A 144,179-nucleotide genomic window follows, 5' to 3' on the forward strand; every position below is an offset into this window, starting at 1 on the left:
TAAGAATAAGTTTATTCTAGAATAAGCTTCCTTATTCTGATATAATAATTAAACAACATCTTACTTTATTTTAGTATAGTAATTTATCATTTTTTCTCATCTTATTTCATATAATTTTTAAAAATAATATAATAATAATTCATAATTATTATTTTGCCCCTAGATTAGATAATAATTAATTACAAAACACCTCAGCTATAGTTCAAGCTTATGATTATTTTATATATACTGCAAGCTTATAATCCCGCATTACCTCATAGTTCCTCTGTATATCCTCTAATGCATTGTTATTTTAGTGCGGGCTTATAACCCCACAATGCCTCTTTATTTAATACATGATTATTTTATACAAAGAGTGTAAAGTTATTTCTACAGTACGGACTTATAACCCTACATTATCCCATAGTGCATACTTATTTATTCACAGTGCAACATAGAGTACGTTCATAATTTTAATAAAAAATAATATTATTTCAAAAAAATACTATTTAGTACTATTTTAACATATAGTCAAGGATATTTTCATCATTGGGTTTAAAACATCATCAATTTCTAATACAATTATCTTATTTCAATACTAACTTTATATCATATCAAATATAATTATTACACATTATACTAGTATTGAATTAAACATTATAATAGCTTATACTAGTATTAGTCATCTTATTCTGGTATTAAAAATTATAATATTTATGCTTATTCCATCCTAATTTTACAGGTGAAACGGGGATTACAAATACTCTTATTTTCGGAAGAATTGGGGATTAACCTAATTAATAGCATTAAGAAAATAAATTAAAGCTTAATAATATATATATATATATATATTAAAAATAAAAAATAAAAAACAAAGTTGCAGCAAACGCTTAAAAGACGAGGGACCAATTTTAGCTTTGGTCGGATAAAAGCAACAACTCCATTTAGACCCCAAAAAAATCTTCGGCCAAAATGCAAATCATATAAGCATGTTAATCTCCCACTGAAAGATATTTGTTACATACATTCCTTTCATATTAACCACCAAGTTAGAGATATTAAAGAATCTCATAATATAGACAGGAACATAAAGTTTCCTCCAATGATCAAGCATCTACGGTGGTTTGAAATCGAATTATGCAGTGAATAATATCTTTAAGGAAGCAATAATCAAGGAAAATGTGTTGACATGATTCTATATTAGCATAGTAAACAGTAACTCGTTAGTTCTTTGGAGAGGAGAGAATCTCTTGTGTTTGTTCAATTTATTACATGTTCGAACTAGATCTCGACCAATAATCTAGACGTAAAAAATTTATAAAATTTTTTGTTGTAGTAGCCTCACGAGTTAGAGATCTAATGGCTTTGGTTTTACTTAAATTTAAATCGAAGTGAAAAATTAAAAATAAAAGAGCGAAGGAAAGTCAGAATGGAGCAAATCAGTAAATATTAGATGTTGCGACTATCGTCAAAGGATGGTAGACCAAGAGTGGTGGTGGATGGCCGTATATTAGGATGGCTCATGATGGAGAATAGTGGCTAGAGTTTGAAAGCTTAGAAAGAATCTATAATTACGATCTATTCTTATGAATATAAAGACAATCTAACGACTACGTTAAAAGATAAAAGACAACAATAATAAGTTGCTAAACTCAAGATTCATTCAACAATAACAAGTAACTCAAGACCACTCTTATTTATAGGAGTAAAATCTTAGCGGATCCAAGTATGAACAATCCACTTTATTTAGATTTAAAAATAATAAATAAATCTAACTAACTTCTCGACTTGACTCTATTAACTTAACTCACGTTATCAAATTATAACAATACAAGTAGCTATCATAAGAAACTACACATTATAAAGGGATAAATAAAGAAAGTAACTAATGTATGACACAATCGCTACTTACATTAGTCTTCGTGTATATATATATATATAGTAGAATCAATGTTTACAATGTCATTTCGCAAAGCATTTCAACCCAAATTCTCTGGTATCAGCACAAAAATATCTTAAAATAGTTTAAGATGGTAATAATGTACAATAATATCTTAAAATAATTTAGCATGATTATATGCCTTATTACCTATATCTGTTCTAAAGAACCATGGAGTGAGCTAGATCATCTCATAGTATATGGAAAAGTTATTTTCAATCGTTGAAAGTGTCTTCAATAATATTATTCAAATTTGCTTCTTTAGTTCTTTCTCTGTAAAATTTGTATTATCTACCTTTGAAAATTTCACATAAAAATTTATAAATAAAATCAAAAGAATAACAATAAACACCACATTGTAGATGAATGGAGATAATTAACACAATTTTACATTGCTATTAAGTACAGTAATGCATCACCTTTCTCACTACGTAAGAATTTTGGCTCGTTCTTTTCATCCACAAACATTATATTGAGTTATTATTAGAGGAAAAAATAAGTCGCACTTTTCAATGATTTTTAAAAAAATATAACTTTTGAACTAATTATATTACGAATCAGATCTGAACTGATCTAGACGTAAGAAAATTGTAAAAATTTATATAGAGTTAGCATCCAAAGTTAGAGTTCTTATGGATCTAGTTTCATGAGAATCCGACATCTAGATGAAAAGATATTAATTAAATAGTGGAGTAAAGTCAAATAGGGTAGAACAGTAATTAATTGAAGTTGCGACAGTCGTTGGAGGGTGGCGGACGGCCAAGGGTGGTGGTCGACGGCCGTAAGGTAAAATGGTTGCTAGTGGAGGAAGATGGCTAGGATTTGAAAGATCGGAATACTTCAACGACTTTGATCTACTCCTAGAAAGATAAATGCGATCTAACGACTATGATAAAAGATAAAGATGAAAATATTAACTTGGCTAAACTCATATTCATTCCATGATAATTATCAACACATTTCCACTCCTATTTATAAGAGTAAAAATCTCTATCAGATCGGATCCATATGCGGATTATCCAATTTATTTAAAATTTAAAACAATAAGATAAAGCTAATTAACTAACTTAACTCGACTCGACTTAACCCATATGGTCGGATCGTAACAATCCACCACGCTTTCGACACCTTATCCACAAAATGACTAGTACGTGAGCTAGATCTTCTAATTTACATCGTGCTCATAAGCCAATGAGTATGCATGCAGATACGACTCAGTCCGATAGCGCGGGCCTATCGGTTTGTTCCACTAGTTGTCCTCAAGCTCCAAGTCATGCTCATGGCCTCCCAATTGGTTCGTACAAGTTGATCAAATCGGATCACAAAATTTAGCACACCTCGAGATATGTGCACTTCATCTCTTCCACTCAATACATAAAAACCTAACCCTAAGGCTGAAATTAGATTTTGGCTTGGGGGCGCTACTATGGGCTGCATGGGCACCAGCAGAGGCTGGCAAGGTTGTGGGCTACTAGTAATCGACCTCCAAGTGGTCCTTGCGGTGGCAAACCACTGTGGAAGCCAAATATCGAGCTCAGGCTCGAGTGGCTGCAACGGCAGCTATAGTGCCTCTCCTATGGGTCCCCCAGCCCTCGGCGGCTACGATTGGTGGTAGTAGTCCCACTACCGTAGAGCCCCGACAGTGGTGAGGCCTATAGAAGTGTGGCTTTGCTAACGTAATATCGCCACGAGTGTGGTCGTCGGGTTTGGCCATGCAATGGTTGCCGACGGCTGAATTGGCAACCACAATTTTGTAGTCGGCCAGTGGGAGTTGATCATGGCCGCTGGTGGTCGTTGGAACGCCGAACCTATAGCTACCTATCACAATTTTGCTCTAGCGAGTAGGATCATCGACGGAGCTCTTTCGGCCTTCTATTGCAGTTGCCGTCGGCTTGGCTTAGGTGCAGGGGTCCCGTGGAAGGTATCGGACATGGCAGAGGGGGCCGAGAGCGGCTAGATTGCCGTCGGTGGGAATCTAGGGTTTTCGGCCTAGCTCCCACCGTAGTTGGGAAAGACGACTCGAGGGGCCATCTCTATCGATTGCTTTGGCGTCGTTGTCGCGGCGGGCTTGGCCTGCAAGGACGGAAGGCACTCCTCCTCAACTAGATGATGGGTTTTAGCTGACGGTTGGGTTTCCTCTCCATCTCCCTTATAGTTTGAAGTTGATGGTAGTGATTGGGCTATTTCCACGATGGTCGGCGGTGCTGGTGATGCCAGCGACGCTGGGCAATGGAGGGCGACTAATAGGGCCTCTATCAAGGCCCGAATCGAGTCCTTGATGGCGGTTTGGATCTCCTTCGAATTCTTCTTCGACTCGGGTAAAAATTCTTTAAAAAATGCTTTTGCCCATATTGGCAACTCATCATCGATAGTTGCTGGTGGTGGAGGGGGCGCCGGAGAAACTCTCATAGGAACGGAGATGAGTTTTTGGTCTTCCATGGTCTCTCCTTTCTCCTTCATCTTAGATCATGTGATAACTATTATTCAAGGAACGTCGACTCTGATACCAATGTTACAAACCAGATCTGGAATAAGAAAATTGTGAAACTTTATATAGAGGTAGCCTTGGAAATTAGAATTCTAATGGATCTAGTTTCATGAGAATCCAATGTCTAGATAAAAAAATATTAATTAAATAGTGGAGCAAGGTCAAATAGGGAGAACAGTAATTAACCGACGTTGCGGCAATCGTCGAAGGGTGGCGAATGGCCAAGGGTTGTGGATGGTCATAAGGTCAAATTCGGGTCGGGTCAGATTTGGGTCGGGTCAACTTTATCCTAACACGAACATGACTTGATTATTAAATGGGTAACACGACATGACCCATCTAACCCGTTTAATAAACGGGTCGTGTTAACATGATCGGATAACACAACCTATCTAACCCGATTACCCTATATAAAAATTAAAATTTATTTTTAAACGAACAAATTAGCCGATTTTCATCATAAAACTCATTCAAACATAAAAATTAAAATTCTATTAATTTTAGCTAGATTCGCACAAAGAAGAGCCACCGCTGCTTCGGGAGGAGCGTCGATGACAGCCATTGGGAGGAGTTACTAGATCTAAAGTCGACATGGAGAAGTAAACAGAGCTGAAGTTTTTGAGAGTCTTTTCACAACTATGTATTCTCCCTCCTTAGTCGACCTGTAATCACAAGCACACAACTATTTACAATTTGTCTTATACAAATATGAATCTTTATGATGCTAAACAAAGGAAATAATGACCTTGTAAGCTCGGCCAAATCCACCATCTCCAAGCTTGTTGTATACCGAGAAGTTGTTGGTGGCGGCTTCTATAATGAGGCAGAGGCAACAGATGGGGGCGGAGGCGGTAGACAAAGGCAGAGGCGGCAGATAGCGACGGAGGAGGGCGAATTTTTTCCCCCCTCTCGTTGAGGCAGCCGGAGAGGAGTGGAGAATGGAGAGGTGGCGTGTTAGGGTAGATGTATTTAGATTTAGGGTTTTAGTTTTATATATATATATATATATATATATACCCGAACATGACTCGATTATTAAATGGGTTAGACGGGTTGACCCGTTTACGACCCAAACCCGATTAGACTAAACCAAACCCGATTAAGAGTCGGGTTGGGTCAAATTTTGCCACCCCTATTTACCACACATAAAATGTCACAAAAATTTAATTTTGTTGTAGTGATCTCACTTCGGTATAATGATTTGTGTGTAATATTTTTTCCTTCAATAGTTTTTTTCCTTTCACTTGACTTATCGACTAAGTTCACTATATTAGCTAACCAAACTGTTTGTCGTACTTCTTGTATCTTACCGCAACTTTCATTTATAAAGAAACATGTGTTAGAATACCAAAATGTATATAAAATGTGTCTTATAAAGTAGACAGACATGCTCAATGCATATTTATATGCAGATAATATATAGACTGGAGGGGCTATAAACTATATTTATCTCAAAAGAAGATCAAGTAAATATGGGTAGACCACATACTATATTCACTACATCTAATATCTCAAAAAATTCTAAATTTTGTGTTGGGGCCAAGAGACTAATATATACAAAAAAAAATGTACCTACTAAGAAAGCCTATAGATTATAAACACCACTAATTTTGAGTGAGATTAAGAGATAAACCTTATAAAATATCTAGTTTGGACTATCTTCTAATGCCTCGCTTTCAGTGTCTTCTTAATTTCCAATGCATGAGTTCATCCTCGACATCCGTCATACTTGAGAGAGGAATTGTGTTGCATAGTATTTTGCAAACGAGATGGCTAGAGAAAAGAGGAAGGAGGGGGATTGTATTATGTTGTTCATTATTCTAACTGATATAATAATCTTACAATAGGTTATGGAGTGCGACGCACTTCAATCAATACTACCTAAGGGTATAGATGTAATTTTAATTTATCATCTACTCATTCTAGAAGCTTAATATTTTTCCTCCAACTATAAAATGATAAGGTGGTAATTTTACAGTATAACGGTGTCTACGGGGTTATAGGTTTTTAAATGTCTAGGAGGAAATATATGCTTGATACTCAGCCAAAGTACCGGAGAGCAAAGTGTGATTAATATAAATTTTTTTTATTTGTATATGATACTTCCTGTAACTTTTTGGTCTTATTAATTTGATTCAACCATTTATGATATTTATGAAAATAATAAACTCCTCCCATCTTTTCTTGAAAGAAAATTCAAACCTTAAACACGTGCATGTAGGGGTGTAAACAAGCCGAGCCTGAGCAAGCCGGCTGCTGCTCAGGCTCGGCTCGAAATTAATTTCGAGCCTCTTTATTGGGCTCAGGCTCGGCTCGCCTCAGCTCGAGCCGAGCTTGAACTGGGCCTGATCAAGCTAGATCTTAGCCCGAGCCTGAAATGAGCCTATTATCAAGCCAAGCTGGCTTGAGCTGGACTGAGCCAATTCGAGTTCAAGTCGAGCCACAACCTATTTAAAGTGAGAACAATCTGAATAACAAATTTAATCTGTAAATAAAATAAAAAACCAACCAAATTAACTATAAATTTTAAAGTTAATCAGTGATTAATAATCATACCGATTTCAAAATTTTTATAAGTAAATATAACAAAAGCCAACCAAATGAACTTACCTTAAATTATACAAAACTTTACTAAAGCCAACCAAATTACCACACCAATTGCAAAATGTTAACATAGTACCATTCATCATAATTTGGCTCAAAGCAAATCTAAATTTTGACATCCAAATCATAAGTCTATCACTTGCTAAATATTAGCATATAAAGTACTTAACTTATATCTTGCCAAATATTACAATAAAATCCAATAACATGCCAACTATTACAACTAAATTTATTTGAAACTCTTAAGTCTCAACACCAAAAAGAAGTTTGGTCCTATAACTGAAAAAAAAAAAATGGAAACAAGTTAATTGTAGCTTAAACATCATTGCAACCAGTATAAACAAGCAATGATGGGAAAATTCAAAAAATTCAGCTGTTAATTAACTTAAACATCATTGCTCTCAATTCAAAATATTTTCAATATTTTCCTTGCCTCTTCTATCATCTATGCAACTAAAAATACTATACAAATGAAAAAGACATACAACGTATGGTACCTAAATATCAAACTACATTTGGAATCTTCACAAACACATTTTCCATCGTCGATACCTAAAGAAAATAAGATTATAAAAAAGAAGTTAGTAATAGTTTATAAAAGCATAAAATAGGAAAAAATTATTATAATAAGTATAATATACATACCTTAGAGGAGCTGATTTATTTTTTTTGATGATTCTCTAATCTAATTCCCTCCACATATCAAAGCCTCCACTGTCTCTCAAGATAAAGAACTTCGAAAATTATTTAGAACCCTAATGCCGACGCTAAAAGCTGATTCAGATGCAACGGTGGTAACAGAAACCAAAAGGATATTTCGAGCCTTCTTGGAAAGAATATGAAATTTCAACATGTTTAGTCTCCACTATTTTAGAGCATCAAACTTGTCAATCAAACTTGTAGTCAGTTCCTCTAAGTATATTTTTAATTCAAATTTTAGAGGTTCAACTGCATTTGTTCATTCCATTATTTTCACCTGATGCATTTTCAAGTTCATATGATTTAAATATAGTATACAACACTCTGTGGACTCTTGCATGTTTATTTGGGCTTATGCAAAGTAATATATTTTTGGAAAACAAAGGTTAATAAGCTTCATTTTGTATCGAGGATATAATACTGTCGTCACTTCCAATAATATATCACATTCCCCCCAATACTTATCAAATTTCTTTCTCATTTCTATAGCCATATCCTTCAAAAAATAGAATTCACTTTCAGATCCTTTATTTAAAGCTTCTTTCACTTTTCATAAATCAATCAAAAATAGATTTGCAGTAAGATATGAACTTCATGATATAATTTAAGTAACATCATAAAATTTCTTAAAAAATGCACAAACTTTTGCAACTTTAAACCAATCATTTTCTGAAGGTAGCCATTTGTAGTTCGCATCTCTCGTTGCATACTTGTTCAAAAACTTTTTTTGTACACAAAAGCATGCTCTAACATAACATATATAGAATTTTAACGAGTTGCAACATCTAAAGCTAAACCCTTAGAAGTAGGAACAGAGAGTTTTGCAATTTCACTAAACTTATACATACGCAAAGGACTCTTATTTAAGTAGGTAACACTGCATCTGACACTTTTAATAACATCTTAAACAACTAGATTTAAAATGTGAGCATAACATTAACATAAAAAATAAGCTCTTTGAAGCACAATTTATCTCTAACTTGAAAGTTATTCATAATAGTATTACCAGCAACATCATTGGCGGAGGCACTGTCTAAGGTAATAATTGATACTTTATCCTCTATCTCCCAAGTAATTAAACAATCAATAATAGCATCTGAAATAACAACTCCAATGTATAGAGGTTCCAATTAACAAAAGTTGATAATACGTTTTTGTAAAGTCCAATCAGAATCAACAAAGTGAGCAGTCAAAGACATGTACCCAATATTTTGATTATGATGTCCACAAATTTGAAGTCAAACTAATTCTATTAGTTCCTTTCAAAAGCAATGCCACTTCTTCTTTTGCAGATTTATATACTTTCATGACATCACTCCTTATTGTATTTCTAGATATCCGTTCATAATGTGGATTAAAAACCGTTAGAAGAATATTGAACCATATATGTTCAACCATATTAAAAGGATACTCATGTACCATCATCATTTTTGTCATTATTTCTTTCACCACATTTTGGTTATATCCTGATAAAATAGTTTTGAGATAATTTTCTTTCATAGTTGAAGCCCCAGTAACACCAGATGCAGAAGCCAAAGGAATTTTTATTGTCTTTTGCCTAGCAAACCAATGCAAAATTTCACATGTCTTTTTATGTGTGAAGTGGTGTCTTGCTTAGGAATATTAAATAATGACGAGCAAGTATTACACCGATACTTTTCTACCTCTTCTCCGTTTTCTTTCACTTTAACCCGCTTGCCATACAACTATACATCAGGAGTTCTTCTCCTTCCTTTCTTTTGACTATTGCTTTCTTCTTCCTTGTTAGTTTTCATTATCCTCTTCACCAATATTAATTTTAATAAGTTCATTTTCACTAATAGCATCAGATGATTGAGAAAGATTCTTAGTTACTGACTCTGACATCTACATAAAAGAACAAAAAGCAAAAACAGAAGTACTACTTAAATTCTTATAATATTTAATTAGTACAAAGCAAAAATAGATCATAGAAACAACAATGGGCAGTTAATAGAATAAAAAAATTACTACCTTGATGTGCATTAAAGAAAAGATGTAGGCATTGGCGATAAAAAAAATTACCACCTTTAGGAAAGAAAATAAATTACTTTTCTAAAGGACATAACACATTTCCAACTACAAAGCATCGGTTGTAGGCTTATAAGTGAGCTATTATTTTTCCTATGCTTCAAAAACAATATTAAGTGAAGATCCTATGCAGTATAATTATGAAATTGAAAACAGTAGAAACCTTTGTCTTATATAAACCAATTGGATCGTCCAATTTATTTTTGGATACCCATGGTAACATTCCTTACACTAGCAAAGATATTCCTTAAATTTCATGCTTTCTCCATGGACCCCGATGGCCGAGACAATATTAAATGAAGATCCTATGCAGTATATTAAGTGAAGCTATCATTTTTCCTATGCTTCAAAAACAATAGAGGATACCTCTTGTTAGCCGATGGAGGAGGATGACACAGCGACTGCTTAGAGAAGAAGGGCAAGGCGGAGCTTAGAGGACGAGTGTTGACTGCCGAAGGAGTAGGAGGCAGCACCGACAGCTCGAGGAGGTGAGTATAGGTATCGAAGTTTTGAACTGTCGACTGTCGAAGGAGGAGGTGGCAGCAACTTAAGAGACGAGCACGAGTGCCAACTGCCAAAAGAGTAGGAGGCGATGGCAGCTCGAGGAGACGACGGCTTGGCTTCTTCACAAAGGAGGAGGAGGTGGAGGAGGAGGAAGAGGCAAAGGAGGAGGCGATGGCGGCTTGGCTTCTTTGCGAAGGAGGAGAAGGAGGAGGTGGCGGCGGCAGCTTGAGGAGACGAGCACGGGTGCCGACTGCCGAAAGAGCAGGAGGCGACGGCAGCTCGAGGAGACGGGCAAGGGTGTCGACTGCCGAAGGAATAGAAGGCAGGGATGGATGTGGGGTGGGAACGTGGGATTGGGAATTTGGGATATTAGATTTGGGGATTAGGGTTTATAACTTATGGATTTATACTGAGCCTATCGAGCTAAGCCTGAGCGAGCCGGCTTTAGCTCAGGCTCAGCTCGATATTAATATTAAGCCCTTTTCAGTAGCTTGGGCTCAGCTTAGCTCTGATCAAGCCGAGCCAGACTCGAGCTTTAGCCGAGCCGAGCCCGAGTCGCTTGTTAAGCTTGACACCCCTACATGCATGGCACGAGTCCACACGGCAAATGCAAGGCACTTGGCTACTTAGTTGGTTGCCGACAATCAAATAAATATGTATTAACACCATAATTTTATCCACAATATCTAAATTAAGAATAACTTATGTCTGACTATCAACAACATATAGATAACCCTAATAAGGCCCCATATAGGTCACAACATATCATCAAGAGCATCTCACTATTACATATATACAACAATGATATATATATAATACAACAAGTACAAAGTCACTTGCTAATAGAAAAGACAAAGATAAAGACACTCTAAAATGCTAATTAATACATCATATAATATAAGGCATCTAGCGTATAACACTAACCACACTCTACTATTCAATTGCTGATAAGACCTCTAAGGGAGTATCCTACTCCACTTGTTCATCTAGATTTTTGAAAAGGAGAAACAAAGAGAGTCATGAGCTAAAGACTCAGTGAATAGACCTTAATCCGAATCAGTAATGCCAAATAGAGAGTAAATCATGTATTGGATAATATGAATCAAAAAGAAGTATTGTGCTATGAATGAACATATAAGCATATCCTCGATAATCTCAGATATACAGTAGATATCATGTTATAACTAATCAAGAATACAATTCTCGACAATATATAAATAAACCTCCATATCATACTATCATTGTATCACTCTCAAATATAACATATATGATGCATGCCGACTATGATCATACTACGATGTCAAATACAATCGTATTTGAAGCATGATAACTACTCGATAATCATATATGTATATAAAATGATAATAGAATCATATGTAATTCTCAGTATCATAATTATCATCAATATCTCGGTATAACATCATCATGCTAGACCACTGTGCACAATCAACATCTAGTCCCCGGTCTCAAAATCTAGCTTGAAGGCTCAGAGCAAATCTTACAAACTATTAATGGCATCTCAATCATATAATCATATCCTGCCAACCGTTAATGGTATCATCATCATCCAGACCTAGGTACCCAACTAGCTAATAGAAACTACATGAGGATAACTCAGTGCATATGCTTTAACGAATAGCATGTGTCCGAATGTTTACTGTGCACACAGACTATTGACCTCAGACGTGAGGCCACAGGATAGTGACTATGTCGAGCGATCAATCAACTCTAGGAACTCTTGTACACTTGAGTATCCTCATGCTCTCTACCAATTATCTTATTCATAAAAATTCATGCATTTCTTTTTAAATGACAGATCATATACATTTTTATCTAGTACTAAAATAAATCATGCATATTAGGAATTTAGATGGTAGAGGAGTCAAGAAAAAATTATGCAATGCAGTCTCCAATCACGTATTCAACACATGCATACCTATACTAGTTTGTTACATGTATACTCATGTTAGAGATCATTTCGACATAAAATCATAATAGTTCATCTCTAATTATCTCTATATATTACTAGTATACTCATATTTCAGATCAGTCTAATCAAATACATGATAAAATATGCTCAACTGAAATCATCTCTAGATAAGATCATATAATCATGTTAGAGGTCAACACATGCATATATATAATTATATAATAAATCCTAATTTAAGAAAGGTGTCTAGGGAATAAGACTACTCACCATAACTGCAATTACTAAACAACCACTCTTTCACGATTGCTACAACAATGATCAATCATCAATAAAAAGATCAACAGGGTCTTGAATTGGGGAGTTGGAATCTAAAATTATTTATAACATATAATATCAGTCTTTCCACTAATGAAAATTAACCCGACTAAAAGATAATTTCCCATTGCAATCATATACTATTCATTCCTATTTGTTTGGTTATTTATTAACCATAATTACATTATATAAAAATTTACTTAAAGCATAATCATCTACCTATTCTCTTTGATAATTAATAAAAATAAATTAATGCAAGTACTTACATATAAATATATGTACATTGCTCTAATAATTATTATACTTAGCTAGGATTAATATAGTAATTATATTGCATGTATTTCGCTCATCATGGTATAATTAGATTTAATTCATAGAAATTAATATTTAAATTAACTACAATAATTAATAACTAATAGCATAATTTAAATAATTCTAAAAAAAATAACTAAAACTTGTTTTTACACAGTGCTAGGCCGAGCCCAGCACCCGAGCGCACTGACGTGCTGTGCTGCATAGTGCTGGGCCGAGCCTAGCACCGCTACAACCAAGGGGTGCCTGAGAGAGAAGAGAAGGAGGAGAAGAAGGAGAAGAAGAAGAGGAAGGAAGAAGAAGAAAGTGGGGATAGGGGGTGCCTCTAGCCGGTGACCTTGAGAAGGAAAAAATGAGAGAGGAAGAGCTAGAGAGATAAGGAATAAGAGAGAGAGAGAGCGAGAGAGCGAGAGAGAGAGAGGCTCATCGGTGAGTAGAAGGGTCGACAGCATCTCTTCCCGACGGTCGGAGGTCGTTGTGGGACTAGAGGGAGAGATAGAGAAAGAGCTAGAGACTGAGGTCGAGAGAATGAGAGGAGGAAAAAGAGAAAATTAGAGATAGAGAGAGAGGCCGAGGTTGTTGCATGGCGACGATGGAGTTGCTGGGGTGGTTGCGTGGTGATGGCGGAGTGGCTGGGGTGGTTGCGTGGCGACGGCGGAGTGGCCGGTGGGCTCAATCTCACCTCCACGCGTCACCATGACACTAAGAAAGGAGAACTCGATGGAGGTGCATGGCACCTCCACTGTTGCCACAGCATGCAAGGCATGTTGGGCATGAGGCCGACCACAGCGTGGCTGGTGGCATCATGCCCAACTAATAATATTTTTTTTAACTCGGGGTTATTACAATATTGGCTTAAATTATTTACATTAAAGAAACATAGATGGCGTCTAATATTTTTTCCAATATGTCACGTACACAACCAATAAATAGTATTTGGCAGTATAACTTTTATAATTTTTTACATTACTCTATCACCATCTATAATTATGGATCTAGTAATCTTTTGACACATTGCTATCTAAAATATAGACTGTAGCTATTTATATGGCTTATAAAAAAATTATAAGACATTTTACATCTAAGAAAATTTGTATATAAGACCCTGTCTTTAAAGAAAATTATAATTACACTCTATATTTTTCTATTTACAAATTATTATATAATTTAATAAATATGTGCAGAAAATATCCTACTATTAAATCTGTTAGTTAAACTTAACCGGACCTCTAGGTTATATTAATTATATTAAAAAAATTACAAAAATATCATCAACTAAGTTTTACTAAGTGTATTTTGGTTATTTTAGAAATAAGGGCTTCCTAGTTATTTTAGTAATAAAATATTTCTACTTAATGAAATATTTTAGTAAATTTTAGTTCAAATCTAAGGCAAGATATTTTCTGCACATATTTATTAAATTATAAGACTCGATTTATAAATAGTAAAATATAGAATATAAATTATAATTTCGTTAAAAAGTAGGGTGCTATATACAAATTTCTCTTATATATATTTAAACTATCTTTTGGCAACCACATCAAAATAAATTAGTTAAATAGCTTTCTTCATAGACTTTGATATTGGAAAAAGAAATAAACATTCTTTTTTGTCTCTTTCACATAAGTTGTAGCATTGTATCTACGTCAATGACTTGGACTTCTTATTTTTAGAAAAAAAATAAAAAATTAAATTTATTTTATCTCCCTATATTTAAACCTAAAATAATTTTACCTCATATAATTTTTTATACCAACCAATCTCTCGGCTTAAAGTAAGAACGTTTTAACGAAACATTACCTAAATTACCAAAATACTCTTATTATATTTGTTAGACAAATTTATTGAGAAGAAAAGTAAATTGGGTTTTCTAGTAATTTGTTATATTTATTATATTTGGTATAAAGGGGATATTTTAATAATAGGGTGTGCTGTGGTAATTATGTGATGGAACTTTAACAGTTTCAACTCAATTATAACTATAAAGACTGATTTAATATAATTATTTGAGGTAAAATAACATTAAACATAAATATAAAAGGATAAATTATATTTTACCTAAAATTATATATTAACACGAACCAAATATTTTTAAAACGTTTACAATATGGTGCTCGTTAAAATCTGCTACTTTTAACGAAATAATATCAAATTTTATAACATCATTAATATGAAGATGAGACCATAAAAAGAGGAACTTATCTGACCCAATTCATCGATAAAACTTTGTACAAACAGTTTCCCGGTTCCAAAGATGCTCTTCTTTCCTTCTTTCTTTTTTAAAGATCTTTTGTTCTTCCCCAGTGAAAAGATGCATTTTCCATTGATGCTGATACTAAAGCCATATACCACCGTTGATCTATATTCTTCAGCTATTTATTTAAGCGAATGCAAGAAATTTACCTGTATTTCATTTAAAGAGGTAAATAGAAAACAATTGCCCATAACTTGCACACATAGTAGATAAACAAACTCGTATTATCATGGAGAAGGGGCTCTCCAAAGTAGAATCAACTGCTGCTTCTAGCTGGTACACAGATTTGAACTTTTGATCTGAAGCTGTACCAAAGAGAGAATAAAAGCTCCAAATATAGTCTAAATTGGGTATTAGTATAACAATGCTACCCAGCTGTTAGAGCAATCCAGATGACTACACGCATCAATATCCCCCGGTCCACTTACAAAGGCGTGTTAATAGTTTAATAATTGCAATGAAACTATGTCAAAACTTAACCATCAGTTGGGCAGTAAAATCATGACATGATAAATTTTTAAGATCATATGGCCAGAGAAAACTGGACTACGTTCTTAGTGGACAAGTGAAGTAGGCTGATCTGAGAATGAAATATAATTCTAACAAAAGCACATTGGAACACACACTGCTCCAGAAGTGAAATGACATCAAAATACTTGCCAGAATGCTAAAATAAGTTATAACATGAGTTACACTACAAGTGCTCTGCAGTCCAGCCCCGATATCTTATACGTAACTGTCAATAAGAGACTTTCTCATCTCGTCGACAATTGAGGTTGGTTGTGCTTCTCTCAGTTTGAAAACGCTCTCAATGACGGAGAGCTCAGTCGCCGTGGTGTCTGAGCCACAGAATGCTGTCCAGTCATTGACAGTCATACCAGCAGCGAGAACATCACTACCTCTGTTGACTGTTCCAGCTACAAGAGGGACTTGGAGGAGTGTGGAGAGCTCATCAAGATCCTCAATGGATGTATGCGGATGAACCTGTTCCATTAGGAAGCCCGGATATAAGTTATTACATCTGACCTAAATAGTAACAGTATAATAGATCATCTTTAATAACTTACCAAGCCCCCTCTATTCGAAAACACACAATAGCTTCCAACTAGAATGTTCCCAGCTATTGTCTGTCGAAATACTTCCACTCCAAGTACATCTGCAATGAGCTCTTCGGTTTCCTGTGAGGTGGAAAAGGAAGAAAAAAACCAATGAGCTGTGCAGTTATGCAAAATCAGCAATAAATCTAGGAAAAGCCAACACAAGTAAAATTCGAGATCCATATGACCCAGAGGGGTTTGAATTATGCAACAAAAACTGACGGATTAACTTTTTTGTTGCAACACGGATATAAAAGGCTAGTTCCTTATGGAATTAGAAGATCTTTTCCTACACTCCATCACAGTCTGAAGCTTCAGTTTGACATAAACGAACAACATACAGTACCACTAGGAAACCAACATTTTAATAATTCCCCTTCAATCCTAATTACATGAAAAAAGAACAACTTACTCTGTCCAGATCAGGATGTGTAAGAGCAACATGGTCGTTGCAAGATATGCAATTCCCCAGAGCAGATAGTCTTTCATCAATTCGTTGAACAACAACTTGATCAGGCAGACAATTTCTCAGATGTTGAAGCTCTACAGAATGAAACAACAAAAAGAAGCAGACAATGTTAGAATTTGTATCATTATACTGAGGTGATATGCATTATTGCATTCGCACACTAATAGATGACTGCAACTTGTTCACACCAAGTCATATTGGGTCCTTTACCCCAAAATAAGTGCCAACATGACATAATAGGCATATGAGTACACTAATACAGCAGTCAAGCCATACAATAGGACGATAGTCAATACAGAATCAGATCAAGTAATTAGGATTGACATCGCTTTCTTGGAATTTACATCCAATCATGTTTAGAAACTGAGAGGACAAGTTTCTGACATGACTAAATGGAAACCGAGTCTTTCAAAAATTTGAACATCGTTTTAATCAATATTATTTAAGTAAGGCCTAAGACATCTATTATCTCGTCATTTCCAGATCCCAGAAGTACATCAGATGAAATAACCTTGGCGAGATCCATTTATGTCGTCAATATAAGTCAGAAGGAATAATTTCTTGACATAAAATACACCAAGGGCAATTTATATAGTACCTCCTAAGAAGCAATTGCTTCTTGTATAGATTGTCTACTAACCTTCTATAACCATAGGCTACCTTATCCTCACAAGTTACTTGTATTACCCTAAGTGACCCCCCAACAAATTTCCCCCTTTTCCATTCATGATGTTATATTAATATCATCAGGGTTATGATTCACCAACCTGCTAGTTCTTTTTATGAAGCACAAGCAAGGGAATTTATCCTGGAAGCGGAAGAATTACTGAAACTTCACAAAACCCTCACAAAGGTTTATTCTTTCTCCCGAATCTAAGGCCAAAGCAAAAGCATACAGTCTCCCGCATAAAAGTCAACAGTGCCCTTTCTTTTCCACCAAACTCAACATAAGAAAGATGGAAGAACTGGAGCCGAGTATCTCAATGATGGGAAAACTTCATAAGAAGAATAGTTGTATGAAAATAAGACATTGTTCATCGGTTCTAAAACACTAAAACACTGAACAGAAGGAAAGAGAAATAAGATTAAAAAGATCAGTATTCATTCTATTCCGGTTGACAAGTCCTTATTTAAAATGTCAATGATGAGTCCATACCATTCAGTAATTTATGAAGAACTGAACTCAAAAGTGAAGCCTAATTGTAGTATCTCTTGCTTACAAAATCCTACTAGGAGTCATTTTAGTAATTACAGGGGGTAATTTTCCACATGTCTCATCAAGCTTCATTCAATTATAAAGTTACAAGTGAGATCTAGATAAATCCTCAAAGCAGAAGACTTCACATACTTCATACACCTTCAGCACTTCCAACCATCAGATTTTTACATACTTAAAATCCCTTAGATTAACTGCTCAAATCTTACATCTTGCTTTCACAATAGGTTAGCAACACCTAAAATCCAAAATAGTAAGATTTGACATATCTCAGCTTTATTAAGCTTTCAGTAAATCCCTTGATGCAAAGTACCTCAAGAAACAACTACTCCGATAGAAACATAATAGGAACAAAACTAACATATTGTTAGAAGTTAGAAGTGCCTCAGTTAAGGTAATAGATCAAGCAAAGAGGATAGAAAAACAATTACTAACATAAGCAAAAGAGCTTCAAGAACCAATCATTAATCGTTATGCAATAGTACTTACATACAAGGTTAGCTTGTTAAAAAAATCCTCCTGAAATCAAATGTAAGCACAAAAGAAAAGAATACCTTAATCTACCTTAAAGTAGCATCACATAGAAATTCCATTAACAACTTACCAATATCTATGTCTTGAGTTAAGGACCTCAACGTAATCATCCATTAAACATAAGTCTAAGAAGTTCAACTTAACATAACAAATCAATTTCCATTTTATCAATAATTGTAAAAAATTTCAACAAATGCATACCTTGATCGGTGGTAGTGTGTGGAAGGAGCAGCCCATTCTTGTTTCCTAAGTCAACACAAAAGGCAATAACAGTTACATATGAACAGAATACTTCTTGTGAACATTCCATCAGAATACTAACCAGCACAAAGTCGCCCAATTATCCGAGTCCCACCTATAGAAGTTTTGACCACCGGAATAACATCAGCAAGCTCAGCTTCAAAGGCACTGCAAATTGTTCACGTAAACCAGTAAGCAACTAAAAGTTTCATCAGATATCAAAGAAATCACTCGCAACAATCAAACCTGTAGAAATTCTCCGATCCACCAATTGCAACCAAACAGTACGCATTGGTCAACTTCGAGAAGACCCCAATTTCACAAGAATTCTCAAACTGAAGCCCTGTAAAGGCCCAGAAACAAACTAAATAGATTGTTCATGGAACAAATAAAAATAGGCACGATCTTTGCAAGCAGATGGCGATATAAATGATCAACACCAAATGAGTATAACTAATTCATGTCTACGCGATTCAAACATACGAGTAGCCATTGGCGAACTTCCCGCAAAAGACTCTTGAACACCTGCTTTAGAAAAGAAATAAAAAAAACTCAACAAAATGCTTATTTTCACTCGCTTATAAACACTCAAAAGGGGGCAGAAAGAAGTAATCAAAGAAATAAAAGTGAAAAGTTCGGAGCTTTAGGTGTTCCACCTCAGAATCCGGAGCGGCGAAGGGGTTCGGAGAGACGAAGCGATGGAAAGAAGCGGGAGCAAGGGGTGGAGAAGACGCGATGATACGATGGATGACTACTCTACTCGCTGGATTAGGGTTTCGAGCAAGTTCAATTTATAGGATTTGGGTTTTTGGGGGAAAGGGTGTATAGGAATTTCTTCCGACGCGTGTGATGCCAAAAGGGGAACCGTGGAGAGAAAGAAAGCTAGAGTGCTTTCCAGGTTAACCCGCTTAAAGGACGGATCGGGTCGGGCAAAGATAAGTTTATCTTGCTACTAACGGGCTCACCCGACCCGTTAGGCTATATATATATATATATATATATATCATATATGTACACCCTTTTAAATTTTGTATTGACAAGCATACCCTTCAAACAAATTGTTTCGTATGCAAGCGAAAAGTTTACTTTCAACTGATGGCTGTACGTTATATTGTAAATCATCATGAGGGCATTTTGGGGATAGGAATATTTTATTTATATTCCTGTGTATAGAGGGTGGGTTTATTGCTTTCCCAAATCCAAATCCAAATCCTATTTGGGCTAGCAGATGGATTTATGGTATCAAAGCAAGTGCTCAACTCATGTGGAGTGAACAATCTCTACTATAGGGTTTCATCCTTTTCCCATTAAACGTGTATTATTAGAGATAGTGATGCTCTACTATATGACGTAGGAAAAGGAAAGAAAATATGGTTTTTTAAAATCTTCTCCATTAAATTAAGATAAGTAACTTTTAAGTTATTTATTTATTGGTTGTGTGATTTTTTTTTATTTCTATATTAAAAACTTCGGTTCAGTAATTTATGCCACAATGTCATCTACAAATAATATGTTTATATAATAGCTATCTAAATATTGCATATAGTGTTAGTGGAAGAGAATGGTGGGGTTATCTCGATGAATTCATTGAATGCCCCACAATTAATTATCTATTATTTATTAAAAATGTGATGGATTAGTGTAGCAATAATTAATATGTAGTGGTATTATTATTGAATGCCATTGAGCAAGCATTTGGCAGCCCTTATGTTCAAGTCTACTGCTAAGGAGATTTGGGATCATTAAGTGAGAGGTCAGCAACGATCTCTAAAAATACCCCTCTATTTAATGAATCAAATAAATCTTCCCCAATATCTAATATTTTGGTCTCTCATATATCATATACTTAGACAATTATTTTAGAGAGATGAAAATTATTATGAACAAAAACTAAATCTTCTACATACTGTGAAGTGATTATATTGTCTTTTTAGTAAGTGAATGAAATCATATGTACTCTAACCTCTCAAAACATGATGATGAACACATTTGTTTGAGTAACTTAAGTACTAATGTTAAATTAATTTATATTATTTTTAATAATTGAGCCACACATGTAAATAACTAAAATGTGTACACTATAATTTAAATAAGCTTAAAATTTAGTGATCTAACTAATTATTAACTAATTCACATAAATGTATAATAGTTTTTATGAAATTTATGAGTAGATACAATTATGTAATTTTTTTCTGAGGGGTAAAATTAGAAAAAAAAATATATATAACCGCCAAAAAGTTATTTTCACTTTAAAAGTTAATGGTCCTCATTTTTGGCTTAGTTATATTATTTTTTAAGATAATTTTATATATTCACTAAGAACATATTTGAAAGACAATTACAAGAATTAGCTCCTTTTTTAATTTTATCCACTAATGGACTCAAGTATGCTTCTGCAAATTTAATCTCCTTCTACTCATTGTTTTAATATAGATTTAAAACGTATAAAATTAAGGACTAGACTAGAACTATTTTAGGATCTATTGATCAATCTCTAACGAGTGGTTTTAGAGCCTAATCCATACTTAATTCCTTTAGTCTTTTTTATTACATTGAAGATTAATTATGAAGAAATTTTAGGGTTCATAAATTTGGGGTTTTGATCATTTGATGATTATTTTGTGGATTAAAAGTGAGGATTAATACTTAATTTGGATTTATCCTATTATGTGCTCATGTTCACATTTTATTTTTTGGATTTTAACATAATATATTCAAAAGGCATTTGTCATCTCAATCTTGAACTTAGTGCTGCAATATTGCTTGTGTAGCGTTGCGTCACTAAGGACTATTAAGAAAAAAAAAGATTGCCGAATCATAAGCCCCCTTCTATAACTTGTATTATAACAATTTATATATTTTATAGTAATCATAGTTGCTACTAAAAAAATATATTTTTTGTTGCTAAAATATTTAGGGCAGTGGGTACATACACAAACCTTATTTTCTGTTTGCTTTTGTGCCTATATAAATTTGCTTTTACTTTTTCCATCATTGTATCTCATATCTCGTAAGTGAAGGCATGGTTTGTGAATGTGTCAACGATCTTCAATATCTCGTAAATAGGCTTAGTGAATGAAAATATATAATCAATTTTGTCCCGCTATATATCATCAAAGGTTTTCTTCTTCACAAATTGAACTTTTTCTATGTCATCTTTTCTACACGAATTGTACTTGTTACTAATAATAATGAATTGGAGTCCATATTTGATGGATTTGAATCTTCTAAGCATCACAATGGCCGACGCAAATCATGTTTTTAAAGTAGCATGTATCTTCAAATTTACAAATTCATTAATAATAGGAAGTAATATATAGTGTTGCACGATGAAGATCTTTAAATACATAATCTCTTGCCACAATTGATATTCAATTGTTTTCATAAAAAACTACATTATTTGTATCAAAGTTCTTTGCAGCACATATATTTTTTAGATCCAAATTGAGAGTATGAACAATACATAATGTCAAAAAAATAAGATTATATTTATTCTCAATAATGATCCTTGTAAACTTACAAACAAGGGTATTATTACTAATAACTTGCATAATATATTGCATCCCAATCTCTTTAATTATCTTGATGATCAAATCCCATATAAAAAATATATCATTATATTTTCCTTCACATCAAAAATATACGACCATTTTTTGTGACAAATAAAAAATTTAATAAGTGACAACTATCACATACAATGATGGTAATACATTTTTTTTCATCCAAGTTTTCTTGATAAGGTTTAATAATCTTTTAGAGTTTGCCCTCTTTTGTTAGAAAAATATGGTTCTCAATAAATTATATTTGATTATTGATATGATCTTATATTAATATGAATTTCTAGCAAGATAAAAAGTTAATCTGATTGAATAAATTATTCTAGAAATTTTGCAATGTAATTTATTGCGAGTGGCTAATTTGAAAGATTTCTCCAAAGATGTGTCTCTAGTAGTCATCCTCTTTGTAGTTTCAAAACTCTCTTTAAAGACGTAGAAGAGGATATGATTAGTTGAGCTGATATTGGTAAGGATAACAATTTAGCCATAGAGCTTTTTATTCTCATTTTCCATAATTCATTTCATCTCATTAAGATGTTAACTATTCATGTAACACCTAGAAAAAAGAATTTACAGGGCACGTGGCCAGCACATACCCCATCATCCTCCTCATCCCCTTGTCCGAACTTGGCTTGACAAAGGGGTGCTCTATCAGGCCAAGGCGTGGGGAGGACAGGCTAGCTCTCCCTCTCCCCTCCTTGCACATACCACCGTTGGCGTGTGCAGAGAGGGGGCGGCCTCGGGCAGAGGGCTGCTGTCTCTCTCTCTCTCTCCTCCCTATTTATTCCCCTCTTAGAGCTCGGGCATCCATTACTCCTCTTCCACCCTTTTCCCTCCCACTCCGTCCGTCACCGTAATCATTACTAACGTGGTCGGGCCGACGTAGTCCTTGTCTTCGTTGGTGAGTCCCTCGTTATTTTCTTTTCCAATGCAGTGACAATGCGGTGCTTCGTGCTACGCGTCGTCATCGCCCCTCCTTCCCGGTATGGTAGCAATGGGTGGCCGTTGGTTCGGTCCCTTGGTGGGGCAATGGCATGGAGGAGGGAGGGGAGGTGGTACTTCCTCTCTCGGCTCGAGCCCGAGTGCTGTAGGCACACCCAAGACATGCCCGCCTCAGGATGGGCTTGGCCAGCCCGAGCGTGGCAAGCGCGCTCAAGTGCGCCCACCTCGAGCTGGGATCGACTAGCCTGGGTGCGCTTGGCTCAGGCTGGGATCGGCCAGCCCGAGTGCGTTGCGCTCGCCTTGGCTGGGCTCGGCCAACCCGATCGTGACTGGTGCATTCAAGTGCACCCATCTCTAGCTGGGATCGACTAGCTCGGGTGCACTTGCCTCGGGCTGGGATCGGCTAGCCCGAGCACAGCTGGCGCGCTAGGGTGCGCCCGCCTCGGGCTGGGATCGGCAAGCCTAAGCGCGTCGCGCCCACCTCGAACTAGACTCAGCTAGCTCGAGCGTGTCGCGCCCGCCTCGGGCTGGGCTCGGTAGCCTGGGTGCGCTTGAGCACTAGGTCAGGCCTAGCCTGGCCAGCCTAAGTTTGACCCTTGGCTACAGGCCAAGTTTGGCCCAGCCCGACATGCTTCCTTTAGCTTTTTCTTTCTTGTTCTTCGCCTTACATTTTGGGGCAGGGTAGGGATCAAACTGGGTTTTCTTTCCGTTTTATCTTAACCCGCAATATTTAATACTTTTTATTTTTATTTTTCTATCCCCCTGTAAACCTCTTTTTAAGATTTTGGTGCTGACTTAGTGATCCTCTTGGATAGCACCCTATGACCAGTGCTCAGCCCGAGGTTGGCCGTGATTAGGTGGAAACTACTCTTTGCTAGGGACGTTTTAGCGAATCTATGCAAGTGATCTATTTATTCTTAATTTCTTATTTGATGTGATAGCATGAGCATATTGACTTGCTAATCTTGGTATTTTAGCAAAACTTGTCTAATTAGTATTTGCTTGAGATAATTTGTTATTAAATTAATATGATATGTTGCATGCTTAGATAATCTTGTTTACTATCCTGTTATGCTAAATTTAATTACCATGTCATGACACCTACACATGTGCACGACTCGAAAGGGGATGATTCTACCTCTCGATAGTATTCGACACCACCCAGCCAGGGTTAGAGTATACATATAGTAGGGCCTATGCCTAAGGTCTCAATCTATAGATCCTAGACAATCAGGCAGCCGTTTTGTCAGGCGATGTGCGATTTACTATCGATCGATGAGAATCAATTCCCTTTTGAAGGTGTTTAAACTAGAAATTAAGGTAAGAATGATGTAGACCTAGTGATACCCGATGACACATGGTAAAGGTGTCTATGAGTGATGGCTTATGAGATTTCCGCACTATGATACGATGATGTGGAGCCGCAAGCTCAGAGGGTCATATCGATGTGCGCTACCGACCTCAGTGTGGGCTTACAATTGGGGTCTTTAGTCTGTTGGGGCGGACAACCGATCATGTTGTTCGCTGGGTTATGGGCTAGCAATTTTATCGCTAGGGTCTACCCTCCATTGAGGGCTTAGGTTAGGAGTCATACCCTATATACCTATTGGACCATGCTTGCTAGTTATTGACATGTGCACTTCATGTTACGATGCATATTGCTAGCGCACTTTCCTATATTTTGTGTTAAGTCGGGTGTGATATTATTGCTGATATTAATTAGGGATAGTACCACTTGTTGAGCGTTAGGCTCATTTCGTGTTGACATTGGATGCAGATTGACTTATACATTGGTGGGAGGTTTGACAGTAGTTAGCTAGTTGGGCGATAGGCCTTTTAAATTTCATGTTTTATTCTGTATTCATATTCAGGGATCTGTGTTCCCATTTTGTAGCTACTTTGATTGTGTACTATTTTGTCGGGATGCTTACCCCTTTTATATTGTAGTATGAATGGATTTGCTGTGGTGTAGGCCCTTCTCTATTTCCGTTTATTTTATTTGGACTCCTTGTTTTGATAGCGTGTTGTCGGGCTTCTAATTCCCCATGTGACCCTCACATGAGGGATAAGCTCGTGAGAGCCATGTGGCGGTATTTGGGGTGTTAGAATTCACCTTAGGGCAAAATTTGATTCCACATCCTAATATTCTTAGCAAATTTGCATTTAGGTATAACTAGAATCATTGTATATTTGTATACAATTATTATATTGAAATCTAGTGTTCCCTCTTTTTCTTTCCATCTTCTTTGACTTGGTTACATACGTCCGAAGAGGATTATATTATCTATAATGTTATAGGTGAAAGTCATACTTTCAACACAAACACTAGCACTAGCAGTTATTTTATGTGACAATTGAACTAAACGTATTTTTAATACAATAATATAATACAATAATACTTAATTTGTTAAGACAAACTTTAGTTTGAGTAAAGACAGTTACAAGATAAGGCTATTTGTTCTAAACCATGGTCACAAAAGTATCTTAATATACATAATATTTCCTATTTCAACTATTTGGCCCAACCCATATCAATTGTGACTCTATTTAGAACCAAATAATATAAGAGTGTTATATGCACTTATCTATCAAGAGTAGTAGAAAACTCAACTGCAAATATATTTGGCCTAACCCACATCAATAGTGTTCTATTCGGAATCGAACAATACAAAGTATTACATGTATTTTTCTAGCAAGAGAAGTAGAAAACTAAACTCCAAAAATATTCTAAGTTAGTCACAAACAATGTAAAGTATTAATAATCTAATCCATAGTACACACTCCTGGATCATAGTGAGCACAAATTTGGAATCAAATAGCATCAATCCTGTGAATACAAATAGCATTATACTTTGAGCACTATATGTAAAAGATAGAAATAGAAAAACTCAAAATTCACATATCAAAGAGAGAAAAATGGAGCAAGTATAAAGACAAGAAAGAGATCTTAGTCACAAGTAATTGAAGTAGTCGTTTGATAGAAAGAAAAGGAGATATCCGAATCAGTATCGAGGGAGTTGCCATTGAGGGAGTCGCAATCAAGGGAGTTGTCGTAACGTGAAGGAGTCATTGTCGTGTGAGGGACAATTTTCTTGTCGTCTAGTGGAGTCACCGTCAAGAGAGAAAGAGAGATACCACTGCTATATCTTGCAAGAGGGAGAAAGACTTTTATCGTTAGAGTTGTCATCGCATGAGGGGAGGGCTCTTAGGTTTTTTTTTTCCTATCAAGTGAATAGAAAAAAATGCAAGAAAGAGGACGGATAATTTGATCGAGTAGTAAATTTTTAAACATTAATGGGTTAATAGATTTTGAGACCAATTTTAATTGAAAACCCGGCCTGCTAAACCTAAATAACTTAGAACATATCCCAATCGTAATTACGCCGTATTAAGTAATTAAAATTATTTATTTTAATTTGAATACTTCTTAACCCATATCTGATATGTATTTGAGTCATATCGATATTTGATATATATCAAATACTATACGAAGAGCTAAAACAAAGTATCCATGGTTCATAGGTCTGGTGGTTGGGTGACTGCTTGCACCCATGTATTTTAAAACACTAGGATTATGATTGGTAGTGATATTTGGCTTAGTGTATTGTTTGTTACTTTTTTAAATATTCCATGAGATAATAGTTTTAAAATCAAGAGAATCAACTCAATCTATTGAAGGCTAGGTAGCATGGATACTCTAAAACCATACTTATTTGCTTATCAAATACATATCCAATAAATTTGTTTAGGGTATCCAAATTAAAATAATTTATTTTAATTATCAATGTTTATATGCACAAGATACATGATATGTTTGTAAAGTTATTAGCTATACCAAGTAGATATTGAGTTGGTTAATGGTAAAACCCATTAAGTCTTAATTTTTTTACCTGTTGAGTCATTAGTGAAAAGTGAGGGAAAAAATTAGGGCCGATCATTCTAATTTCTCTCCACCACTGTGCCCTAGCTCCCTCCTGCCTTTGTCAATGACGTCAATCTTCCTCCCTTTATGATGCGATCTTCTTCCTCCGTCGACGCTGATAGGCCTTTCATATAAGGTATCAATCCCCCTCCTTTGCTCCTCCTATTATTCTACTGCACCTTGATATCACTTCTTTAGTCGAATTACTACTAAACCACAAGTCCACCATCAAATTCTAATCCTATCTCCTACTTCTCTTCTCTCTACTTACTTCTTTTACTACCTAAGAAGCAGAATCACTCTTGAATGTAAGACATTTTTTTTTATATTTTCTCTCTCTACTTTGTTTTCTTTGGTTCATAGTATGTTAGATGATAGATAAATGTAATGCTTAGTGTTTTGTATTTAAATAATTAGATGCAAATGTATATATTTTATATGCTGTGTTAAAATGCTTCGTTGTCATATTACCATAGAAAATAGAAAATGACTCCCGAAAGCATGAGTTCTAATCTTAATATTATGATTGCAAATGACAATAACACTTACTTTAAAAGTATGTAACCAAATTAGATAAGATGAAAGAACGAGGGATACCAAATTTTAATGCAATTATTATCAATAAATATATAAACAAATCTTATTATAGAATGAAAGCTCTTACAATAAGAATTAATGTATATGAAATCAAGCTTACTCTGAAGTAACTAGCCTAGTTATTATGGAGATGAAAATGATTATTGTGGAGGAGGTCGAGTTGAATTTAAGAAATTTTATGTTTGAGCTAGTATCGTTACCAAAGTTAACTCGACCTACTTATTATAATATATTCTCTTTTGATCAAATAAGAAAAAGACAATGGGAAATAACTATTGAGAAGTTATTTAATATGATTTTCTTATAATAAATTGTATTGTGAGGTTGCTTGAACATTCTAATTAGGTGGGTTACTTTCTCATTTTGTGAAAGACCCATATTATGTCAAGTATTATACTTTTACTTTTATAGCTAAAAATTAAATATCATGTTATTTGCCTCTTAAATATAGTATGTTGAAAACCACACTCCTCTAATAAGACAAACAAGTAAAAATTATTGAAACCCACTAAGAGCACATTGAGAAAAAAAATGGATTAGCATTATGTGCAATAGCTAGATAAATAAACAAAGAAAGCATCTTATTAATTTTTGATAATGACTAAGAGTAGTATCATACTTTTTAGAGTTGTTCATTGTGAATAGGAGTACAAAGATAAATTCTCATTGACTAAACTTGATAATTTATTAATTTAAGTAACTCGCCTAACCCTATATAAATTTTTGATCATTTTAATGACATGGATATATCTATTGCTTTTAGAAAAGCAAAAAGGAAAATAATTCTCTTTAATTTGTTGCTTGTACTAATATTCTAATAGATAAATTTATTTTCTAATAGATTATCTGCTTTTTACGAGGTCTTTTTCTTAAATCTATTTTTGAAAAGAGAGTCAACTAATTTGATGTTTTATCTCAACCTCATGGAAGAAAGCCATATAAGAAGATATAAATGCTCTTTGAATGAATGATATTTGAAATTTTGTTAATTATCTAAAACTAAAGCATGTGGCTGATTGTAAATATATATATATACACACACAACGAGACAATTGATAGATACAAAGCTCATTTAGTTGCCAAAGACTTCACTCAAGCTCTTATAGGGTTGATTATAGAGCTTTGCAGTAGTTACAAAAATAAAGGATACTTCTACTTAGATCTTCTGTACTTTTATATACACTCCATATATTTTTTTTTTACCACATATACCTCTTGAACTGAAAAAAATATTCACATATACTTCTTGAACTAAGAAAAAAATACTATTATATATACCTCCAGACAAAAATAAGTTTTAGGAGTGCATGTCAAAAATAATGATAATTTAGAGAGTGCTCTAAATTGAATTATCTCTAAAAGTAAATTCTAGTCATATTTTGCTTGCTATTGTAGCAAATGAGAGGTGGCCACTTCATCAATTTAGATATAAATAATATTCTTTTTATGTAGAAGTCTAAATTGTCTCAACCTCTTAGATTTGTGAGAAAAGGAGAAGAAAAGTAAAATATACAAATTGAATAAAATAATATATGGTTAAAGCAATCTCTAAAGGTATAATTTGATAATTTTAGCAAAGCATTAACATCATTTTGTTTTAAGAAACATATATCTAACTTATTATATGTTTATGAGAAAAAGTGATGTCACTATTTGCTAGTTTATATTGATGATATTATTATTATAGAGAATAATATTGACTTTATTTCACAAGTGAAAATGCACTTTAGACAAATTTTTGATATTAATAAGAGTTTAAATATATCTTAGTATAGAAATTAATTGCTGGCCCAAAAGAAGATACCTTCATTTGTCAAAAGAAATATGCTTGAAACTTATTATAAAGGTATGCAAGTTGGCTAGTTATCATTTATGCATCCTTTTGTCTATATTTAGGCTTCTCATTTATTTTTCATGAATAATAGTGCTATCATTGTATGTTGGGATGTAGTTCCACTTGTTAAGTATTAATTTTATGTTGTTTTATATTTCAGTTATGGACTAAGACTTAAATTGATTCTTAACAGATAGTCTATTACATTTTATATGAGCCTGTTGGTCTCTGATGATAGTTATCATTTAAACATATATTCTGATTTTTATGTCATATTGATCTATTCAGTGAAATCGACTTCTAAGAAAAGAACTATCATTTCTTAGTATTTCACACGCTAGGGGCACATGTTGGGTATCTGAAGTACTTGGAGTGTTACAATCTTAGCTTTCATGGTACTAGTTAAGAAATATCTTGCTTTTATTTTTGTGACTAGATAAAAAGTTAATTGTAGGTTTAATTTAATAGGTACCTATATAAAAGCTAAAAAAATTTAAAATATTTTGAGGGAATATATATAAACAAAATGTCATAATATTTTTCTGCACATCGTACAAATTATTATTTTTATTTTGGTTTTAAAAAGGCATTCATTATCTCAAAAGGGAGTGTAATAGTTGCTCAAGTATCCGGAGAGATACATGTGGAGTTCCTATATGAACACTGAGCTAGCTCAATCGATGAAGAGAGAAATCAGACAGACCCAAACCTTCGATCCTGTCCTAGGGCTGTTAACCCGTGCACAGCCTGATTGGCTTTCCTAGGGCAGTGGGTGACAGACATAATCTTTAAAAGTCTTAAAAGATGGACAACATAAAGATACGTTGCCCTCTATCGCTAAGGAGTCGGCCCTTATACAAATCATTTGCACATCATACATCATACTTTGAAAAGCCTCCTCTTTATTGAACTTTTTGTAATTCAACTCTTTTTTGGCATAAACCACCTTACAATCCTTTATAAAAAGATATATATTTTGAGGACCTCCTCTTATTAAGATAATCTTTAAATAAAGATTAGAAAGGTAAGAGGAAGAAGATATTTAAGAGAATACATTGAAAATGACAATATTACTAATGATTTAATTGGAAGTGGGATCTTTTTTTTTTGTTTGAAATATTCCTAAAGAGGTGACAGTATTTTGAAAAGGACAATATTACTAATAATTTAATTGTTTGAAATATTACTAAATGTGATAATATTTGTAGTAGCAATTTTGATAGATGATCTAATATTTAATGAATGTGATATTCTGTCACTTTGAAGTGGCATTTTTGATAGACCACCTAATACTTTTATGATCAATATTATATTATGATTGATATATGGGTGGATAGAATATTTCATAACATTTTTAGCAATATATATAAAGAGGTCCACATATGTTTCAAGCGTAAAATTATTATATTCTAGAGAACAATACTTTGAATGTTTTTCAATGGATAAGAGGTTAAATTCCAAAACATTTTTAGCAATATATATAAAGAGATCCACTATAGCTAACTCTAAATTTGGAGCCCCATTTGAAGTTCAGTTGGAGCTTCACCGAGCTTCAAATTTGATGTTTTGAAATCCGATTTGAGATGCTCTTAGAAGCCTCATTTTCTAAAAATTTTTTAAAGAGAAAGAATAGCAATAATCTTATATCAAGTAATAGCCGGTGCCACTTATCTTAGATTTATGTGCATGGATAAATTCAGTTGATTTTTTTTATCTTAATAATTTCCTTCTTTTTAAAAGAAAGATCTTGCCAATTGATCTTACAACTTTCATCGAAAAATTCATACTCGTTTATATAGAGTTGATGTTATATTCTTAGTTAATCATAGAATTTGCTAATCCTTGTTTGCTTTGAGTTCGGAACCCTAACCTGGTTCAGTAACCAAACATCAATTTTTTTCCCTAATTTAGTTCAGTACACACTTCCCAAAAAAATACTAGTATATAAATTGTAATATCATTTCAAATTGATTCCAATTTTACTCTTGACATTAAATCTATTAATTTTATATCTTATCAATCTTATCTCTCCTCTCTCTTCTCTTTTATATTCATATTTTATATTATAAATTATTTTAAATCATATCCAATCGAGTCTTCCTCTTCTTTTTACACTATATAAACCAATAAATATGTACTTAAGCTTGCAAATGACTATTATAGATATTATATAAAATCAGCAAATATGTACTTAAGCTCGTAAATGGCTATTATAAATATTATATAAGCCAACAGATATACATTTAAGCCCACAAATGACTATTATAAATGCTATATAAGCCAACAAATACGTACTTAAGCCTGCAATACATATTATAATATTATAATATTCATATATTAAAACACACCATATAATATATATATATATATACCACCATCATGACATTAAAAGAGTATTTTAGTCCATCAAATTTAATATCATTCATTTCCCTTCAAAACCAATATATTTTTCACTTTTTCAAATCATATCACAAATGTAAATACACTGTTAGCCTTAGTTCAAAACCAAATACCAAATTACCTTAACCTAGTTAAAGGTACCTAAATGAATTCAGTTAATCTAGTTTAGAGCTTAACACAAACCAAACAAGGCTGAAGAAGTATCTTTTAATGCTTGTTTAAGCAAGCCCATAATTTTTTTATGGGCTTGGATGATGTGACTGCATACATGAACTAAAACTTTTCACATAAGATTATTGTTTGGTTTACTTTAAAACCTTTTAATTACATCCTTATTATTAAGCATTTACAGATTTTTCCTCAAGTTAGCTATTTTCATCTGAAAGCATCATGGGAAATGATCAAGAAACTAATATTTGATTTGAATGTAGAGAATTTGTAATGTCTCTCTTGCTCCAAACTCTTTCTTATCAGAGTCCAGTTATAGCATATAGTTGACTAAATTTTGTCAAATTTGAAACAGTTAATACTTGGGAGCAAAACTTTTCAGCCCATTAAATCTCCAATTGTTTGCACATGCATATACAATTCATTCCTCTGATCCCTTTATATTGCAGATAAGAATGTTCTGCAATAAATCAGAATGTCTGCTGAGCAAAATCAACCAAAACAGCAGGAAAGATAGCGCGAAAGTTTACTTCTTTTCTGCATATTAATAAGAAATTAATAGTTAGAAGATGCCACAGTGTAATGAGTAATCTTGAGTATGAATAGATTAACAAACTTATATTTTTTTCTTTAATTAACTGCTCAATAGCTAGTAAAATGCCCTACATTATACCTTCTTTGGCTTGCCAGGCATTAAATAACTCACAAACATTGAGATATTCATTATTACCTTTCCATTTCTTGAGGTTATATCAACTGAAATTACTAGAATCACCAATCTTGATCACGCCAAAAGCTATATCACCTTATGAACTATATAAATAGTCTCAACTGAAAGGAGAACTGAAATTTTCTACTTCCTCTCTATACTGGATGGATACCTCTCCATCTCAAGATATGTATATTGAGTGAGTCAGAGTTAGTAACTATCTAAACACTGAGACACCTCAGAGAAGTCTCCAGCAAAATTCGATGCTTCCTTTAATATGCATATCTTCTTAAGGCTGGTGATGAAGATAGCCTTATAACCTTAGAAGCATTAGCTGATCTTTCCTTTAAATGAGCTGGCTGCCACAGTGCCACTTCCACCCTATATGTGATTGTACACCAAAGATTTAGTTTGTTTTATTTTTAGGCATTAATTTCTTTTCGCCAAGCTTTCTAAACAATCTTGAGCATCTCTGCCACTTCCACCCAAGATTTCGCATGCTTGAAGCTTTAATGAATTATTAGTCTGCCAACTTTCTATCTGAAAAAAAGGTCCTAGAGAGATCTTTTGACTTGGAACAAAGGAAAGTCCTAGGACCTACTTATCAATAGAGAGATTAGAGATAGCTTATAAAGGATGAGAAAAGTTAGATGGAGAGGAAAGTAGGTCATTTGTGTCAACTCTCCAATGGATTTCTATAAGAATTGTCTCCTATAAAGCCAATTTGACACCTAAAAGAACTCTTCAGATAAGATAAAAACTAATTTTAATAAGCAAAAGGCTAACACCTAAATTAAAATTCAAGGTAGTCTTCTTCATCATTTCCTCTCAGCAGTCCAACACTTTCTCCTTTACTAATAGAATTTCTTTAATAGTTTTTCACTCATCCACAAAAACTCTGTTAGTATCTCATCAATTTTGTTCAGAGCCTCGAGTTTCTACCATTACGAATGATAGTAAGTTCTAGATCCTTTTTCTCAAATTCCAATAAAATTCATTGATCTTATAAGAAGTTAATCACCCTCTATCAACTCTAATAAAGCCCTATTTTGACAGCAAATTGCTTCTCAAATTAATCATTGACTACACTAGAATAGATAATAGAATATCAAAATTAAATAGGGCTAGACAAGTTTTAAACACATCACCTCTAGAAAAGCTAGCTGTAATACCATGTTAAATAATCGATTGATCTTAATCTTTTAGAGAAGATCAAAATTATCTTTGAGTTCAAATGGTGAAGTCAGTAAATTAAACATTTTCTGTGTTCACTAATGAAATAGATGTAATAGACAGTTAAACGTTATCAAGTCCTACAAGGTACACTTTAGCTATGCATGTCTATATGTTTAACTGGATAGGTTCGTGATGATTAGAGCAAAAGGAGACATAATTAATGAGCTTAGACTTCCTTAATTGTAAGGGAAAAGAAATCACAAGATAATCAACTCAAGAGCCTCAAATTTACATGAGTAATAAAATCAAACAAGGAGAGTTAATAGGAGCCATGAGTTAGTTCTTGTGCGTGTTAGTTGACGATAAAGAAGAAGTAATACATACAAAAAGATCTAGGTGCTAATAAGATCATCTGAGAATCGAAGAGAAGAGAGGATTATTACCGGTGGACGATAATCTTGGTAGCGCTGATAGGCCATGAGTTCTTGTTCTGCTCCAATGCTCGCTCGCGTCATCTCCCTCTTGTGCTGCTTCCTCTTGGCACGAGCTTGCGAGAAGACCAGCGAATAGTCAGGCGTGCCCGTCTTCTGATCCCACCCTCCGAATTGAGGAACAGACATCCAGCCATTCCTCTAGAAGACAAGCATAAAACCCCCCCACCCCTTCAACAATTAGCTAGCTACTTGAAAAGCATTCATTGGTTCAATCTTTAAATTACTCATAGCATAGGATTACAGTTTGGATCAAGAATAAACTTCTACGGATCACTACATTGAAGCAAATGCGATAATGCCAAAGAAAAGGAAAGCGAAGTAACCCATTATTAATACTAAGTTGATCCGGAATATTGCACCAAGAGGAGGGGGGGGAATAAGGAAGAGGAAGCAGTCTCTGGAGTACCTTATCGTGGTTCGCCATTGACGAGATTGTGGAGAGGAGGGTAGGGATCCTTGCAGTATGGTGCTGCCAACTCTTTATATATATATTTTGTCAGGAGACTCTGGACGCCAGAAACTAATAGGGGATTCTCCGCTTTGTTTGGGTGACCACTTCTCTAACGAGTTGTAGCCCAAAATGGGATTGTAGCCCAAAGTTGGATAAGATTTCAAACGAAATCACTAGATGAGTCTTTTTATTCTTTTTTGCCATGTCATCTTTAACATGCATGCTGTGTCATCATCTTCTCCCACTCCCTATCCTCACCTCTCCGGCTCATCGACGACGATCTTCCCAGCCGACCAACCACAAAATCCCTCACTCACCTCTTTCTCTCTCTTCCTCAACACCTCCTACCTCCCACATCCGGCTAAATATCTCCACCTCCATCGTCGTCCCCAGCCTTTCTTCCTTGCCGATGTCGTTCGGAGAGGGTGGAAAGGTAGAGACGGTGGTAATGGAGGAGGGGGTGAAAGTTGGATAATATCTGATTCAATATAATTCTGTATTCGAGCTTTTCCATCTACGAGTCTAAATTTAACTATCCATCTTCATATCCGAATTTATCCGTATAGGTCTATGCGGATATGAATACAAGTAGAAGAATAGTATTCAGATCAATACACGAATGAGATATTGATTCCTAATTTGACTGGTTTTGAAATATGAAACATACTAAGCCAAACTCAAATCCAAATTGGTTTGGAAAAATCAAATCATATTAGGTTCAGAAAAAATCGAATAAAAATCAAACTTCAAACTAAAAATTGAGTAGGAGATGAAAATATAAATTCTACACCAACAATGAAAATCAAACTTAAATCGATGTGTAAAATTTCAAGAACGAATAGAAAATCAAAAGCCAAATATGAGTATAAAAAAAAATCACATCTAACAAACTAAGATACATTTTGTTAACATGGAAAACCTCTCTTTGCAAGAGAGAAAATAAAAATTATAGACCCGTTTAAAGTAGATCTATCTTATTTCACTAAGAAAAATAAGACATATTTACAACCACTTTTAAATTAAAATATCATTGTGTTAATTAAATAACTTCTTAAACATGAACCACATGATTAACTATCTTTATAAAGGAGATTGTCTTCCTTTAGTAAGCACCGAGCAATGGAAATGCAAGTGAGTCAATGGTGGTAGATATCAATAAACAAATTTTGCTCCTTTTGATTCTATTAAATCATCCTTAGTTGTAGCTTATGCAATGAGACACGTGTACAAATTTTTCTTACTCAATAATTAAATATAAACTTCGTAAAAGAGCTATAGGAACTATTTTAAGAATAGAGTAGAAATTCATACAGTTATATTTCCAATTTGTGTCTTAACATCTGACTCTTTGTCTCTTAAATAGAAGCGAAGAACATCTATAATTCGTGCTAGGATAAGCAATCAAGAAATCTTTTTTTTTTTTCTAAATTTGAACATTCCTTTTGTTAACTTGAGAGTGTCAATTAGACATACATGTGAATCCTAATACAATAATTGACCCGATTTATTTGCATGATCTAGTCTTCTATAGACTATGCGGCTTGATGATACATGTGAATCTAATTTATACAATTTAAATAATGTGACTTTGTCCACAAATTTATCATTTCAAAAGTATCGCTCTTATAATCTCTTTCTCGGCGATTTCATGACAAAATAAAATTCTTAAACAATTCTCTAGAATTTATAAAATTTTCTAAGTTCAAGACACATGAGCTTATCAAGATTTTTTGTAATAAATCTCTAAGAAGATCACAACCATAAAACAACATCGTGAAATGCATGTGATTAAACAAATTGATTCAGTAGTATCTTTTCAAATATAATCCCAAATAAATTTTGACAATTTAATTTCAGCATAGGAACATGTTTCAAATCAAATATGTAACTAAATTGTAGCAAAAAGATCCTAGCACATATATACCATATCAAGTTTAAAAAATTATATGTAGATTCAATTTCAATGTCAACATAAGATTCTCCAATCTCTTGAGAGCTTTTAGATCCTCTTCTGATAGCTTTGTTCCCCTCTCCTCTTGCTACTTCACTCTCTCATCCTTTCAAACTTGCTAGGCTTTCTCTTCACCCTTCCTTTCATGCATGCTCTACCTCCCCTCCTCATGGCTTCTTTGAATGAAAATCTCCTTGAGAAATTCTTTGAACTTCTTTTTGGCAAAAAGAAGGAGGAGATCCTTCCGCTTGTTGAGGATAACACTATCGCATCTAGAAAGCCAAACCGCCATCTAATTGGTATGTTGGTAAAAGACAAATTATTTAATTTTGCTGGTCTCAAAGTGGCTTTATCTAAAGATGGGAACCTAGAGTGCTCTCTCAATTTTATTGAGATAGGAAAGTACATTTTCATGCTAGTTTCAAGCTTGAAATCAACAAATGGATATTGCGGTTTGGAGCCTCGTGGTCCTTCAATCTGGACATATTTTCCTCTCACAATTCACTCCTAACCCCCCAATGGATAACTGGTCTTTCTCCCTTGAATTTTGGATAAAATTTCATGGTTTGCCACTTGATTATCTCTCAAAGAAGATAGCATTTGAACTGGCTTCTAGGGTGGGTGAGCCTATCTACATGATTCTCTTGACGACTCAAAGCGATCCCGACTTATTAGAGCTAAGGTGAAGGTTGACATCTGCCAGACTTATTAGAGCTAGGGTGAAGGTTGACATCTACCAGACTTATCGGAGCTAGGGTGAAGGTTGACATCTACCCATGATCCTTTGTTCCACATTTCACATGCGTTGTGCAGTGGATGTGAAGTAGTCCCAGTCTCTTCCTAGTTCCCTATCAATCTCCCTTCTTAATGGTTCTACCCAAGACATTCAGGTTCGTTATGAGCAACTTCCTCACTACTACATTTTTCATGGTCCTATAGGCCATGAACACGCGAAGTTATGTAACATGGTGCCTCTAAGCTAAAAGTAAGAATGAGTTCCCGATTCACATGCATGCAAAGTTGCTTGGAATGCTTAAGCCCAATGTTCCCACCTTGAGTGGCCTCAAATCCTCCCCTAACTATCCTAGGCAAAGACGGGAAAGTAATAGCCCTTGATTTAGCTTATTTTTTCTAGAACTACTAGGGCGAAAACTCTCTGACAACTCGTCTTTGGTCATCTCCAAGGCAAACTAGTTTTAGTTAATTCAAGAGGGTCTCTTTTGTCGTACCAAAGTCACGCCTCACAGTACATGCATGTCATCTTGAGCTAGGGCTAGCCATTGAGTATTTAATTCATCTAACAAGAGCTCTCCACCTATCGTCTCGCTCTCATACTATATCCTATCAAATCTCAATCTCTCAATGCTAGCCTATCCAATGAGAACTTGGCATTGGTTTTTCTGTTCCTATTGTTGCTGTCAAGTCCTTTCTTGGATCTAAGAAAATGGTTGTTCCTCTCTCCTTACCACACTAGCTTCACTCTTATCATTCCATCCTCTATCAATCACAAAACTCCTCACTCCACCCAAGACATCAATAGCCCTCACGGATTATAAAACCAAACCCTCGCAACTATGTACTCTTCCCTATCCATGCATGCACCTCTTCCCACATCCAAAACCCTACCACCATTAGCCTTGCAGCAAGATCGTTTTGCAACTACGTTCCCACGTTAATAAACTCTACTCATCCTAATCTCTATCAAAACTTTTTCCCTCCTCACTTTCTCCCTCTATTATAAATACCACTCCCACCCTAAAATCTAACAGCAACCTCTCCTCTCCTTACTCCTGCTCTCCAAGGAAGAGGAAGGCTGAAATAGCTCTCCACCCATTTTCTAGGCGCTTGACATTATCCTCTACCTCCATTGTTGTAGTCACTACCAATAGGCAACCTTCAAATAAAGCTCCTAACTTAACCTTAAAAGCAATGAAAGCTTGCTTGTTGTCAGTACCCCCAATGAAGATTCTTTTCTAGAATTATCGTGAGTATGGAGACCAATGACAATTCAAAGTCTCTCGAGTTTCCCCACAACACTCGGACTAATATAGACTCTCTCTCATAAACCAAATGCAGTAAAGTCAAAGTCAATAGCATCATCTCCTCTCTTCCTCTCAAGTAGAACTTTGTTGTTAGCTCCCATGATTTGGCTAGGGCCTTTAGTTGCTCTAGGATGACACTACTCACCTTGAAATTTTGGAAGCTAGTAATATTTTCATTTTTTGCCCTTATCCATCGGCCCGCCTTTAAGTTCAACTGGGTTCCTTGATAGTTTTCTGGTGATCCTTACCACGAGAATAATAGTCTCCTTTGGTCCAAGCTCAATCATCATGCTGACAACTCTCTTCCATTTTGTTGTCTTGGGAATTTCAACTCGATAGCTAGTGAGTATGAGAAATATAGTGGTCCCACTTATAGCTCCAGCCGTGCCAAATCTTTTTGCTACAAATATCACCAATGATGGTCTTCACGACCTTAGGTTTATTGGGCCGACCTTCACTTGGTCAAACAGACGAACTACTGGCCACAATCTGTGAGCATCTTGACAGAACCCTAGCTTCACCGTCTTAGTGCTCTTCCTTCGCTTTGGCCCATGACCTTCACCTGCCTACTATTTCCAATGATGACAACTCTATTTTGCTTACTGCTATCCCTGAAGGGAAGTGGTTAACTCTATATTTCTGTTTTAAATTTTGGTGGATGAAGATTTACTCTTTTACAAAGTTTTGCATACCTATTTAGACTACTTCCTTTGGCTCTAACAAACCACTTTCCATTTTTCTATCCTCCTTTATAAACCAACTCAAAATATAGGCTCGAGTTAGTGCTAGCAATCTTAATAAGAAAATAGTTGTGGAAAAGCCGATTCTCAACATCAAATCTAAACTTGATGAGTAGCATGATTGGTCCTTTAAAAGAGGCCTCAGAACAAAGCATGAAGTCCTTCTCAAGCAGGAGCCATACTGGCATCAAAGATCCCTCATTAGATGGCTCAGTTGTGGTGGTCAAAATAATAATTTTTTCACTCTACCACTTATATCAGTAAGAGGCACAACAGGATCTCTAGTCTTTTGCTTAGTAGTGGGCAATGAACTCTACAACCTCACCTCATCCAAAGGGAGTTTGTCTCCTTTTTTCGAAACATTTTCTCTTCCTCAAATCTAGAGCCCTCGGCTAACTATAGTCGAGTATATTCATCTACTATTACCAAGATCCCCTCCTATGCTGCGAAAAATCTAGGGACCTGTTATTAACTAAATCTGGAATGATTTGTTTATAGGAAAATTATAAAAAATAGATGATAGTCCTACGATTTAAGTTTTTTTTCTCTAGTTTTAGTAGATTTTAAATTTGGAGCAAGTAGTTATGGCTAAAAAGGTGAGGAAAGGTCAAAATCAGGTTAAAATAGATAATCTGACATTGCGATGGTAATCAGAGGGTGTCAAACGGCCATGGGATGATAGAGGTCGATGTAGGGTAGGTGGCTCATGGAGGAAGATGGTGGTTAGGGTTTAGTACCTTGATAGATTTCTAGGGTTAATATTTACTCCTAGGAAAGTGTAAGCAATCTACGACTATGATTAAATGGTGAAAGCTAGACAAATGAATTAACTAAACTCAATATCATTTCACACATGATAATTAACCCATGACAACTCCTATTTATAATAGTAGTGTCATAAGGGGTTGGATCTAATTTATCCTATTGGGCATACATCCTCTTTAATTTGAAATTAAAAGTAATAAGTAAAATCAACTAACTGGACTTGACTAGAGTTGACCTTTGTGGTCAAATCATAGCAATTCACCATACTTCTAATACCTTGTCCTCAAGGTGAGTAATCCCTAATGTTCTTATAATCGTAGAGTTGATTGTGTTAATTAGTGGACTCATGTTCATCCTCTTTGAGCCCATCTAGGAATATGACGTTGGCTAGCTAGCGTTTACATTTATGACTAGGGGTAAAATGGTCAAGTATGCTTTGTTGATTGGTACCATCTGATTGCCACACCCTTTGAGTGGATTGATGAGAACAGGACCTTTTAGTCGGGCATGTCATCACACGTGTAAACCTATTCTACTACATAAGTCCAGTCTAGTGGGTCTTCTCTAGAAAATTTTGGAAAATAATGCTTGACGATTTGAGATTGAATCCCTAAGTGTTGTCCATCATAGCGAGCTGCTCGACTTCACGATGGATGCTAGTCATGTGGATCAGGAGTCCACAAGTCTAGCTTGCGTCGAGTTGAAGCTGCATATTGGTCTAGCTTAGTTAGCTAATGTAAGCCCACCGAGTCATTCCACCGATCATCCTCAAGCTCGTACTCAAGCCCAAAGTCATGCTCATGGGTTTGAAACTAATTTGCATGCGGTGGTCAAACTAGTTCACAAAAATTCTACTTTCATGGGGATTCGTGCACTCCATCTTTTTCATTCAATTGCCGTGACTCTAACCCTAGGGCTAAAAACGAATTTCTATCTAAGGGTGACAATGAAGGTTGTTGTTGCCTTGGTGATGCCTGGGTAGGGTTGCCAGCCAATGACAATCATCATTCGAAAGGTCCTTGAGATGTCAGAGCAGCGAGGGTGGAGGGCAAAAATTAAGCTTGGGCTTAATCTATTATAACGACAGCCATGCTGACGTTGGCCCCTAGTGGCTGTGAATGGTGTCTATGGATCCACTATAGTGGATCTGTAGCAATAGAGAGGCCCGAGAAAGCTGCCTTGACATGGATTGGCTTGATGGTATTGCTGCAAGCATGGCCGTCAGGTTTGGGAATGCGATAGTTGTCGGTGGCTATAGTGGTCATCATTAGATGGCAATTAGGCTAGGGAGGCTAACTGTGGCCACTGTGGTGATAGAAGGGCCGAATCTGAGGCCAGAAGCTGTGGGTTGTCGACAGCAGCCTTCTTTGTTGGTGATGGCACGAAAGATGTCCATAGTTCGGGGAATAAGTCGCTTGAGGAAGGGAACGAGAGTGGTGTGATACAATTCAAACTTCACCAATATCATCCCGAGCATAGATACACCTTAGGGGTGTCTTTTCTTATTATTTTAGTATTTTATCTAGAGAAAAATAAGATTTCTATATGTTGTGTTCGAATGCGGGTGAGTGCGTTCGAGCACGCATGCGAATGCCTATAGGCGTTCACAAATACAGAAAATGCATTTGGTGCGTTTGAATACAGTCGGCAAAAATCTATTATTTCTAGGGTTAATAATTGTTATTTTTAAATTGTTTGGTTGGCCTTTTAAGGTGTGGATAGCAACCAAAAAGATGATATTGAATAAATTAAGTTTTTGCCCTAATCTTCTTCTTCTCCTTCTCTCTCGTTTCCTTATCCTCTGGCTCTACCTCCTCTAGCCTCCCTCGATCAGCCACTCACCCTAGTATCTTAGGGGCGGCCTACTCCCCCCTTCTTTAAATCTCTCTACCCTTGTCCTAACCCTTTCCATCATCCATAATCCTTCCATCACCATCTTACTCACCGGTGCCACCCCATTACTACGAGCCTACCACCCTATAATCTACATAGGAACCCATGCCTCTATCAACGGATCCAAAGAACGAACTATCTGATGTTTGCCCACTTATCTGAAGATATCTCCGGATCCCGCTATTTGATTCTATTGAAATTAGATTTGTTAGAAAGCTCCTTTATAGGGCTACTACCTATCAAAATTTCACATTAATTCGATGACTATATATTTAGGAATCATCTTCTAAAGTTCCATATAAAATCTTGTCAAGATTTAAAAATGGAATAGATCAAATCTTAACCCAAGGGGAGTTCGTATCATGGTGGCTTGGACTAAGAGGGTTTGGATCACTGCTGGTGGAAAACTAAAGTTTTGGGCCATAACTTCCATCGCGGTTGAGAAAGACACCTTGGGAATCATCGCTAGCGACTACTCTGGTGTTGTAGCTATGGCTTGGAGGGTCTGCTTAGGTAGTTGGAGGAGAGGTCATGGTTGTCAAAGCTAGTGGCATAGTCTGGGATTTGGCCCAGGTTTTCCTTAACCTCATGGTTTGAAATTTCTTACCATGGGGGTTTCGATTTCGTCGTGGCCGGCAGGGTTGGCGGCACAGGCTGTGCAGGCGGCACAGGCTGTGCAAGCGGCACAGGCTGTGCAAGCGGCACAAGGGTGGTGTTGGGTCAAGAGGGCTATTGTCAGGGATTAGACTGCCTTTTCAAGCCTCTCAATGTTCTCCCTAGTTGATCATGACCTTCGATAAAATTGTTAACGAGTCTACGGACTCAAGTATCACTCCTGCCCACATAGGTGGTTCATTGACTATAGTGGTTGGCAATACTGAGGAAGTCACCATGGGATGGAAATGAGTTCTTAGTCCTTCACGGTCATGATCACCCCTAGCTTTGGATTGCATGTTCATCATCGATTGAGGAACAATAGCTTTGATACTACTATTATGAACCAAATCTAAAACACTGCTCATAGGAAATTATGAAATTTTAATCAATGATAACCTCACAAGTTAGGATTCTTTTGGGCTTCATTTTAGTAGATTTGGAATTCGGAGCAAGAAGTTATGTCGAAAAGGGTGAGTGAAGGTTAAAATGGGGTTGAAATGGATTATTCGATATTGTGGCAGTCATTGGAGGGTGGCGGATGACTGTGAGATGTCAAAGATCAGCCTTAGGGTAGGGCAGCTCGCGGAGGAAAATGGTGGCTAGAGTTGGTTGCTTGGTAGGTTTCTAGGGTTAAGATCTACTCATAGAAAAGTGAAAGCAATCTACGGTTACGATTAAATAGTAAAAGTGAGATAATTAAATTACTTAAACTCAATATCATTTCGCACATGATAATTAACTAATAATCACTCCATTTATAGGAGTAGCATCACAGCAGGTCAAACCCAATTTGCCATATTAAGCTTACATTTAGTTTAATTTGAAATTAAAAGCAATAAGCAAAATCAACTAACTATACTAGACTTTACTCGATTCAACCTAATTGACTCGACCATCATTATCAAATCTTAACAAGGCTCCCTTTCGACGAGGAAATCATAATAGTGCTCTTTTTTTTTTCTTTCGGACCATGCACTTAGTTTGAATTTCCACTCTACCTGATATTTCAACTTTCTTGGCAAATCTTGAAGCCTAACATCTGTGGCGAGGTAAGAAGGTTATTCTCTTAGGGTCAAATAGACCAAAATCTTAATAAAACTAATATTATCCTTATTCTGAAGAAGGAAGCATCTAGTTCGGTTGGTGACTATGGGCCTATTAACCTCTATAATTTTGCTACAAGCTCATCTCAAAAATTCTTGCAGCTAGGATGAAATCTCGCCTTCACTCTCTAATATTGACCTCCTAGAATGGTTTTGTCCTGGGTAGACAAATTATTGATAATTATGTCATTGCCCATATAATTTGCTCTAAAAGAAGTAAGATCGACTGTTTATACTTTGCAAAGCCTTCAATAAAATGGAGTGGCTATTTTTACGTGATTGCCTAAAGCTTTTTGGTATCCTAGGTGACTTCTCTAGCCTAATTCTCACATGCATATTCACAACATCTCTTTCCATTGACATCGATGATTATCAACTATCATAGGGCTTACGTCAAGATTGCACCCTCCCTTTACCTATTTATTTTAGGCATTAACATTTTTTCCCTCTTTGAAGAAAGTATAAATGTTAGATCCCTCAAGGGCATTAAAATGGTGAGAGGTGCCCCAGCTATCTCTCATCTATTATTTGTGGATAACCTATTATTATTTGGAAGAGCCACCTCAAAGGATATTACAAAATTAAGACTCTCCTAGACCTTTTTTGCTCAACATACTTCTCCTAAGACATCATCTTCTTGGATATAGTCCTCAATTGTCATAATGAAAGATTTTATCAAGGTAAAGGATCGTGGTTTAGTAGGTGATGGCTCCTCCACCTCAATTCTACATTACTCTTGGCTTCCTTAGTTCAACTCAAGTGATGTACCAAACCCCCCCTAAAACTAGTGACCGTAGGCTGGACCTGAGTGGAATAGTAATATGATCAACTACCCAAATAGCCTCATTTGGACTCCCACCCCATCTAGGACCTTCTCATCCAAATCTGCATCAGCTCCTTAACTAATAGTGCCTGACCCAGCTCCTTTTCAAGTAGTTATTCCAACTTCTGGAGGGTCATTTGAAATTGTAGGGAGGTTCTTCCTAGAGTCAAAACTTTCATGTGGAGATGTGTCGCAGGTGCTGTTTCCTTGTGTTCCAAGTTGCACTCGTGTGTGCCATCCATTGACAACTTCTACCATTTTTGGCACCTCCTACTCAAAAAAGGTGGAGCATATCTTTCTATCTTGCCACTTAGCCTACACAACTTAGTTTGCTAGCAAGTTGGGGATTGTTTTTGAAGGAGACCACATTAGCGTTGACTCGTGGATTAACTCTCTTCCTACTCGTATCTCCTCCAACGATCTACAATATCTCTTTAGTGCTTTTGGTGTATCTAGAAGGCTAGGAACAAGGTCTTAAAAATGAGGAGCTTTCACCCTGTTCAAATTATTGCCAATGTCGATAGCTTGATGACCTCTACTTTTCTAGTTGATGAATTTCACTTCAACAACCTGGCCCTCCCCTCCGATGGTTGCCTAAACCCTAGTGTCTGGGCAATGATTTGCTCGACCCTCTTGTTGTTGTTGTTGTTGTTGTTGTTGTTGTTGTAGGAGACTTTGTTCTCGCTCCTTTGATTGCTCTCTTGCTTGGGTTGACGCTGTGTGGTGGGGTGGCTTGAATGAAAATTTTGGTTTTATCATACATTAACTTCCCTTCAACTCTTGTCTGGGCAAATCACCTACTTTCCTTATTGTAGTAGCCCTCTTCACAAGGAAGCTCTTTGTTGCAATCGCCTACGAGGAAATAGATCTCAATTCACGTCGCAATATTGGATAGAACTTAACACGGAACTTTCAAAGGCGATAGTGATCGATCTAACAATGAAATAATCTAATATTTAGATATGTTATTCCTTTAGAAGTTAGAAATCCAACGCAACCAAAATCTCGTCGATCGAGTAGGTAGATCAAAAGATATAAGGAAACAATGACCAAAGGACAAGAGATGGCAAGATTGTTATAAACCAGATCTGGACCAATCCAAATGTAAGAAAATTATTAAAATTCAGATGATGGTAGCCTCACAAGACAGGGTTCTAATGGCTCTAGTTTTATATCAATTGAATATCTGGATGAAAAAATATAATTAAAATAATGGAGTAACGTCAAAACGGGGTAGAACAGTAAATATCCAATGTTGCAGCGGTTGTCGGAGGGTGGTGAATAGCCAAGGGTGGTGATGGATGGCCTAAGGTAAGGTGGCTAGAGAAGATGATGGTGACTATTGATTGGAGGTAGAATTAAGGTTTTTAACTTACTTTACTTTTACTCCTAGGAAAATAAATAGCTATGATTAATTTACTTTTACTCCTAGATTATCTTACTCTTATTCCTAAGATAAATTTAAGACTAAAATAATTTCTCAATACTTAGATGCTTAAATGAATAAATAAAAAAGTGTAGCCCCTCTATATATAGAGGTCGGGTACAATGAATCCTACTTGAACTAGCTCTAAAGACTTATATGACTTAATTAGATTTGTCATAGTGGCTTATATGACTTAACTAAATTTGTCTTAAGGGTTTATATGACATAATTAGACTTGTCTTAAGGGCTTATAAAAAGTAAATAGACTCAATCTATTAAGCCTAATGTCCATATGATTCTATCCGATTAGACTCGGATCGTATTAAAGATGGACGTGGATGATAGAAGTTGATGATGTAGTTAGAGTTAGGATTAGGAAAGATGATAATGGTTGTGGTGATGGATTAATATCTTGAATAAGATGAGGGGGAAGAAGGGAGCTTCTAGATATGGCTTATTGCTGGAGTAAGTAGGGAAAAGTAAAGGAAGCTCGAGGTGGATACCGAAGTGGAGGAATGAGGAGGGATAAGATTGACTCAAGCTTAATGCAAAACAAAAGCTCCACTAATCAATATGCAAGACAACTAAACCTACAAATGTTCGAACGCCCCTTGACTATATTCGAACAGCCAAAAACAAGGCTCTGTATGTGCAAATGCTATGTAGGCGGTGAACACCCTTCAATTGCATTCGAATGCAGCCGCCAGAAATTGTCTTATTTTGATAAAAAAAAATGATCCAGATCGAGACGGGTTAGTTATGTTCAATTCGTATCATAATCAAGAACTGTAACACTCTTGCCTTATTAAATGGTTTGAAGGAGCTCACCAAGTCGGAGTGTGCCACTAATGCTTGAATTTTTTAGTGACTTGCCTATCATTGTTAAAGGCTCAAAGATAGACTAGACTATCGAGGCTATTATCAAAGAATGCATTGGGTTGCTACAACTGTTTTTGCAAGTCAAAGTTTGTTTTACTAGCCGGTGCAACACTGTCGTTGCTCACAACTTAGCCTATCTGGCTATGCTTTGTTATAAAACTGTCTCAATTCCTTTAAGATTTTTATTGTTCTCAAATCTATCAATGAACTTTGTGTGCACTGACCTATCCTGAAATAAATAAATTAACAATAAAGCACCATGGAAAAATGAGAGAATCCTCTCAAAGGCGTTAAAACAAGTCCACAGACCAATCTAAACTCCATATCAACTAGAACTTTGTTTTTTCTAATAGTTTTCAAGCAAATCGAACGCAATAAATCCGAAAACGCCATAGAAATCTCAATCTGCAGAATAAATTTTAAAGCCTTTAAATAAAATTTTCAGATAATGAACCTCTTTGTCTACACACTTCTTATAAAAATAATAATAGAAAACATGAGAAGAAAAGATGGTTTAAGAAAAGAAACTAAGAAAGTAAAAAGAGTCCTCCAAATTGATTGGGAGGGAGTTCTCCAGTAGTATAGAAGTTTTTGCGAAAATTCTATGCGTTAAAGTAATCTATTATGTATAAGAATATCTAAAGGATACTGAATTAATAAAATTTGAATTTCTTATTAAAAGGTCTAATTTTTTTAACGTTAAGCTAAATTAATTAGGAAAATTGAAGGAGATGCTTCGAGCTTTGCTGCCAATAAATTAATCTCCACCGAGAAATAATGTTCCAAAATGTGCACTTGTATCGATAGCTTATTCGAGAGACAAGAAAGTCCACTCGCTGTAGTCCATCAACCTTTATCTTCTATTTATTTATTTATTATTTAGTGCCACACGTACATGCTTCCCAGATCCACCAGACATGCATGGGCCCATAGATTCTACGTCACCATCATTTTTTTCTTTAAGGCATCACCTTCATTCACCTACTCCTCTATAGAAATCTAAAAATTACCACCAATAAGTAAATGTAATCTATATAGGTAGGCCTTTTATCAATATATTTAAAGATTTTACATAATTGAAGAGCCATTATGTTACGAAAAAATAAAGAAAATATTCACTGAAAGTAAACAACATCTTGTGGGATCCAAGTGTAATTAAGAATATTTACATCGAGTTAATTACTTTTTTGTTCATGTAGCAAGGATTAGAGAGTTTTAACATAGTAGTGATAAGAAGGAAATAAAAGAGAAAGGTGGTAGATTATATAGAATATGATTATCACCTAGTTAAGTTACTTAGAAATTTTTAAACAATAAAGAAAGTTGATTAGGTATGAGGCGTAAGTCAAATAAGAAAGTGACTAGAAACCTTCTGACTACCAAAAGCTTTCTCCAACTACTAATAAATTATGTGGAGGTGCGGATTCTCTGGGACGAGTAGCAGGAATTTTCTGTCGGTGGCATTTTCCACTTGATTTGCAGATAGGATCATTTTAAGGTAATCTTAGCAAACATTTTGTGCCAAATCATATGTTATTTGCAAATAAAAGCTTCTTTATGCAAAATGCATTTCTTTTTTTTCTTCTTCTTCTTTTTTTAGTTATACAGTGTATATATTACTGCTAAGCAAGTCTTATTGCAAGCAACAAAAAATGGGATTTATGTTTACTAATATGACTATAAAATGGAATTAATTTGCAAATTATTCACCCGTTGCAAACCTCTCAGTACACTGAAAATTCTCTCTACTCTTTTCTCCGCAAACCATACGTACTTTTATATTTAAATTTTATAGCGTCTTAGACGCGTGAAAGCAACAATGGAAGGATGAGTTTGCTCAAAAACTGTTTGTCTATAGCTAGTTGGCTGACATTAATTATGTGCACATTGTTCGCTTTTTTCCTTTTTGTTGCCTTGACATGAAGGTTACTCCACCCAGCTAGTGTAAGAGCAAAGTCAAAAATAAGTCCAATCCAAAATCAAACGTTACTAGTTATCTGACAGTCAAATAAGTCCTTATAGGTTGCAAATTAATTTTAGGGATTTTTATAAATCACGTCTTATATTTTACCTATTTTGTGATTCATACTCCGTCTTTAGGGATTTTATAACGCGACCCTTCCTTTTTATAGTAATGTTCATTTAACACCCTGAGTTAACTTAACCTAACTATTATCAAACAGAACGATACCAGAAAGAGAATATTCTGTTATAATCTATTATATAATTTATAATATTCCTAAATTACCCTTGTACTCATCTCTAATTTTATTCATAACTTAAACCTTTATAATTTATTATCTCATAGCTCCCCAAACTATGAAGAACATCCCTAAATGCCAAGCTGACCTCAAAGCTTCCAAACCCCAAGCAGTAGCTCCCCAAACACCAAGCCATTGGGGTTGAAGGAGCTTGTAGTCGGAAGGTTGCAGCTTGGAATTAGAGCTTCCCAAAGCCTACATCACCAAAACATCAAGCAGTCGAAGGTTGAAGGAGGTTGCCTTCTGAAGTTGCCCAAACGACAAGAGCTTCTCCAAGCCTACATCACTCCTCCTAAATTGGGATTTTGGGGTTAGTTTCTGTAATCATTTTTGGTTGAATGCCATTTTGGGGTTTTAGGGTTTAAAGATAACTCAACCCCATTTTGGGATTTTAGGGTTTAAAGATGATTCCTTAAGGGTATTTTAGTAATTTTTGAACTAGAGTCACATAAACCATATAACATGGTTAATGTCAGTTAGCTAAAGTAACGTTAGGATGTTAAATGAATATTATAGGAAAAATGAGGGATCGCGTTATAAAATCCCTAAAGACGGGGTGCGAATCATAAAATAGGTAAAATATAGGGTGTGATTTGTAAAAATCCCTTAATTTTAGAAATATAAGACGTGCCTTGCCCGTTGGGATCCTCTAAACTTTTATTTACATAGTAAGGATGATGCCTTGACTCCGAAACAAAGCAAGATCACGGTTAGTGTCTTCTATTATTATTATTATCTTTTTTTTTTTTTTTTTTTTTTTTTTTTTTTTTTTTGAGGAAGACGACAGGTGGCAAACAAAAGCAGAACAGCAAATGGATGTAAACCTTGTGCTCCCTCTTCCTTTTTCAGATAATCCACTCTTTTGTGGGGGAGAGATACTATACATGGTTGGTTGCAGAAACTTTTATGAATGTGCATCTACTGTTATAACTAAAGAAATATCGCTAATTTCCATAGAGATTTTTTATGTTTGGAAGCATTCAACGTGCATCACTGTTACCAAACTAGTTTGGTAGTAGCCAATTGCAAGAAATTGCTGCAGTCAAGGATGCAAAGGATCCGCTCCTTTTCTTATACAGTCTACATATAATAATAATAATAATAATAATAATAATATTCCATGCAACCTCGTCTAGGATATATAACTCATAGTATATCCCAGAGCTACTTGAAGCAAATACAAATCCCTCATCATGACCGTCATGGATCCCTTCTTGGTGGCCTGCACCATCCTCTGCCTCCTCCTCCACTTCCTCCTCCGCCGCCTCCTCCGCCGCCGCCTCCCCCTCCCACCGGGCCCCTACAACTTCCCCATCCTCGGCGCCCTCCCCCTCATCGGCCCCGCCCCTCACTCCGGCCTCGCCAGCCTCGCCGCCCGCTACGGCCCGATCATGTACCTTAAGATGGGCACCTCCCGCGTGGTGGTCGCCTCCACCCCCTCCGCCGCCCGCGCCTTCCTCAAAACCCTTGACGCCCAGTTCGCCAACCGCCCCGCCGTTGCCAGCGCCCGGGACATCACCTACGAAGCCCAGAACATGGTGTTCGCGAACTACGGCCCCAAGTGGAAGCTCATGCGCAAACTCTCCAGCCTCCACTTCCTCGGCGCCAAGGCCATCGCCGACTGGGCCCCAGTGCGGCGCGCCGAGGTGGGCCGCATGGCGCGTGCCATGCACGAGGCGTCGCTCAGGGGCGACCCCGTAGTGGTGCCGGAGATGCTGGTGTGCGCCTTGGCGAACATGGTGGGGATGATAACGGTGAGCAAGAGGGTGTTCGACGAGCAAGGGGAGGATTCGAACAAGTACAAGGACATGATCGTGGAGCTGCTGACTGGTGTGGGGCTGTTCGACATCGGAGACTTTGTGCCGGCGGTGGCGTGGATGGACCTGCAAGGGGTGCAGAAGAAGCTGAGGGGAATACACGAAAGGTTCGACGGGATGATCACGAAGTTGCTCGAAAAGCACGCGGCGACGGCGGAGGAGAGGAAGGGGAACCCGGACTTCGTCGATATCATCATGGCGAACAGGGAAGGGGAGGACGGGGAGACCATATCGGACGTCAATCTTAAAGCACTCATCTTCGTACGTTCTTCCTCGTACCTTTATATTCCTCCATTACTACGATTTAAAAAATCTATATCTATATTTATTTCTGACAGAAATGAGTTTAGTAGAAAAATTCCTGTGAGTAGCCCAATACATCAAGGAGAATAAATGTCAAATAAATCACTAATAAATGAACTGTGTTAGAACGACAAGTGAGCAGGTAAAATGAAGGAGATAGGAATCGGTGGGAAAGTTACACTTGAGCTAGAAAGTTATATTGATTGTGGTTGAAGGGAGCACGCGTAATTAGTGCCCTCTGACATCACGTCTACGTAAAACTTGATCATCTTCAAATTAATCCATTTTTAAGTCTTTTGATCTTAAAAATAATAATAATTTAAGGACAATTCTAGAATAGTTATTTTTAGAATAATATTTTTATTTTAAAAATAATATTTTTACATTTACTATTATCATGGAATAAAGATATCATAATTATCTTTTATGTGATATAAAGTGAAGAAAAATATAAGAAAATAGCATTTTGTATTTTATAAAATTATGATAACTAAATTTTTTTATTTAATATAAAGTAGATTGATGGGATAAATATTAAAAGTAGCTAATAATTAAGTTAGTATATAATATAAAATATAATTTTAATGAATAACATTTGTATTGTAAAATAAGACTATTATGATATTTAGTCCATATTCTTAAAATAAGGAGTCGCATTTAATATTAAAAAAAAATCATTATTTCTAAAATGATCGAGAACTTAGAAAGAGTTTTAAGCTTTTAAAATGGTGGAATTTAATGCAATGGCTAAGTTTACAACATGGTGGGTTATTCAATTTTATATAGTTTATTTAAATGATAAATAAATTTATTTGGATCATATATAGGTTATTAGTCATAAATTAGTTGATGGTCGTATAAATCGATTAGATAGATTGAGATAATAAATATAAATACAATCCGTTCAATAATCAGATTAGCACAGTTAATCTATATATATATATATATATATATATGATCCGGATTTGATTATACTAAATCTTGAACTCATTTATAGTGTTCGGAGTCCATATATTAGAATAGATAGGAGTAGGTGAGAAAGTTACATTTGATCTATATTTTATAGTACTCCATTAACGCTAGATGGGTACCACACTACCACTCCGAGAAGCAAAGATAAGAAGACATCAGTCATGACATCACGTGTACGTCTAGTTTGATCATGTTGAGATAATCGTTAACTAAATCTTTCAAACTTCTACTAAGAGAGTTTAAGCTTTTATTAGAAGCGCTAAGTTTAGAGTGAGTTGACTCATTCAGCGAAGGGCCATTGGGTTTGAATTTAGTATAATCGAATCGGAGATATAAACGAATCAATCCATCTAATCCTATTATTAAACATATTGAGTTCCTGTTTATGATATGATAATTTATTTATGATTCCACTAATTAGTCGGACACGAAAAGAACTTATTAATAAATTAAAAGAAACACATTTTTAACTTGAATAATTTAAATAAATTTGAATAATTTGTGCCACTCGATAATTTGCTTATGACTTATATGACTTTTAATATTAACCCAGCCCATTTAATAAACTAGTTGTGTTCATATTTATATTATCCTGACTTGATATGAATTTGACTAACTGACTACATTGTCACTCCGATATAAGTCACCACTGTAATTCAGGGATCGGATCGTACCAAACTACGATTGAGTTATAAGTCACCTCTCGATAATTTGCTTATGACCTATATAACTTTTTAATATTAACCCAATCCATTTAATAAACTAGTTGTGTTCATACTTGCATTATCTTGACTTGATATGAATCGGACTAACCTGACTAGATTGTCACTCCGATATAAGTCACCACTGTAATTTAGGGATTGGATCGTATCGTACCAAACTATGGTTAACTTATAGGTTCAATTTTTCATGTAGATTTAAAATTATTATTCAAAGAATTATCTATCACATTATATGCATATAATTTAGGCCTATGATAGTCTATTTATTAAGAGAGCTAGTACTTTAGATAGGCTATATCTTATGTGCTCATAAGAAATAAAATAACTACACTCTACAAACTTAACATTTTAAAAGATAGTAATAGTTTGCTGATAGTTACCCTCACTGCAAAGTGACTGCGAGATTATGTAGGCAATAGGCGGCATAGCATTTATAATAAATTAAAAATTAGAAAATTTTGTATGATACATAATATATATACTATTGAAAAAAATTAACAATAATTCTTTTAGTAAAATAGCAACTAATTCAGAAACAGTAATCAAAATTACAAACAATAATAAGTAGAATAATAGACATACATACTAATAAATATTAATCAACAAATACTAATCACACACTTGTAGGAAATTTATAGTAATTAATAAATAGTAATCTCTCTCTGGGTTTTCAGCTAGCCAACATATGTGTAGAAAAGAAAAATAAAAATACATATTGATACTAATTATATTGATTAAAACTAGTACCAAATCGCAATGGCAGCCGCCTTTGAGGGTGTCTTCTGTATTTGTAGGGTGGCGGGTGTGCCATTTTAGTACTTTAGAGATCTTCTTTAGGTCTCAATATATATATATATATATATATATTCTCTCAAGAATTAAGTGGTGCAACTTAGAGACAGCAATCAAGTCAGTCGTCTCGAGTCCAGCCAAGTTGAAATCAATGTGAACATGATCTATTTTTAAATCGGTATAGTTTATTTGAATTTAAATGTTCTCTTTGAGTTATAAAGAGTTTAGTGGATTATAGACATGTTTATTCAAATTAGTTATAAATAAGTTATTTGGGCTATAAATAGGTTATTATGTTATAAACGGGTTGATGGGTTATATACAAATTAAATTGAAATGGTCAAATAGATTGAGATAAATAAACATAAATATGACTCAACCCGCATATAATCTGAAGCCAATTGTACTAAACTCATCGCATTAGGTCAATTATTAGGTAAGACAAAAGGCTCGTCCTCTCCATTGTCTATAGGGAAATTTGGACTCCACTAAGATGATTGTCATGTTAATAGTGATGTTTCAAAACCAATCTTCTAAAATCTTTAGTATCTAACAGGAAGTTTCAACTACTTTGGAGTGAGAGGACTTAGTTCCAAAGTTTGAAAGGGTTAATGCCAACTACTTTGGTTTGCGTTGGATATTTATTTGAAATAAAATTGAAATCCTGCATCAAAAACATTTCGTTGTAAATAACAATGATATTGATATTAAGAGACCGAACTAATCTTATTGTCTTCATTGAAGAGTTTTATAGGAGTAATTATATCTACATTCTCTCAACTAATATCATTTATTTTTATATAGACTCATTCATTTATTTTTATTAGTTAAGCTGGCATATAAAAAAGAAAGAGAGTTGTATAAGTTATTTATTAACTGTATTAAATACATATTATACTTAGTTAGATATGCTGATATTCTATAACAATATAAAATTTTATTTTCAGTCATCCCCCTGAAGGAAACAACTGATTAAACATGCAAGTACTTTATGTTAATTAAAAATTATATTCTTTCTTCCTCTGGCAAATTACTAGTTCGTGATTTTAAATATAATTCATAGTTACTAGTTAATATATGCAATTTTCACACGTATTTATTTTTGAGTTTCATAGTTTTATTATATAATTTGCAGTAATTGAACATTTGTATTTATGTTTTACAGTATTATTGCATAATTTGCAGTTATTGAACATTTATAATTTTACATAATTTTCAATTTTATTATATAATATGTAGTTATTACACTTGCATTTACTATTTCATTGTTTTATTACATAATTCACATTTATTTAATATTTATAATTTGTATTTCTTAGTTTTATTATGTAATTTGCAAATATCGGACATGTATTTTTACGGGTTGTATTATATAATTAATAGTTATTGAATACTTGTATTTTCTATTTTATAGTTTTATTATATAATTCATAGTTATTATATTTTCTGACAAAATCATATTCTTTAAATTTAAAAACAAATACACTCCTAATCTCTTCTATTTCTCCTATCTAAGATTATAAGCCTTTAATCTTAGTTATTATCTAATATATCTCTCTTTAAATATATAAAAATATTCAATAACCTTAAAATATAGGTAGAAGATGGATATTTACTCAAAACAATGTGATTATTAATATCATAGAATATATGGTAATTTACACTTCTTAATATACCATACTCATTAATGTAAATCACAGAAGACAAAGTGATACAAATAAAATGTAGAAGAATAGTTTGATTTTAGACATAACCATGTAAGATAATTAAGAATTTACCCTTAAGTCAATCATATATACACACACATCATGCATACTTTAGAAAGTAAGCTATAACTATGCTATAATTACATACAACATAATGATCATGAATCATGTTTAATTATATCATTAAGTAAAGCCTTTTATTCTCATAAATGATAAACACTCTTGATTTCCCCATGCTTAATTTTCTTCTTAATGAAATATATAACTAAATAAAAATTTTCTAACTTTGAAATTACTTTTGAATTCAACTTAGGTTTATTATAAAAGCTTTTGAGAAGAGTAAAATGGGCAAATAGTACGCTAACATACCATATATATATACTTATCAACTACTCTTAAGAGCTTAAAAAACTAATAGATCCTTTTTACTGCAGGATTTATTCACCGCCGGTACCGACACATCCTCAATCATCGTCGAGTGGGCGATGGCCGAGATGCTCAAGAATCCGGCCATCCTAGACCAAGCACAATCCGAGATGGACCGCGTCATCGGCCGCGACCGGCGGTTCGAAGAGTCTGACATACCAAACCTCCCATACCTCCAAGCAATATGCAAAGAAGCCCTCCGTTTGCACCCTTCAACTCCCCTGAGCCTCCCACACTTCTCCTTCGTAGAGTGCGAAGTAGAGGGCTACCGGATCCCCAAGAACACCAGGCTACTGGTGAACATTTGGGCTATTGGCAGGGACCCAAATGCATGGGAAGACCCACTTGAGTTCCAGCCGGAGAGGTTTCTAAGTGGCAAGGGGGCTAAGATCGATCCACTGGGGAATCACTTTGAGCTCATACCATTTGGGGCTGGAAGAAGGATTTGTGCAGGTAAACTAGTGGGGATGGTGTTCGTGCAGTACATGTTAGGCACGTTGGTGCACTCGTTCAACTGGAGACTTGCAGATGGTGAGAAACATAGTATGGATGAGACTTTTGGACTCGCCCTGCCGAAAGCCGTGCCACTTAGGGCAATGCTCACTCCAAGATTAGCACCTTCGGCCTACGAATCATTTACAGTTTGATAAATCTTGTATTAGTGGGAACCTTTTACATTGGAAATAGTCATGTATGATAGGTGAAAAACCTAAACTTTGGTTCTTCATATAATATTTGAGTGTGAAATATTATAGGCTTTAAGAATTTCTTTTAAGTAGTTCATCATGCGTGTTTCTTAAGTAGTATCTAAAGTTATGGGCAAGTTATCTGTGGTTTGGTAAGATTTTAGTTAACCCCTATTTAATTAAATCTTAAGGACTTATTTTTTTAAAGTCTAGATTAAGTTGCAACTATTAGAAATATTATGCAAAACTAACTGCGCCAATATTTTGTGTCATAAGTAAACTGCTAAACAATTAAATTACTCCGACCATTTTCAAATAAGACTATATTTTTGGTAGGTAGAAGCTTTTCTATATTCCTGTTAAAGGTTATTTAGTAGTTGCAATTTGGAATGAAATCGAGTTAAATTATATTAGGGTAAACTATATTTTATCGTAAAATTATTTATCATTTATTGAGTTATGCTAGCATATGCATCCTTATCTTACATGCTATTGTTTTCCAATGATTCAAACTAGCACTACTCATATAATACGAGCCAAACTGAGCCGAGCTCGAGAAAGAGTTCAAGCTTAATTGGAGGAGGAGGAGGTGGCGGGAGTGGTGGCTTGCCGAAGGAGGAGAAGGAGGCGGCGACAGCTTGCCGAATGAGGAGGAGGCAATGAACGGCTTGCCGAGCAAGGAGGCTGAAGGAGAAGAAGGATGAGAAGGTCAGAGGAGAATTTATTAGGCTATCTCTATGGGTCATTTGTAGCCTTCAAATCTCAACTAATTCTTTCAGTACTTAGCCATTATTTGGAGGAGATTTTGTTCCCTATTTCGAGAGGAGATTTTGTTCCCCATTGTGAAGAAAGCAGTTGCTTTCAATAATATTCCTTCAATTAGTTATGCAATCGAAAAAGATAACCCATAGGGATCCAAGTATTAAATACTTGCACGATTTTATATATATATACATATCCTTAGGGCTTGGGCTAATGAGCTTATAGATATCATGTCAAGGTGGGTCCTCTGTAACCCACCAAAGTAGAGAGGGGAGAGAGGGGTAGAGAGAGATATCTCTTTGGAGGAAGAGCTCACTAGGAAATTATGATCATAGACCATAGCTAGTATACTACTGCCACTCCCTTACCCTAACATCTCTTTGATTTTTTTGATTGACAAGACCCCTCTTTCATTTGTCGAAGCCCAAATTAAACCACATAGCTACAACAGAGGTATAATCAAGCCTATCAAGTTAAAAAATAAGATCAGGCCCAGCTCGGCTTAACTTTAGTCGAGCCGACTTGAGCTTGAGCCTGAGCTGAGCTGGAGCCGCTCATTTATTTTGATACCCCTACCAAGATTGACCTTACCAAGCCCCTAAAGCAAACTATAATCGTTGGCCTCCCGGAGAACACACCAAATTGTGGCATATGAAAACCTCTCGTATGTTTGATTCCATTATGGAAGAATAGGTCATCATATAAGTGTCTGTCCTGATATTCTCGTGGCGGCCACCCCTATAGCCTTTGAGGAGAAGTTAGGAAAAGATGGTGTTATTGTGGTTGTGGATTAGACAGGGAATGGGCAAAATCAAGAGGAGCTTGTGATTTTTGACCCTTGGATATGTGTAGGAAAAGGGTTGCTTGAGAAGTCACTTAGGTGGCACTGAAAAAGTGCCGCCCAATGGCAGGTAATGGTACCAACCACAATAGAATCCTTCCTATTACCTCACAACCTCATGGGCTCCGAAATTGTTACGTCAGCGAACTTTTGGCTCGCTTGCAACGTGGGAGAAAAAGAGGAAGTGACACTTCTTGAGCCGTGCATTTTGATGTGGGAAGAGATGGCTCCGTTAAGGGCTCTACCTCCTATCATGTTATCATGTCCACTCATGTTGTCGTTTCTCTTCTCCTTTTTACCTCGACCGCTAAACATGTTGCCTCAAATGTGGCATACTATCTTTAATGATCATCATCTGATATGATTCGAGCTTCACTGATGTCGTCTCGAACATGGAGTCACTTTAGGAGTGTCTTTGCTTTTTGTTTTAGTGTTTAATTTCCATGAAAATAAGTTATCTGTAAGTCGCGTTCGAACGTGGGTGAAGTGAGTTTGAACACGATCGTGAATGGGGTTGTGAACATGGGTGAAGAGTGTGCATTGTGTATTCAAATGCACTGTGAACGCCTGCATCACGTTCGCAAATCCAGAGAAGTAGGAAATAGGCACGTTCGATCGCGCGTTCGAACGCCCGCATCGCGTTCGCAATTCCAAAGAAGAACGAACTCGGTGCGTTCGAATGCGGTCGGGTGCGTTCAAACGCGGTCAGCGAAATTGTATTGTTTAGGGTTAATTTTGAGTTGTTGGTTAGCCTCTAAAAGGATTTGGATGGCAACCAGAGATCATTATTGATTATTGAAGAATTGAGTTTTGCCTCGCCTCCTTTATCTTCTTCGCTCTCGTTTCCTCAATCTCCGGCAACGCCGCTTCTAACCCCCCTCGACCGGCCAATCACCCTAGATCCTCAGAGGCGGCCCTCTCCTCCCCCTTCTTCCAATCTATTCGATACTTGCCCTAACCCTTCCATTGACAATAACCCTTCCTTCACCACTTTTCACCAGTGCCACCCTATTAACGCTGGTCCTCCACCAAGCACCATCACCTAGGATCACGTGCCTCCATCTACGGATCCTAAATAGACCACCCTGACTTTTATTCACTAATTGGATGATATCTAGAGATTCCCATATCCAATTCGCATGAAACTAGATTTGTTGGAAAGCTCTTTTCTAGGGCTACAACATATCCAAACTTTTACGTCGATCCGACGGCAGCATCTTTTGGGATCTTATTTCAAAGTTCCATGCCAGATTTAGTCTAGATCAGAGAATTGGAAGAGATTGAAGCTTAGCCTAAGGGGAGATCGTATCAAGCTTGGTATCAGAGCCATTGTTCCTTAGACACGCATGGCTTGCATGGCTTCTAACCATACCCTTTGCTTGTCACTGTTAGGACTTATAAAGAACTTAAGAAATCTCCCTTTAGATTTGAACCGTTCTATTTGAATATGATGAGGTTATTATATTATTTCTGGCATTTAGGGGCATCCTATCGGTCAACCGCTCTCTCCCCTCTATGGTTTCTATAACAAGCTTTACTTGAAGTCGGTCACTAGGTGGAACCGAACTTCACTAAGCTACCTGGAGGTCAATTTAGGGAAAGTTAAGCATGACATAGCCACCCTAGAGGGGTCAGACGGGCAAATGCCCATGCCGATACTAACAGCTCGATGTTATCTATTTTGCATCGCAAGTTTTTGACCCTTCTTAGATAGTTTAATATTAAATGGAGTACCAAATCTCGTGTAAAATGGATTACTGATGGTGATGATAATACAAAAAATTTTATTTATCTACTAGAATTCGTAGACAAAATAACTTTGTCAATTCTATTATTGGTAATGATGATGTTGTGGTGAAGAAATCCTTGTGGTCTATGCCGATTGGTAGGGCGTTAGGGCTGGATGGTTTTCATGCTGATCTTTATCATAATTATTGGGACATTATTAGGTCTGATCTAGTGAAAATTTGCTTGGCTTTTATTCCTAAATCTAAAATTCTAGACATGGTCATGGATTACAATCCTATTTCCCTCTGCTATGTGAACTACCTTATCTTGGCTAAGCTTTTAGTCGATAGGATTAATCTTGTTTGCCTAAGATCATCAATTCTGAGCAATCAGTCTTTGTGGTTGGTGAACATATCTATGAAAATATTGTTTAAGTTCATGAAATAGCTAACTTTATTGATTCTTCTACCTATGATGATAATTATCTTATGATTAAAATTGATATGAAAAAAATCCTACGATTGGTTAAATTAGGAGGCTATTTTTAAATCTATGATATTCATGGTATTTCTCAAATAGATTTGTGAGATGGATAATGGCTTGTGTTTTCTCTCCTATTTTTTTCTATATTAATCAATGATTGTGATTCTACCTAGTTTAGAGGGGAACTGGGGATTTGGCAAGGGGATCATCTTTTTTTTTTTCAAAAAAGCTATCAATTCTAGAGATATTATCCCTCACTCTCTTACCAATGAGGTTAACATTAGCCATCTTATGTATGCATATGATCTCCTTTTGGTCATTAAGGCTTGTCCAACTTCTTGCTTGAATCTGATGTCTATTCTTGCTAGCTATGAAAACATTACTAATATAATGGTAAATAGTCCAAATCTGAGATGTTTTTCCCTGATAATATTCTTGTTTCCCTTGGCAACAACATCTCTAGAATTTTAAATATGCATGCTGAGGTATTTCCTTTTAAATACCTTTGTTCAAAAAATTTCCTAGTAAGCTTTTAATTAGGGATCATAAAGAGTTTCTCTCACGAGTTGAGTGTAAAATCGCAAGCTAAAAGAGGGCCACCCTTATCCAAGCCGGCAAGGTTACACTTATTAACTCTGTTCTGAATACTATGTATTTGTATGATGTCTTCTACCTGGACTCCTCTTGTGATAGTTGATCGCATAGCCAAAATTTGTGCTAATAAAAAAGGGATTAATACAAATTGGGTCATATCGAATCACATCATAAGGATATTGGGCTTGATGGATCGAGTCTTTATCTTTTATTTGATTCATGTTTAACTGTAAGCCCTTAAGGCAAGTCTAGTTATGTCATGTAAGTCATTAAAGCAAGTCTAGTTAAATCATGTAAGTTATTAAAATAAGTTCAATTAAGTCATGTAAGCCACTAAGACAAGTTCAATTAAGGCATATGAGTCTTTATACTAAGTCCTAGTTCAAGTTGTATAGTCTTTGGGACTATGTTCGAGTAAGACTTATTGTACCTGACCTCTATAAAGAGAGGGGCTGGGCTTCTTTATTTATTCATTCGAGCATCCAATGTAGAATTAAGAATTATATTTTAGCCTTAGAGTATTTTACGAGTAAGATAATCAAGGAGTAAAAGTAAATTTATCATAGTCATTTATTTTCTAAGCAGTAGGTCTAATTTAGAACCATAATTCTACTTTCAACTGATAGCCAGCATCACCTCCAATAGCCACCATACCTCACAGCCATCAACCACCACCCTTGGCTGTCCGCCACCCTCCGACGATTGCCACAACGACAAATATTTACCATTTTGCCCATACTAAACTTGGTCCACTCTTTTATTTATATTTGTTTCATCCCAATCTCCGATTTAGGTAAAACTAGAGCCATTAGAATCCTAACTCATGAAGCTACTACCACTTAAATTTTTCATAATTTTCTTACATCTGGGTTGGACCAAATCTAGTTCATAACAGCTACACATGTTTAGTTAGGACCATGCCACCTAACTCAAGGCTAATGGAGGCCTTGGGATAAAAAAAAACTTACATCTAACTTGAGTATATTTGATTGCTAAATATGTTACCAAGGCTTTTAAATGATTCGAGGAGTATGTGGGCTAAAATGATCTAAGCCAAATAGGACCTACCACATTTTTGGTTGCTCTTGGAACTAGCAACTCTTCAATACTACTTTGACTGAGATTAGAAGAGGGCATTCAGAATAGTAGAGATACCAATGTGTGGCGAGATCCTTAGATCTCTCTTATTCCCCTAGATAAGTGGCCTACCTTTGTGAACATTTTATTTAGGAATTCCTTAGGTAAGGTTGTTGACCTGATTATGGATTTCCGGTGGGATATTGAGCTCATCAATCAATGACAGACATGATCTTTGGATCTGGAGACAACATCCTTCTAGCATTACGACCTCCAAGTCGATCTATAATTGCCTCCATAGCTCGAGAGATCCTAGCTACTTTTGGAAGGATTGAGAGGACATCTAGTCCCTTAGTGTCCCGTCTAAAATTAAAAATTTTATTTGGAAGTTCTATTGGGGAAAGTTGCCAAACAAAAACTACCTCTATGACATCGATATTTCCTCGGACAATATTTACCCTATATGCTTGCCCATAGATGAGAGCATTCCTCATTTTTTTCCTTCACTTTTGGGTTGTCAATAACTAATTGGCATTTGTTAAAGCTTGGCTCTCGGTATTGTTTTGCTTTTGGGAAAGTTGGAATCGAGGTGCCTAGCTTTTTGAAGGGGAGGGTTTGCTTGAGAAGCCTAACGCCTAGCTTCTAGCTCTGATTGCTATCCTTCTTTGGTAGCTTTGGAAGTATCTATATAATGTTACTTATAATGATCTGTGGGAGGACTTACAAAAGGTGTGATCTCGAGCTCTAACCCTAACTGATGATTATGTTGATAACACTTATGCCGATCACATGAGATCCACCTCCTTTGGCATTCTGATTCGGTAAGAACCACCACAACTAAGTAGGTGTAAGTTAACATTGACAGTTCCTTTAAGGGCTTATCGAAATTAGGAGGGGCAGGCTTCATGGCTTAACGCCTTAATTGTACTCCTATTCTAGTAGGGTTAAGATGTGTCTCCTATATCTCTGCGTTGCACATGGAAGCCATTGTGATTAGGGAACCCTTGTTTTGTCTCCTTAACAAAGGGATTATGAACCTCTTGGTCTTCCCGCTGGTGCACATGTTGAATAGACGATCTCAGCCATCCTAGACAATGATGTCCTTAGCTGATGATATCATTAACTTAACTCAAAAAGAGCTTTTTGTACTCATGGAAGTTAGTTTATAAAATATCTCTTTTCTTAAAAGAAGAAAATAAATAAGTATTATTAGTAGAATTTGTTGGTGGGTTAGCTACCAGCACCTACCAATTGTTTGCTTGGATAAGATCAGATATAAAAATAAGAAAGAATACACCAACATTAGTGTTTATTTTACAACTAAAATACATGAACTAGATGTTAAAGCGAGAAGCATCTTCTGCCTACCTTCATGATATAATTATTGAGCTCTTCTGTAATATAAAATCAAGGGTGTAATGATATATTTTGCCCTGCCATTCTCAAAGCTGTCCAACTGTTAAGTACCAAACTATACATAAAAGAATTGAGCTAACGGAGTGTTTCATGTGACAGTAACCTTTTGATGGCACATATTCTATTAAAGAGTTTGATTGCTGGGAGAAAGTTTGGGAATAAATTTCTTGTATAATTGTAGCTAGTACCTTTAGAAAGCTAATGATGTATGTCTTTTAGTGTATAATAAATTATCAAAAATAAAAAGGAAGACTTTTGAAGAGTGGATGTGAGCATAGGCTAATTGCTATAAATTTTGGTGTCCTATTTCTTCTCTCTTTATTTTGCTTATATTCTTTTAAGTTTTCATGACATATTTATATAGATATAACATAAAATTTGTTATTCTCATTCTCATTTTGCATAAAATTTTGATTCATTTATTATGTTGGCATTTTAAGGCGCGAGAGTATTATGGGAATATTAAAATATATGATGAGATGGCATATTAACTAAAAGGGCAAAAGTGTTAAAAGAGAGGTTTTTTTTTAATTGCTCTATAAGTAGTAAATTTTGCACGGTAAATATCAATTCATATTTCTTATGGCTTTACAAAATCAAATATGGATATATTTGATATTCAATCTATACTTATATCCAAATTAAAATATTACAGAAACAGGCTATGCATATAAGCTTTCTATGAACTATCCTATACTCATTTTGATCTTAACACCAGTATGATTTTACTGCTTTCTAATGTATACATAATTAATGCACAAGATTCTCTCACCAACACCGGATATGCGGATGATGTGTGATAGGTCTTGCTAATGTGAGAGTAGAGAATCTGCTCATAATCATTGATATTATGTGAAGCAAATCACTGATTACTTTAGTGCACTTAATAATAATATGGAAATTGATACCCTCTGCATTTTATTTTTATCGTTATTTATATCTTACCTTGTGGATATTCATCATTTAGACCTTGTATATAACTTTGATCATGTAACAACTCAACCTTTAAAAAAAATTTATTGCATGGCATGACGTGGCCGGCCACAACATGGCCGGCCTCGTGCCATGCAGTGGCAGGAGGGGAGGGCACCATGCACCCCAACCGCCGGCCCGGCCAACCTGGTCAAGCTAGCTAGCACGATGGGCCTCGCCGCCGCCACCTCCCCACTGCCTCTCTCTCTCTCTTTTATTTCTGTCCTCTCTCTCTCTCTCTCTCTTTCGGTCTCTCTCTCTCTCACTCTCCTCCCTCTCTCTCAAAACACACTCTCTCTCTACTACCGTCGCCACTCCGCCAGCTTACCGTCACCACCGCTACCACCTCCACTAACGCCAGTGAGCCTCTTTCCTCCTCCTCCTCCTTTCTCTTTCCCTTTCTTTCTCTTTTCCTCTCAGGTTTGCCAGAACTGAGCCACCGGCTAGCCAGCAACAGCCGAGCCCCTCCTTGCTGGCCCGACTCCTCCTCCCCTTCCTTCCTTTTTTTCTTCTCTTCTTCTTCCTTCTCCTTTCTTCTTTTTCCTTTCTTCTCCTCCTCCCACCTCGATTGACTGCAACAGTGCTAGGCTCTTATTTTAGCTTTATTTCTTTTCCTCTTTAACTAGGTATTTTATGTAGTTAATGCAATTAGTTTAAATAGAAAATTAATTTTATATATATATATATATATATGTATCCAGTAATATAATTATTAGCTAATTATAATTAGTAGAATTATTATATTATAGACACCTAATGGTATTATTTACATATAATATTACTTGCATATAATTGATTAATACTTAGCTTCATTAATTTATAGTCATGAGATTTATAAATATACCCTTCATATTATATATATATATATATATATATATATATATATATATATATATATATATATATAAAATGTATTTCTAGCACCTTATTGATATATACTATTTTGTATAAAAATAAAATACTAAACATTGATAATCATTTTTATATAACCGGATAATAATTATTTTACCTGTATTTAGTGATTATTAAAGTAAAGAGTAAGAACCGCAAAGATTAACTATAATTAGGTTTTATCTATACTTATATTTTTTATAATTATATATAAGCCTCTTATTATTATTTTATAATTATATACTTAAACTAATTTTATGTAAAAAGAACAAACCTTTTATTCTTATTCCATAGATAGCATTTTATAATAATAGCCTATTTATATTACCAGAATTATATCTATAATTAAATCTAGATATTTAATAAAATATAAAAAAAGGAGTTCTAAACCTAATAAATCATCATATTTTATAAATTGATTCTAGTTGGATAAACGGCTAACATCATACTACTTAAATATTTTCAGATCTCGAACTTCTTATTTGAGACCCCATGGACCTTACTAGCGATGAGTTATCACTCGGTTGATTAGCGGATGTGAGGGATGCGTGGTTTGCATCTTCTGATCAGGAGTGAGTAGTCTTATCCCCTAGACTCTTTCTCAAATTAGGTTATATTATATATTATGTACGTGCATATTTTGGCCTTTAGCATGATTATATGACTTTATCTAGAGATGATTACAATCAAGAATATTTCTATCATGCATATAATTAGACTGATCTTGTATATGAATATGATGATGATAAATAGAGATGATTATATTGTTATGACCTTATGTCCAATTGATCTGTAACATGAGTATGCATGTAATAGATTAGCATGGGTATGCATGTGTTGATTACATGGTTGGAGACTACATTGCATCATTTTTCTCCTGATTCCTATTCCACCTAAATTTCTATTATGCATTGATTTGTTATCGTACTGGATATATGCATATGATCTGTCGTTTAAAAAGAAAGCATGAAATGTAATTGATAGGATAGTTGATCGAAAGCGTGAGGATACCCGAATGGGCGCAAGGGTTAGGGTGTGCCTGGAGATGATTGATCACTCGATATAGTCGCGATCCTGTTGCCTTTACGTCCAAGGTCGTTAGTCTGTGTGCGCAGCAGACATTCGGACACATGTTGTTCGTTAGAGCATATGTAGCGAGTTATCCTCACAAGGTTTCTATCAGCTAGGAGGGTGCCCGGTCTGGATAGATGTTGATACCCTAGCAGGTGGCGGGTTATGATTATATTTGAGATACTCTTTACAGGTGGTAGAGTATGCCCTGAGCCTTCAGATATGATATTGAGACCAAGTGCCGAATATTGACTATGCACAGTGGTCTAGTATGATGATGACATATAGAGCTGACATTGATGACTAAGATGTTAAAAAATACATATAATTTCATTATCATCTAATTATTTAATTATCGAGTAGTCAATATACATCATATATTATTGCATTTGGTATAATAGTATGGTCATGGTCAGCATGCATCATGTGTTATATTTGAATGAGAGTTATGATGATAGTATGATATTATGATCTATTTATTCGTTGTCTTTTATCAGTTAAGACATGTTATCTATTTTTCATTTATATATTATTGAGGATACATTCATATAATTATTTATGACATGATGCTCTTTCTAATTCATATCCAGTATATGATTTACTCTCTATTTGGAATCACTAATTCGAATTAAGGTCTATTCACTAAGCATTTTACCCATGACTCTCTTTATTTCTTTTCTAACCCCTTCAGATATATGGTTCGTGATAGCAACTTGAGGTATCATGAGAAGATATTTTAGATTGATTAGGTGAGCTATAGGTGCGAGACGGTATAGATGATAATTTGTACAAAAATTGAGTTGTATCGTTATTTGTTATATTTGTACTTTATTGTGTCAAACAATGATTTGTATAATACATGTCAAATTATAGTGTACTTGTATATCAATTGTTTAGTTATATCTTGATGGTTTGTCGTGGCCTATGTGAGTCCTGCCAGATTATATAGTTGTATAATGTACATTATTATGGACTTGGATATTCATATGTTAACAGGTTTATTTGATTGATAATATGTTAACATGTTTATTTGGTTAAAATTCTGACAATAATTCACAATTTTTTAAGAAAGTTCTACAACTTTGCAAAAACGTATAGAAAAAATAACGAAAGTTATTATTATATTTGCGAAAGTTATTAGTATATTTTTTCTTCTTATTATTTTCTTATTTTTTCTATATAAATTTATCTATTCACTCTTTAATTAATAAAGTAAGAGATTAATTAGAGATAGTAGTGAGATAATTATAATTACTTAAATAACCAAAAATATGAGTCTACATGATTTTTATTTATTTTTATGTAAATTATAATTATAAAATATGTAAATTCTGCGATGTATAAAAAAAATAACAAAATTTATTAAAGATTAATGAAAGTTGTTATTATATTTACGAAAGTTATTAATATGTTATCTACTTTTCTTCTATTCTTTTTTTTTCTATTATTGTTTATTCTTCTTCTTCTATCTCTTAGTAATTTTTTCTTTTTTCTGTACAATTTTATTTAATCACTCTTTAATTAATAAATTAAGGAATTAATTAAAAATAGTAGTAAGATAATTATGATTAGTTAAATAATCAAAAGCATAACTCTGTATGATTTATTATTTGTTTCTATGTAAAGTATAACGGTAAAATATGTAAATTCTGCAATGTATAGAAAAAATAACAAAAGTTGTTAAAAATTAATAAAAGTTATTATTATATTTACGAAAGTTGTAAGTATATAGTTTTCTTCTTCTAGTACTTTTTTTTTCTGTTATTGTTTCTTTTTCTTCTTCTTCTTCTTTTTGTTTTTCTTCTTTTTCTTCTTCTTCTATGTCTTAATTATTTTTTTTTTCTATACAAGTCTCTCTAATCGCTCTTTAATTAATAAAGTAAGAGATTAATTAGAGATAGTGGTGAAAATTTATATTTCGTTGTCTTTTAACAACTTTCATTTTTTTCTGCTATACACATTTCGTCGTCTTTTAACAACTTTAGTGGTGAAGTAAATTAAGAAGAAGAAGCAACAACAGAAATTAAGAAGAAGAAGAAACATATTAATAACTTTTATAAATATAATAACAACTTTCATAGATATAATTACAACTTTCACAAATATAATAACACTTTCATTATTTTTTCTATACAAGTCTATGTTAATCATTCGTTCTTTTCTATATAAGTCTTTATAATCACTTTTTAATTAATAAAATAAGAGATTAATTAAAAACAGTTGTGAGAATTTATATTTCATTGTCTTTTAACAACTTTCATTTTTTTTTTCTATACATATTTTATTATCTTTTAACAACTTCAGTGGTGAATTAAATTAAGAAGAATGAGCAACAACAGAAAATAAGAAAAAGAAATATATAAATAACTTTCGTAAATGTAATAACAACTTTCCTAAATATAATAACAACTTTCGTTGTTTTTTTTATACAAGTCTTTATTAATCATTCTTTTTTTAATAAGTCTTTATAATCGCTATTTAATTAATAAAGTAAGATATTAATTAGATATAGTAGTGAGAATTTATATTTCATTGTTTTTTAACAACTTTTATTTTTTTCTATACATATTTCATTGTCTTTTAACAACTTTAGTAGGGAATTAGATTAAGAAGAAATAGCAACAACAAAAAATAAAAAGAAAAAGAAACATATTAACACCTTTCATAAATGTAATAACTTTCGCAAATATAATAGCAACTTTCGTTATTCTTTTTATACAAGTCTCTATTAATTATTCTCTCTTTTTTCTATACAAGTCTCTATAATCGCTCTTTAATTAATAAACTAAGAGATTAATTAGAGATAGTAGTGAAAATTTATATTTTGTTATCTTTTAACAACTTTCATTTTTTTTTCTATACACATTTCATTGTCTTTTAACAACTTCAGTAGTGAAGTAGAAAGAACGATTAGAGACTTGTATAAAAAGAAGATTAGAGATTAGAGAGCAATTAGAGACTTGTATTAAAAAAAGGAGCAGTAGAAGAAGATGATGATGACGATGAAGAAAAAAATAGTAATTACTAGCAGTATATAAAGTAGAAGATGAAGAAGATGAAGAAGAAGATGAGTACGGGTTATTTCTCTCTCTCTCTTATAGTGTCCCATTAACATGTAATGAGGCACTAAATGACAGAAAGGGCAAAGTTGGAAGAAACGTAAGAAAAAAGTCTCAAGTGCAGGGAAAACAAAAAATGACCCTAGGCTACCAAATCGAAAACCAAATGGGTTTTCGGTGCAAATAACCCTTGTTTTAATTATCATTCACATTATATCATATGAGTCTTTATCATTGAACCCGTTATTTTACCTTTAATTCATGGTAAATTAATCTATAGGTACAAAAAAATACCTTGAATATCATTTTTATTAAGATAAAAATAAAATAGAAACCAGATTTTAAAATAAAATGAGAAGTATTTTAGATAATTAGTCTTTACCATTCAAAAGAAATGGAATATTATCCATACTATTAGCTATTGTTAGGGTAAAATTAACTCAAGATGTTTATGCGACATTAGGGTAAAATATATGGTCAAATGTAGGTGTGTGATTGAGCCGAGCTATAACCAAGCTTGAATTGAAATTAATTTTGAGGTTAATTTGATGTGATCCAGGTCTAATCGGGTCATCTTATGAGGGAGACATTAAGTTCACTAACTTGAACCCACTTATCTAGGTTTCCACCGGTGGCGATCCAAGCGCTCCCAGCCCAAACGGCCATGATCGATCCCTTCTATGGGACCACCGCACTTGATCCGTGCCGACGGCAAAGGCTAGAACCGATGAAAAGCCATCATCGATAGCCCTTCAAGCAACAGCAAAAACCATAGCACGTGGCCGTCAATCCGACGTTTTAGTGACCACCGATAGCTACGATCAACTTCCACTACTGACTGCAAGCCCATAGTGGTCATCGTAGTTATGAAGATCGCCACATGGCCGAACTCGACAGTCATGCTTACAGCAATAATGCCCGAGCGAAGCTACGTCGGGATTTCTTGGCCAAGGGTCGCCACCACCGGGGCTCCACGATAGTGGGACTATGACTACCAAACGCAGCTACCGAGGGATGGAGGACTCGTCAATGATGTGCGGTCGCTGCCTCTATAGCAACCCAAGCCCAAGCTCGATTTTCAACTTCCATCGTTGCTCGTTGCCACTCCGCCGTAGTGAGGACCCATCGAATGTTGACTGCCACCGGCTAGCGACCTTACCCAACCACCACCGGCGTCCATGCAGCCCATAGCGGTGCCCCTAGGCCAAAAAATATATTTATCCCAAGGGGTTAGATTTTTGGCTATTTAGTGGGAAGAGATGAAGTGCCCGTATCTCAAGGCATGCTAAATTTTTGCTATCTGGCTCTTCCACCTCTCATGAACTAGTTTGAGTCTTATGTGCATGACCCCGAGTATGAATAGTGGAATGACCCAGTGGACCCGCATTAGCTAGCTAAGCCAAACCTACATGCAGACCCATTGGTCCAGCTCGCATACTAGTCACCTTGAATACAAGGTGTCGAAAGCATGGTGGATTATTTCGATATGACTATGTAGGTTAATGTTACAAACCAGATTTAGAACGATCTGTTTGTAAGATGATCATGAGATTTTGATATAGTGACCTCCGAAGTTTCGAATATAATGACTTTAGAATGAAGTCAATCGGAGATCTGGATGGAAAGTTATGGTTAAAATAATAGAGCAATGTTAGAACGAGGCAAAACGGTAAATATCTGACATTGCGACAGTCGTCGAAGAGTGGCGGACAGCCAAGGGTGGTGGTCAACGGTCGTAAAATAGGGTGGCTGCTAGTAAAGGAAGGTGGCTAGGGTGGCTACGTTAAAAGATAAATATTAAAATAATAATTTGACTAAACTCATATTTATTCTACAATTATTATCAACACATGTTTACTCCTATTTATAGGAGTAAAAACTCTACTGGATCGAATTTACATGTGGATTATCTAATTTATTTAAAATTTAAAATAAAAAGATAAAGCTAACTAACAAACTCAAGTTGACTCAACTCGACTAACCTAACCCATATGGTCAGATTGTAACAGTTGGGTTAGTCAAGTCGGTTAAGCCGAATCTATTTATCTTTTAATTAATTCATGCTTATGTAATCTATTAAGGCAAGTCCAATTAAGTTAAGAAAGTCCTTAAGGCAAGAGTCCTAGTTGTCTTAAAGCAAGAGTCCTACTTGCCTTTAAACAAGAGTCCTAGTTGAATTACCCTCTATAAAATGTGGAGTGCAGCCCTAATTGTAGATGAATAGAGTGAATATTGAGTTAAAGTAGTTGAATTAGCCTCTCTTCTTTATTTACATCTTTTCATCCAGATATTCGATTTAGGTGAAACTAAAGCCATTAAAACTCTAACTCATAAGGGTACCACCACCTAAATTTTATAATTTTCTAACGTTCGGATCGATCCAGATCTGGTTCATAACATCTAGAGGACAGATGGATCTAGAAGCTTAGCATGACGGGTAAACCTAGTGCTAAGGTTATTTATGATTTTCTTAGAAGGCCCAGAATGCAAAGAATTATGGAAGCTCAGGATCAATCCCCATGTTCAAAAATTTATCTGTAAAGTGATGACAGGCAGGATTCCAACTTGGGTCTTACTTTAGGGCTTGCACATTCGCCTCAATAATCCTTGCCCCATGTGTAGTTTTTGGGATAAAATTGTGAATCACCTTTTCTATGGTCGTCGGTTCGCTTGTGAAATCTAGGAGTTGATAGACCAGCATCTCGATGTATCCTTAATCTACATAGCAACTGAAATTGCTATGACTGGTCTCATATTGGTGCCCAGTCTAAAGAATTCAAGACCATTATTGCTACTGCCATTTGGCTTATCTGGAAAGCTAGAAAGAAATTGTGTTTTGAAAACCTTAACCTGAGTGCATATAGTATGTATAGCTGGGGAATATTTTGATCAAAAGGTGCCTCTGGACTCTAACTCGACTAATAACCTTGTGAAATAGACTCCTCCTGTGAATGGTTTTGTCAAGATTAACTTCAATGGCTCGTTCGACTCTTCTTCTAGATCGGCGGGGATTGGGATTGTTATTAAGGACCATGATTACAATCTACTTGGTGCCTATACAAAACCAAACAACACCTACTCCCCGCTTGAAGTCGAAGCTCTTGCTCTCACAGAAGGCCTGCTCCTTGCTGCTCAATACTGGCTTCCCAACGTCATCTTTGAAGGCAATCTCAAGCTAGTAATCTCAAGTTTTCATGATTAGGATTATTCACTCAATCATTCATGAATGTTCTTCAATTTTAGTCTTCTGGATATATTTTGGTGCATTCTTTCTGGGAATGCAATCGGGTTGCAAGCAAGGCTGACTGACGAGGCAGGTTACGGCAATCTCTCTTTTTTGGAGGATTTTTCATTTTACCTTCTGATTTCTTGATTGTATCTCGGAGGCTTTCACAGTTCGGATGAGTAAATAAATTTAACTTATTTTTCATTAGGGATGTAAACGAGATGAGCCTGAGCGAGCCGACTTCGGCTCAGGCTTGGCTCGAAATTAATTTCGAGCCTTAGAATTGGGCTCAAGTTCGGCTCAACTCAACTCGAGCCAAGCCCGAGCTGGACCAGACCGAGCTCGAGTCTGAAATGAGCCTATCATCAAGCCGAGCCAGAACAAGCCAAATCAAGCCCAAGCCAAGCCAGAGAAGAAGAAGAAGAAGAAAGAGGAGGAGGCGGTACCGTGGTGGCTTGCCACTGTCGAAGAAGAAGAAGGAGGAAGAGGGTGAGGCACCACGGGTGCTTGCTGCTGCCGAAGGAGGAGGAGGTGCAATCATAATGGCTTGCCGCTGCCGAAGAAGAAGAAGGACGAGGACGAGGAAGAGGAAGCAAGGCATCGCGGCGGCTTGCCGCTGCCGAAGGAGGAGGAGGCAGCACTGCTATTGTAGAAGAAGAAGACCGAGCCTATCGAGCCAAGCTTGAGCGAGCCGGCTCCGGCTCAAGCTCGGCTCAATATTATTTTCGTGCCGATTTTAGCGGCTTAGCTTTGACCAAGCCGAGCCGGACTCAAGCTTCAGTTGAGCCGAGCCGAAGCCACCCGTCGAGCTTGACAACCCTATATTTTATTTTCTTTTTTTATTAAAAAGAAAAAACCTCTTTAGTCCTCGGAAAGAATAAAATATATAATAAAAAGCCAAAAGGTAAGGTGGAAAGAGAAAGCACGGAAGGTATAATCCAGAACGGACGTTTGACTGCGTGGGCATGTTTGTAGTCTTTCTCCTCCTCCCCCATCTCTATCTAATCTCATGCCTTGAGAGAAGAGAGACACATCGCCGTCTTCTATCCGCCTCTTTCCTCTTATTCCTTCCTCTCCCTTCCATCGATACGCTTTTCTCTTCTCACCCCTTCCTGAAGCCCAATCCGTTCTATATAAGGAAAGAAAGACAAAAAAAAAAAAAAAGCTCAGCTTTTTAGGACTCATTTCCCTTCGTTGCCCAAGGGGCTAAAGGTGAGATTTTTATAAGCTTGGTGGGTGAATTCGTGCATACTGTACCTTTTCTGCTTTCTGGGTTTGATGCTTGGTGATCTGTAGCTGATTGTCAGCTTAATTCTGTCCCATTTCTTCTTGTGCTCGTTCGTTGTTTCCCGATAATTCTGCTTTGTTTCCTTGGGATCCCGATGAATTCTTGTGTGAGTTTGCTCAAGATCATGACAATTTCTGGAAATTTGAAGAAGGGAGGTGAAAAAGTGATGACTTTGATGATTGATTGTTGGTTTGGTGTTGATTGCAAGGCATTATATTTTTTGAGATTCCTTTTCTACTTTTACGAGTCTTATCACTTGTTAAATTCTCCCTGATGTGACTTGCATGAGAACTTTATATTGCAACTGTCTACCAATCTACTTGTCATTGATCAGCTGGAAATTTGTGGCCGAGATGTGCTTATTTTCAGTTATCATGATTTGGTTTCGAATCTTCTCGTGCAATCTAACATTGGGTTGTGGTTTCTATGATCAAACTGGTTCTTGATGGCCAATTGCTTTGGAAGAGCCATTTTGTAATTGGTTTTCCTTCCAGAATTTCTTCTTAAGAGATTTTCTAAATTGATCGCCATAATATGTGTATTGTGACTTCCTTTCTTTGTTTTCTACGTGAATTTCTGACTTTATAGCTGTTTAGTTTCTACTTCATGATCTTGTTCTTCCTCAATAATTCTACAAAGATAATGATAGTATCCATGAATTTTTTCCGTTTTTTATGAAGTGCTACTCTTTGTTAACTTGGACTGACCCTTTCTTCTTGATTTATTTTTCTTCATAATTGTGCTTGTTATGATGTTCATCTTAATACAATGTATGTGAAACATTTTTTTTTTTTAAAAAAAAAAAAATTGCATAGTCTCAGCATGAATGATATAGTAAAAGACAGATGGAACTACTGCCATAAGATCAGTACCCGGATTTAGTTTCTACATCATTGTAATTCATTTATGTATTATATGGTTTATTTGCCCTTCCTTTTAAGTGATTGTCTCATGCAGTTTCTTCATTGTTATTGTGGATAATGTGCGTACTGTTTGTTCATCTCAAGGCACGCTGCTAAACATCATCTACTGTTCGTATAATTGAAGAAAGGAATATTACCAATTAATCATACCTAAGATACCATAGATGGGATCAGAAGGGCCTTCAGTGGTAAGAGTCCATGTTACTGGATTTAAGAAATTTCATGGGGTCTCCGAGAACCCAACAGAGACAATTGTAAGTAATCTGAAAGCATTCATGGAGAAGAATGGATTACCAAAAGGTCTTGTTCTTGGTAGCTGCAATGTTCTTGAGACTGCTGGGCAAGGGGCACTTGGTCCACTTTATAGAGTATTGGAATCTGCTGTTGTTGGAAGAAATGATGGGTCATCAAACTCGGAACAAGTCATTTGGGTCAGTTCTTAGCTTGTCTTAGCATCAAACTATATGTAGTTTAATGGCTTTTCAAGAATATTTTTAAGCATCTGTGTGCAGTTTACAATCTCATAAGCATGAAAAGAAAGAGAAAGTATTGAAAGTGACTTTATGCATTTTCGTTTCTTTCTCAACATCATCTACTTCTCTGGCTAAACATTGTTCATTCCATCATCAGATTGTGCTTCCAAAAGGCTCTTTCTGCTGCTTTCACTGATTCAGATATCAGAATGCTTGACATCGATGCATTTCTCTTAAGATTCAAATCAAAGGGCATGTTGGATAGTCCATCAGGAAAACTATGAATATATTCCCTTGCTGATACTGTAACAATATTCCACTCATGATGTTCTGATGAATTTATATCGAATTTTTGCAAGATGATATAAAGTATCATCTAGGTTTATCTGAAGTAGGTCAGACTGTGGCCATTTAGGCTGATATTGTTAATATTTCTCAAATCATGATGCTGTTGCTGAACAGATACTGTTTGTCATCCTTAACCCATGAATTGCTTTGAGCTGAAATTTGTAACCAATAGAATATGGTAAAGGCACATCTTAAAGAACATAAAAGCCATCTTATTCTGATTGTCAGAAGACATTGAAAAGATGGCTGATGGAAAGCAAGGCTTCAAACTCTTCTACATATAGAACCCATTTAAGATTGAAATGTTCAGTTTTGTGTGTTGCTACAGTGTAAATCATGACTAGAACTATAATCAGGATTGTTAATTAGGAAAATAGCTACAAACCAATTAGGGGACCTTAATGCTTTTTCTTATTGACAAAACTGTTGTGACAACTGGAAACTTAGATATCTGTAAGTGAGAATTGCAATACTCAAAGATCCATGAAGCATAAGTTGGACTTTCTGTGCCAATAGAAATACTATTTCCTGTGCACATACCACAGTTGCTTGTTGTAATTTGATGTTATTTCAAACTAAGTTATGTGTTTCTGTTTTACATGATGTAACTTCAGCTCCACTTTGGAGTCAATAGTGGTGCAACAAGGTTTGCTATTGAGAATCAGGCTGTCAATGAAGCAACTTTCCGTTGTCCAGATGAGTTAGGATGGAAGCCTCAGGTTACATACTTTCTCGTTATCTCACTCTGGTCATTCTTAAATTTGACATCTAGTGAAACTAGTTTGATATCCTATTATTTTACCATTGTTTGTCTTGTAGAAAGTCCCTATTATACCATCTGATGGAAACATCTCACGAGCAAGAGAGGTACACTTGTTTTTTTAACAATTTTTCATTTTCTGTGTGTATCACTTTTAGAAATAGTTGTTACTCTACTCCTAGGTCATCTGTTATCAAGTGGAAGTTATCATTATGATAATTGCTACATTGAGCATCTTCTTAAGATAGTTCTTGTGTTATATATGTGCACTTTTCGTTCCTGTTTGTGTTCACATCACAGTCTATTGAATGTCGCCATGTGCTGTAATCTGTCCTCCGGTCTTCATATTGCTGAGAGACTTTAGAATTAGTCAAAAGTATCAGCATGTGTCCAACTTTCTTCTGTATCTCCTTATCCTCATCACCTTTGGTAATCTTTGTTTCTTTCTTTCCATAGACAGGGATAAAGATTGTTGAATGAAATATGTAATAAATAAAAGATAATCGAGAGATACTTGTAATGTGACGATAAGATCTTTTCTTAAGTCCTAGATTTCCTTGGGGATATCTATCAGAGGGATTTGTAATATGATAATCGATAGGGATTAGGAAGATAGCAGGAATTTGGAAAATGACAGATTTTTCTATTAATTATCTTGTATTTATGTCTGCAGCTGGAAATGATTGTGTCAGTCTTCAAACAATCTTTCTTGTTGCCTTTTTTCATGTTGTATAGAAATCTAACGAAAGGCAGTAGTTGGTTCTTCTAACTTTATTTATTTGTTCCACCCCAAAAAACTTCTTTTACTTGCATTTAGACGGCACTTCCTGTCAATGAAATCACCAAGGCTTTGAGAAAGATGGGTTATGATGTGATGTCTTCCGATGATGCTGGTCGATTTGTATGCAATTATGTCTACTATCACTCTCTCCGGTTTGCGGAGCAACATGGGATAAAGTCTCTCTTTGTACATGTCCCCCTCTTCTTGACAATTGATGAGGAGATCCAGATGCATTTTGCTGCTTCCCTTCTGGAGGTACTTGGCTCCTTGCACTAGTACCAAAATCTGAAGGTATGCCGCCTGGAACAGTTCTTCAGTTCTGTGTAGTTCATCAATTTAAGTACTGAAGTGCCCTGACAACTTTCGCCTACTTATTTGTAGTGCAATTGCTATGTCTTGAAGCATTGAAGGTATAAATGGTATATGGTTTCACAGACTGGCAAATAAAAGTACATAACGGAACCTATTGTGAGACCACAAATATGTCTTAATTGTTCAGTACATGTATGTGAAGGAGGACCATTAATGACATTCTTGTATGCTTTGGGGGGTTGTATAAAAATGCTTGTTTCTAAGTTCTTGTGGTTAGATGTGACATATATGTCATGCATCTAATAAGCTTGTTTAAAAAACTTCCTTCAATAAAGTTTGAAGAAGTCCCTGCCATTTATCTGAATAGTTCTTCTTTTACTTGTTATCTCTAGATTGCTTCATGATTTATGTCTTAATAACTATTCTATTGTTTTGTGGAAATAATATTTATTTTGTTAATATCCATTTCAACTCATTAACTCAACCTTAAACTGGTCGGTTTTCTTCTTTTTTTTCTCCTTGTTTCTTGGTAGCTTTTCTATTTTGTCTTTGCATTCGGAAATTTTCTTCTGTAATACAGACAGTCATTCATCTAAAATCTGGTCCTACTGTTAAATTAAACCATTGTATATTTTAGTGGCCCACCCTCACCTCAATGAAGCAGTCAGTAGATTCTTGTATTTTGAGTACCATGACAATGTTCTTTTGCCGCAGTCGCTAAAAACTGTAGAATGTGACCAAATTGCCTGCCCCAGATTTGATATATTTGTACCAATAAATAGTTTAGGAAACTTAAGAATGTATGAACATAAATATACTGCTTGCATAATTGTTAAATAGATTTTCTGTACTTCTGATGATGCCATGGCATCTTTCTCAATTTTGAAGACATAGTTTTTGTGTTCATTTCCTGTCAATGTTTTTCTATCTTCTTAGAAGATGGAATGTTAAGCCTCAGTTCAGAAACAACATGTCAGATGTTATGCTGCAGGAGAAAAAGGACTGAAGAGCATATTTACATTAGAGAGTCATCAACTAGTCTCTGATGTCATAATTAAGTTAAGTTCATTAGAAATAAGCATCTGAAAGGATGGTTCAACTGGAATATCATGATATTCCAAAAACTGTGTCAAGAAAGATCTATTCTCTTGCCGAGGAATTTTTCGATTCATTTCACATATTTGAAGATTGATAGGGTATTGAGAAAGCCATGGATTTTCATTTTACTTCAGACAATATTGTTTTTGCTGGTGTCATGCAAATTGCTGATGCTAAAATTTTTGACATCTAGAAATTTTCAGATCATAAGATGATCTTGTTTTCTTTTTCATTTCCTGAAATTGTTGAAAGCTAGGAAAGAGTGACAGTTCATGACACAAAATCTACAGAACCTTTCAAAATTTTATTTCTCTTGCATGAGAACATGAGACATTTAGTACTCCATAAGATGGAATCCTGTAAAATAGTTTGATAGTTAGGTCTATCATCACAGAGGATATAATTTAAGCCTTACATCTTGTTATATTTAGCCCATGTAACTTATAAAAAGATAAAAACTATGAACTAGCTATTGTAAATGCCACCAATTAGGGTTCATCAGTCCAACCTCTGATAAAATATAATATTCTCTTCCCCTTTAAAACCATAGCTTAGTCTAAAACTACTAAAGGTCCTAAAAGGAATAGTAGAAAAGTGGCTACAAGAATCATTTTACTAATTTTGTGATACACATCTCGTCTTTCTTTCCCGTATAAATTTCGCATCGCATTCATTGTTAACTTAAACTAACCAATCTCTTACAAAATGGCATCTGATTTGAGTTAGGGATGCCAAGGTTACCTTCTAAAATATCAACAAATATACACTTTGTCTTCCTTTTCCCCCTCTTCTAACTTTTATAAAGTCCTTTCCTAAAAGACCATTAAAATTCCAGACTATGACATTTTCTGAAGGGTATTTCAGTAAATTTAGTTAGTGAGGAATAAGGTTAGAAAGTGTCTTAGAGTTATTTTTATGATTTTATTTATGGAGTTACATTAATTATTGTCTATGATTAAGGACAAAAATCATAATAAAATGTGATATAATAATTATATGCAAGATGGAAGGATCGGATTACTAATTGCTCAAAAATAGGGTGTTAATCACAGAATTATTAAAACATAAGGTGTTATTTAAAGACGGTTGCTTAAGGTTATGATCATCTTTGGAGCATTTTTTTAAAGTAATTCTGTCATCCCAACAGAAAACATTTAAACATACTTAAAAATTGGTTTGGTACCATACTAACATTATTAATCTAGAACTTAAAAATAGTTTGATTGCCTTATTAGGACAAGCAAATTATTTTTTATTCGTTAAAATATTAATGTGTGATTCTACGGCATATCATAATTTTAAATTTAGACTCAAAATTAATTTCAACTCGAAAAGAGTTCCTCTTGATCAAAGCTTTGGTCCATATATTTTTTTTGGTGATTTAAATTAGGGAAAGAAAAAACTATCAAACATAAAACTAGGCCAAGCTCCTTCTATCAATAATACTCATCTCTTCCTCCAATTAGTGGGGAAAAAAGGCATAATATTCTCATTTCTGGTACAACTCCACATCTCTATCCAACTAATCCTCTACCTACTATATAAAGTGCATGGTTAGGTCAAGATAAGAGAAGAGATGGGTCTTTAAATAGTTGGGCATTTGGCATTTAAAAGAAAGCAAAAGAGGCATGGCAATGCAATGCATTCTTCTCTCAGTTAGTGGCAATTGTAAAGAAAGGAGAAGGAACTACCAACCACTAGTAAAAGCACAAAGGAGTGCATTCCCATCCATTCAGAGAACCAGACATCTGTTGGTCTTTGATTCGTAAAAGCACAAAAGAAAGCATCAAAGGAAGGATGCCTGGATTAATGGCCAGAAAGTATCAAACAGTTTGGTCAACTCCTTTTAATGCCTCCTTATGGTTTTGATTGCTTTGATGTACTAATCATCTTTTTTCCTTTTTCTTTTTCTTAATAGAGAATAAGCTCCCAGGTTTGATAATATAAATTAGACAACTGAAAGAAATAAATTCTAATGAGCTCAAATCATTTGGTGAAAATGTATTAAATAGTAATCTCAATACATATTTATATAATATAACCGAGAATTAAAATCGGTTTGATTCTAATCATCTTTTACGGCATTATTTGTTAATTTATTTTGATGCTCCTCGTGGATCTCGTCACAACAAGCACAATTAAAAAGGTGCACAATTAATTAAAGGTGCACAATTAATTAACTGCTTCCCTAATCTTCAACTACCAATATTAATATATTATTTGTTTGAGACTTTGTAGTTGATCATTATATCCTCCTTATGTCTAAAAAAGTAGTTAGAAATTCAAATAGAGTTGCTACTTCTCTTTCAAAAAACATTCAAATAGAGTTGCTTCCAGAATAAGCAAACCAAAAATAAAATGGATAATATATTCTTTTAAACTATCTAATACATGGTTGGTTTGGATAGTTTTAGATTGCTATATATAAACTTTCTTAGGCCATGTCAAAAAACAAAGTCAAAGGGTTAAACATTTCAACAAGAAATTGAAGTAAAATATGCTAGGTAAATTATAAATTAATTTTAGTGATTGTGTCTAAAATTGAATTATCTTCTAAATACTTTTATGTATAACATTTTGCTCATCTGTGATCTCAACTAATGGGCAAAATTAAAATTACCGTTAATGGAGTCATCAAATTACCATAATACCTCTGTGGTTCTTCTATTTATATTTTTAAGATAATTCAAATATTTTATTCAATGATTATGTATTTTAAGAAATGTATACAGCGATAGGAAGATGGTATATAAGAGGAAGAAAATGCATTTTGTCGTAAATTTAAAGAATGAGATAGGGTGAGTAAATTTTAGTGGAAGGAGAAAGACAAGGAAAAATCCCTCCAAGAATTTTTTTGAATATCTCTTAGGGTTCAAATGAAAATTATAATAGTTTTACATTAGTTTAGACCAAAAGAAATAAAATGATACAAATAAAAGTTTAAAGGGTAGATATAATCACAAGAATAGTTTATTATTTCAATTAGTAATTCTAAATTAAATTAGTAAATAAAATGATAATGTTAATATGTCATGCATATGCATATGGATTGTAGACTTGCAGAAAATTTCTATAATTTGTTTCCATGCCAGATAAACGTTGAGCTAAAATTTTAGTATTTTTAGAATAATTTGTGAGTTAACATATCACGACTAAACTAACAATAGATAATTTTCACAAAATAAAAAAAATATTTACTAATAAAATAATTTTTCATAAATAATAAACTACCTCTATGTAGAGATATTGGACTTTCTCAGTGCAAATAAATAAACCAATAATATCTTTGTTGGGTTTGTTTAGGTAATACAATATACTTGGTTGTTGTTCTTTGCAATTCTTAAATTGAAACTATGTAAAGCAAAATAAAAATAAATAAAATAAAAGTAAAGATCAAATAATTTGCTTAATTATATATATATATATATAAAGCTTTGGAAACGGAAGGTTTTGCTTTGAAACCTCTCAAACCAATAAATTATGGGGTTTGGAAAGACTCCATTTGCGACTTCCCCAACTTGCAAGCAAAGAGATTGGGCCAAATTATAATTATATGTTTCTGACTCTTGGCAACAACATAAGAAAGCTATTTTTTTTTAATAAAAAAATATTAAAATCATGAAACGAAGCAAGACAAGAAGAGAAACTTCGCAATCTATTAAATAACTCGCTACTGAATATTAATTAATAGTACTCTGTTTTCAATATTCGAGAATTATTATTATTATTATTATTATTATTTAATTAGATATCTAGGAAAATCCCATTTGCATGTAATTTGGAATATGTTTAAGGGCATTTTCGTCAAATGAGGGGGGAATGAATCTTCTCAATGTGGATGGTGGCTTTCTATTCTGTGACGCCAGCCGGTGTGAACATGCAATGCCCCGACCTAGATACTTCTCTCCTCGTGATCAAAACCTATTTTCCAATTATAACCTTATTCAAATATGATATACCAATCATGTCCTTCTCATCCTTCTTACAATCTAGCTTGGAGTCGTAGGATCTGACTACTGTGCCAAGAGATCCTTCTTACAATCTAGTTTGGAGTCGTAGGATCTGACTACTGTGCCAAGAGATTAGAGCATTGACTTCCGAACGCCGTCGAAGGGTATTTTCGTCATTTAAGAAGTTATCTTACCCACTACGCGCCCCCCTACCTTGGCTTAACGCGGCGATCGGTCTCGCCGACCACAACGTGTCCTTTCCACCGCCTCATCTTGCGGGTACGCGAAATGTCACTTAACCGACAAGTGTCGGTCACGAGTGCCAGCCGACCTGTCGCCGCCGGTCAGCGCTTTATAAGTAGCCGATTTGGAGAGAAAAAGTCTTTTTTTAAGTCGCCCACTTTGCCGAGAGACGATTCCAGTTAGCCATCTGAGAGAGAGAGAGAAAAAGAGGAGAGAAACCCTAGAAAAGAAAAGAAAAGGAAAAGGAAAAGGAAAAGAAAAGGAAAGAACAATTTGTACGCAGCTTTCTTTGGATAGGATCGCATCAAGAAGAGATCCTTTTGGGATATTTGATCTCGTCGGCTCGAGACGTTTCGATTGGTGTTAGGCAACGAAGAAATCGGTGGAGAATATGGTGGCCGGAGCGGAGGTAATTCACCAGGGTATCCCGGTATTGGAAGTCCAGTTCCGGTGCGTCGCCAAGGGATTCGAGGATGTTGTCGACTTCTCCGCCGTATCCGCGGCGGCGGCGGTCGCTGCGCCGCCCTCGTCTCCGGTGTTCTCGAGGGGATCGGGAGATGTACTGGCTGATGAGGCGGCGAACGAATTGGTGAGTTTTTGGTTGTTTTCTTGGAGTTTCTGATGCTGGTTCTCTCTGTTGCGTTGATTTAATGACTTAGATCACAGATCTTTTGTGAATTTTGGGGAATTAGTTGCTTCAAGAAATCTTGATATGGGTTTGTTTCTTTTTATTGCCAAAGTAATAGCCAAATTTAGGTAGAATTAGGATCGGAGTAAGTCCGATCCTTAATTGGTAGATCTTAATGTTCGTAGTTCATGTAGATATATCATTGTTTGGGGAATCAATTATTTCGACCTATTGATTAGCTTCCTCTGTTGATCATAATTGTGTAATATATTTGCCAACTTTTGGGGAGTCAATTATTGGGTCTCGTGATTAATTTTCTTTATTCAAAAGATGTGCTTTTGCAGAAAGGTTTGGAAATTTTAACGAACAATGATTAGATTGGATGAGAGGGTTAAATTCTTGACTCCGCTTGGGATCTTTCTGAGTTAAATGATTTGACAAGTTTTAAGGTAGTGATCGTCAACTTATTTTTTTTCAGTTTTTTGTGGCTTAATTTGTGTTTTGCTTAGTTTTCTATTGTAAAAGTGACTCTTTCCTTCAATATAGGGGAATGCTTTTTATTGAATCTTTCCGAATAATGTCAAAAAGGAGGAAAAGTTAATATATTCTGCGAAATTGATAGAATATAAATAGAAAAAAAAAAATCTGTAGGTTATCTTTAGCATCATGCTATTAAACTTTTCTTGAATCTCTCTGTTTAGACGCCAATAGGTAGGATGATGTTACTGCCAGTCTATTCATGCTTAAAGTTTGGCCTTGAAAAATCTGTAATTTTTCGTGCAAATGAAGTATTAGCGTTATTATTGGAATGTTGTATCTGTTTGTCTAGGATCATTGTTTCCTCATTTAATCTAATAATTTGGATTAGGTTAGTGAAAGTTGCTGATCTGATGCCTTCTTACTAAGCTAGTTGCTTATGTGATCTCTTGATTTATAGTTACAAGTAAATTTATCCATTCATTTTTGTGATGTTCCCATATTGATAGGTATTTCAAATTTCATCTTGTTTAGATGGTCTTCAGTTGTCACACTTCTTGTAATAAAAAAAAGTACTGACTGGGTGCATTCTTGATATAGGATTTGAGATCTTCAGATGCCACTTTAAATGTGTCAGTGGAACCGTTGCAGTTTGTTCCTAATATTCGATCTGGTAGCTTTGCCAACATCGGTCCAAGGAGATACATGGAAGATGAGCACATCTGTATTGATGATCTTGCAGCTCATTTGGGCTTTTTGAGGTGCCCTACACCAAGCGCCTTTTATGGGGTAAGTTAACTTTCCCTCTTTTTAGTTTCATACCTTTGCTTCTAATATTTAGTTGAGTGTATAGTTAATCTGTTGATTCCGGTCCTCGTGAATAATTCAGGTGTTTGATGGTCATGGTGGTCCAGATGCGGCAGCCTATGTCAAAAGGCATGCAATGAGGTTCTTTTTTGAAGATGCTAACTTCCCTCAGGCATCGCAAGCTGATAACATATTCCTGGAATCAGTTGAGGATTCTGTTCGAGGAGCTTTCCTTATGGCTGATCTTGCTTTGGCTGATGATAGCACTGTTAGCTCTTCTTCTGGAACGACAGCAATCACAGCATTGGTCTTTGGAAGGTATATGAGGATACGAGCAGTTTCTATTTTAACCTCAAATCATTCTGTTGGGTACTACATATAGTAGTTGTGCTACATTAGCCTCAATTGTAATTTTTTTTTCTAATTAATGGTGGGGAGTCTTTTTTGCCTTTATCCATTGTTATTTGTTTGAGCCCTTTCTATTCTCTTCTCATCATTTTTTTTGTACACTATGCAGGTCTTTATTGGTGGCCAATGCTGGTGACTGTCGAGCAGTCTTATGCAGGAAGGGGATAGCAGTGGAGATGTCACAAGACCACAGACCCATCTATACAGCGGAGCATCAAAGGGTCTTGGATTCTGGGGGCTTTGTTGACGATGGTTACCTCAATGGGGTCCTATCTGTCAGCCGAGCTTTGGGAGATTGGGACATGAAGATGCCTCAAGGCTCTCCCTCACCCCTCATCGCTGAGCCAGAGTTCAGGCAGGCCGTGCTGACTGAGGATGATGAGTTTCTAATCATTGGCTGTGATGGTATATGGGATGTGATGTCCAGTCAGGATGCTGTGAACATCGTCCGCAGGGGCCTCCGACGGCATGATGACCCCGAGCAATGCGCAGGAGAGCTCGTAATGGAAGCGCTGAGGCTCAGCACCTTCGACAACCTCACAGTTATTGTCGTCTGCTTCACTTCAGAAATCCACAGCTCGCCTCCTAGAGAAGAACCAGAGCAGCAGTCCAGGATAAGGTACAGCAAGTGCCTATCAGCAGAGGCCCTTTGTACCCTTAGGAGCTGGATGTGAACTGATGGTGGCAATTGAGATTGAAGAGTTGAGGAAGATTATGTGTATATATATATAAGTAGAGATGATGGTGAAATTCATAGCTTTAATTATGTTCTTTCATAAAGCTGCTCAGAATTTTGTAGGGGCCTTTTCTTTGTGCTCCCTTATCTGGGTATGTCTTTCTTGTTCGTTGTACATACATACGTTGTCCAGTACTTTATTATGTTCTGGCAGAGCTGATTTAATAAAATCTTGATACGTATTCGTGTTCTTTTTGATAAGTTGCTCAATATGGTTGTACTTTTTATGATCTTTTAATTGTTCTCAATTGGCAAGCTTAGGTCAATCCTGCAGACAACCAGAACCATGACCCTTGGAACCCGGTATTGGCCGTATGTTTCGAGGATAATTACTTTATTAGATTATCATACGCGTTCAGAGTAATGCATGTTTCCCTCCTTTTTCATATCGGAAGAGTCGCTTATATTGACTGGACACCAATAGTAGGTGGAATATCTTAATCGCTTTGATATTTAGAACGATGACTTCAAACCTCCTGACTTCAAAGCCTCCTTGTAGAAGGATCAATTTGTTGGCCAACTCGGCCAAGTTTGACCTAGTTCGCCCGAGGTAGGAGTCAGCATTTAAAAGTATTGATAAGATTGGGAGGTAATGCATTATCCTGCTTTGATGCGTTGACGTGTGTATCCACCGGCAATGCTACAAACCACGAATATAATTCAAGAAACTAAATGAAGTTGATGAGATTCCAATAGTTTTTTATCAAACAAGCCATCCCAATTTTTTTAACAGCGAATTCTGTGTCACGACTTACAGGAAAATTTTAAAACCATCAAAATATTGTTAAAATATCAGAATTTGGTTTAAAATGTAAATAGTTTTTCGACTCGGCTATTTCATTTTTTTTTCCTAACTAAATCAACAATTTATATTTAAAAATCACTAATTTCATATTTAAGTTTTAAAATATACTAGATACGTGAAACAAAAAACTAAGAGCAAACTTAAAATAGGAAAAATATTCGAGATTCCTTTGCTCGAACAAAGACATAAAACAAAAAAATCTTATATGAAAATAGTTGATATCAGTAAAAGGATATTTACTCATGTACTCCTCACCATTTAACTAAGTCGTGTTCTAATGCGCATGTGACCCGCATGAGACATTCGTTTCTTCCATTAGAAACCTAACACCAGGAGACAAGTCAATACGAGGGAATGGGACAGAAAATTAACTTGAGGAATATCAACATGGGTTTCATTCTGTTGTTGTGTAATCTTTTCCATTTCTCTGCACATCGTCCAGAGAAAAGATATAATTGGTACATGAATTATAGGTTTATATATACAGCAGCAACAACAAATCACAACATTTACAAGGTTCTTTGGATCGCCTCCATGCCTAACATAAAATGAACTACTTAGAATCAGCTTCCGGTTCCTCCACTCCATGATGATTCCAACATTATTTGCCGCACTGCGTTGAAAAATTAGGAAACCTTCCTAAGGGTATGAAGAGATCTCTCATGGAATCGTACTCCTCTCCAGTTATTCCCGCAGAATTAAGTACCTGCTTCAAGATAAAAATGTGAGCTAAGTGAATCAAAACCTAGATGCTAAAAAGAAATCCTTCCTAAAGATAATTATGAATCATAACAATTATGAATCATAACAAAGCAGAAGGGTGTGTCACTTGGTGTAATGGTAAAAGGTTTTTTCTATGTGCTTATAGTATGAGTGGAGGGACAAAATCAATCTCTCAAGTAGTCACTGATAATCATCTACTACTACAGAGTATTCTCCACAGGCAGGTGTTTCCCTCAATCACGCAAGCATGTTCGTACACACTAGCAGTATACCAGAACTATGTACAGTAGATATGGTATCGCCACATGAAAATGCAAATTGAAGTTGGTTTTGCTTCTTCAGATGACTACAAAAAGTCCCCACTTAAATGCTTTAGATCTCCATAGATAATGCCTTCATTACTTTTAACTTTAATTGTAATTTCCATGTTTTATCCTGCTGTCATGCAGGTGACCCTGGTCATCTCAGCTTCTGGTAAAGATCTATTTTCCCACCTCCAAATTATTTTCAGAAGAGCAACTACTCTTGTGCATATCAAACATCAAAATAAATTTTCAAGCGCATATTTGCAAGTTGCAACAAGAAATAGAAATAATGCATCAGAAGACAGCCCGAGCTTAGTACCAATAATGTGAGATGACAAAGATGGATCATTGTGAATTTCAAGGGCACTAGGTTCTTAAGGCATCTTAGTGCATGAAGCTCCTGTCAATGTACAGTCTAGAAAGGGCAAGACATACTGACCGTTACTCTCATTCCCGGAAATAATGTTTCTGTGACTCAAACCAGCATGGACATGCCTTACTGTCCACTGATGATGCGGCCTATGTACCATTGTTAGCCTAAGTTGCCAATACTTTTGCAGAATTACCACATAAAATGCCTAGGCCTTTCTATCTTGTTGCAGATCCTTCAACTTAAAATCAAGGAGTTGAGTTTTTGAAACCATGGTTTGCCGGATCAGCTGAACCCAATCTCAATCCAAGCTTTTTCTCCCTTTCGCTCTTTCTTCACTCTCTTTCGTTTTTTCACTCATTTTCTCTTATTACCATATAACTATTATTTCTCTTACGGAGCGATCTAGCTCCGACAAACTCAGACAAACTCTATTATATAATTTTTTAATTTATTTCTTTATTTCTCTCTCAATTTTTTTTATTTTTTCCACTCTCTCCTTTTTTTTTCTTATTTTCTTCTACTTCTTCTTCACTGCATCATAGTTTTTTTTTTATTTTGTTTGATTTTCTTCCACTCTCTTTCTAATCTCTTCTTTTCAATTTTTATTGCATCATAGTTTTTCTTTCTTTATTTTCTTATTTTTGGTAAAGAATTTCTAAATTTTTAGAAGATTTTCTATAATTTTTTAATAATATTTAGAATTTTACGTAATTAAAAAGTTGAAATCCAAACGATCAATGCTACCGATACAGCCAATCCAGCCAATACGTACCATTTTTTTCAAACCTTGTTTGAAACCTACTAAACATCTCATGGACATCTAGTCATATTGGCTCCCATAGGTTCCACTATAACAAATTTTGTTATACCGACCCATGTCAACATTCATAATTTAGCAACCTAAATAATTTCTAACAATCTTTGCCTGGAAAATTAGAAAATAATGGTGCTGCTTCCTTGTATTTACATAGGTCATGCCTAATATCTTGTCACAATATCATATAGATCCATGTTTTGTTCCTAGGAAATGAAAGTATTAGGAAGTCACCGTTCACGTGAATTGTTAGGTAATTAATTTCTGGATTTTTGGTGCTCAATTCTTTGGGTAGGTCATGCCTAATATCTTGTCACAATATCATATAGATCCATGTTTTGTTCCTAGGAAATGAAAGTATTAGGAAGTCACTGTTCACGTGAAGTGTTCGGTAATTAATTTCTGGATTTTTGGTGCTCAATTCTTTGGGTAGGTCCTACAAGAGAAAGTCTAGGAAATCAGGAGTTCAATTAAGATGTGAAGAGAAAATACCACTGAAATGAATGCTTCGAGAAAAGGAGAAACAGAAATATGTTAAGTTCTTAACCTTAAGTTCAAGGCGGAAAGTAGTTCACCTAGCTATCAATTGGATGCAAAAGATCTATCAATTTGATGAAGTTAGTGTGTGGACCAGAAAGGTCTAAAATTGATCCTTTTCAAAAAAGGGAAGTGGAAATTTATCTGAGATTAGTTGAGAATTACCCATTTATCACCATTTGGATACCAAGTTTCAAAACTGTGTGTTTCTAAAACAAGCTTCAGTTTCCTCAGTTCTTTTAAAGAGAATTCTATAACTTTGTTCCATAAAGCACAAATTTAGGTTAGTTGTTTGATTGATAATCCTATTTTTTCCTAAACACACTTCCATGAAAACAACATACATGTTTTTCCCTAAAGAAAAATGTGTTTCCAACTTTCGAGATCATGTTTACATGAGTAGTGTTTTAACTTCTTCTTTTTTTAAAGAGAAAAGGTATCTTAAGTTACTCCAAACCAAGTTCACAAAAACAAGGTTTTCTGAAACATGCAAAACCAGACAGACACAAAGTTCTCAAATTTCCATAAAGCTGTCCTGTCTGATACTCCACACTAGATATATTCCATGAAACAAACGAAACTACCTCGGACAAAATTTGGCATCAAAATACAAGATTTTGTTTCTAGATTCAGGTCCTGATGTTTCTTGTTCTATAACTGATCAATCCAAAGAAAATAAGAATTGCAGAATATCACAATGAAACAATCTTTTTTTTTTCCAATCCAACTCAAAGTTGCACAATAGAGTAAAGAGCAAATTGAAAGGAAAGAGTCCAAAGTGAGGACTAAAGGGAAGACATGAATTGCATGAACCTTATATCAGGACAAGAAGTTGACAACATACAGAAGTAAGTTCCACTTTATAGATTATTGGGGATCATAAACTAGACAGTTAGATAGGAAAATACAATATAGAAAGTGGAACAGGTGCCCCGTCTAGGAAAATACAAATTTACCAACAAATACTTTGATATTGTGGTTTAGAATTAAAAGAAGTAAAGAACTACACACCAGTTAATAGTGTCGCCATGCAGAATATAAAACAATAAGATAACCAATTACCAATCTCAAATATGTAAACAGCAGAGGAAAGAAAGTGATTTACCTTGTGTAATAGCATATTCCTGTTTGTCATATGCAGAGCAAGAGCAGGAAGTCTATGCACAGAAAGTGCATCAAGGAACAGAAGAACAATCACTTGCCATTGCTTTACTCGCAAGGAAGGTAATGCTTCAAAAAATGACATTGTATCAAGCAAACGGTCCTGGATACAGATGTACCCTCATTACAAAAGTATCAGAAGAAAAAAAACAAGAAAAAAGAAAATACATGTAGAGAGAGATAGCAATGAAGTTGATATTCCACAGATTTGATCCTAAAAATAAAATGGATTAGGAAGAAAGAATAGCCTAGATTTTTATATTCCAAAGATTGGATCTGCTCCATTTATAATAACCAAAAGAAACAATATTCCAATCAAACATCCTACCCACCCCCTGCATGGTTTGCCACTTTGTCCATCAGTCCACATATCCTGAACAGATAGGGACTATAACAATTAACAAGATTACAGATTTTTTTCAGAACCTAAAATGTGATCCTCTCACCTCTGCTTCATTGCTGCTCTGTCCAGTCAACCACATAATAAACAAGTCCACATTTTGACAGATAATTATAAGAACAACACCTATAACTTTTAAAGTCTAAAGGAGGAAGCTCTTTGCCATATAAACTTATGATAACAGTAATAACCAAATTAAAAACTAGCTTTATATTAAAGTACTCCAGAATATGTATAATGTTTTAGTATTTTACAAGAGAAACTCCAAGCTACCTAGATTTGACTAATATAAAAGCAGGTAAACGCTATACCAGTGTTTTCTCCAAAATTGAAACTGGTGTTGACAGCCTAAGATCCAAAAGTAGTCCCGGCAGGGCACGGCATACAAATCCATCCAAAGCTTGTCTTATTTCAGATGATTTACCATCTGGCAAAATCTTCTTACGGGGATATTCCGTCCCATTAACCAACAAAAATTCATCCTCGGAACTTTCATCGTGTCCATATATGTAAGCCAAAGAAGCACATGTTACCCATCCAAAAATTGTCATATACATTGTTGCAAAAGATGATAACTGAACAAAGAAATACAAGATTATGCATCAGTTTGCACAACAAAATGAAAATCAAACTATTAGTAAGGGGGGAAAACATACACTTAAAGAGAAACCCTCCGGTGGTGTGTCATGCCAAGAGTCCTCAACCTCAAACATGTCTGTGTCCAGAAGTATAGTCTTATTAGGCCACTTCACAGCTCCCCTATCAAATTCAAATGTATCCTCATTTTCCTCAGCATCCCCAATATCCGTATCCTGTGGTTGCGGCAATATTACAATTCCAGCTTCCAAAACTGCAACAACAAAATGAAACTTATCAACCGATTATATCTTTCCTCCACAGATATGCTGACATGGAGCCAACTAGATTAATAATTTCACCAATACTCAATTTGCAAAGGTTAAAGTTTTACCTGCATCCTCTGCATCAGATTTGCCCGAAGACACATTTTCAGCTGCTTGAATTAGTGCAGCTGCACATGCCTCAGCTGATGCAAACCTCAAGGAACTATCTACATCTTCCTGTTGCAAAATTTCAATGTTTTTGCTGGTTTCCTTTACATCCTTTCCTTCAAATGCTGTTGAGGTTATATTCTCATCGGCCCATTTGACAGAGCAACTTTTATTCTTGGATGTTGTGCTCTTCAATGAAGATTTCAAGGCAGGTTCTTTCATTTTCTCCATGGAAGCATTGTCTCTCTGTGCATTTTCCTTTTGAGGCTGTACCAGATGATTTTCTGTTTTAAGAAAGGCTCCATTTGGTGAAATTACAGAAGTCAGGTTCCCAGCTAGTATAGTACTTGTGAAATCCAACTGCTCTGAATTATAGTGATTTGAAGCAAGAGTCTTTTCCTGTGCCTGGTTTCCAACAATAGAAGTACGTGCAAGATCCACTTCATGCTTCTTATCTGTCCTACCCTTTCTTATTGAATTACCCTTGGAGGAATTGGATTTAGGCTTAGCTGATTTCTTCTTGCTCTGTTGCAAAACCACACTTTCCAACTTCTTAGCTATTTCGTCAGAGATATCTTGTGTATAGATTGAGGAAGAAACCCCATTAACCTCATCACCAACAAAAGTAGTACTCTTAAAATCCGCTTCACTACATCCAGCATCCACACTTGTCCTTTTTGACTTCCCTTTTTCTGTAGGCTTCAACCCTGAAACAAAGAATGCATGCTCACTCCTGCATTCACAGAGCAAACCACAACCAAAAAGCTAATACAAAACTATAGTTATTTCACATAAAAATGAGAAATTTCTCAGCTTATTTCTTTTTCTTTAGGTTTCCGGTCTTGCAGCAAAGAATGCAAACTCAGTCCTTTATTCACAGAACGAAACCACAGTCCAGAAACTGACAAAATGACGTTTCCCCCATATTTACCCCTAAAGAAGTTGTTTTACTAATCAACAGAGGAAGTCCTAGTTCCTGAACGAGTAATTTACCTTTATCGCGATCAAACTGAGGAACGTAACCCTCAATAGCATCAGAAGGGCCAATCCACTCCTCCAGCGATACTTCTCCCCTCCCTATCTCATCCCTCTCCTGAATCATCAACTTCGAAAACCCCAAATCTCCATCCTTTCCTAATTCCTCCTCCTCCTCTCCTGCCCCATTCTCAAACAACCTTATTACCTTCTCAACCTTGGAAACACTCAAGTCTGCGCACCGCTCAGTAGACAAACTCGCCGCAAAGGCCTTGCTCTCGACGAGGCAAGAGGGGGAGCAGTACTTGTAGGTCTCCTCGAGGTCGTAGACGCGGTGCTCGCGGAGGGCGATGCGGAAGCGGCCCTTGCGTGGCCGGGAGGAGGAGGACGGAAGAGGGTAGGGGCAGAGAGGATAGCCGCAGAGGTTGGCAATGTTGCGCTCCGTGACGACGTCATCGTAGTCCGGGCCGGAAAGGACGGCGCCCGCGGCGAGGAGATGGCGGTCGGATAGGGCGGCGCCTTCGAGTAGGGCGAGCTGGATGCGGTGGACTGCGGCGGCGGGTGATCGCGCGGGTTTCATCGTCGCGCAATTGAGAGATAGAGAGTTAGGGTTGAGCCGCCGAGTTGCTAAGAGCTGCTACTGGACCGACTTAGAACAAATCCCGCTCTTGAAATAATTTGTGATTTATATGACATAGTTTTTATATAATATATAGGAAGACGGTAACTAAGCTGCGCTTGAGCGAGCATGGCTCGGCTTGAGACTTGAGCTCGATTAGAGCTGAAAAAACTTAGCTCGGCTCGGCTCGGCTCGGCTCCAACTTCATAAGGCTCGGAATTGGAACATTGTAGTAATCTGGTTGAATGATGCAACTACTATTTAAATTACATGAAGAGGACTAGAGGAGAACATAAAGAAGTATAGTTTTGATGTTAAGTCGAATGATACAACTGACACAAATTAAACATAGCGTTTAGAGTTTAATAATGAAATACTTATAGTTAAATACAGAAAAACATAATCTGGTCTAATAAGTATATGATTATCCAATATCCTCCCGCCAGCACTAAAAATAAATTATAATGCTACTGTAACGATTGGTATAAAAAGAATATCATAAGCCATCTTAGACATAATAAAGAACTTTAGTATGTTCACTTTCCACCAATTTAATATATTCAAAATGTTAGGATTAAATGTTTCATTTAGCTCATGCAAATATATCTCTAACTCTAATTTAAGACATTTTGTGGTACTAGCAGATCTTAGGAAGTCATCAAATTTTAAAATGATCCTTATAATAAGTCTCTTATTACTTGAAGATTGAAGTCTTAATATGTTTGAATGTTTGATGGGATATTTGATATATTTTAACTATGTTATTGGAAAAGTGAGTAATCTTTTGCATATATAGAGTAAAAATTCTCTAATGTAACGTGAATTAAAGCAATAATATTAAGAACTTCACTTATAAAATATATTTTGGGAAGAAAGAATTCAACAACCTTCATTTTATATCTCAAAACGAAAAATAGATGCAATTGCCATCAATATGTTGAATTCATCCTAATATTTATCAAATTTACTTCTCATTACTATCACAAATGCCCTAATGTATTCATTACAAGTATCCGACTCCTCTATTAATATTCTTAAAATATTGTAAATTTCTAGAAGATATTAATTAGATGTAGGAAATGTAGAACTAGAAAACACATTAGTTGTATCATTTATGACTATTAATATCTTATGGATTTATTTAAATTTATACCACTCTTACTTAGTAGGATGTCACCTATAATTAATATCTCTATTTACATAAAGGCTAAATTTGGATGTGAAGACAAAATCTAGCATACTATATATAGAGTTCCACTAGCTAGGTAAATCACTACATAATCCTCTTATGTAGTTAAGCTAAGTAGTTTAACAATTTCACCAAATTTAAATACACGATTAAAAGACTTCTTTAGGTAATTCATCGCCTTTCTAATATTATTAATCACTATCTTAATTTCTTTTAATCTATTTGTTACAAACCAAATCTAGAATGATTTGAACATAGCAAAATTATGATATTTTTATAAAATGAAGCCTCAAAAATCACATATTTGATGATTTTAATTTCACGTAATTTTGAGATCGAAGTGAAAATATAAAACTAAAATAATGGAGAAATATTAGAATTAAACATATTAATAATTATCTGATATTGTGGCGGTCATCGGAGGTTGGTATACGACCAAGGGTCATAATGGACTATTGTAAGGTAAGGTGGGTTTATGAAGGTGATGGTGACTATAGTTTGGAGGTAGAATTAGAGTTCTAAGTTAATATACTCATAAGAAAATAAACAGCTATGATTTCTACTCCTAAATTATTTTACTATTACTCATAAGATAAACTCAAGGCTAAAATAATTTCTCAATGCTTGGATGCCTAGATACTTAAATAAAAGAGCTCAACCCTTCTATATAAAAAGATCAGGGTATAATAAGTCATACAAGGACTAGCCGTAAATACTAACATGACTCAAACTAAGACTTATCTTATAAGCTTACATAACTTAATTAGACTTGTCTTAAAAACTTATATGACTTAATTAGACTTTGAAAAATCCCTAGACACACGTATGTATCTAACCTTTAGACAATGATATCGTTTGTTCGCTTAAGTAAAAGTCGGAAGAAATATTAAAAACGAAAGTAGAGATGAACGCCAAGATTTTAACGTAAAAAAACCAAATGGGAAAAAAACCACGGATTCAAACTCGGATCAAAACCAATCACTAGAATATTAGTAGTTACAAGACTAATTCACAAAACAACCCGTCGATCCAAACGACTTTGTTCCTCTCAATCTTGCTCGCTAGAACCCACGATTCACTACTTCTCGTGATTGAAGTCCAACATCAGTAGCCCTCGAGATTGATCTTTCGTCTAGATAGCCCTTAAGACGAAAGATTAAGATTTGTAGATGAGAAGGACCTTGTCAGTTGAAGAATCAATGTAGTCTTAAGAAGTCTCCTCCAATAATGCTTCTTCAACAACCTTAGAGATAGGGCATCACAATTCTTATATATGATCTCCAAGATAGAGCCAAATTCAAGTTTTATCTGTACTCACGAAAGTCCAAGATTTTCAAACTTCGTTGGTGTATTCGAACGCAGCCCGGATACATTCGAACGGCATGACTTGATCTCATCAACTTTACTTCAATAATTTTGCAATTTTTTAAACTAGAGATTTTCTAGACTTGTGTAAAGCTCATATACATGTAAAAAATACACTTAGAATATTTTGTACACAATTGACAATAATTAAAAACCTAACAGACTTGTTTTAGATGTTTATATAACTTAACTATACTTGCATTAAGGGCTTACATAAGAAATAAATATAAATCAATTAAAAGATAAATAGATTTAATTTATCGAGCTCACTATTTTCATGATGTAATTTGACTTGACTCAGTTTGCATCACCTTACACTATCAAATTAAGAATATGAACACAACATAGCACATGAAAGAATATTTCTTTGAAATATAAATTTCCTCTTAAATGAAAATTAGCTCTCAAGCATCTAGCTGCTACATAATTACTTGAAGCATTATCTAGCGTAATTGAAGCAATTTTCTTTAGAATTTTCCAATCCAAGAAGCATTCAGAAATATTATAAAAAATAACTATGCTAGGGTGGCTCCAAATCAATGAAACTAATAATTTGTGCTTGTAATTGTCAATCAAGATTAATATAATGTGCTGTCAAGCACATATAGCCAATTATTTAATTAGAAGTTCAACAATCTCATGTTAATGAGATTTTATAAACTTTTTGGAGACTTTTCTTTAGCTTCTCATTTTCTAATTCACAGGACTTTTAAACATTCATTTCTTATGATATTTTTAAAAGTCCTTCGTAACAATAATTTAATGTTTTTATCAACATATTAAAATCAAATATATTTAACCACTCTGAAAGGATATTTATGAATAATTACCATCTTTGTAATAATTATTTTTTTGCATGATAAAAGAATGATGAAGTTGAATTAAAAATCACAAGAATCTCTAAATATTCACACGAAGAGAAATTGAGCGTACATTTTCTTTTCTTTTTGTGATATAATTGCATTCTTCAAGTGTGTTTTTAAGGTGGATCCCTTCAAAATATTACTTTTGACAGTTTTTACACTTATATTTAGAAATCCTTTTAAGGTGGATACTTTGTCAAAAGTATCCTCTCTTTTTTTCTACTTCATTTTTTATTTGCACTTCTTCTATCTCCACATTATCGGTCCTCAGATTTTATCATGTTAAATCGTAGAGGTTGCAAACTATTGAGATGAATGAAGTATACCAGACATTTATAAAAATAACAACATTTTAATTGCATGTAGATGATATGTCTTGGAAGTCATTAAAAAGCAAAATAAAATTACCTATTAATATAAAAATAAGTAGGTTGATCTTACAAATAAAAAAAACATAAAGCAAGTATGGTAGTAATAATTATTTCTAGATGTTTATTTCTAAGGAGATACATAGAAACATATGCTAGTAACAATTATGCTTCTATAGATATTTATTTGTCAATAAGTTGTCTCCCATTTCTCTTAATATGACTCAAAGTTGTTGGGGGGAAAAAAAATTAAAGTTGACAGGGGCCTCTAATTCATGAACAACAATATATATGTATAATCCTGAAACCAAGTCATTATCCAACCCTTTCTTCGAACTCTAGATTAATACATCCACTAAGTGGAGATCAAAGCTTGGACTAAAAGTAGTCTGTCGTTTATATCTACATCCATCCATGTTCACAGAAATTCCAAGCAATAGACCTTAATTATCATCTCTACGTTCCCAGAATAAACACATCGTTGACCAAACGTCATAGCACAAACTAAATTCAGTAGAATTGAAATTAGATAAGATAAATATCATAGATGGAATATGTGCAGTAATAGCTCAAAGGTGAATGAGTAGATGAAGTCAAGAATCCAAAAAGATAAAAATAAAAAGAAGAAGACGAAGAAGACTTTTTTTTTTTTTCTTTTTTGTCGAACAACCTTGAGAGCAGAATAAGCAGATTGCAATTTTGCGATGTTTTAGATGTATACATAGGTGAATTTTCAACTAAATTAAGAATTCTTGTCCAACTAAGTTTAAAAAGATACGGAAAGTGAAAGGGAAAGTATGTATACATAGGTGAATTTTCAACGAAATTAAGAATTCTTGTCCAACTAAGTTTAAAAAGATATGGAAAGTGAAAGGGAAAACATATTCTCTTGCCCCAAGTTCATACGTGGTAAGTTAACTACTACATGAATAAATTATCTCTACGTCTGATATGTTATACATTCAAACACCCAAACATACGATGAAATCTCTCGGCGTAAAAAGTGGAAATCTTGCTTGTTTAATATGCAATGACTAAGATTTTATATTCAAGCCAACCTATAACCATATAACTGTCGTCTATTAGGATAAGCTCACATGCATTAGATTATAAAGAATAAAAAGTAAGGCCATGTTTTGCAGAAAAAATAATTAATTGTAGTAACCACCTCTTCATCTCTATTATTATGAAGATCTTAATTATCGATCCCAACTAACATGTACTCTTCAGCCTATTGGATGCATCACGTTCATGCCATCTCCGTGATTGGTGTCAACTGTGAAAGTTGCTACTGATTACCGATCTCTAATCTATCTTTAGATTCTATAAGAAAAGTAAATATATAATTCCAATCTCTTTACTACGTGTATAGAAAGCCGCAGAGACGTCATTACAATCGTAGACAATTTATTATATATACCAGCGGTTTGTTGATTTTGGCCTCGGGTATAGCTTGTAAAGTCCTACTCGTCCTATATCATGTTTAGATTTTGAAACTGTTTAATTAGAGTTTTCGACTACTCTAATTATTGTTTGGTTCCCACACCAACCAATAATTATATTAACCCACTAATTTAGTTTTAATCCGTATGAATGTCATATACTAAAGTGAACTTTTTAGTTTAAAATAATTATTTTGATATTCACTTGTATTATACGATATGATATAAAGTGAAAGAAAATATATAAAAAATATGTTTTATTTTTTATAAAATTATCATAAATAATTTTTGATTTAATACAAAGTAAGTTGATGGGATAGATATTAAAAGTAAATTAATTAGTAATTAAGTTAGTGTATGATATAAGATATAATTTTAGTGAATAATATTTATATTTTAAAATAGAGTTAGTATAATAATTAGTTGTTATTCTGTAATAAGATTAGTGTTCGTACCTACATTGGTCAAAAGCATGTTTAATTGTGTATAATCTCACTACGTACTTTACAAAGGACTTGTCTTGGCACTAGCTAAGTTTCTAGGGACGAAATTGTAAACATGTATTTTTGAAGGAACTATTCCCCTTCTTAAATATTTGGTTTGTGAAATATTGTTATAGAAAAAATAATGGTTAATATGTCGGTTGTACCAGTCTTCTGTTACATTAAAAATTAATTTGTAAACGCGACGCCCCTTCGAGCTCATTACAGACTCGTGAGAATTAGAAAGTCAAAATTCCAGCTTGTGCTGCCCACGTTCGAGCTTTACTCCTCCACCTAATATGGCATAAAAAAGAGGAGAAGACTCTTTCATCTTTATCATTGGTTAATTTACTTGTTCAAACCCATCCCTTCTCATCTATAAATAGCTACCAGCATGAGCAGCTCTTCATCATCAGCTAGCTGCTCTTCCTCACTGCTCTCTCTAAGATCTAGCATACATATACATATAGTAAAGATGAGCAGAGGTAGAGGTCAGCTTCCTCTCTTGGCCTCATGCCTTCTCTTTGCATTGGCCATCCAAGCCATGCTTCCCACCTCCTCTGCTTCCCTACAAGTTGGATTCTACGATTGCAAGTGCCCAAAGGCTGAGGAGATCGTGAGAAAGGTGGTGCACAAGGCTGTGGCCAAGACTCCTGGCATTGGCGCCGCCCTTATTAGGATGTTCTTCCACGATTGCTTTGTTAGGGTAATTAAGTTATACATTATAAATATATACTTTTTATAACTAAATTCTTGTTCTTTATAGAATTCATATGTATATATGAACGATACTAATTACCATTATTATTATTTTTTTTTGCGCCAGGGCTGTGATGCTTCCGTACTCCTCGACCCAACACCAGCCAACCCCAACACTGAGAAAACTTCCCCTCCAAACAACCCTAGCTTGCATGGCTTCGACGTGATTGATGAAGCCAAGGATGCCCTCGAGCACCACTGCCCAGGCATCGTCTCTTGCGCGGACATTATTGCCTTTGCTGCTCGTGATGCGGCTAAATTCCTCGGTGGTATCAAGTACGCCATCCCCTCTGGAAGGCGAGACGGAAGAGTCTCCATCGCAGCTGAGGCGCTCCGAAATCTGCCCCCTCCTTTCTTCAATCTAACCCAGCTCATCGCTAGCTTTGCATCCAAAGGGTTATCCGTCGGCGATCTGGTCACCCTCTCCGGAGCACACTCCATCGGTGACTCCCACTGCTCATCGCTCTCGCTCCAGGATCCATCGATCGAGCCATCCTTTATCACATTCTTGAGGAGCAAATGCCCACCGACGGCGAGCCCTACTACAGTTGTGGATCAAGATATTGTAACGCCAAATAGATTGGATAACCAATATTACAAGAACGTGATAGCTCACAAAGTATTGTTCTCTTCCGACGTTGCCTTGCTGGGTAGCCCCCAGACGGCGGCCTTGGTGCAAGCCTTTGCGAGGCACCAAGGAGCTTGGAAGACAAAGTTTGGGGCTGCCATGGTGAAGATGGGCCACATCGGGGTGCTTACTGGAAATCAGGGTGAGGTTAGAAAAATGTGCAAGGTTGTGAACTAGCTAGCTAGCTAGTTTTAGTATGACTTGCCATGCATATGTGGTGGCTTGCTTAGGATGACTTGGTATTTATTTTCTGATGTGTATTGTTTCGTCGACGTCAGGCTCTATGACTCATTGAGTCTGTTGATGTTGTTTGCCTTGTTTTATTTCATTCTTTTGTTCTCATTTTCTAAAATTGCTTGTCATCAGAATAATGCACAATAAAATTACTTTGAGGTAAATCTTTGTGCTGCTTTTGAGTTTTTACAAACATGATTTGTAGTGACATGGTGAGTAAGTATTTGTAGAGAAATTCATGATGCTTCAAGATCATCGGAAGGATTACCATTTCAGGCTGAATTTAAGGGTTTTTGGACGACATTATTGAATTGGGCAAGATTATATCTTATTTTGGATGGAAATGTCGTTTTGAGTCCTATGATCTTTTTGCCAAATTTCATGATTTAAGCCTGAAAAATTGAAATTTTGCTATTTTAGAAAGATTTTATTAGCTTAAATAACTTTTCATAGAGATATCGGAAGTGGATGAATTTTTTAGATTTTGGATCTCTATGATTAGATTTTTTTAATATCTTTCTTACAAAAATAAAACCACGCTGCGCACTTGAGAGCCTGGAAGGCGAAGTTTGGGTCTGCCATGGTTAAAATGGCCGACATCGAAGTGCTTACTGGAAACCAGGTTGAGGTCAGGAAGACGTGCAGGTTTCTGAACTAAATTCAGTACGAATTGCCAAGCATGCACATGCAGTGATTTATCGCACTCGTTTTTTAAATCGAATTACTTGTCACCATACGTTATGCTACCAATAAGTTAATTGGTTTGGATTGTTGTCATGAAATGTAACCAGATGAATAATATTTGTTGCTAAAATATTGTTCCTTGGTGTAGAATTTAATAAGAAACACAAAAGACAAGATTTAACCTGGTTCAGCTAAGCCTTCATCCATAGAAAGAGAGGAAGTCTTCTTATTCATACATCTTTGCTATGGAAGCATGGTTTCTCTCGAACAAAGTGACTATCCATCTCAATGTGTTTGGTCATTTAATAAAAAACATAGTTAGAAACAATGTGTATAGTTGCTTGATTATCACAAAACAAATCATGAACAAGTATATTAAGCTAAATTAATTCGCTTGTGCCGAAAGCTATAGTTCTATATTCAGCTTTGAGGCTTGAATTTGCCATTGCATTTTGTTTTTTGCTCGTTCAAGTGGCTAAGTTACCTCTAACAAATATGCAATAGCGTGTGATTGACCTTCTATCAACCAAATTTTCATCTAAATTTGCATCAGGAAAACCTACGATTCTTGTGTGACTATTCTTTTCATCTGTAGACCCTATTCGAGCATGCATAAATTGGCTAACTAGACTAACTAGATATGTGACATCGAGTCTTGTAATAGTTAAATAAATTAACTTTCCAACAAGCCTTTGGTATCAACCAGTATCAACCAAAACGCTCACCTTCTTTGCTTGTTTTCCAATAGGTCATCAGTTAGAGTTCTAGTAGATTTGGCCCCTAGCTTTCTAGTTTCATTCAGTAGATGAACTGCATACTTTCTTTGAATTTTAATAAGCTCTTTTTCAATGAGCAACTTCTATACCAAGAAAATGTTTTCAAAATTTCCAAAACTTTGATATTAAACATTTTATGAAGCATCACCTTAAGTTTGCTGATTTCTCGACTATCATTTCTAGTAATGATATAAATAAGAACAACAGTAATAACAAAATTGCATCTTTTGACAAACAACTAAGAATCAGCTGCACTTCTTTGGAGCCCGCCTGCCATCATCGGTGAGCTAAGTTTTCCAATCCAAGCTCAAGGAGATTGTTCAAGTCTATCAAGAGCCTTTTTTAATTTGTAGGCTAAGCTCTTATCGAATTCTTTAGAATGTCTAGGTGGTAGATTCACATATACTTCCTCTTCTAAATCTACATGCAAGAAAGTATTTTCTATACCCATTTGGTTAAAATTTACAAGTAGTGACATAAGTACTCTAAATGTGTTCAATTTTGCTCTAAGTGCAAAAATTTCTTTTATAACCTAAGTTTGAGTAAAAGGTTTTGCAACAAACCTAGCTCTATATCTTTCTATTGTGCCATCACTCAAATGTTTGACTTTATAAATCCACTTGAATCCTACAGGTCTTTTACCTTTAGGTAGCTTCTTGAAATGTGTTAAGTTCTTGACATTGGAGATCTGGATAGGTAATTCTATTTTTTTCCTCTCTTCATCAGAGCTTCCTCTATCTCTTATTTGAGATATCTTCTCTAATTTCTTAACTTCATCGTTGTAACCTCTCACCAACCCTCCATCCTCATCCCTCCCCATCTCTCCCTCTATCTCCCTCTATCATTGTCTGCTCCTCCCTCTCAAGCTTTGGCCTCCACTATCTACTTCTCCTATTCTCTACCCACATCACTTAAGTAAAAAGCGTCAGTTCATACACCTGGTCATGACCACTCCGGAGGATAATCAACTTAAAAAAGTCTCTGCCTTCCTCATGAGCAATACTATCTAAATTTTTATAATGTTAGAACCTTAACTCATGAGGCTATCTTCACCTAAATTTTTATAATTTTCTTACATCTGGATCAGTGCAGATCTGGTTCGTAACAAATATTAAAAAATAGAACCCAAGGTATTTTAGATTTATCCCAACACAATAATATAAAAAAAGATTCTCATCAGATATGGCATGCAAAATAGTAAACCAGGAGATACCCTAGTGGTAAAAAGAGACAAGTTTAGTCTCAATTAGTGCCCTAAGAATTCCTTTGAAAAGCAAGCAATGCTAAAGTATCCATATGACTCAGTTGTTGGGAGCATCATATATGCCCTAGTGTGTATGCATTTGGATATTGCGTTCATCACTGGCATGCTAGGATGATACTTGAGTAATCCAAGTCCAGATCATTGGAAAGCAGCCAAAAGGGTCTTGAGGTACCTACAACGAACAAAAGACCACATACTTACATATTAGAGGTCGGAAAGGCTTGAGGTCATTAAATATACTTACTCTGATTTTGGAGGATGTCAAGATAGCATGAAATCGACATCCGATTATATCTTTATGTTGGCCATAGGAGTCATTTCATGGAAAAGTGCTAAGCATTCTCCTATAGTATCTTCCACAATGGCTGTATAGTTCATTGTGTGTTATAAAGCATTAAATCATAGTGTATGGCTTTGCGATTTTGTCACCAGACTACGTATAGTGGATTCAATTGAAAGACCACTAAATTATATTGTGATAACAAGTCTGTGGTGTTATATGAAACTAACAATAGAAGTTCGTCAAAGTCTAAGTACATTGATATTAAATTCTTGATTATAAAGGAAAAAATATAGAATGGTCAGTTAGCTATAGAGCATATAAGAACATATTTTATGCTAGTAGATCCACTTACTAAGGGTTTAACATCCAAACAGTTTCACGAACATATTGCTCATATGCGTGTAATTTTAGTTAAGGATGTTCAATTTTAATGGGAGTCTATTATTTTATCTTGGTTATGTAATTTGCAATAAGTTTATATATGGATATGTATTTTTACAAAAGGATTATGTTTACATGGTGTCTCTATTTAAGTTTGACCTCAATTTTTAGATATACATCATGCAATTGGTTGTTTGGATATGCATTTTATAACAAGATTATGAAATTTCAGTATTTCAAGTTTTAAGCATAGAGAACAAATTAGAAATAGGCACAATAATATCACAATTTGCATGAAATTTCTATGTTACACATTCACATCATGATTCATATTATTCATTTATATTAATAATGTCATCATTGTTAGTTGAGTTACGAATAATTGTAACAAAAGCTGCTTTGGTTCTTTGTTAATATAATTGATGGACGGAATTGGTTTGGGAATACATAAAGTTGACAGAAAAGTTTGCGCACGCATAAGGTCTAAGCAATGCATAATTAAAAGGTTTAACATATTACGTAAGTGGGAGATTGTTGGATCATACTATTTAATGTTGGACAAATATGTAATATAATGATAAATTGTATACTATCATGCATGATTGTCTTACTAAAACGATCAATTTGGATTAGTAATTATTTGACATTCTACATATTCATTAGAGTGTGGTCCGTTTATGTGTAGATCTATTTGGCAAAACTATAATAATTGATAGACTGATTATGAGATTTGCAAATAAGGGGAACCAACTTAGTTAACTTCTAGAATCTCAAAAGACTAACATTAAGATGATTTGGTCCCCAAGACAGAAAATAATGAAACGACAAAATCTAAAAGGTTATTCATATATATATATATATATATATATAGATCTATTGCCATCTTTTCTTTGACACCATCTAAGAGAGTGAAGATTTGAAAGAAAATTTGGAGAGAATTTCTCAAGAGCAAAATTTTGAAGCCTTCAAAAATCTATTCTAGTAGATTTTTTACAATTAAAGACGAGTCCTATGCTTATGGTGATTTCTCAAAAAATTGAATTGATCTATGGAAACTTCCATGGATTCAGGTAAAGTTTTGCACTCAAGTAATTTATGATTCAAATATTCTTTAGCATAGATCAATTTTTAGGTTTAGATGGGGAATTATTTCTTCTTCCCTGAGTCATATGTGTTTAACCAAAACATTCTCGCCAATGGTCGGGCGTGCAGCTAGATGCTATTTGTACCCACTACTTAATTGATATGAAAACAATCTACAGAATTTCTTTTCATAAAATGAAAGATAGAGCTCAAAAAAGCCAAATGAGATTTTGATATATTACCATATGGACACATATTTGGATAGGATAATTTGTTGTATGATAGGTGTACAAGTCCTACAATCTAGCTGATGGATGCGATTAATGGATATATCGTCTAAGGCTAGCTTTAGTATGAGCCACGGGTATAGGATGATCAACATTATCAATACTTTCTTTGATAAATAAATTCTGGTCATGCCTGAGCAATATTTCTTTTATGATTTGATGACATAGCCGGTAAAGGAATAGTTTCTACAACACTCTCCTAAAGGCCTAGTGATAGAAGTATCATCAAGAGATTTGAGTAAAATTAGGCTCATGCTCAACAAAAGAAGTCATCTTTTATGGTAGAATAAGAAAAGACGATAGTAAATAAAGAAAGGGAGAATAAGGAAAGATGAATATCATAGTAGCAGCTCCATTTGAATCTTGGACTCCAAAATCAATAATCCAAGAGAATTATTAGTTAAAGAAGAGAGTAGTGCTTGTTTTCTACCTCATTCTCGAGTGGAAGATGAAAGTTGCTGAGTACTTTGATCAACCTTGCTATTGCTAAAGAAGTTACATCACTTGTGCTGAAGAAACTAAGAAATCTAATGGACATTTGATGATGGTATAACATGAAGATTGTTTATATATTATCGAGAATTATATACTTTGATCAGTTATGACATGATATCTATATTTTATTTATATATTATTGATGATACATTCATATATTCATTCATAACATAATACTCCTATGTGATTCATATTATCCAGTACATGATAAATTCTTTATTTGACACCACTGATTCGGGGTAGGGTCTATGCGTTGAGCCTTTTGTTCATAATTTTTTTAATTTCTTTTCTAACCCCCTTAGATATATGGTACATAATAACAATTTAAGATATCCTGAGAAGATATTTTAGAATGATAAGGTGAGTTATAAGTGCAAGACGGTATAGATAATAATTTGTATAGAAATTGAGTTGTACCGTTGTTTGTTATATTTGTACTTTATTGTATCAGATGATAAATTGTATATATGTCAGATTATAGTGAACTCATGTATCGATTATTTTAGTTGTATCTTGATGGTTTGTCGTGGCCTATATGAGCCCTACTAGATTACGTAGTGGTCTAGTGTATATTATTGTGGACTTGGATATTCAAATATTAATAGGTTTATTTAGTTAATAGTATGATTTATTTTATATTTGAGTATATGAGCACAAGAGTGTATCTATGCGTGATGGGCCTCGCCTGACCTATCACATGCGTCGTACATGCTGCGTGGGTGCGTGGGTGTGCACGTGGCCATGCCGGGCGGGGGCATTACAGATTGAGTTGTGGGAATCGATAGGTGATCTTTAAGTTTCTTATTAATTGCTACAGGTTTTAGTAATTGGTTTTGATCCAAGTTTGGATTCATGATTTTTACCCGATTTGAGATTTTCCATGTAAAAAGTTTTGTATTTGATCCCATCTTGTAGGGCATTTATTTCGGTTTTTCCTTTTTTTAATGAAATACCAAGAAGTAAGCATCCAAGTTTTATTGATTCAAGAGAGAATATTAAAAACAATGGAAAATGAAACTCTATTGGCTTTATTCAATCTCCAATGATCTCCCCATATTACAACATTTCAATAACATAAAAATAACCTAATAGTGCAAAAATAGTAATTTTGCCAAAAAAAAAAAAAATCTAATCATAGAGATCCAAAATTAAAAAAAAAATTCATTCACTTCTGATATCTCTATGAAAAATTAGTTAAGCTAATAAAATCTTAGCAAATGTTCAATTTTTGAGTCTTAAACCATGAAATTTGTCTAAAATATCATAGGGCTCAATGTTATCAAATTTTGCTCAGAATGATGTTTCCATCCAAAATAAGGTATATTCTGTTAAGAAAGAAATACTCTAGAATTGGAATGAACATTGACTCAGGAAATTAGATCGTCCATGGATAGAATAAGCTATATTGTGAAGATGCTAATCATTAGGATTTATTTCACCATGTATAACATAATCAGTAGCTATATTATAGGTAGACTTTCCTTATAGAAGAAATTCCTATGTGTATAAATAGTGGCAATGCCAATATGTAATGCAAGCCTATTGGTATATTCTTCTCCATTCTCCTTCTTGCTTTTCATGGTATTGGAGCAAGGTTAAATCTAGCCTGTTGCTACACTCTAAGCTCTCGTGTAGCACCTTCCTAGTCATTCAATCTTTACAGCTAGCAGCAAAGAAAATCCACCACCTCCTAATGTCGACAAATCATCTACCATTCCTCGTTGGTCAGATCCTTTAAGATATGATATCTCAAATCCCTATTTCACCCATCACTCGGATCATTTGAGAATAGTTCTGATCTCTAAGTCCTTGAATAGAGATAACTACTTTGGTTGGAAGAGGGCTATGACTCTAGCTCTGAACTCCAAGAACAAACTTGGATTCGTCAATAGATCAATCAAATCTTCTTCAAAAGAAGCTAACCCTAAAGGATATGAAACTTGGACGTGCTGCAACAACATGGCCCATTCCTAACTCGTCAACACCCTTAATTCGGAGATCACAGATAGTGTCATCTATTATTCTACTGCTCACGAGGTATGGGAGGACCTTCGTGAGTGATTTTCTCAAAGCAATGCACCCCCATCTTTGAGATCCAGTGAGATATAGCCAATCTTCGACAAGAATAGCTCTCCATCTCGGCATATTACATAAAATTGAAGAGTCTATGGGATGAGTTAGCTATCTATTCTAACTTAATCCATGGAGCACAAGTAGATCAACAAAAATTAATGCAATTCTTGATGGGATTGAATGACACTTATATGCCATCTATGGGCAAATATTGCTGATGAATCCACTTCCTACCATCCGCTAAGCCTATGCGATTGTTGCCCAAGAGGAGAAGCAGCGACTTCTCAGTACTTTGCACGGCATCTCAGAATTAAGCTCCTCTACGGCTATGGTTGTGAGAAATAGGGGAAGACCAAATCAGTTTTCTAGCAAAGGAAAACTAGGTTGGCATGACGATAGCTCCTCTCACAGCGACTGACAGATCGATGATTGATCCTCTTTGCAAAACAATTGCGACGATTGTCGGGCCTGGTGAACCAATTGGCATCTCTCAAAGTGATCGCGGTTGGCAGATCGATCGCCCCTTTCCCCAAAATGACCAAGGGCAGCGCAGTTTGGGCTCTGAGAGAGGTAGGCCTGAGTGCACTCATTATGGAGAGATGGGCCATTGGGCCCAAACCTGTTTTGAATTAATAGGCTATCCACCTAGGCACCCAAAACAATTTCGGTCCAAGAGTAATATGAAGCCCAATCAAAACTTTGCAGCTAACATGGTCTTTGAGGCTATATCTAAGAAGAATCTCCTATCTACATTATCAAGCATAGTTTCTGAAGCCTAACTTCAATAGATTATGTCAACTTTGAGTATCCAAAATAGGGATAATCACACTCATGTTAATGCATCAAAGAAAAGACATCACCAAGTTTGTCTAAACTTTTTTTTAATCGATGGATTATTGATAGTGCTGCATCAGACCACATAATATCATCTCTGTAAATGACATTATAGGAAGCTAAAAAATGCCCAATGCCTCCCGTATTGCTGCCCAGTGGAGAGAAGGTCGATATTATTGCCAAAAGGCCGATACCTTTAAATTTTGCCTTCTATTTACATGATGTACTTTGTGTGCCCAAGTTCAAGGTCAATTTGATGTCCGTTAGTCAAATAATAAGATGACTAAATTGTTCTTTGACTTCTTTTTTTCCTTATTGGTAAGTTTTGTAGTATCCGAACACAGAAGATGACGATTTGTTTGGGTAAGGAGCAAAATAGTTTGTACTATTTGGTGGTATTAGCAACAAAGAAACGATTAATCAAGTCCACCCACCTCTGACAACCAAGTAACCTGCAATCACATCTCTTCTACCACTAACCTTTGGCATAATAGATTAGGTCACATTTCACCATCTCATCTTGCCCTCATTGCTAAAAATTTCATGAATATTTTCGTCGATTTGAGTAAAGATTGTCAAATATATCTTTTGGCAAAACAAAGCCGCCTACCTTTTGGTATTAGTTCATTTTCAGCAAAATCTACTTTTTATATTACTCATTGTGACATATGGGGTCCTTATAAACATTCTTCAATTTATGGCACTTTCTATTTTCTTACAATTGTTGACGACTACACACGTTTTATTTAGGGTTCATCTAATGAGACAAAAAAAAGTGAAACTCAATCACTTTTAGAATAATTTTTTAATTTGTTGTCACACAATTTTCCTCTCATATCAAAGCATTTCGCAGCGACAATGGTGCCAAGTTTCTTTCTCTTCAACTTTTTTTTTGAAGAAAAATGTATTGTTTTTCAACATTCATGTTTTTACACATCCTAACAAAATGGGGTTGTGGAACAAAAATGTCGTGATATTTTACAAGTTGCACGCATCTTACTATTTCATGCTAATCTTCCTACTCATTTTTGGGGCAAATGCATGTTATCTGCTGTTCATATCATTAATCGTCTTCCATCTCCATTCTTTCCTTCGGAACTCTATTTGAATGTCTTTATAATAAACCTCCTTCTTTCTCCCATCTTCAGATCATTGGTTGTTTGGCATACGCTACACGAATCCTCATATCATACATAAATTCTCTCCTCGCACTATTAAATGTGTTTTCATTAGTTACCCTCTTGGTCAAAAGGCCTATAAATTATTCGATCTTACAGATCGACAAGTTTTCACTAGTAGAGATGTTTTTCATGAAAACATTTTTCCATATGCTTCTAACAATTCTACTCATTACATTCCTCCTTTGGACCACAATTTCGGCCCAATTCCATTACCAATCTTAGATCCAAGCCAGAGCCCATTATCATCACACAACCCTAACTTGAACCCGTTAACCAACAATCAAAACCCGAGCCTTATCTCCTCTAACCCTTCTTCTCCACCCTCAACTGAAAACCCTATTGTATCTTCATTGCCCAACCCTAATTCCTCACAACCAAACTCTGGTTCCTCCTTCATTGAGTCTGCCCCAACACCGTCGTCTCCACTACAGGGGGCCACTACAAATCACTACTAATCCCACTGCTCTTCGTCACTCATCCCGTGTTTGGGCCCCACCACTTCGGTTGCAAGACTACCAATGCAATCAAATCTTGCTCTCTCCATACCAACCATCATCCTTTCCTCATCCAGGTCCGACCAAAGGCACTAGGTATCCTCTTTCGAACCATCTTTCCTATCACAAATACTTATTGCGACATCAAACTTTTATTGCTCAAATTAATGCCACTATAGAGCCTCGATCCTACATCGAGGCTGTGACTTTACCTGAATGGTAGGAAGCAGTGAAAAAGAATTGCGGGCTCTTGAAGAAAATGGCACATGGACTATGACTCCACTACTGCTGACAAAAAACTTATTGATTGTCGTTGGGTTTATAAAATCAAACACAAGGCTGATCACTTAATTGACAGATACAAAGCACGACTAGTTGCAAAAGGCTTCACACAACAAGAAGGTGTTGACTATTAAGAAACATTTTCTTCCACTGCCAAGATAGTCTCTATTAGATATCTTCTAGCTTTAGAAGCAACAAGAGGTTGGTCCCTTCACCAACTTGATGTCAACAATACCTTTCTCCATGGTATGCTTGAAGAAGAGATTTATCTGTCTCCTCCGCTTGGGCTTCGTAGACAAGGGGAGGATAGCTTGGTGTGCAAGCTACAAAAATCACTATACAGGCATCTCGACAGTGGTTTGCAAGATTTTCAAAAGCTATTCAATTAGCCTAGTATGTACAATCTAAAGTTGATTATTCTTTATTTACTAAGAATATGGCAATTCTTTCATTATCCTATTGATCTATGTTGATGACATACTAATTATCGGAAATGATTTTGTCAATATTGCTACACTTAAGAAAATTTGAAATATTTTTTGGGAATTGAAGTGTGTACTTCTAGCAAAGGTATCTTTATCTGCTAATGCATGTATGCCCTAGAGATTGTTAAGGAAGCAAGATTACTTGGTGCTGCTCCTACTAATATTCCAATGGAAAAAGGTATAAAACTCTTAGATAAAAGTGACGTGTTGAAAGATGTAGCCCGCTATAGAAGATTGGTTGAAAAATTAATTTATCTCGCTGCTTCCAGACTAGACATCACTTATGCAGTTCATATATTGAGCAGGTTTATGCATCAAACCAGAAAGCCACATATGGAAGTGGCCTTACATATAGTTCAGTATATTAAAAATGCTCTCAGTCAAGAGTTATTCTTTTCCTCTAAAAGTGATCTCAAATTACGAGCTATTTGTGATTCTAATTAGGCAAGTTGTCCGATTACTAGAAGATCCATTTCTTGATATTGTATTTTCCTCGGTCCTTTATTAATTTCATGGAAGTCGAAGCACTAGAAAACTATTTCTCTATCATTAGTTGACGCAGAATATTGAGCCATGACCGGAACTCGTTGTCAACTTTCTTGGCTTCGGTATCTTCTTAAAGATTTGGGATTGCAACATTCAGAACCTGCCCTACTTTATTGTAATAATAAAGCGGCACTACACATAGCGGCTAATTTAGTTTTCCATGAACCCACTCTATATATTGAAGTAGATTGTTATTATGTAAGGGACAAGATACTTGATGGTTTCCCGTCACCAGATTTGTGAGCTCTATAAACCAATTGGCAGATGTTTTTACCAAAGCTCTTGGAAAAGAAACTTCCATTCCTATGATTCAAGTTGGGAGTTAGAGACATTTACTCTCCAACTTGAGGGGGAGTGTTAGGAAAGAAATACTCTACAATTGGAATGAACATTGATTCAGGAAATCAAATCCTCCATGAATAGAATGTCTATCAACTATTTTGGGAAGATGCTAATCATCGAAATTTATTTCACTATGTATAACATAATCAATTACTGTATTATAGATAGCTGTATCATAGGTAGACTTTCCTTATAGAAGAAATTCCTACGTGTATAAATAGTGGCAATGCCAATATGTAATACAAGCCTCTTAGTATATACTTCTCCATTCTCCTTACTTTTGATAATCTTGCCCAATTCAATAATATCATCCAAAAACCCTTAAATTCAGCCTAAAACGGTGATCCGTCCGATGATCTTGAGGCGTCATGAATTTCTCTACAAATGCTTACTCAGTCACTTACCATGTCACTACAAATCCTGTTCGTAAGAACTCAAAAGCAGCACAAAGATTTGCCTCAAAGTAATTTTATTGTGCATTACACTGATGGCAAGCAATATTAGAAAATGAGAACAAAAGAATGAAATAAAACAAGGCAAACAACATCAACAGACTCAACGAGTCATAGAGCCTGACGTCGACGAAAACACATCAGAAAATAAATACCAAGTCATATATCCTAAGCAACCCACCGCATATGCATGGCAAGCCGTACTAAAACTAGCTAGCTAGCTAGTTCACAACCTTGCACATTTTTCTAACCTCACCTTGATTTCCAGTAAGCACCCCGATGTGGCCCATCTTCACCATGGCAGCCCCAAACTTTGCCTTCCAAACTCTCTGGTGCCTCGCAAAGGCCTGCACCAAGGCCGTCGTCTGGGGGCTACCTAGCAAGGCAACGTCGGAAGAGAACAATACTTTGTGAGCTATCACGTTCTTGTAGTATTGGTTATCCAATCTATTTGGCGTTACAATATCTTGATCCACAACTGTAGTAGGGCTCGCTGTCGGTGGGCATTTGCTCCTCAAGAATGTGATAAAGGATGGCTCGATCGATGGATCCTGGAGGGAGAGCGATGAGCAGTGGGAGTCACCGATAGAGTGTGCTCCGGAGAGGGTGACCAGATCGCCGACGGATAACCCTTTGGATGCAAAGCTAGCGATAAGCTGGGATAGATTGAAGAAAGGAGGGGGTAGATTTTGGAGCGCCTCAGCTGCGATGGAGACTCTTCCGTCTCGCCTTCCAGAGGGGATGGCGTACTTAATACCACCGAGGAATTTAGCCGCATCACGAGCAGCAAAGGCAATAATGTCCGCGCAAGAGACGATGCCTGGGCAGTGGTGCTCGAGAGCAGCCTTGGCTTCATCAATCACATCGAAGCCATGCAAGCTAGGATTGTTTGGAGGGGAAGTTTTCTCAGTGTTGGGGTTGGCCGGTGTTGGGTCGAGGAGTACAGAAGCATCACAGCCCTGGTGCAAAAAATAAATAAATCAATAAATGACAATTAGTCTATTCATATATACATGTGAATTCTATAAAGAATAAGAATTTAGTTGTAAAATATATCTCTATTTGTAAAGTATAAATTACTTACCCTAACAAAGCAATCGTGGAAGAACATCCTAATAAGGGCGGCGCCAATGCCAGGAGTCTTGGCCACAGCCTTGTGCACCACCTTTCTCACGATCTCCTCAGCCTTTGGGCACTTGCAACCGTAGAATCCAACTTGTAGGGAAGCAGAGGAGGTGGGAAGCATGGCTTGGATGGCCAATGCAAAGAGAAAGCATGAGGCCAAGAGAGGAAGCTGACCTCTACCTCTGCTCATCTTTACTATATGTATATGTATGCTAAGATCTTAGAGAGAGCAATGAGGAAGAGCAGCTAGCTGATGATGAAGAGCTGCTCATGCTGGTAGCTATTTATAGATGAGAAAGGACGGGTTTGAGCAAGTAAATTAACCAATGATAAGATGAAAGAGTCTTCTCTTTTTTATGCCAAATTAGGTGGAGGAGTAAAGCTAGAACGTGGGCAGCACTAGCTGGAATTTTGACTTTTTAGTTCTCACGAATGAGCTTACAGAGCATTGGTTTGTTGAAGTTACAATTTTTATATCGTTTTATTTTATTGCATGTATATCCTTGAAGAAATCCTTCATTTACTTTTATGCCCTTATATTGGCACGTTTACCCTTCAAAACATATACTATTTGCATAAATATCCAACTGATTATTTTTCAAATTAAATTTGAATAATTAGTAGGAAAAATACAAAAATATCGTTGACTAAGTATATTTTTATCTTTTTGTTTCTAAATTATTTAAATTTAATGCTTAGGTAACTCAAAAGGCATTCATATAAATAATATATATACAAAAATCATGTTTTTTTGACAGATATATGTAAATATTAATTTTAGAGGGGCATATAAAAAAGTAAGAGATTTTTTATGGGTTATCTGCAAAATTTTTTATAAAACCGACATATTCCCTTTTTTTACCAATAAAAGAATGAGAAAATTAACAATAACACCCAGCAGTTTGACTATATTATAAGTAAAACACTATCTTTTAATTTATAAATAGGGCACTATATATGATATTTGAGATTAAATAGTAGTTTAGAATCCGTTGATCTTGCGGAATTTAGTGCTTAGATGTTGATGTGATTTTACTCTTTCAGAGGCTGGATTAAATCGAATATATTTTGTTAGAAATTAGTATTTTGGGTTATCTCCAAATTATTTTAGAGGCTTAATTTTGTCAAATAATTAAATTAACACGATGATTTATTTAAATTATATCAATCAATCAAACGAGAGTGTCGCTCGGAAGAAGGCTCCACTTATAAATAATAAAACGAGATAACTTTTCTGTAATATACTCAAAATATATGATGTTATTTATAATTTTCTCTACAAAATTAATCAATTGAATAGTTAAACCAAATTCGACGTTACGTGCTCAAACTTCCCAATTTTATATTTACGACTAATCCACACGTAATGTGATAGTTTAGGTTGTCTTTTATAAATAAATCCCAGAAGGCCGATGGAACTATTACTATCTTTGCTCATTCTCCTGCCTATGGTTAGGTTTCTGTTAGAAATTTCTCTATTCTAAATTACAGAATGTTGTTCTAGATTTACTACCAGATATTAAATTATTCTTACTCTATATTAGAAATATTATGCATGTTATCACACAATAAATGTTACCCCTAGCCTAGTTTTCTGCTCAAATTAAAACTTTATATTCAATTTTCTCTTCTATCTCTTCTCTCCTACAAATCATGTTACTCGAGATTATACTTTAATTTAAATTTATGTATCAAATTAAAAGTAATTCCTGCTACATTAAATGTAATTATTATACCACTATATCAACTTACAATTAAATACTATATTTTCATACTCTAGATTCTAGATTAGAGACATGATTTAAAGAATAAGAAGTGAGAATAGCTGCTCTATAATTTTAAGATCAACCGACTAGGATCTTATATTTATCAATGTTCATAAGTATATTTTTAAAAAAATAAGAGACGATTAAATTCCCTCAATAATTCAATTTCCAGACTGTGCCTTTCTAATTTCAAGGGTCGTCTTTTAATTTGGAGCTGGTCAATGGTGTCAAGCTGGAAATTGCCACTACTACCTAAAAGCTAGCTTGCATTAATTTCATTATTTTAAACTAATAAAAAATTAATATCATTATTATGTCATATTCTACAGGCCACTATATATATATATATATATGCAACTGGGACTAATTAGTTGGGTTTGTTTTCGTATATATTCTTTTAAAATATCTTATTTGCATGTGAGTCTCTCTAAAGTTGATATTTGTATGTATACCATTCGATATGTATTATATTATTTGCATTGATACCTTTGATATAAAAAAAATAGAAATACATACTTTTAACTAAGAGAAATATATGGAACCTAAAGTAAATATATTATTATCTTTTTTATATTAAAATTATTTAGAATTTAACTGTTAGTTAACTCCAAAAGGTATATATGAAAGAAAAATTAAGAATTTTAAAGGGTATATATCTAAAAGTTGTGTTTTGAGATGGTACATATATAAATATCAAATTTGGACCGGACTACAAGTGAATAAGAAAATTTTGAAGGGATATATATGCAAAAAAAACAAAAAGTCCTAATTTGTTCTTAGATATTGAAGATGGAACTTAGTAAGAATATGCCCCACTGCACAAATTTCAAACCCGGAAGCAATATAGTACAAGTAGGATGTAGATGCTAATAACGAAGTAGAAATAGAGAAATTGTAGAATTAGATGCTCATAATGTCATAAAAATCAGTTCTCTAATAGCTTATGAGGAAGGGTTTTGCAAGTCGGCTAGGCTTTTTAGTGGAAGAAAGGGAAAAATAAATAACTGGGAACTAGGACACTAACTTGGTGGTAGCATTAATACCTATACAAACTTATGGGGAATTATATATTTATTGTAACGCCCTTGCCGGACATCCACATGTATACCAATGTGCTTACACAACAAGCACAATGCACGTGACACGATGGATAGGTTCATCACACGAAGACAAGCATATACTTAAGATAATCTATTTTAAAAATAAATCATACTATAATCTAAATAAATCTTTTGGTATATGAACATGCAAATTTATAAGAACAATACTAGACAACTTAAAAATATGGTACGACCTATATAGACTACAATAAACTATTAAGTTACAACTAATACTGATGTGAGCTAGGTCAAATCGGATCACATTATGAGGATATTGGGCTCGATGATCGAGTCTATTTATCTTTTCATTGATTCATATTTATTTTTTATGTAAGCTCTCAAGGTAAGTCTAGTTAAGTCATGTAAGATACTAAAGCAAGTTCAATTAAGTCAAATAAGCCACTAATATAAGTTTAATTAAGTCACATAAGCCATTAAAATAAGTTCAATTAAGTCATATAAGTCTCTAAGGTAAGTCTTTGTTTGAGCCGTATAAGCTTTTAGGGCTACGTCCAAGTAAGACTCATTGTATCTTACCTCTATATATAGAGGGATTAGACTTCTTTATTTACTTATCCAAGTATCCAAACATTCAAGCATTGAGAATTAATTGAGTTTAGTTATTTTCTTATTATCCATTTATCATTTTATTGTAGCTGTTAGATTATCTTTACCTTAATTTTTAGGAGTAGATTATAATCGTAGAACCTCCAAAGTTTTCAAACCCTGACTACCACCTTCCTCTAGTAGCCACTGTACTATATGCCCGCCACTCTCTAACGGCCGCAGTAATGTCAGATATTTATCAATTCGACGGCTACCACTCTCCGATGGTCGTCCGCCATCCTACTATTTTATTTATAACTTTTCATTTCGACATTCGATTTATGTGTAACTAAAACCATTGAAACCCTAACTTCTAAGGCTACCACCATCTAAATTTTTATAATTTTCTTACATCTGGATCGATTTAGAGCTTTATGCGAACCGAGTCATCATTGGCATGAGGTTTAAAGTATGAAAAGGTAGGCCATTCCTCATTACTATTCAAATTGGATGGTATCACAAGGACATTGGGCTCGATGAATTGAGTCATATATATCTTTTAGTTAATTTATATTTATCTCCTATGTAAACCCTTAAAGTAAGTCTTTTTAAGTCAAATAAGCCACTAAGGTAAGTTTAATTAGGTCACATAAGCCACTAAGTCAAGTTTAATTAAGTCATGTAAGCCTTTGAAGAAAGTCCTAATTCGAGTTATATAAGCCTTTAATACTAAATTCGAGCAAGACTCGTTATACCCGACCTTTATATATAAAAGGGCTGGGCTTCTTTGTTGATAAATTCAAGCATCCAAGTATTGAGAAATTATTTTAGTTTTGAGTTTATTTTAGGAGTAAGAGTAAGATAATCTAAGAGTCGAAATAAGTTAATCATAGATGTTAATTTTCCTATGAGTATATCTAAGTTAAAACCCTAATTCTACCTCCAACACATAGCCACCATTATCTCCATGAGCCATCCTACCTTACTGTCGTCCACCACTATCCTTAGCTGTCCGTCACCCTTTGATGATCGCTGCAATATTATATATTTACCGTTCTATCTCGTTCTGACCTCGCTCTACTATTTAAATTATGTCTTTTCATCTAGACATCCGATTGACATGAAACCAAAGCCATTAGAACCCTTTTTTGTCAGGTTACTACTAACTAAATTTTCATAATTTTCTTATATCTAGATAGTCTCAGATCTAGTTCGTAATATTAGTATCGGAGTTGACCTTTCAACCTTCATCCACTTTTCATTAGAAAGATAGTTTCTAGGGCTACAACCTATCTAAATTTCATACGACCCAATAACTAGGTCTACCAAAAACTCTCTTGAAAGATCCATACAAATTTTTGTCCAGAAATTGATTTGAATCGGGTAAAGCTGGTTCATATCAAATAGATATCAGAGCCGACGTTCCTTAGATGATGGTGAACACGTGATCCAAAGCTAACTTGAGAGAGCAACTATAGATGACCAAAAACTCATCTCCATGCTGACTGGGTCTTATACCAACTGCTAGTGATGAACACCCGCGTGGGAAAGATACTTTTTAAGGAATTTTCTAAGAAGGTCGCTAGATCCTACGTGAAGAGCACTGAGAAGATGGAAAAAAACTATTAAAGCCTTGACAATAGCTCTCCTTACCTAGCACCACCCCCTTGCATCGTTAATGCCATCGACCACACTAGAACCAACCTCCTTACGAAATGAAAGTCCAAACTGTGAGGGAGGCAAAGTGCTAGCCAAACCGCAACCAAAGCACCACCTCCGACCACAATAGAGATCTTGCCATCTTTGCAAAATGTTTCCACCACAAACACAATGTTGAAGCAACCCTTAGTGATGACCCCGTCATCATCTTTCCTAGTTGTAGTGGAAATTAAAGGTTGAAACACTAAATTTCCAGCAACAATGATCCATACACTTTTGGTTATAGCCACCACCGTCAACACCTTTCTTAGACCACCCGCACATGACCTATACTACATGCACTAAGACCCTGGCTCGAACCACCAGTGGGTAGGAGTTGGTCTGAGCCACCTACGATTAGGGCAGACTATGGCTCAAACACGTGAGCCTTAGAGTAAAGTCCACCCTCGGGCCCTCCTCCACGTGGTAGATGAGACCCACATAGAGATCGATGACATGTAGTTTAAGAGCGACAGAAGGAATGGAAATCACTATGGACACCTTGAGGACAAGGTGGTCGGAAGCATGGTGGATTGATACACACAGTGTCAGATCGGATCGTATCAGGAGGATATTAGGCTCGATGAATTGAGCATATTTATCTTTTAATTAATTTATGTTTATCTCTTACGTAAGCTCTTAAGGCAAGTCTTTTTAATTTATGTAAGCCACTAAGGCAAGTATAATTAAGTTGCATAAGCCACTAAGGTAAGTTCAATTAAGTCATATAAGCCTCTAAGGTAAGTCCTAGTTCGAGTCATATAAGCCTTTAGGGCTAAGTCTAAGTATGACTCATTATATCCGACATCTATATAAAGAGGGGCTAGATTTCTTTGTTTATGAATCCGAGCATCCAAGCATTGAGAAATTAGTTTAGTCTTGAGTTCATCTTACAAGTAAGAGTAAAATAATCTAGGAGAAGTAAGTTAATCATAGTCATTTATTTTTCTCGGAGTAGATTTAAGTTAGAAACCCTAATTTTATCTCCAACCCATTGCTACCATCACCTTTATAAGCCACTCTACCTTACGACCGTCCATAACTATTCTTGGCCGTCCGCCACCATCCGATGACTACCAATGTTGGATATTTACTATTCTGCCCCATTTTGACATTATAATATTATATTAATTATATTTTTTATCCAGATATTCAATTGGCATGAAACTAGAGCCATTAGGATCCCATATCGTAAGGTTACCACTATCATTCATAATTTTCTTACACTCGGATCAGTCTAGATATGGTCTGTAACTTTGGTATCAGAGTGCACCCTCCGACCTTCATCCACTTTTTGGAATAATTTAGCCATCCAATCTGTGGGAAGTTAGATTTACTAAAAGGATACTTTCTAGGGCTACAACCTTGCTAAATTTCATGTCAATCCAATAACCAGACTATCGAAAACTCTCTTAAAAGATTCCTATAAATTTTTGTCTAAAATTTGATTCGAATCTAGTCAAGCTAGCTTGTATCATCCACTAAAGAATCGAAAAGCCAAAGAGATGAGTAGTAATCAACAAATTCCTTAGAAATGGATTCTGAATTAGTCGTAAACTCTTCTACTAATAAATCCAACCCTTTTATAAAGTTCCTTTGTTTTTTTAGCAAATGGTAGGAAAAACTTAGTACTGGTGTCTCCATCCTTAACCTAACTCACTTGAGAATAATTTTGTTGTTTAATGCTAATTTGTCCGAGGAGGGTGTCACAATGCTAATTAAAGAGAGCAAGGGAAAGACTTTTAGTCTCACAAAGAGGAGTGACCCTTTCCCTACTTTCCAAATCCAAGATGGCAGCCTGCACCTTAGCAAGACTTACCTCAAGCTGACATAGGTGATTACGGTTCTAGAAAACGCCAAAAAAGGCTTATGTTGGCGTTTTTATATGCCACAACAAACTGTTTAAACACCAAATAAACGTTTTAGCATTGTATATGCGAATGCCATTTATGCCCTAGTTGGTAAAGGGTAAGTCATTTACACGCCGGCGATAACTAATGCTTTAGCAGTTCAAGTGCCACAATAAATACGTTAGCCAGCATAAATAATCACCGGCATAAATATTTTAACCAACAATTATAAACACCGACTAATATTTTTATTGTCAATTAAATCACTTTAAGTTGGATGACCAACATTTATAAACGCTATGAAGATCATGTGTCGGCATTTAGATACATGCCAGGCAAAATAGATGTACCAGCATTTACAAAATGCTGAAAATATAGTTTTAGTCGATAGATTTATATGTTGAAAAATGTTTATATTTTGATATTTAGATACGCCAACAAATATTGTTGTCCGATGTTTAGTAAGCGCTAATAAAAGTTCTTTGCACATCATGTTTATATGTCATAGAAGATTTATATGTCGACATATAAAAACGTCAGCATATGTTGCTTGGCCGGCGTATAAATACAATAATAGAAAAATATTTGTTAAATTATAAAAAGTGATGGATATCATAAGTTGAATATTTGTATCGGCTTGTAATTCGAAGCGTCAGTAACTACTAATTTATACTGACACTTATTATACACACCAGCAAATAAACGTTGGAAAAATCCTATTTTAGGATAGTGAGAGAATTTTTAATAAATTCTAAGATTTAAATGTAAAGATTCCAAAGGAGAAATAGGACTTTGTGAATGACTCGAGATTCAGGACTCAACAATAATTTCTCATTGCTGGACCATCAAAGCAAAAACACTCGAAGTTATTTTAAAGGTTAAAATAGAATTATTTGTCTTTGTAGAATATTTATAACATATGATTATCAAAGCAAACAAATGCATGTAAACAAAAATACTTGTATTTCTTGAAGTGTGCAAATATGTGACATAATTTTTTATTACTTCTAACAAGTAAAAATAGTTTTTAACTAATTTTTTTTGATACGACAAGCCTAAATGGAATAGAATACGTTTTAACATTCTCAAAATTCGGTTTGCACTAATCTACTAATGAGAAGGTTAGCATGCTTGGTACAACTTAAGAAATAAGTGGAGATAAACCAATTTTATTATATCACTTCCAAAAAGTGGCCTCCCAGTTATCATGAACGCGGCCTCAAGGATTTTCTGCGAATTGGTCGCAAATTCAAAATTAGGAAGTTAATTTGAGCACACAATGTGGAATGGGGATTAAGGATTAAGGTATTCGGTTTGTTAATTGTTTTAAAGGAGTGAAAAGAAAGAGAAAAATGTACTACAAGCAGCCAACGCCTGCTACTGATCGACCACAACTCGTGAGAAGTAAGAGTCAACTTTCATCTCGTGCTGTCACGTTCTAGCTCTACTTCACATAATTTGGCATAAGAAAGAGGAGAATTATCTATCTTATATCATTGGTTTACTTGCTCAAATCCATCCCTTCTCATCTATGAGCAGCTCTTCATCATCAGCTAGTTGCTCTTCCTCACTGCTATCTTTCTTCATATCTCTCTCTCTAAGAGCATAGGCCATTTATTTCGATTTTTCATTTTTTAATGAAATACCAAGAAGTAAACATCAAATATTAAAACAATGGGAAATGAAACTCTAATGGCTTTATCCAATCTCCGATCTCCCCATATTACAACCTTTCAATAACATAAAAGGGCAAAAATAGTAATTTTGCCAGAATAAGGTATAATCTGTTAGGAAAGAAATATTTTATAATTGGAATGAACATTGATTTAGGAGATCAAATCCTCCATGGATAGAATGTCTATAAGTTATATTGGGAAGATGCTAATCATTAGAATTTATTTCACCATGTATAACATAATTAATAGCTGTATTATAGATAGCTATATTATAGGTAGACTTTCCTTATAGAAGAAATTCCTGCGTGCATAAAAAGTGGCAATGCCAATACGTAACGAAGCCTTTTGGTATATACTTCTCCATTCTCCTTCTTGTTTTTCATGGTATGAGAGCAAGGTTAAATTTAACCTATTGCTACACTCTAAGCTCTCATGTAGCATCTTCCTAGTAGTCATTCAATCTCCATGGCTAGCAACCAAGAAAATCCACCACCTACTAATGTCGACAAATCATCTACCATTCCTAGTTGGTCAGATCCTTCAAGATTTGATATCTCAAATCCCTATTTCAACCATCACTCAGATCATTCGGGAATAGTTCTGGTCTCTAAGTCCTTGAATGGAGATAACTACACCGGTTGGAAGAGGGCTATGACTCTAGCTCTAAATTCCATAAACAAACTTGGATTCGTCGACAGATCAATCAAATCTCCTTCAAAAGAAGCTGACCTTAAAGGATATGCAACTTGGTCGCATTGCAACGACATGGCCCATTCCTAGCTCATCAACACCCTCAATCTAGATCGCAGATAGCATCATCTATTATTCTACTGCTCATGAGGTATAGGAGGACCATTGTGAGTGATTCTCTCAAAGCAATGCACCCCGCATCTTTGAGATCTAACGAGACATAGCCAATCTTTGACAAGAATAGCTCTCCATCTCAGCATATTACTCGAAATTGAAAAGTCTATGGGATGAGTTAGCTATCTATTCTAACTTAATCGAAGGAGTACAAGCAGATAATTAATGCAATTCTTGATGGGATTGAACAACACTTACAATGCCATTCGTGGGCAAATATTGCTGATGAATCCACTTCCTACCATTCACCAAGACTATGTGGTAATTGCCTAAGAGGAGAAGCAGTGACTTCTCAGTACTTCACATGGCAAATCAGAATCAAGCTCCTCTGCCGCGATGGCTGTGAGAAATAGGAGAAGACCAAATCAATTTTCTAGCAAAGGAAAACCAGATTGGCATGACGATCACTCCTCTCACAACAACTGGCAGACTGGTGATCAATCCTCTTCGCAAAACAATCGCGACAATCGTTGAGGCTGGCAAACCAATCAACCTCTCTCGCCAAGCAATCACGGTTGGCAGACTGATCGCTCCTTTCCCCAAAACGACCAAGGGCAGCATCGTTTGGGCTCTAGGAGAAATAGGCTCGAGTGCACTCATTGTGGAGAGATGGGCCATTGGGCCCAAACCTATTTTGAATTAATAGGATATCCACTTTGGCACCCAAAACAATTTCGGTCCAAGAGGAATATGAAGCCCAATCAAAATTCTACAGCTAACATGGTCTCTAAGGTTGTATCTAAGGAGAATATGCCTATCTACATTATCAAGCATAGTTTCTGAAGCCCAACTTCAACGGATCATGTCAACTTTGAGTATCCATAATGGGGATAATCACACTCATGTTAATGCAACAACCACTAAAGAAAAGACGCCACCAGTTTTGTCTAAACTTTTTTTAATCGATGGATTATTGATGGTGGTGCATCAGACCACATAATATCATCTCCGTAGTTGACATTACATGAAGCTAAAAAAATGCTCAATGCCTCCTGTATTGTTTCCTAGTAGAGAGAAGGTTGATATTATTGCAAAAGGGTCAATACCTTTAAATTCTGCCTTCTATTTATATGATGTACTTTATGTGCCTAAGTTCAAGGTTGATTTGATGTTTGTTTGTTGACTAAGAAGAGGACAAAATTGTTTTGTGATTTTTTTTCCTTTATGGTGTGTTTTGCAAGAACTAGACACGTGGATGATTGGTTTGGGTAAGAAGCACAACGGTCTATACTATTTGGTGGCATTAGCAACGAAGAAACCATTAATCAAGTCCACTTCCACCTCCGACGACCAAGTAACCTGCAATCGCATCTCTTCTACCACTAACCTTGGGCATAATAGATTAGGTCATAGTTCACCATCTCATCTTGCCCTCATTGCTAAAAATTTCAAGAATATTTTCGTTTGAGTAAAGATTGTCAAATATGTCTTTTGGCAAAACAAAGCCATACCTTTTGGTATTAGTTTACTTTCAACAAAATCTACTTTTGATCTTATTCATTGTGACATATGGGCTCCTTATAAACATTCTTCAATTTCTGGCACTTTCTATTTTCTTTCAATTGTTGACGACTACATACATATTACTTGAGTTTATCTAATGAGACAAAAAGGTGAAACTAAATCACTTTTAAAATAATTTTTTAATTTTGTCATCACACAATTTTTCTCTCACATCAAAGCATTTCATAGCACAATGGTGCCAAGTTTCTTTCTCTTCAACATTTTTTTTTAAAATTTATTGTTTTTCAACATTCATGTGTTTACACGTCCCGACAAAATAGGGTTGTGGAACGGAAATGCCATCATATTTTACAAGTTGCATGCATCTTATTGTTTCATGCTAATCTTCCTACTCATTTTTGGGGCAAATGTGTGTTATCTGCTGTTCATATCATTAATCGTCTTCCATCTCCATTCTTTCCTTCCAAACTCCATTTGAATGTCTTTATAATAAACCTCCTTTTTTCTCCCATCTTCAGACCATTAGCTGTCTGGGATATGGTACAAATCCTTGTATCATACATAAATTCTCTCCTCACGCCATTAAGTGTGTTTTCATTGGTTACCCTCTTAGTCAAAAGGCCTATAAATTATTCGATCTTACAAATCGACATGTTTTTACTAGTAGAGATGTTTTTCATGAAAATCATTTTCCATATGCTTCTAACAATTCTACTTATTACATTCCTCCCTTGGACCACAATTCTGGCCCAATTCCATTACTAATATCAGATTCAAGCCAGAGCCCATTATCATGAAACAACCCAAACTTGAACCCATTAACCAATAATCCAAACCCGAGCTAGATCTCCTCTAACCCTTTTTCTCCACCCACAACCAAAACCCCTATTGCATCTTCATCAACCAACCCCTAATTCCTCACCACCAAACTCTAATTCCTCCTTCGTCTAGCCTACCGCGACACTGTCGTCTCCACTGCATACGTTGCCGCAGACTAGTACTAACCCCACTGCAGGCGTCATCGCCACAAATCGACACTAACCCCACTTAGTGAATTGTGTAGCTCTCCACCTCTCATCCTATGTTTGGGCCCCACCACTTTGACTGCAAGACTACTAATGCAATCAGTTCTTACTCTCTCCATCCTAACCATCATCCTTTCTTCATCTAGGTCTGACCAAAGGCACGAGGTATCCTCTTTCGAACAATCTTTCCTAGCATTGATACTTACAGCAGCATCAAGCTTTTATTGCTCAAATTAGTGCCACTATATAGCCTTAATCCTACATCGAGGTTGCGACTTCACCTGAATGGCAGGATGCAATGCAAAAAGAACTGCAAGCTCTTGAAGAAAATGGCACATGGACTATGACTCCACTACTAGCTGACAAAAAACCTATTGATTGTCATTGGGTCTATAAAATCAAACACAAGGCTGATGGCTCAATTTACCGATACAAAGCACGACTAGATGCAAAAGGCTTCACACAATAAGAAGGTGTCAACTATCAAGAAACTTTTTCTCCCATTGCCAAGATAGTCTCTATCAGATGTCTTCTAGCTTTAGCAGCAGCAAGAGGTTGGTCCCTTTAACAACTTGATGTCAACAAGGCCATTCTCCATGGTACACTTAAAGAAGAGATTAATATGTCTTCGCTGCTTGGGTTTCATACCCAGGGGATAGACAACATGGTATGCAAGCTACACAAATCACTATATGGTCTAAAACAAGCATCTTGGTAGTGGTTTGCAAGATTTTCAAAATCTATTAGTTCAACCGGGTATGTACAATCCAAGGCTAACTATTCTTTATTTACCTAGAATATAGCAATTCTTTCATTGCCCTGTTGATCTGTGTTGATGAAATACTAATTACTGGAAATGATCCTGTGAATATTGCTACACTTTAGGGATTTCTTCGTTCTCATTTTCATATTAAGGACTTGGGAGATTTGAAATATTCTTTGGGAATTGAAGTGTCTACTTCTAGCAATGGTATCTATATCTGCCAATGCATGTATGCCCTAAAGATTATTGAGGAAGCATAATTACTTGGTACTACTCCCGCTAATATTCCAATGGGAAAATGTCTTAAACTCTCAAACTAGACATCACTTGTGTAGTTCATATATCGAGCAGGTTCATGTATCAACCCACAATGTCACTGATACGATCTCCTCTTTTAGGCTAAGGTTCGATCTCTCCTGATTTTCAGAGCTGGACAAAATCTGCCACGGAATTTTAGAAATAGATGCTGAAAGATGCCCCCTTCGGATTGTTCTGAGATTTTGATATGTTGTAGCTCCAGAAAAGAGCTTTCCAATAAATTAAGTTTTAGGCAAATCGGATGTGAGGACCTCAAGATATCGTATGATTAATGGATGAATATTAGGGGGTCTATCTTAGGATCCGTGAATGGAGGCACGAGATCCTAGATGATGGTGGATGGTGGTGGACCGATGTTAATGGGGTGGCACCGGACAATAAGTGGTGGTGGAAGGGTTATGGGTGATGGAAGGGTTAGGGCAAGTGATGGATAGATTGGAAGAAGGGGAAGAAGTGGGTCGCTTCTAAGGGACTAGGGTAATTGGCCGGTCGAGGGAGGTCAGAAGCGACGTCGCCGGGGATCGAGAGAACAGGAGAGAAGAAGATGAAGGAGACAAGGAAAAATACTCAGTTCATTAATAATGACTCTATGGTTGCCATCCACATCTTTAGAGGCTAACCAAACAATTCAAAAATAACCCTAAATAGTACATTTTCACCGACCGTGTTTGAATGCACCAAATCGCGTTCAAACGAACATATTTCTCACTTTTCTGGATTTGCGATTGCAATGTAAGCGTTCGCAGCGCGTTTGAATGAACATATTTCTCACTTCTCAAGATTTGCGAACGCGATGCAAGCGTTCGTAGGTGCGTTCGAACACACAATTTGTACTCTTTGGATATGCGAATCTGATGCAAGCGTTCACAACCGTGTTCGAACGCACTCCACCCGCGTTCGAACGCGACATACAGAAAACTTATTTTTTTAAGAATTAAATATTAAAGCAAGAAACAAAAACACCCATAAAGTATATCCATGCTTGAGACGTCATCGGTGAAGTTCGAATCATATCAATCAACCACGCTTCCATACACCTTGTCCTCAAGGTGACTCAAGTTAAACTTGCCGTGTTTGGTGGGTCATCCTTAGTCAAGCTTGGATACTTGTACTCCTACTGGTCTAAGGTGGAATTTGGGTTCGTCTACATTGAGTCCACCTGGTCTCGGGTGGTCGAACCAATTGACTCAATGTCAGTTTAGCAATAAAAATCTAGTGCGTCCGATTGTGCTCGGGAGGTCGAGTTAGATGTAGTTGGTGGATCTAGATTAGGTTCTCCTAGTGACTCGAGATTGGTTCGACTAGCTAAACTGACTGTTGGTTGTGCTCATAATCATTTTGCCCACAGGATCCCAATCAAATGTATCATCGTATAAGCAAACTTGACTTAAGTATTGTGCCTTCTTTGACTTAACTAAGTCCCCAAGTCTAGAGATGACTCACACTTGACTTGACCCCTTTGGCTTTTAGATCCAACCCAGCTCATGTCTAGCAATTCAACTTGGTCAAGCCCAACCATGTAGCCATCTTGAAATTCTAACCACTTAGGATTTTCAAAAAAATGTGAAATCCCTAATATTTCTCCTATAATTCCATCTCCATCAGCCATTGCCATAGGAGTTGCCTTGGCAGTGGCAGCCTTGGTTGAGGAGTGACCTCTTCCAGTAGTTGCTTTGGTAGGGTTCCCAACGGTGTGGCGGCAGTCAGCGACGATGGAAGGCCAAAGTTGGCCCAAAAAAAATGAAATCTTGATCTCCTTCTTCTCAGTCCTATCACAGGCACGGCAAGGAGCCTTCGGCCATCTAGAATATGAAAAGCTATTGGTGAGGTCCCTCTTGGGATGGTGGCGGTTGACTGTTGTGGAACATTGAGGTTGACAAAAATAAAATCTTCATCTCCTTCTTCTTCATTTAGTTGCAGCCATGGCAGGAAGCTTTCGGCTGTCTGGGTGAGAAAAGCAACAGCCCACAAGGTCTTTACGGGGTTGTCAACGGTTGGTGCTGCCGTGGGTGGAAGATCACGACCTTCTTCTTTGAGTTGTAGCTCGGCGGGGAGCTACAACGTCATCGCCAGTGACGACGCTGTCACGGTCGATTGTCGATTGACCGATGAGAATGGTGGAAGGTCACTGGAGGCCATACGAGATTTCTTCCCAGTTGCCGGCTTGCCGTAGTTGCAAAGGGAGGTGGTGTAAGGCAGCCCAAGTGCCGGAACTCGCGGTTCCGGATCATCTCCCTCACTACTAATGAGGATTCCTGATGAGGGATATCCAGCGGCTATGTGTGGTCTTCCTTTATTCAATAGTGGTTTGCACGGTTGTCGACTCGTCGAAGAACTCTGTTCTAACGTCGAAAGAACCTTTCCAACCGTCAAGCTCGCCAGAGGAAACTGCTACCTTGAAGTTGGACTCTTCGTCCTCTCTGTAGGGATCGAAAAGGGTGTGGCCAGCCTTTCGCGGTTTGTCGGCAAGGTCTCCGGTGCATAGGAAGATGTGGAGGTTCCGAGGGCTGCTACGATGGTTGAGGATCCCATCGTAGCCGATGGCGATTTATTGCAACTGACCATGGGTCAGGGTGTAGAAGCTCGATCTTGCAGGATAGCCGAACTCTCCCCTATTTTTGTGGGGAACGGGGAGGCCGTGGAGGATGTTGGGTATGCTACGAAAGGCTCCCCATACTGCCTTGCGATTGCCGTGCATGTCGAAGATTTCGGCCACGCCCGTATTTCCTACATCATCTCCATCATCATCTGGTTATGGATGGCCATTTGTTCGGAAAGAGACCCCAACACGGCTTGAACACTAAACTCTTCCGTATTCCGATTTGATTGGACGGTTCCGTGGGTGGAAGTCCCGACAACCGTTTCCTCCCCCTATTTCGGGAGAATCTCTTCTTCCTCATCTCGCCGTGCAGCCATGACTCTAGTTGTCGTCATAGGAAGCATGTGTCTAAGGAACGGTGGCTCTGATACCAGCTTGATACGATCTCTCCTTTTAGGCCAAGGCTCGATCTATTCCGATTTTCAGATTTGGACAAGATTTGACACGGAACTTTGAAAATAGATCCCAAAATATGTCATCGTCCGATCGATGTGATATTTTGATATGTTGTAGCCCTAAAAAAAAGCTTTCTAACTAATCCAAGTTTTAGGCAAATCAGATATAGAAATCTCGAGATATCGTCCGATTAGTAGATGAACGTCAGGGGGTCTGTCTTAGGATCCGTGGATGGAGGCATGAGATCCTAGATGATGGTGGATGGTGATGGACCAGCGTTAATGGGGTAGCACCGGTGAATAAGTGGTGGTGGAAGGGTTAGGGCAAGTGTTGGATAGATTGGAAGAAGGGGGAGGAGTGGGCCGCCCCTAAGGGACTGGGGTGATTAGCTGATCAAGAGAGTTTAGAAGCAACGTCGTCGGCGAAGAAGACAAGGGAGGCAAGGCAAAAACTCAATTAATAAATAATGACTCCATGGTTGCCATCCACACCTTTAGAGGCTAACCAAACAATTCAAAAATAACCCTAAATAGTACATTTTCGCTGACCGCGTTCGAACGCATTTATTTCTCACTTCTTTAGATTTGCGAATGCGATGCAGGCATTCGAACGCACATATTTTTCACTTCTCTAGATTTGTGAACGCGATGCAGGCGTTCGTAGGTGCATTGGAACGCATAATTCGCACTCTCTGGATGTGCGAATCTGATACAGGCGTTCACAACAGCGTTCGAATGCACTCCACCCGTGTTCAAACACAACATACAAGAAAGAAAGACACCTATAAAGTGTATCCATGCTCGAGACGTCATCGGTGAAGTCCGAATCGTATCAGTCACAAGTTGGTTTCCAGACCAGACATCACTTGTGCAGTTCATATATTGAGCAGGTTTATGCATCAACCCAGAATGTCACAAGCTGGCTTACATATAGTTCAGTATATTAAAAATGCTCTCGGTCAAGGGTTATTCTTTTCCTCTAAAGTGATCTCAAATTATAAGCTTTTTGTGATTCTGATTGGCCAAGTTGTTCGGTTACTAGAATATCTACTTCTGGCTATTATATTTTCCTCGGTCCTTCATTAATTTCATGGAAGTCAAAGTACTAGAAAACTATTTCTCTATCATCAATTTAAGTAGAATACCAGGCCATGACGGAACTTGTGAACTTTCTTGGCCTCGATATCTTCTTAAAAATTTGGATTTGGGATTGCTACATTCAGAACTAGCCCTACTTTGTTGTGACAATAAAGCGACACTACACATAGCAGCTAATTCAGTCTTCCATTAGCGCACTCGGCATATTGTCATTATGTAAAGGACAAGATATTTGATGGTTCCCCATCACTAGACTCATGAGCTCTATAAACCAATTGGCAGATGTTTCTACCAAAGCTCTTGGAAAGAAACTTTCATTGCCATGATTCGCAAGTTGGGAGTTAGAGACATTCACTCTCCAACTTGAAAGTGAGTGTTAGGAAAGAAATACTCTACAATTGGAATGAACATTGATTCAAGAAATCAAATCCTCCATGGATAGATTGTGTATCAGCTATATTAGGAAGATGCTAATCATCAGGATTTATTTCACCATGTATAACGTAATCATAGCCGTACTATAGATAGCTGTATTATGGGTAGACTTTCCTTATGGAAGAAATTCCTGCATGTATAAATAGTGGCAATGCCAATATGTAATGCAAGCCTCTTGGTATATACTTCTCCATTCTCCTTCTTGCTTTTGATAATCTTGGCCAGCTCAATAATGTCATCCAAGGACCCTTAAATTCAGCCTTAATGGTGATCCTTCCGATGATCTTGAAGCATCATGAATTTCTATACAAATGCTTACTCGATCAGTTACCATGCCACTACAAATCATGTTTGTACGAATTCAAAAGCAGCACAAAGATTTACCTCAAAGTAATTTATTGTGCATTATACTGATGACAAACTCTATTAGAAAATGAGAACAAAAGAATGAAATAAAACATGACAAACAACATCGACAGACTCAACGAGTCATAGAGCACGACGTCGACGAAACAATACACGTCAGAAAACAAATACCAAGTCATATATCCTAAGCAAGCCATCGCATATGCATGGCAAGTCGTACCGAAACTAGCTAGCTAGCTAGTTCACAACCTTGCACATTTTTCTAACCTCACCTTGATTTCCAGTAAGCACCCCGATGTGGCCCATCTTCACCATGGCAGCCCCAAACTTTGCCTTCCAAACTCTCTGGTGCCTCGCAAAGGCCTGCACCAAGGCCGTCGTCTGGGGGCTCCCTAGCAAGGCAACGTCGGAAGAGAACAAGACTTTGTGAGCTATCACATTCTTGTAGTATTGGTTATCCAATCTATTTGGTGTCACAATATCTTGATCCACAACCGTAGTAGGGCTCGCCGTCGGTGGGCATTTGCTCCTCAAGAATGTGATAAAGGATGGTTCGATCGATGGATCCTGGAGCGAGAGCGATGAGCAGTGGGAGTCACCGATGGAGTGTGCTCCGGAGAGGGTGACCAGATCGCCGACGGATAACCCTTTGGATGCAAAGCTAGCGATAAGCTGGGATAGATTGAAGAAAGGAGGGGGCAGATTTTGGAGCGCCTCAGCTGCGATGGAGACTCTTCCGTCTCGCCTTCCAGAGGGGATGGCGTACTTGATACCACCAAGGAATTTAGCTGCATCACGAGCAGCAAAGGCGATAATGTCCGCACAAGAGACGATGCCTGGGCAGTGGTGCTCGAGGGCAGCCTTGGCTTCATCAATCACATCGAAGCCATGCAAGCTAGGGTTGTTTGGAGGGGAAGTTTTCTCAGTGTTGGGGTTGGCTGGTGTTGGGTCAAGGAGTACAGAAGCATCACAGCCCTGGTGCAAAAAAAAATAAAAAAAAATATCAATGGCAATTAGTCTATTCATCTATACATGTGAATTCTATAAAGAATAAGAATTTAGTTGTAAAATATATATATATTTGTAATGTATAACTTACTGACCCTAACAAAGCAATCGTGGAAGAACATCCTAATAAGGGCGGCGCCAAGGCCAGGAGTCTTGGCCACAGCCTTGTGCACCACCTTTCTCACGATCTCCTCAGCCTTTGGGCACTTGCAACCATAGAATCCAACTTGTAGGGAAGCAGAGGAGGTGGGAAGCATGGCTTGGATGGCCAATGCAAAGAGAAGGCAAGAGGCCAAGAGAGGAAGCTGACCTCTATCTCTGCTCATCTTTACTATATATCTATGTATACTCTGATAGAGAGAAAGAGAGCAGTGAGGAAGAGCAGCTAGCTGATGATGAAGAGCTGCTCATGCTGATAGGTATTTATAGATGGGAAGGGTTGGGTTTGAGCAAGTAAATTAACCAATGATAAAATAAAAGAGTCTTCTCTTTTTTATGCCATATTAGGTGGAATAAAGCTAGAACGTGGGCAGCACAAGCTGGAATTTTGACTTTTTAGTTCTCACGAATGAGCTTGCAGAGCATTGGTTTGTTGAGGTTACAATTTTTATATCGTTTTTTTTTGCTTGCATGTATATCCTTAAGGAATCCTTCACTCGTTTTTATGCCCTTATATTTGCATGTTTACCATTCAAAACATATACTATTTGCATAGATATCCAACAGATTATTTTTCAGATTAAATTTGAATAATTAGTAGAAAAAACACAAAAATATCTTTGACTAAGAAAGTTAATAAAAACTACAGTAAGTATATTTTTATCTGTTTGTTCTAAATTATTTAAAATTTAATGCTTATGTAACTCAAAAATCATGTCTTTTCATATAAATAATACATATACAAAAATCATGTCTTTTCATAGATATACTTGTAAATATTAATTTTAGAGGGGCATATAAAAAAATAAGAGATTTTTTATGGGTTATCTGCAAAAAAAAAATTGTAAAACCGACATATTTCCTTTTTTACCAATAAAAGAATGAGAAAATTAACAATAATACCCAGCAGTTTGACTATATTATAAGTAAAACACTATCTTTTCTTTTAATTTATAAATAGGTCCTTTTATTTGGCAAAAAAAAAACCGAGCAACACCTCACTACATGATGAAATGAAATAAAACGTAAAACATTGCGTCTATTTCAAGTAATATTTTAAATTTTCTGAATTATACTTATCTCACTGATATTTGAGATTAAATAGTAGTTTCGAATCCATTGATCTTGTGGAATTTAATGCTTAGATGTTGATGTGATTTTAATCTTTTAGAGGCTCGATTAAATCGAATATATTTTGTTAGAAATTAGTATTCAGGTTTATCTCCATATTACAAACAAGATCTAAACCGAAAATTTAGGTAGTGGTAACCTCATTAGTTAAGATTCTAATCACTCTAGTTTCACCTAAATCATCGCGATGAAAAATTAAAATAAAATAGTGGAGATAGATCAGAACAGAGCAAAACGGTAAATATCCGACGTTGTAGCGGTCGTTAGAGAGTGGCAGACGACCAAGGGCAGTGGTAAATGACCGTATAGTAAGGTGAGTACTAGAGGAAGGTGATGGCTAGGGTTTAGAAGCTTTGGAGGTTCTACGCCTATGATCTACTCCTAGAAATTAAGATAAAGACGATCAAACAACTATTATAAAACGATAAATGTAATAATAAGAAAATAACTAAACTCAATTAATTCTCATGCCTAGAGTATTGGATGATTAACAAAGAAGCCCTGCCCCTTTATATATAGAGGTGGGGTGGTGTTCTACTTAGACTAGCTCTAAAGGCTTATATGACTCGAACTATAACTTGTCTTAGACTAACTATAAATGCTTATACGACTCAAATTAAGACTTGCCTTAGAGGTTTATATGACTTAATTGAACTTGTCTTACTGGCTTATATGACTTAACTAAACTTGTCTTAAGTACTTACATAAGAGATAAATATAACCTAGAGATAAACATAACTTAGCTAAATCAGTATTCTTTATTCTTCTCGGAATGTTTCTTTGTTTTACCATAGATAGAGTGCGAATTTGGAGAAACCTTGAATAAGAAGGTTATAAATGAGGACGTTACCGATATTCTCTAACTAGTCTACTATTATTAAATATCCTTCAAATATTTTTTTCGAAACTGCGCAGAGCTGAATTAAAAACTAACAAATTCTAACCTAATAAGACTCTAAATAAAGTAAATAAACAGATAAGATAACTAAACTCAATCCATTAACCCCAATCTCTCCTTGATGTGATCCGATTTAACCTAGTTCACATCACTCCTAGTTATTTTAGTTGCTTAATTTTGTCAAATAATTAAATTAATTCAAACAAGAGCTTTGTTAGGTAGAAGGCTCCACTTATAAATAATAAAACTAGATAGCTTTTCTGTAATATACTCAAAATAGAGTATATTATTTATAATTTTCTGTACAAAATTATACAAAATTAATAAATCGAATATTTAAACCAAATTCGACGTTATGTGCTCAAGCTTCCCAATTTTATATTTACGACTAATCCACACGTATTGTAGTTTAGGTTGTCTTTTATAAATAAATCCCAGAAGGGCGATGAAACTAATATTATCTTTGCTCATTCTCCTAACTATGGTGATGTTTCTGGTTAGAGATTTCTCTATTCTAAATTACAGAATATTATTCTAGATTTACAACCAAATATGAAATTATTCTTACTCTATATTAGAAATATTATGCATGTTATTTGAATCTTATTATGCATAGATTTTACCCCTAATTCAACTAAAATTATTTTAATAATTAGAATTTAAAAAAGTTATAAAAAATTTAACTAGTCTAGTTTTCTGCTCAAATTAAAACTTTATACTCAATTTTCTTCTATCTCCTCTCCTACTAATCATCTTATACTTCTATCTAACTAATCATCTTACAGGAACGTGAACATTGCATACCTATAAGAAATAATTACACTTTAATTTAAATTTATATATCAAATTAAAAGTAATTCATGCTATATCAAATATAATTATTACACCATTATTTCAACCTACAATTAAATATTTTATTTTTATACTCTAGATTAGAGACATGATTTAAAGAATAAGAAGTTGGAATAGCTGCTCTATAATTTTAAGATTAGCGGCAACCGACTAGGATCTTATATCTATTAATGTTCATGAGTATATTTAAAAAGAATAAGCGATGATTAAATATCCTCAATAATTCAACTTCCAGACTGTGCCTTTCTAATTTCAAGGGTCATATTTTAATTTGGAGCCGGTCAATGATGTCAAGCTGGAAATTGCCACTACTACCTAAAAGCTAGCTGGCATTAATTTCACTGATGTGAATCAGTTTAGATAAGATTATATCATGAGGAAATTAAGCTTGATGGATTGAACATATTTAATTTTAATTAATTTATATTTATCTTATATGTAAGCACTTAAATTAAGTCTTTTTAAGTTATATAAGCCACTAAGGCAATGTTTAATGAAGTTACTAAAACAAGTTGAATTAAGATATGTAAGCCTCTATAGTAAGTCCTAGTTCGAGTCCTATACACATTTAAGGTTAAGCCCGAGCAAGACTCATTGTACTCGACCTCTATATATAGAGACTATGCTTCTTTGTTTATAAATCCAAGCATTCAAGTATTGAAAAATTATTTTAGTTTTGAGTTTATCTTAGGAGTAAGAATAAGATAATATAGGAGTCGAAGTAAGTTAATTATAGCCGTTTATTTTCTTAGGAGTATATCTAAATTAAAACCCTAATTCTACCTCCAACACATAACCACCACCACCTCCTTGAGCCACCGTACCTTACGGTCATCCACCACCATCCTTGGCTGTTTGTCATCCTCCGACGACTGCCGCAATGTCACATATTCACTGTATTATCCTATTCTGACATTGCTCTACTATTTTAATTATATCTTTTCATCTAGATATTCGATTACATAAAACTAGAGCCATTAGAATCCTATATCATAAGGTTACTATCACCTAAATTTTCATAATTTTCTTATGTCCGGATCTGTCCAAATTTATTTCATAACATTAGTATCAGAGTTGACTCTCCAACCTTCATCCACTTTCTAAAGATATCTTCTAATCTACACATCCAATCTATGGGAAATTAGATTCATTAGAAAGATAGTTTCTAGGGCTACAAACTGTCTAAATTTCACATCGATCCAATAATCAGATCTACCAAAAACTCTCTTGATCCGTACAAATTTCTGTCTAGAAGCTGATTTAAATGGGGTCAAGTCAGTTTGTACCAAATTGGTATCAGAGTTGACATTCCTCTGATGATTGTGAACACATGATCCAAAGCTTACCCGATGATGCAAATCGAGTTAGATCAAATCGTATCATGAGGACATTAGGCTCAATGGATTGAGCTTATTTATTTTTTAATTGAGTTTAGTTATTTTCTCATTCTTGCATTTATTATTTTTATTATAGCCATTAGAACATCTTTATTTTTTTAGAAGTAAATCTAAATTGGAAACTCAAATTTTACTTCTAACCTATAGTCACCATAATCTCCAGTAGCCGCCCTACTCTACAGCCGCCCACCACTACCCTTGGACATCCGCCACCCCCCGACGACTGTTGTAACGTCAGATATTTACCGTTTTACCCTATTTTAATCTTTCTATATTATTTTAATTATATCTTTTTATCTAGACATTCGATTGACGTAAAGCTAGAGCCATTAGAACCCTATCTCGTGAGGCTACCACTACCTAAATTTTCATAATTTTTTTACATTTAAATTGATTTAGATATGGTCTGTAACACCTGAGGAAGCAACTATAGAGGATCAATAACTCATATCCATATGGACTAGTCTTATTCGGTGCCACTGCCACCACCAGCAACTGCTAGTGATGAACCACCTATGAGGAGCACTGAGAGGATGAAAAAGACTATTCAAACCTTGACAGCAGCCCTCCATACCTAGCACCACCCCTTGCATTGCCAATGCCATCGGCCATAGTGGAACCGACTGCCCTCTAATATGAAAGTCTAAACCGTGAGGAAGGCAAAGTGCGAGCCCAGATCACAACCAAAGCACCACCTTTGGTCACAATAGAGATACTACCATCTCTACAAACTATTTCCACCATTGACACGACACTAGAGCGGTCCTTAGCGATGACCCCATCATCATCTTCTCTAGTCGCGGTGAAAAATAAAGGTCGAAACCTAGTTTTCCAGCCACATTGATTAAGACATTTTTGGTCTAAGCTACCACTGTCAACACCTTCCTTAGACCACCAACACTTGAGCCATAATCTAAACTGTATATACTAAGACCCTAGCTCGAACCACCGGCTAGGATTTGGCATGATCTACCCATGATTAAGGCAAACTATGGCTCAGGCAAACTATGGCTCAAACAAGTGGGCCCTAGAGTAGAACTCTTCGTGGAGCCTTCTTTTATATGGTAGACGAGACCCATATAAAGATCGAGGACACGTAGTTCGAGAGCGACAAAAGGTATGAAAACAACCATCGACACTTTGAGGATAAGGTAATCGAAAGCATGGTGGATTGATATAAACAAGATCAGATCGGATCGTATCATGAGAACATTGGGCTCGATGAATTGAGCATATTTATCTTATAATTAATTTATGTTTATCTCTTATGTAAGCCCTTAAGGTAAGTTTAATTAAGTCATGTAAGTCATTAATATAAATTTAATTAAGTAATGTAAGCCTCTAAGGCAAGTTCTAGTTCGAGTTGTATAAGCCTTTAGGGCTAAGTCCGAGTATGACTCATTATACCCGACATCTATATATAGAGGGGTTAAACTTTTTTATTTATGAATCTATCTATTAAGAAATTATTTTAGTCTTAAGTTTATCTTAAGGGTAAGAGTAAGATAATCTAGAGGTAGAAGTAAGTTAATTATAGTTGCTTATTTTTTTAAGAGTAGATCTAAATTAAAAATCCTAATTCTACCTTCAACTTATAGCCATCATCACCTCTACAAGCCACCCTACCTTACGGCCATCCACCACTATCCTTGGTCGTCCTCTATTATTCGACTGTAACATCCTGGTCAAAAATAAAATAAAATAAAAACCCTAAGTGAGCACATGCTCACCCACATCATCCATTTTCTTCCCTCCACCTCTTCTTCTTCCTTTTGGTTTTTCATCCCCTTAGATGCCACCTTCTTTTTCCTCCTCTCTCTCTCTCTCTCTCTCTCTCTCTCTCTCTCTCTCTCTCTCTCTCTCTCTCTCTCTCTTAATGCCAATGTTGGGTTTCTCTCCGATATCAAGCACTTGCGTGAGAGCTCCTCCTTCACGACCCAAGTTCGAGGTTTGTGGTGATCGGAGGGAGGCGGGATGGTGTTTGGGGCCGAAGGGGAGAGTGGGATGGCCAAGCTGTGGGGCTGTTGTGCTCTTGGCGTCGTCTTGGCCAAGCTTAGTGAGGACACCGAGTGCTGCTGCAGCCGAGATAGACCATTTGTACATGTTCTCGGTCACTTCGGTGGATTAGGCCGGTGTTGCCTCCAAGAAATTATAGCTCAATTATTCTCCTTTCTCAATTTGCCTAAAAATATATGTTAGTACACTGTGAGTATTTTTTATTGCTAAGACAACCTATTCACCATTTAAGCTCCTAATATGAAGTCATATGAGTTCTATTGTCTAAACTAAATTTTTGTGGTACCTATATCAATTTACTATTCATCTAAACTAGTTCATGCTCCTATTGTGATAGTTTCGTATCTAATGCCATAAATTCTAATTTGTCCTTTTAGGATTCTTTTTGGTTTTTATAAAGCATCTAATTTCAAATAGTGTATGTATGGCCCATGTGAATAACCAAAACCTTCTAGCTAAGGTGGTGGTGCTGCTGCCGAATGGATTCACTAGACTAAATTAGTTGCTAACATATTTGTATAGATGAAGAATTAATTATCATATACTGGCTGCTTGATCAAAACATTTAAGACTCTTTTGGAGTCACTTTCTTTAATTAGTTTATGGTTACTGCAAAATAGTCTCAAACCAAAATATTGAGCTATCAAAGTGATTTACTTGCATGTGTGATATTGATGTACTTTCCTATATATATATATTGATAAACTTAAGGATAATGTTTGCGATTACTTTTAATGATGTCTTAGGCCTTAGTACAGCTATAATAGCTCTACCAATTAATAAAGATAAGAAATCTTAGGTGGACCTACCCAAATGTAGCGGATGTCAATAAAATTATATAATTAATTAGTGTTAGAAATATGATACTTATGTTTTATTGATTTCATTATCAAGATGGATTCCATACCATGCGAGGATGATCTGTGGCCCAGTTGGAGTTGATTAACTTGAAAACAATGTTATGCAAGTAAATCCTTCTTAGTCAAAGAATAGTGTAATATTGATGTGATGTTTTACTTTATAAATTCATAACATGCAAATAACATGTGTGCAAATATTTATTTATTATTCAGCACAATTATATTTACTTTACTTTATAGTTTTTTATGAATTATTGGTGCATACTTGAGTATGATAACTTTAATGTACATGTCATATGATTGATGATATTGATCATTGCACTACTTGCATGTATTGCCATGTAGTTTAGCCCTGACTAGGCAATGTCCTACACTAACGCAACTCAGGGTTAAAAGTAGAGTTCTTTGTATGGTGCCTTTGAGATAAGCGGTCTACACTTGAGGTCGTTAACCTGAGTGGCATTCAAATAATCACATTGCCTCTTCAAAGAATAGACACCAGTGATATAAAACTATGATTGAGAGTTAAAAGTCTTAGACCTAGCAGTAGCCAATGATGTAGAGTCATGTCATCCGCTAATTAGTTGAGGGCTCTTGATTATCTCATTGTGGGCGGTGATGATTATAGAGAGAGAAATATGGACTTATGACTAAGGTCCTTAGTTTGTTACCCATAAATAACCAGTCATTTGTAGCATCGCCAAGCATGTACGGGTGATATGAATCCTAGATGTCCTATTCCTTCTCGATATATGAGATGATTTATGAGCATGCACTTATAACATGGTGGTTAGCTCGATGAGTATATAATGATAATTTATAGTTATGGCTCTTTGGGAGCATGAGAGAAAGGATTTGATAGTTTAAACAATACACATCATGTGTTCTCTTATAATTACATGTGACTTATAGATATTAACATGATAGATGCACTATTATGATCATATTGATATATACGTACATTGTGTGACATCTTTTTTTACACTATTTTTAGATTATAGATATATATACTTGTTGAGATTTGTGCTCATGAGCTTTGGTGAAAATATTTTTTTCTGATTAGAAGATAACCTCGAGTTCGTGAGGAGCTGGTGAAAAGTTGTTATTAATCTCTTTCGTTTATTTTGTGGTTGTAAATAAGTTAGATGGATTGTAGCTTCTATGCGGGCATTTACTCTATTATGATGTATGGATATATATCTTGGAGCTTATTGTGGCCTATGTAATTTGGGTTCCTTTTGTTGTAATATTTATGTAAATGTAAGGTCTTTATCTTATTCTCGTGTAGAAACTTTGACCAACAAGTCACGTGAAAACCACATTGGTTCTACCTATGTGAGAGGCACATGTATTTTGTGGCGGGTGTTCCACCAACGATCGCCGCAATGTCGGATATTTATTGTTCTACCCATTTTGATATTGTTTCACTATTTTAATTATATCTTTTCATCCAGAATATGATTGATATGAAATAAAGCCATTAGAACTCTTATCTCATGAGACTGCTACCATCTAAATTTTTATAACTTTTTTACATTTGAATCAGTCCAGATATGTTCTGTAATATTAGTATAAGAGCTGGCCCACTAATCTTCATCCACTTTTCTGAAGATATCTTCTAATGTAGCCATTTAATCTAGGAAAAATTAGATTCATTAGAAAGATATTTTTCAGGGTTACAATATTTCTAAATTGCATATTGATCCAATTACTAGATTTGTTAGAAACTCTTTTTAAAGATCCGTATAAATCTTGTCCAGAAACTGATGCAAATCGAGTCAAGCCAGTTCGTAGCATCCATCAAAATAATTAGAAAGCCAGAGAGATGAGTAGTAATTAACAAATTCCTTAGAAATGCATTCCGAATTAGTAGTAAACTCATTTGTTGATAAATCCAGCCCTTTATATAAAGTTCCTTTCTTTTTTTTTAGCGAACAATAGGAAAAACTTAGTAGTGGTGTCTCCATCCTTAACCTAACTCACTCGAGCATTATTTTGTTGTTTAAGGCTAATTTGCTTGAGGAGGGTGACACACCACTGATTAAGAAGAGCAAGGGAATAAATTTTAGGCTCACAAAGAGGACTGACTCTTTCCCTGCACCTTAGCAAGACTAACCTCAAGCCGGCATAGGTAATTATGGTTCTAGAAAAAAGATTTTTTAAGAAATCCTAAGATTTAAATGTAAAGATTTCAGAGGAGAAATAGAACTATGTGAATGACTCAAAGAGATTCAGGACTCAATAACAATTTCTCATCGCTAGAACATCAAACCAAAAGCACTCGAAGTTAATTTAAAAGATAAAATAGAATTATTTATCTTTGTAGAATATTTATAACATATGATTATCAAAGCTAACAAATGCATGTAAGCAAAAATACTTGTATTTTCCTTGAAGTATGCAAATATGTATCATAATTTTTTATTATTTCTAACAAGTCAAAATAGTTTTTTAACTAATTTTTTTAATACTACAAGCCTAAAAATGGAACAGAATACGTTTTAACATTTTCAAAATTCAGTTTGCACTAATCTACTAATGAGAAGGTTAGCATGCTTGGTACAACTTAAGAAATTAGTGGAGATAAACCAATTTTATTATATCACTTCCAAAAAGTGGCCTCCCAGTTATCTTGAACGTGGCCTCAAGGATTTTCTGCGAATTGGTCGCAAATTCAAAATTAGGAAGTTAATTTGAGCACACAATGTGGAATGGGGATTAAGGATTAAGATATTCGATTTGTTAAATGTTTTAAAGGAGTGAAAAGAAAAGAGAAAATGGTACAACAACAAGCTAACGCCTGCTGCCGATCGACCACAACTCGTGAGACGTAAGAGTCAACTTTCATCTCGTGCTGTCACGTTCTAACTCTACTTCACATAATTTGGCATAAGAAAGAGGAGAATTATCTATCTTATATCATTGGTTTACTTGCTCAAACCCATCCCTTATCATCTATGAGCAGCTCTTCATCATCAGCTAGCTACTCTTCCTCATTGCTCTCTTTCTTCATATCTCTCTCTCTAAGAGCATAGGCCATTTATTTAGATTTTTCATTTTTTAATGAAATACCAAGAAGTAAGCATCAAATATTAAAACAATGGGAAATGAAACTCTAATGGCTTTATCCAATCTCCGATCTCCCCATATTACAACCTTTCAATAACATAAAAGGGCAAAAATAGTAATTTTGCCAGAATACAGTATAATCTGTTAGGAAAGAAATACTCTATAATTGGAATGAACATTGATTTAGGAGATCAAATCCTCCATGGATAGAATGTCTATCAGCTTTATTGGGAAGATGCTAATCATTAGAATTTATTTCACCATGTATAACATAATTAATAGCTGTATTATAGATAACTATATTATACTTAGACTTTCCTTATAGAAGAAATTCCTGCATGCATAAAAAGTGGCGATGCCAATACGTAATGAAGCCTTTCGGTATATACTTCTCCATTCTCCTTGTTTTTTATGGTATCAGAGCAAGGTTAAATCCAACCTATTGCTACACTCTAAGCTCTCATGTAGCATCTTCCTAGTAGTCATTCAATCTCCATGGCTAGCAACCAAGA

The 144,179-nt window shown here is 35.6% G+C and overlaps 9 protein-coding genes across 10 annotated transcripts; 4 read left to right on the forward strand and 5 right to left on the reverse strand.

The window, feature by feature from the left end:
• Positions 1-15,559: 15,559 nt before the first annotated feature.
• Positions 15,560-19,492, reverse strand: LOC140776328 (eukaryotic translation initiation factor 6-2). Of its 2 annotated transcripts, none has more exons than XM_073119992.1 (8): positions 19,286-19,492; positions 19,113-19,157; positions 18,876-18,972; positions 18,712-18,797; positions 18,591-18,635; positions 16,583-16,713; positions 16,141-16,251; positions 15,560-16,057 (listed from the first exon to the last, which is right to left on the reverse strand). In XM_073119992.1, the coding sequence occupies exons 2-8, from the start codon at positions 19,120-19,122 to the stop codon at positions 15,800-15,802; spliced, it is 738 nt and encodes a 245-aa protein (XP_072976093.1). In that variant the 5' UTR covers positions 19,123-19,157; positions 19,286-19,492; the 3' UTR covers positions 15,560-15,799. The 2 variants fall into 2 exon arrangements, with proteins under 2 accessions (XP_072976093.1, XP_072976092.1); XM_073119991.1 differs by having other exon boundaries at positions 19,113-19,154; positions 19,286-19,491.
• A 12,939-nt stretch (positions 19,493-32,431) lies between these two features.
• Positions 32,432-35,306, reverse strand: LOC140776638 (uncharacterized). The gene is made up of 3 exons (XM_073120404.1): positions 34,835-35,306; positions 34,378-34,566; positions 32,432-32,586 (listed from the first exon to the last, which is right to left on the reverse strand). The coding sequence occupies exons 1-3, from the start codon at positions 34,850-34,852 to the stop codon at positions 32,542-32,544; spliced, it is 252 nt and encodes an 83-aa protein (XP_072976505.1). The 5' UTR covers positions 34,853-35,306; the 3' UTR covers positions 32,432-32,541.
• Positions 35,307-50,362: 15,056 nt separating this feature from the next.
• On the forward strand, positions 50,363-56,932 carry LOC140776588 (flavonoid 3',5'-hydroxylase-like). Its single transcript, XM_073120329.1, has 2 exons — positions 50,363-51,497; positions 56,166-56,932. Exons 1-2 carry the CDS (start codon positions 50,613-50,615, stop codon positions 56,802-56,804), a joined length of 1,524 nt encoding a protein of 507 aa, XP_072976430.1. The 5' UTR covers positions 50,363-50,612; the 3' UTR covers positions 56,805-56,932.
• Positions 56,933-73,952: 17,020 nt separating this feature from the next.
• LOC140776600 (uncharacterized) lies at positions 73,953-78,212 on the forward strand. The gene is made up of 6 exons (XM_073120347.1): positions 73,953-74,175; positions 75,259-75,605; positions 76,610-76,714; positions 76,815-76,862; positions 77,573-77,827; positions 77,918-78,212. The coding sequence occupies exons 2-5, from the start codon at positions 75,339-75,341 to the stop codon at positions 77,810-77,812; spliced, it is 660 nt and encodes a 219-aa protein (XP_072976448.1). The 5' UTR covers positions 73,953-74,175; positions 75,259-75,338; the 3' UTR covers positions 77,813-77,827; positions 77,918-78,212.
• Positions 78,213-83,283: 5,071 nt separating this feature from the next.
• On the forward strand, positions 83,284-86,405 carry LOC140776279 (probable protein phosphatase 2C 2). Its single transcript, XM_073119934.1, has 4 exons — positions 83,284-83,728; positions 84,845-85,033; positions 85,134-85,369; positions 85,569-86,405. Exons 1-4 carry the CDS (start codon positions 83,531-83,533, stop codon positions 86,131-86,133), a joined length of 1,188 nt encoding a protein of 395 aa, XP_072976035.1. The 5' UTR covers positions 83,284-83,530; the 3' UTR covers positions 86,134-86,405.
• Positions 86,406-87,345: 940 nt separating this feature from the next.
• On the reverse strand, positions 87,346-93,982 carry LOC140775912 (putative RNA polymerase II subunit B1 CTD phosphatase RPAP2 homolog). The gene is made up of 6 exons (XM_073119404.1): positions 93,317-93,982; positions 92,284-93,030; positions 91,970-92,163; positions 91,625-91,888; positions 90,858-91,016; positions 87,346-87,706 (listed from the first exon to the last, which is right to left on the reverse strand). The coding sequence occupies exons 1-6, from the start codon at positions 93,876-93,878 to the stop codon at positions 87,602-87,604; spliced, it is 2,031 nt and encodes a 676-aa protein (XP_072975505.1). The 5' UTR covers positions 93,879-93,982; the 3' UTR covers positions 87,346-87,601.
• A 6,070-nt stretch (positions 93,983-100,052) lies between these two features.
• LOC140776264 (peroxidase 2-like) lies at positions 100,053-101,411 on the forward strand. Its single transcript, XM_073119910.1, has 2 exons — positions 100,053-100,332; positions 100,453-101,411. The coding sequence occupies exons 1-2, from the start codon at positions 100,102-100,104 to the stop codon at positions 101,188-101,190; spliced, it is 969 nt and encodes a 322-aa protein (XP_072976011.1). The 5' UTR covers positions 100,053-100,101; the 3' UTR covers positions 101,191-101,411.
• Positions 101,412-113,143: 11,732 nt separating this feature from the next.
• On the reverse strand, positions 113,144-114,566 carry LOC140776236 (peroxidase 2-like). The gene is made up of 2 exons (XM_073119868.1): positions 114,274-114,566; positions 113,144-114,148 (listed from the first exon to the last, which is right to left on the reverse strand). Exons 1-2 carry the CDS (start codon positions 114,502-114,504, stop codon positions 113,411-113,413), a joined length of 969 nt encoding a protein of 322 aa, XP_072975969.1. The 5' UTR covers positions 114,505-114,566; the 3' UTR covers positions 113,144-113,410.
• A 17,724-nt stretch (positions 114,567-132,290) lies between these two features.
• LOC140776283 (peroxidase 2-like) lies at positions 132,291-133,661 on the reverse strand. Its single transcript, XM_073119941.1, has 2 exons — positions 133,381-133,661; positions 132,291-133,252 (listed from the first exon to the last, which is right to left on the reverse strand). Exons 1-2 carry the CDS (start codon positions 133,609-133,611, stop codon positions 132,515-132,517), a joined length of 969 nt encoding a protein of 322 aa, XP_072976042.1. The 5' UTR covers positions 133,612-133,661; the 3' UTR covers positions 132,291-132,514.
• Positions 133,662-144,179: the final 10,518 nt, after the last annotated feature.

This window comes from Typha angustifolia, chromosome 14, assembly GCF_048772165.1.
Source record: "Typha angustifolia cultivar Huaian chromosome 14, ASM4877216v1, whole genome shotgun sequence".
NCBI classification, from domain to species: Eukaryota; Viridiplantae; Streptophyta; class Magnoliopsida; order Poales; family Typhaceae; genus Typha; species Typha angustifolia.

Excerpts from the sequence above, each read along its gene's own strand:
- LOC140776283 (XM_073119941.1), bottom strand. The coding sequence starts at position 133,611 with ATGAGCAGAGATAGAGGTCAGCTTCCTCTCTTGGCCTCTTGCCTTCTC. Across the intron at positions 133,253-133,380 it reads TCCACGATTGCTTTGTTAGG|GGCTGTGATGCTTCTGTACT; the intron begins GTCAGTAAGTTA and ends TTTTTGCACCAG.
- LOC140775912 (XM_073119404.1), bottom strand. The coding sequence starts at position 93,878 with ATGAAACCCGCGCGATCACCCGCCGCCGCAGTCCACCGCATCCAGCTC. Across the intron at positions 92,164-92,283 it reads ATCTGATGCAGAGGATGCAG|TTTTGGAAGCTGGAATTGTA; the intron begins GTAAAACTTTAA and ends TTGTTGTTGCAG. Across the intron at positions 91,017-91,624 it reads CAATTTTGGAGAAAACACTG|GACCGTTTGCTTGATACAAT; the intron begins GTATAGCGTTTA and ends ATCTGTATCCAG.
- LOC140776264 (XM_073119910.1), top strand. The coding sequence starts at position 100,102 with ATGAGCAGAGGTAGAGGTCAGCTTCCTCTCTTGGCCTCATGCCTTCTC. Across the intron at positions 100,333-100,452 it reads TCCACGATTGCTTTGTTAGG|GGCTGTGATGCTTCCGTACT; the intron begins GTAATTAAGTTA and ends TTTTTGCGCCAG.
- LOC140776279 (XM_073119934.1), top strand. The coding sequence starts at position 83,531 with ATGGTGGCCGGAGCGGAGGTAATTCACCAGGGTATCCCGGTATTGGAA. Across the intron at positions 85,034-85,133 it reads CACCAAGCGCCTTTTATGGG|GTGTTTGATGGTCATGGTGG; the intron begins GTAAGTTAACTT and ends TGAATAATTCAG. Across the intron at positions 85,370-85,568 it reads ACAGCATTGGTCTTTGGAAG|GTCTTTATTGGTGGCCAATG; the intron begins GTATATGAGGAT and ends TACACTATGCAG.
- LOC140776588 (XM_073120329.1), top strand. The coding sequence starts at position 50,613 with ATGACCGTCATGGATCCCTTCTTGGTGGCCTGCACCATCCTCTGCCTC. Across the intron at positions 51,498-56,165 it reads ATCTTAAAGCACTCATCTTC|GATTTATTCACCGCCGGTAC; the intron begins GTACGTTCTTCC and ends TTTTTACTGCAG.
- LOC140776236 (XM_073119868.1), bottom strand. The coding sequence starts at position 114,504 with ATGAGCAGAGGTAGAGGTCAGCTTCCTCTCTTGGCCTCATGCTTTCTC. Across the intron at positions 114,149-114,273 it reads TCCACGATTGCTTTGTTAGG|GGCTGTGATGCTTCTGTACT; the intron begins GTAAGTAATTTA and ends TTTTTGCACCAG.
- LOC140776328 (XM_073119992.1), bottom strand. Across the intron at positions 18,798-18,875 it reads GGATCGGAGAATTTCTACAG|TGCCTTTGAAGCTGAGCTTG; the intron begins GTTTGATTGTTG and ends AACAATTTGCAG. Across the intron at positions 16,058-16,140 it reads TTTCGAATAGAGGGGGCTTG|GTTCATCCGCATACATCCAT; the intron begins GTAAGTTATTAA and ends CTAATGGAACAG.
- LOC140776600 (XM_073120347.1), top strand. The coding sequence starts at position 75,339 with ATGGGATCAGAAGGGCCTTCAGTGGTAAGAGTCCATGTTACTGGATTT. Across the intron at positions 76,715-76,814 it reads AGTTAGGATGGAAGCCTCAG|AAAGTCCCTATTATACCATC; the intron begins GTTACATACTTT and ends TTTGTCTTGTAG. Across the intron at positions 76,863-77,572 it reads ACATCTCACGAGCAAGAGAG|ACGGCACTTCCTGTCAATGA; the intron begins GTACACTTGTTT and ends ACTTGCATTTAG.
- LOC140776638 (XM_073120404.1), bottom strand. Across the intron at positions 32,587-34,377 it reads ACCAAGATTATCGTCCACCG|AAAAGAAGTAAACTTTCGCG; the intron begins GTAATAATCCTC and ends ATTAATATGCAG.